We start from the raw sequence: 136402 nt of genomic DNA, 5'->3' as shown, positions 1-136402 counted from the left end.
CCCCTACAAGTTGCTTATCGAACGTATCACCAACAGCTCTTTCACGACTCCGCGAGCCCTTAACTGTCAGAGCTGGATCTATCGCGAGAAGGCTGCATCTGAACGCGGACCGTTTTCCCCCTACAAGACCAAGGCTTCATCTCCGTCGGGCTTTCAGGGGCCCCGAGCCATGACTCCGAATACGTTTAAATGGGGAGACTTCGAGATGGAGTCCGGCCTTGACTGGGTTTCTGCGCAGAAACTCGTCTGCCAAGCCGGAAGTATCCCTACCAAGACCGGTCTTGGATATATGGTATATGGGGCGACGGAGAATATGCCGCCTAATACCGTCTATACGTCATCCGATGGCGAGTATCTTATCATACCCCAGGCAGGAGTGTTGGACATCCGGACTGAATTTGGAAATATGTTGGTGAGGTGAGCGCTTACTACTCGAGGGTGGCAGGCTTCTTGAGACCCTAAAATTGACTTCCTATAGACCCAACGAGATTGCTGTGATCCCTAGAGGAATCAAGTACCGAGTTGACCTCCCCGCTGGACCTGCCCGGGGCTACATCTGCGAAATCTACCAGGGTCACTACCAGTTGCCCGAGCTCGGCACCATCGGCTCTACAGGACTCGCTAATGCACGGGACTTCCAAGTCCCCAAGGCCGTGTTCGATGGCACTGTTAAGGACGGTGTTGCGACCTGTAGTCCTGCTGATTGGACTGTGATCAACAAGTACAACGGCGACCTGTTCTCTTCCGTTCAAGACCACACACCTTTTGATGTTGCTGGCTGGCATGGGACATGTTACCCATACAAATACGACCTGGGTCGCTTCTCCCCCCTTGGCAGCCTTCTTTACGACCATCCGGATCCAAGCCTTTTCACCGTCCTTACTGTGCCCTCGCGTCGTGAGCCCTTAACCGCTGTGGTAGAATTCTGCCTCATCCCTCCTCGCTGGCAGGTGATGGAAAACACATACTGGCTCCCCCCATACCACCTGAACACAATGAGCGAGTTCATGGGCTTCATCAACAAGCACCCAGATCCCAGCCAGGATCTGGTTTTCAAGCCATTCGGTGGGATGCTTACCGGGGCCATGAATCCACATGGGGCCGAAAGAAAAGAACACGAGGCGGAAACCAAAAAGGAGTTCAAGCCCACCAAGGTGGGTACAGAGCCGTTTACACCTTTCCTGCTCGAGAGTGAAGCGATGATGGGCATGTCAGAATGGGGGCTCAAGACCGCTACTCAGTATTAGGGGACGAGTGCTATCCAGTAAACGGCTGTCGTTACCCAAGCCTCGTCCCCAGGTTTTGCTCCTTTGTCTAGCTTGCTTGCAATTGTGAGCTTTCTGTGGTAGCTCTAAATCCTGAGCCAGGCAATCGTTAGCCGTAGCTAGCTTTGTTCTGCATAGTCAATACCCAAGGTGCTTGTCCGGGCTTTAGGTTGTGTATCTCCTTGCTGTGTACTTGGACTGTCTCTTTCTGTGTGCTGTTGTTTGCTCGTTGTTCATCTTCAGCTCCAATTTCCTTGCCATTTAGCCCTGATTTTATCTGCTCCTTTCGATTGGCCCGCGCCCCCTCAATCATTTGCTAGTCTTGTGATGGCTATTTTGTTGAGTCAGATCTAGGTTTCCCCAGCTTCCATTATCTCATATCCCAGGTCCAAGAGCACATCTCAATGTTCTCAACCTCGTTAATTAACTTTTCTTTGAGGTTAGGAAGGTTATCGCGGTCGTTCATTAGGGTTTGGGTACTTGGGGACATAATATGGCTGATGCTAATAAGAGCAGGAAGTCTAATTACCCTCGAAATTGTAATGGGTAGTTAATGGAACTGAATAAAGTTATATGCCTTCCAATTAGTTATTAAGGTCTTATAACAATTAAGAATATAACCGGACTGGTATAATAGATATCTGAACTACGGAACGCCAAATAAGTAATTGGAACACAACATAGCCACTTAGTTTTTCCAATAGTCACTGCAGCGGGCTTCTCTCATGGCAGTAGTTTCAAGATCAGCTTAATATTACCCTTTCTTACCAGATATTACTGGCTTTCACATAATATGTGACCTAAATACAATACTGTATCTCTATCTAATACAATCACATGACGAAGAAACTTCCGTGTTAAGCCCTGTCTTCCTGTTTTCATAAGTTTCCCCTTCTTATTGTTTCTATGATAGCACTCCTGGATTTCTGCATGAGGTCAGTTACTTTATATTAGAATACTCCAGCGAATAGTGTTTTAATTGACTGTTTCTTGTGTCATTGGCAGCAGATGGCTTGCACATAGCCCCCATCATATGCACATTAAAGCAAGATACTCTTAAATAGCAGCTTCTACCTACCATAAATAAGTGCAACCTCTAGGTGTAGGTCTGGTGGTATGTGTATGCTCTCCCCTTTAAATCTGTCCGGCATGGGAGACGGATGGAGTGCTAGGCAATCCACGTTCGGTTGTGAGGCTGGGCAAAGAATACCCGGATAGTTGCATCGGGGGTGCATCCGGCTATGACTGGAAAGGATGAGATTGACCACATTGGTCCCCTTTTAACTACTGTTGACACATACTCGCGCGCCACTAGCTCTATGTTCACGCATTTTACCAAGCCCACGGAGCTGTACATCCAAATTAGTATTTGGAGAAACCCATAAGGACTCAATCGACTATGGCCGTACAGCACTATGTCAAGCCAGTGAAACTGGCTGACTTATATAGACTATGCAAGAAGTCTCTCAGCATCTGCCTCGCCAGAAGGCACTTATTCAGGTCAAATCCGTTGATCCAGGCTATGCGGCAGCCACCTAACGGTTTCATGACACTCTGGAAAGGATTCTCAGCGTCATACCGCATGGTGATGCTGCGAACCCCACAATACCTCTCCATCTCTTCCAAGTACGCATCTGAGACAGTAGTGCTCACATGTGCATATTTTTCTTCGTCGAATAGAACCACGCTATACCCTGTTTGGAGATCTCTGCACTAACCCATCCATTCACCGGCGCTATACAGAGCGACAAGCGATGAAAGAAACCGCTCGCCATACAGGTCTGGCCATTGAGGGGAAAACCGTAGATGGACCTCAATTATCTTGTTTCCGATAGTTTCGATGTTCAGCATTCCCGTGTAAGTTTTCAAATATGTCTCGATAAAATTTGTAATAGCCTGATTCAGATCTGCTGGGGCTGACACATTCACTTCCCAGTAATCCCAGGTCAATTTTGGGCCAGGCAACCCACGGGTATGGCTTAGCCAGATGGCCTGGCCCTGTACCACAGCGATGTCCGTGCTGTAGTGCTCTCCTTGCAGGCAAGCAGACCACATATGGCCTGGGGTCAGAGAATGCAAGTAGTCCATCGGTGTAGCAATATGACGCGCATTAGCTGACATGCCGCCCAGGTTGTAGATTGGTTTACTAAAGATAGGGTACAGATTCAATGGCGGTTGCGTGCCGTGAGGGCCACTGGCGATGCCCTGTAGTTCCGCGATGGTAAGCTTGTTATACACCCAGCGGAAATCAGGGAAAATTTCGTATGCTGCGCTGTCTGTTGTGGGAATGACAGACTCCGTCGGGGGTGCAGCCCTGAAAAGGCGTCGACTTCGCTTGAGGTAGAGGAAGGGGGGCATCGTAGAAGAAATTAATGGCGAAACGAGTGGATCTGCGAGGGATTCTAACGTCGCTACGTAACAAAACTCGCACGGCACTGATCACTCGCTATATAGCTATTTTGGCTGCACGTTCCGCTTGGTGCTACGGTAGCATCGATCTTCTCGTATTAGTTGAGTGGGCAAAGCTTCCAGATTCCCCTAGTCGATAGTTTGTTACTTCATACATTTGTCTCTATATGTTATGATGTATGTATCCGATTTTGAAGTTAGACGGGAGGCTTCTTTTATGAAGGTTTATCTTTACCAATAGGCTTTGTAAACTAATGAGGTCAGCAAGTACAACAACTTGATCGGAAACGACCCTTGAATTGCAATTAGATGCGATTGATGTTTAAGGCACATACACAGGACTCCTAGTGGTTAAGGAATCACTACATGAGGACGGGTTCTATGCAACTGTTCTATAAGACGAGTGCGCCTGGGTTCCTGCCACTGATTGCTTGCTGTAGGACGAACAAGTTTTTGAAACCAGCAACTCAATTCTCGATGCAATATAGTGAACTAGACGCAAATGCTAGCGACGACTATCCGTCAATGAAATTATCCGAAGTAAACCGGTTGAAATTTCCAGCGAATTACGTGGGGAAAAATCAGCCGGATAAAGGAAGTGGAGAGCCGGGTTTTTTGAATGTCACCTAATGAAGCCTACATTCTGCTAGTTATGCTTCAAAGAAGAAAAGCCACATCTCTACTTTATACTTCCTAAGGAATGAACGCCTAAAAGAGCTGGGTATCTGTTATTACACAGAAGGGTATATAGTATTCTGGGGTGCCTGCATATGTACTTGATTTTCTAGGACGGTCGATGGCCTTCCCCTTCCGTTTTAGTGCTCACCCTTCGCTGCTTTTTGCTCACTGAGTAGATCTGAGCACGCCCCGAGCACGCCCTGAGCAGCCTGAGGCGACCACTGAGCACGGGGTGAGCGAGAGACCGAGTGCCCTGAGCGAGTAACCTCAATAAACTGCACCCCATCTAATAATCAACCCCTTGCCCGCTTCTCCACTCGCAGTCCACCCTTGCCCGCCACACTCCCCTAAAGCCCAGCACTACCATCAGGTCTCTTTCCCCAGTAGGAAAGTGCTGTGGTTATCATTCTGCACCACCATGGCAAATGCTTTGGTGGGTTTCTCCAGCGACAGACCACACAAAGCCCAGAAGTTCATGGGAGGAGCTCCCATCATCTCAAGAGTCAAGGGATCCTCAGAACGGCGAACTGCGCTAGCCAATCAAGACATCTCTGACTTTTAATTCTGAATAACTACTGGGTAGAGCGACATGGCCAATGTGTTTCTATAAACACACGTAGTGCTGAAGATCAATTTGCCAAGCAAAAGGATTAGGTTTGAATTAGGACGCGGCGTTGATTAGCTGTAGCAAACCTAGCCTGGAAGGTTTGGTCTATACAGTACGGAGGGATGTCAGATTAATTCTGATATGCGTAAATACTACAATAGGCATCATTCTCTGCTGTCCGAAGCCTTAGCTCAAGCACAGGACAATGCCAGAGCAACGTGCAGGTATAGCTGGCGTGATGGTCGACACGCAGTACGCGCAAGTAGACGTAAACCAAAGCTCGCACGGAAGTTGCTGATGTGATATCATAGTTAACCCATGCTAGTAGAAAGGAGTCGTAGATCTTAGGAAGCCCATACTGGCTCTGAGGATCCTTGCGGGTCCCCGGAGAACGCTCTTTAAAGACTCGCTGGCTGCATTCGTTGAGCAGCATCATGAAATAAAGAGACGATACGGTATTCTGAGACTATTTAGACTCACAAAGGGCCCTCTCTTTTCTAACAATCTCCGCCGGTCACCCCCAATTGAAGAGAACTCGATTACTTCCAACTCCATCATCAGTCGGACTGTCGAAGGAGCAAAGAAATTCTTGTGGAATACATTGGACAATGACTTAGGGGTTCAATGTATCCCACATGGTCGACGCTTCTGGTACCATAATTGAGGCCTTTGTTTTGGACAAGCCCTGTCTATTTGTTACTATAAGTAAGTACAATCAGTGTTGACACGTTGAGTCTTCTTTTTCCGTTGGCTTTGCTTATCATCATGGAAATCCTGACGTGAGAGGGGTACGTCTAGCATATTTGTAGCTCTGAGGTCGAGAGTTGTGTCCTAGATGTTTGAATGAAGCATGTGGAATGTTGGGTCGTCAATACACCGATTGGCGGGTGAATTCGTGGGCTGACTTGTTGCGTCTAGTGGCAATATGCCCTGTTTAGGTTTTCAATGGCGAACCCCAGTTGTACCACTTTACCAGGGCGAACTACGAGCCTCGTCGAGACCATTGGTGGCATATATGCAGGAGTCCTCTTCTTAGCCGTTCCTTTGTCCGGAGGCTACAAAATATACACGACGCTTCGGCACGTGTCGCACTGTTCCAGGAGTCCTTCTCCATAGGAGCATCTAGAGCAGTTCAGAATGCTGGCGCGCAATCCCCGGCGGAGCTAGAAGCAGAGGCTGAACATCGCTCAAAGACGGAAAGGTAAGTACCCCTTTCTTACTCCTACGGAGACGACCAATAGTGGGTCTTAACTTGGCGGATGTCGAACCCATCCCAACCGTCGGCGCTAATCTGAACTGTACAGAGCAATAGACAGAGGATATCATTGTGCAGAACATGAAGATGCCAATAGTTAATATCTCGTTCAGACTCAAGGTAGCAACGGCTGATACTGCTAATGCAGTCCTGCTAATCCCACCGAAGACGAAGCAGCGAACAGGGAGGCGCAATAAGCTGAGGACTCCCATCAATCGCGCGTGGACGATAGGTTCATGCGCGCACATCTTACGAATGCGAGGGGCCACAGAAGGCTCTTATAGTATGCGGCATATTGCTGGCCATACCGTGTGCTATCGGACTACTCTGTCGCCAATGGGGTCATACGGCCAACAGAGGCAAAGGGCCGGCGACTAGCGCCGACATGCATCTTCTGTTACTTGTATTTCGCCGAAAGGTTCAGGGTCAGGAGAGGGTTCAATTCGGGTTTACTGTACGGTCCAGAGTGCATCTAGACCAAAGTAACCCAGCGTCGATAGCCGGAAGGCTTGATCGGACGTGTAGACGTAGTGTCCAGGGTGTCCAGGTCGATCAGATTCAATGGCCCAGGCACGAAAATTGGGACCAAACGTGGGACATGCGTCTGGCCAGCAGAATTGGAAGTCAGAGGAAACCAGCAATGCAGCCACGCTGGCCCTGTATCCGTGAATTCCGAAGTCACTCTCCGGTAACTGATGGTCACCTCAATCTACAAATTGCCAGTTACACTGAGACCTCCACACTAACCTTTAGCGAACTATTGACCTGTGCGTTGATATCAACTTGGACGCGTGCCCCGATTTCTCTTGCCGAGCATATGACTTCTCTGCCAAGAATCCGAACTATCGCTGCACGTCACCCCGCCTTTCCTGTACCACCCCTCAGAAAACCCAGAGGTATGTTGTTGACGGCAAAGTATCCCCGCTGGACTGGAAGCAGACGTCCATATCCTTCCCTACTGCTGCAGGAGTGCCCTTCCTATCTGCCATTCTGTTTCTGTTGGAGATAGTCCCAATGGAGAACTTTCCTGAGGTTGGAACAAAGAAAGCCATCAGAAATCCGACAGTGTTGCTAACGAATGCAGGAAATTAAATCAGCTCTGAAATATCCCAAGTATCTGACTTTGAGGCACTCAAGGCATGTCATCGTGTCTGTCGAAAGTGGTGTCGGGTCGCTACAGGGTTCTTGTTCTGTAGAGTTGTCCGTCACAGAGAAAACTCGGAGCATTTCAGCGCGATCCTTGGGCGAGACAATCTGTCTGTATTAGGCAAAGTCTTGTCAATTGGGCGAGTAGACGATACAGGCGGCGCTCTATTGAATTTGATTCGTTCCGATCGAAGCCCGCAGCAGTTAACGGTACGACCAACGATCGCTGATGTTCACCAGGTTCGTAAACGACTCTTTACAACCTCACGTACGGGTATGGGCTCTCGAAATTCTTTAAGTCTGCCGGACCTCCAAGAAATTCGGCTCACTACCAATGGACCGCCGTATCCGCCCTTGCTCCTCTTCACTGAACTCCGGAATCTTCATGTCGACATTGAGACCATTCAATGGCCGGCGAAAGTTACATGGAAGTCACTGACCGATGGTCACGAACGATCGTTACTACGCAACATTCATACTGGATTAGACAAGACGACGGATAGGGAGTCGGCAGGTATGATTCGCCAGGTATTGTCAGTCTTTTTAGAATACTTTTGTTATATGGGCTGGAAAGATACTCCCTTGGCGTAGGGAAGCTGCGCATACTTGGTGCGCTTCGCAGCTCGAGCTAAGCTGTTCGATTGAACAGGACTGGGAAGATGAGTTCGCTATCGATGGCACGATCTTCCCGGAAGATTACACATCAAAGCGGCGGTTGTGGACAAACGATGAGTTCAAAGGAACCTTCGAATTTCCCATGTACTCGAAAGAAGCGGTCCAATCCAAAGAGATATGAACGCTCAAGTATGATGTTGCCTAACCCACGTTCCACAGCACCGCTAAATCCGTGTTTTTGCGACCAATCTGACGCCATCTAGTTTCAAGTCCTTATGTTCGCCTCAATCAGAGCTCCTAATCGCCCCTCTAGCCCGTCTCAGGATAGAACAGAAAGCTCCAAAAGGTTAGAGACAAGTGGTGAGGAAGGACCAGTAGTAATGGGAACTGTGTCCATTAGGGAGAACAGTCTAAATAGTCGCTGCAATGTATGGCACATTATAAAGAAATGGAAATTATTCGCAAGTGGCAGCTGACCTACGAACCTTACTTTCACGATGTATCCCTCTGTGGTTCTTCTCATGAGCAGTTAAGGGCTCACAAAGCCTGCTCACAAGCCTTTTGGGATGAACAGCATCGGAAAGCTCAACAGTCCGCGGCCCGTCCCGTTCTGATTCGATATGTAAGGGTGAACTGGGCACCGGGGCGGCTACGTCTATCACCGTATTCTTTGCAAGAACAGAGGTTGTCGGATTGACGTCTTGTACAAGTAGAAATGCGACGGGAAAGTATCCTGTATGTAAGAAGTACGTCGTCGCACCAGCCGTGCCTTCTGAACGCTTCTCGCAGTACGGTATACCCAGGACTAATCATACGGTTTTGGTAAGACGTTAACTTTGTGTAATACTATTACAAGAGTGTTTCTCAGGCTGTTTGAATACGCTACGCCACAGCCACCAGACCCTTCGCGTCTTTTAAGACAAATCTACACCTTGTACGAACCCGTATGTTACAGATTGACAAGATGGTGAGGACTCTTGTCAATTTACCGGACTATGTGATGCAAAACAGGAGGATACGCCGCTCTCAAGCGAATCCTGGGTGTCTGACGATGTAACTACCCATCTACAATTTGCCCTGCTTCAATGATAACCAGGCCATCTAAGTTGTATCTGACCGGCTAGGACCGGTTAGACATTGGTTATCAGTCTTGCCCGCGTTCAGCTTTCTATACCGGAGTCCCGTTCCGTGTAGGGTTTACTCTATACTCTGCTGGTTGGGGCGCCAACTACCCACTTCTCCCCACAGGTTTCCCTAATTTCTATCGGCGGACTGCCCTCACTAATGAGGTCATAGACAAGATGTACAGGCATGCAACCCAAGCAGACGAGATCGAAGACCAACTAGCAATATACGGTAGCGTTGCGTTATCATCCGTTCAAGACAGCGATAAAGTCCAATTTTGCTCCAGGAAGTTATGGTACCTACTTCCTGGATGGGTTAAACTCCGTGTGTGAGAGTCAGTCTGCCACCCATGCAGCATCAGCCACGTCAGTCACGCACCCTGCATACTCTGATAGTCGAGCATTTGATAGCTAGTAGTTCATGCACACTCCTTCTCTATTGTTTTCCATATCTAACACAAATGGTCATCCAGAGGTTTGCAGATGAATCTATTGAGTTTCATATTCTTGAACAGGTTCCATAACATACATGTTCCGTATTGTAGGACCGACTAAACTGGCCAGATGGTTCCGTCCAACGTGCTCCCAACAACGGTAACTGCGAGAGTAAGAGAATGTGGATATCTAGCAAGTTACGTTTGCATATGAGTGAACTATGCCAATGACCAGGGCAAGTAGCGGGCAAACAAGAAAGTATTACGCATAATTATCACTTGTTTTGCCGTAGTGGCTCTTGTGGACAAGCGGACCGATCGCAGGCTCTTTTGGCTTCCTTGGACCTCAACTATTCTTCTGGGGACATGAAAGATGGTTCTTTGGAACCTCAGACGGGTTCCTGGGGCCACAAGAAAACCTAAGATAGTGGCATAGCGTTCTCGTGAGCCTTGAGGCATGATCCTGGGAACCCAGCATTCTGGAAGCTGCGTGCTGGCGAATTCGCTTTCTGTTCACCAATCTGACTGGACAATGCAAAGCCTAGGAGACCTGATACACATGATCTTAGCGCCAAATTGGTCTGAGCACCGGGAGATCTGGCATATATCAGGGTCGGTCTCGCTGTTCCCTGGAACACTCACGGAAACTTCACCTGAAAAGTGTCAGTCATTTGCGACCTACGCGGATAGAACCCAGCAACAGCACACAAAATGGGCATTAAGGAGCCCAGCATATTACTTCCACCTCTAGATTTTAAATTGGCATCGGAAATTTTCTTCGGTTCTGTGCGTACAAAGTCAACGGTTTGCTCCTTCTTTTTATAGCTGTCTTTCTAATACTCTCATCGTTCAGCTTTTTATAAACAGACACCGATTATCTGGAGTTTCCGACGAGGATAAATACAGCGACGACTGGAGAGATATCAAGAGGGAGCGAAGACGAAATACTACCCCTTTGGACAGCAGAAAAAGTGAAAGCAATTATATCGCTTAGCTGCAGACTCTCCTACCAAGTATCGGGAGTGACTACATCTTCCCGATCTAAGGAGATGGTTTTAACTCTTTCCGGGCCACCGGAATTCCTTGCATCGAAGCGTTTTAAAGGGAGCCTCGACGTCCTCGGGAAGAGAGGATATTTCCTACAACGTCCAGTTCGTCACGATATCGATATCCCATATAAGAATCCTCAATGGTTAAATTCGACAAGACCGAGGGCACTCCTTTCACCGTGGGAGGAAAACGGTATTGCAGGAAGGTTATGAATGACCCTAGATATCACTCTGATTCCTCTAGGGACAAAGTGCTCCGTTCAGGGCCAGGTAGAGCGCATGGTACATCTATGATCAGCTGCACACCACTTCCCTGCCAATAAGCCGCTCTATTGATGCGGCAACAGGTCTATCTATATTGAGAGTGTGTAGTCCCTGCTTCCAAAGAAGTGAACTCACAAATCAGCTTTGTTTACATAATCTTAAATAACTATCTGGCAACTGTTTCACTCTAGCTCATACAATACAAAGATACTCGGCCAAAGTCTACGCTATACGATTTACGAACCCATATTCCTGCTTGGTTGCTCATTCCGGAGGTCCACGGTAAATAAGTATGGAAGGCAAGATCTGGAAGAGGTTCAACCACGGAATTTAGAAGTTAAAGCTGCTGGACTTGTCTGCATTTGAATATTGTAATGGATCATCCGCATTACGACAGCTCTTCAGATTGGCTGGCTCACCATTCCAAGGAACTCTCCTGGCCAATTAAATGCCTGGAATTTGGACCCGTTGTCATGGACGATCTCTCCCACGCTCTTGGCGAATTGCCTATATAACGCGGTTCCCAGCCAGAGCAACTTCTGGATATTTGGGTGGCATATCTGGATACTCCATCTCCCATCAGAACGGATCGCTCGCCCAGAAGGGCGTGTAGAAGCGATGACGCTGAAGCAAAGTCCACTGCTGCCCTTTTACTTGCATTCCTTATGTTACTTGGAATTATCATTGCCGTAAATCTCTCCACCACCTTGACCGCGCCTGGCCATCTTGGACATGATGTTAGTCGGTCGTAGCAAATCGGTCTTCGTGGTGACCTTGATTTTTCTTTGCATTTCGCTCACTACTGTTGCTTTACGATGCTATGTACGATTGAGGCTTGTCAGAAGATTTGGGTGGGATGATGCACTGATGGTGTTGGCAATGGTAGGTTCGATGCGCATCCGTTGGAATGGGAGTAGCTAACGATAGAATGGCTAGGCCTTGAACATCTGGTTCGCCACCTGCGGTCTTACGGGGTCAGTGGCAGGTATCGGGAGAAGGCTGGACGACTTTAATCGACCCCAAGAGATTGAGAACGCTCTATTGGTATGTTTCCGACTGCAACCCGAAGTATGCAAGACAAGCCCTGACTTGTATCTGCGCACTAGTGGTGGTGGCTTGGGCAGTCAGCCTATGTTTGGGTGGTGACGATCGCCAGGCTGTCTATTGCAATGCTCCTCCTTCGAATCGCTATTCGACGCCGCGACTCGGTTGTCACCTATATGGTTATGGGCCTGACGGTGGCTGTTGGGCTCCCGTTCTGGCTTGTATTGATGCTGCAATGCCAACCTGTGCGAGAGTTCTGGCAGCGGACTGGTGATGGCTATTGCATCGATACGGAATACATTCTCGACGTCGCATATCTCTACAGTGCGACCGCGTGTCTATGCGATTTTACACTCGGCCTCTATCCTATATATCTGATTAGAAATCTGCAGATAAGCGGGCGGTCGAAGTGGGCATTAGCCGGAATCCTCGGACTTGGATGTGTGTAAGTACGGCGAACCAGAGAGTTCCCCATAACTACCTCCGGCGCTCATGGTCCGTACAGTGCGAGCGCAGCCGTTGTTGTCCGCATTCCTTTCCTCCCTAATTATAAGGATACAGATTTCCTTTGTAAGTTTGCCATGTTTCTTCTATTTCTTTATATGCTTGACCATCGTTAGTAACCCAAATATAGATGCTACCAGCGGTATTGCCATTTCATCCAATATTGAAGCTGGCCTTGGTATTGCAGCTGGTAGCCTAGTGACTCTTCGTCCGCTCTGTCATAGGCTTCGCAGCCTCGATGGTATTGTGGGAAAGAATTTGCGTAAGTTAACAAGCTTAGTCCGTCTCAGTAACAACGACAGAAGCCATGGCTCTCAAGTTGCTTTAGACTCCAGCTGGCCGGGGAACTGGCGATCAGATTTTGGACCAGAAGGTGCACAGTTCGTCTCTGCTACAGTCACGACCCCGAATGCTCGAGCGAGAAGGCACGAAGAGGAAGGTCTGGAAGAAGGCGAAGTAATCAGTGACCGCATAAACGTCCAGCGAACTTTCGACATCTCTAGGTAGTGATCGTCTCGTCGTCTTCGGTGTGGAAGGGCGCGGTTCCGTATATTACAAATGATTATGTGAATCAACGTCGGATCTTGCATAGCGATGAAAAGTTGCGGACTAGTCATGTGCACGCGAATGGCGCATGTTTTTGTCAGCCTCGTCACCGTCCCTGATGTCTGTGGCACGGTTGACCAAAGGTGGCATTGAAAACAAATAGCGCTCCATAAAGTAAGCAGAGCCAAACGAGCCCTCCAATATCGACGTCAAGGCTTTTAGATTCGACTGTCACCATGGCCCTCTCTCTCACCCTTTGGGTAAAGCTCCGACTAATGGCGCCCTTGGGGAGTAGGGGAACTGACTGATAGTGATCTTATTCCGCTGAACATGAATGACAAGCTGGAGGTTGCAGCATTCCCCGTGAAAGATATGGCTGGACTGGCTGCAATATTTGAAGAGACCAACGAAGCCAGCGACAGCCAGGCTGTTAAACGCAGCACATTTGATGAACACTACTCGACCGGACCATCTACAGTTGTTGGACCCCATATACTAGCACGAGTACCGTTGGTGGCCCAAAAGCTGGAAGCACTACTCCCCGACGAACGGAAGTAGATTCTAATGGTTGCTTTTGGACATGGATGAGCTTCATCCGTTCTTGCCCGCAGGAATCGAATATTTTCGGCCGGGAAGGATTGTAGATGACCGAACTAATAGACTGGGATTTCAGCTCACCCCACACCGTAGATGAAACTCCGGGCCCTACTTCAAAAGACATCCTTGAGTCCACCATTGGGAAAGGACCGAAACAGATGGCCAGGCACGTCTAATCTCGTGTCAACTTCCACACCGACTGCTAGTATATGGTGCAATGGATGGCATTCGGCCTCTTCACCCCTCTTGGCCAGTCATCCACCTTAGTAATCATTTCACGCAACGCAACATGAGTGTCAGAGTTCGAGCACATATTGTAGCTTGGGTGTTTGGTCCCCGACCAAACATTGTGCCTTTTTGGCCAGATAACGTAGCGGTAAAACTCAAACATCCATGAACCGTCACAGGGAGGGGGAAGTTGTCCGGGCATCGTTTTATTCTTCCTGGGAACCGACAAGGCCAAGCCACTTCGACTTGCCTCCTTGAAAAGAACTCGCCGGTCTTCTACAGTATGACTTTTTCCCAAAAGGATTCGGTAATGGGCCAGATGCTGGACAGTCGCATCCCTAACGAAAGTCCACGGCTACATACCGTGGCACATTCTATCACGCACAAACAACCGTGTGTTCATTGGAAGAGGGCGGCTTAGAATAACGTTCAGAACAACCGGGGCGGGCGACGGGCATTTCTGACGGCCAGTCTCCCTAGCTCTTTTTTTACCAGCAGCATGCGTTCGCTGGGAAGGAAAGCTCAACCAAACGCGATATGTAATAAGTCAGATGAAGTAAAAATCGTGTAGATAGCATTCCAGATACCCGGGTAAACATGCCCGATCACCGTTTACCAACACGACCTCGGCCATTGCCCAGGTGAGATAGGAAGAAGTGGTCTTTCTGAAGTAAAGTAAAGAACCGACTACTCTGTAGATAGGCCGAGGCAGAGAGTAGCCTGGACCCAGATCCACCTGGGAGCACGGAGACGCCCGGACGGTCCTCGACATCCAACATCCATTTCGTCGACGGCCAGGACTCGAAATTCCCTGTGTGCTAGGGGGTTTGAGCCTTATCATAACCATGCAACTCACGATGATATTTGTAAGTCCTTTTAAGGGAAAGAAAAGGAGTGGCGCCATATCTCCGTGTCGTGACCGCATCTCAACCACACAACTGGTCGTCGCAGCGATCAGGTGGGACTGATCTAGTTTTCTGCGGTCTTGCTCGGGCAGAAAAACCTTCCTTGCAGGTCTGGTCGGGTTACCGGTGACCTTCAATTCAGAGGCTCCGCCAGACCGCTATATACCATTATCTTTACCGTCTCCTTGCCTTTAGTCAATTATTCATCCCATTCGATCTTCTACATGGACTCAGGCTTCACACAGAGAGCCGCCAGCAACAGACTGCTTGATCTTCCGGGCCCACCTGAGACAAGCAAATCACCCATGCCATTCAGCTGTCGGTTATGCGGCAGGTAATTTCCTATAAAGTCGGCGTCGTCGCGCCTATACACCATAAGCCGATTTATGTGGTTGTGATTGTCCCATTTGTATAGAATGGATCCCTTTCTTCTTTGCCTAGCGCGAGTGGACGCGAGTTGCCCGGGTATCATTCTGTTCGAACGAATCACTTCAACCCACCATGCTAGCTAGCGGGTGTTCTCTCCGCAAAGACTCGGCAACAGTTACATTGAGCCGGTCACTCCGCCGAACCGGGTATTCAACAAAACGTCTACAGTTTCATCCCGCAGTATTCTAACGCTAGTCGGAAGACGTTACATATAACCGGGCGAACGATGGTGATTTAGACGATCCCATTCCATCTTGCCCGGGCATTGCCAAAGGTTGTGGCGGTTCACCGTGATCGGTCATGTTTACCCGGTTGTCGAACGACCTACTTTCCCCATGTCATCTCATTCCTTCCATTGGCCATTGCATATCAGAACCGGCTGGGCTTTCTGCCCTAGCGCGATGGATGCTGCTGGTGGGCGAAATGATCACACTGAGGTATCACACCGGCGGTGTTGACGACCCGAAGCAGAGACATGCCCGAGCTTTGAATTGGGCGGATCCACTCGACATCTTCAAATTGAAGATGCCCGGTTATTTTCTTCCAACCCCATTCCCATCCCTCATATTTTTTATCGTTCATCCATTCGTGGCGATTTTCTCAACGAGACCACCCGGTCACCGCAGTCAGTTTACATAACATGTGAGCTGATCTGCTTTTCTTACGGTCTGCTCTCGTCCGGGCTTTCCGTCGCAGCTCTGGCAGGGGCTTTCCCCAGCAGATTTATCCGTGATCCCAAGGCGCGATTCACTATTTGTGGAGCTGTTCCGACGATACTTGGCGGAGTAAAGCCGCTGCGTTCGCATCCGATTCACTACGGTCTCCCCGTCTTTGACGCTCGCGGTTGTGGAGGCTCTGCTATTCGGTGCCGACGGATATGAGGGCGTGCCCGAACAGACGGACGGACGCCAGCCCAAGAGGCGATGCAGGTAGCTGCATTGGGTGCGACGAAGCAGGCGATGCGAGTGTGTTGTCGATGGTATTCTTGACGAGGGTGATGTCCTTTACGATCGGCTGCAAACTGTTCAGTTTTCCAAAGATCTCCTGCCCAGCTGCTTGCTCGCGAGTTTTCTTGGCCAAGGTAATCACTCTGTGGAAAAAGTCATCGAAAGATGGGGCTGGTAGTTTGGCACATTTGGTGCTGTCGAGTTCCAGCAGTGCTGTGGCCTTCGCTATGATTTGTGTGGCACACTCGCGGTGGTTTAGGGGCTGGATCCTCAGCACTGGCCAAATAGTTCCACCAAACATTGATTGTGTGTTTTGTTCGGTAGCCAGAAGCCTGGTTAACAGATTGAACTAGGTTTAAGATCAATCGTGCTTAGAAATAGCGGGAAATTTCTAGGTCTTTTTTCGTTCTGAGCTGAGGGGAGTTGGTTTTCTCTTTACCAGCACATGGGACACGGTCGGATCATCGTCGGGCCTGGGAAGTGCTTGTCCTCTATGACGCACGGGATATCCTTGCGTCGGCAGGTATCTTATCGCCGATTTTGCCGTCATTCTTGCTCCTCAATTAATCAACGCCAGAACACACCATCTGAAACTAGCGAGATTATCCTTCATGCAATAGAAAGAGGCCATTATAGCCGCCATATCTCCAGTATGAAGGAAGGTCCTTCCCACCTTCAAGGGCCTCCTTCTGTGCCGCACCACGAAGTCCACGACCACGAGACCGAAGCGACCTGTCGGCTTGACGGCCTCTCTTTGCAAGAACATCGCTGCGTTCTATCAGAGCACGGCGGGATCACTCCGCAAGCAAACGGGAACAAAGCCCCTGCACATGGCTTCTTCACTCAATATTACGGCGCTGGCCGCCGAGACCTTCAGATGCAAAGTGATATTGATATCAGGAGATGGGCCGATGAGCTACCCAGTGCAGCGCAGCGGCTAGTTGCAGCTCATGTTGCTACCAACAACTCTTAAGATCGATCGGAGTGTAGATATAAAGAATATAAAATGAATAGTTGAAGTCAATGCTGATGGGCTCCATCTCAAACCCACCTGTCTGTTATCATTATATAACGTATTCTTCGGTAACTATTGCATGCTGACAAACGAGAGCCACACTACTGCGCCGACATTTTGAGATGCGGACCCTACAGATCGTCAGAAATTGCATGTATATCCCGACTGGTTTTGCTTCTCCAATGATAAGCATGGGTATCTTTAGCATGCGGCGCAGCAGAGCCGGCATCAGCGCCTACACCAGCACCTGCACCGTCGCCAACGAGACATTTGTGTGAAGCCGCGAAATGCTCAATACGTCTCTCATTGGCTGCATCTTCTGTTTGTATGGCGCTGATATGAGAGGAACTCAGGCTGTCATACCAGGGAAACCTAAGCAACTCGTGTATTGATGTTGAGCAGAGATACTGGCATGATGGTCCATCAGATGCTTGAATGCCATGACTTCGCCGTGGCTCATTGTGTCTGGGGTCTGCAGGCTCTGGCTCTGAGTAGCCATGCCTTTGTGCGGACGATTCCGCCCGTATGCTCAAAAGCTCAGCCGCACGCAGTCCAAATCCGTCGAAAGAAACGCCATCCCTGGCAAAGTTCACAAGCTCTTGTGTCTTGCTGTCATCCTGCAGCGCTTCGAAAACCATTGCAAGCAATTCTTGGTCCTCTTGAAGAAGGGCCAACCTACGCCTCAGTATGATCCTGCGGCGCTCATCTGTTGACTGATCCAGCACGCAAGCACTTTGGCGTTTCGGACATTGTTGACATGGGATACTTCCACTGCACTGTTTAAGGGTCAGCCATCCCATCTCCAAAGCGCTGTCCCTCCAAACCAAACCTTTGTCTTCTTCGCACGGCACGCAAAACAAGCCGTCGTTACGCTCTTCCTCCTCGCTCTTTCCGTGGTGGATGAAGGGCCTTGTGACGTACGTGCCGGTGCTGTTTGACTTCGGAGGCTGGTTGCCATGGTAGGGGATTGGACGCTTGTGTTTCAACGCAGAGCTGCTGCGGACATCCCCGTAGATGTTGACCCGCTGTACGCGACACTCACCACGAACGCGTGAAGTACCTATTTGTAAACCGCCTGGTTCCCTAACCCCTCCCCCGTGCCAGTGAGTCAACATACGCTAGGACGCCAGATCGGGCATACCGGGGTAACGCGTCCCCCCAAACATTCACTTCTCCCCAGACGCGCTCCAGCGGCCAACCTTGCGCGTCACAAACCGGGTATGTCATCGCACATCTTCGTGCTACGTTGGAACCCTTAGGATGAGGCCGTCTCGCGTATGCATACTTTCTTCTACTGCCCCGGCTTCCCCTGTCCCGTTTCGCCCGCCCCTGGAGAGTCCGAAGCAATGCATGTTCTAACGGTCGAGCAAACCAGTGAGCAAAGGATGCTGTTCCAAGGGACTCACTGCTGGACAACCGGCAAGAGGCCTAACTGCAATGGACCGCGTTTGACCAGAGCTCCTTCAACCCCAGATACTTTCCCATATTGCTCATGTTAGATGTGCCGTCCCCGCTGTAATCGCTTTCTAACCAAACTGACCCTCTGAATTGACTGCCGCTACACCAGAGAAGGTCAACGATAAGGCTGGCGGCCGGACGGCGGTGGGGTCACCTCTGGTAACTCCGTGTTTGACAGGGTTCCGGAGAAATGTCCGATTCAGGTGACGCCATTGGACAATTGGTCACGGCCCACTAGATGTGTGGGTAGCTCTGGAAATGCCCTGACCTCAGCGAGTGGGTTGCGGGTGCCAACCGCCGTCATAACGGGCGGTGAGATTGGACTGTCGTCCGCGCGAAGTGTTTGTCCGAACGAGGATGACCGTTTGCAGTCGGACGTGGGCAACCGCGATGTTTATCGCCAGATCACACTCGGCACCGGCGGTCCGATATAACATAGCCCCCAGATGGCCTCCGGCCGACCCCAGCTGAGAAGTCTGGACCGTTGGTTGTTATCCTCCTCGAGAGCGCAATATGAACTGGCGAGACAGTACTTGGATATGGGCCTTGGGGAAACTAGGCGTGCACGTTCCCCTGACCTCGAGGTATGCCCGCCTCTGCGGGATCAGCCAGGCACTTGCTGACTACCAGCCCGACGTACCCTAGCGCTTCCGCCCCAGACGGCTCGACCAACCACCGAAACATCATATATGTGTCCCGGGTCGGCTCGTCCCAACCCCTGTCACGCAGACGCACCCAAGGAACCAGTCTCGTTGGCTGCACCGTCTGGCCCGTTCCGGTGCCACCGTTGCAGTGGCACGCGCTCGCGGGCCTATCATTGCCGACATTACCGCGACCTATCAACGTATCCCGCGATAGGAATCTGTTCTCGCCGTCGGACGGGCTTCGCAGACGCAAAGATGCTGAAAGAGCGGAATCCTGGGAGCAGTGACAGGATGGAGCATCTGATCGCGGAATTACCTAGCTGGGGCCAGGCGTTGGACCGGAAGTGTCTGTAGTCACGTGAGGAATCGACGTCGATTAAGTTAGCGTGAACGTAGGATAAAGTGTGCCAGGGAGACCTGCTAGCCCAACGAACTTGCACGGGAGCTTGTCAAACAAGGAACCGTTGGTAGATCGGTCATCTGGAATGACCACGGCCTTCAGCGATTCTGGAGGCGATCCATTGGACGTGGTTTCTGGATGGTCCGGTAGGGTCACCTGTTGTGTCAATGTCCAACCACTGATGGTACGGCTCAACGTCCAGATCCAGGAGCCGGAGGTCATCGCTCAGCTGGGGCTGAACGATCGCCTTGACCTTGTTGCGGATCAACTGTCGAGCACAGACTAGAGACGAGGGGACGCGTTAGAATGACATAATCGAAGGCATCAGCCTTTCCCCGGCCGCGAAGAGGGCCCATACCGCCGACCAACATACTCCCCCGACGTGCATTCAAGTATGTCTTGATCGTCTCTGCCACATCTACAGTTCCCTTCATGAATCGAATTCTCGTACCGGGTTCCTGCGAGGCCTCATTCTTGTGGTTTTGACGATAGTACAGGACAAATCGGAGGATCTATCACGGTCAGCCTATGGATCGGGGGCTATTCGGCGGTCGTGGTACCTTGAATTCTTGGTGATCGAGGTCCAGCAAATGCTGCATGTTCACCCACCGACGGTTATCTAGACCGTGTTAGTTCAGCTCACCGTTCGGGGAGACAGGATACGGTGCTGCGACGCGCGGTACTTAGGCCTTCCATCTGCCAGGCCACGATGAGCTTCCGGACCATGGCGCGGTGTTGTTCACTCGCCAGGACCAGGGTCTGGATGAGCGAAAAGACTCGCGCAATCCCAATATCCTCTATGATCAGTAGCACAATCCCGAACGGGGCCAGATTTGGCGGTCGGCTGTGCGGTCCCAGCACGAGCGCGCTGTGTGAATATTATGGAGACGCTCCGCATCATAGAGCGCCGTCGCCAGTGCCGAGGACTGCGGGCGAGCGAGCACACGTAGCGTGCGATGACCCATCGCTGTTTTCGAGGATGTCCTCCCTCTGGATCCTTGTCGTAGGCTGGGAGTGTGTACGGCTGCATCGCGTTCTGCCGCTGTCCCCACCTGGCTCCACTCCCCTTGTTCGACAGTCGATACTCTCGGGTCGTTGGGCCCCGGCGGATCTTCCCAGGACGAGACATAGAAAAGCTGCAGTTGACTAGCAGCCCGCAGGTCTGCCTATGGCAGTCAGAGGTACATATATTGGCCGCGCTCGACTTGCCACCTAGAGGAAACGGCAATGTCCACATGAAGAAGCTCATCGTGCGGGGATACGGCCACAGAAGACCAGGGGTGGCCGCAGCGTCTTCGCAGGTGCACAGCCACGGAAGCCAGACTTAGGAACATCCACAGAGCCGCTGCCGCCACCAAACACCAGAGGCCTCTTGACCGGCGCATCCAGACATGGTAGGACATGGCAGCCAGTTCGATTGTCCCCAAGGGATAGTGACATTTCGTTGCCAGCTGCGGGTATCGGCGAACCACCGCATGCAACGTCACGGGAATGATCAAGATCATCAAACATGCTGCCTATGTCTGGTTAGTAACACCACAATGAGGCCTTCAGAATCAGAGCGAATGGAGCGAATGGCTCACCAGAAATGGAACGTAATGCTGTCGTATGGCTTGCACCGGTTGGCCGTCACTCAGGATGGCAATCGCTCTGTGGAGGATGGAGTGGATGATGACCATCCGGCCGACCCATCGATGCATCCATGATACCGCCGGCCAATCAACGCCTAGGAGATGTGCCAGGAGGGTTAAACCCAAACGTTAGCACTGTCAACAGCGGAACGAGATCGGTAACAGCAAGGTTGGCGGCGCGCCGGTGCACGGTGGCTCAGGGTGATTACGGCGCACATCCCATACCAGTCGGTCTGCGATATGCGCGAAAGCCACATACTAGGGGGATATCGTTGGAGGCATCCTGCAGGTATGGAGACGTAGCTAGGGAGCGAGGGGGTATTTATGTCCCGTCAGGTGTTGTCTGGACCCTCATCTTGATGCTTGCAGCAGGATGTGGGATAGGTAAACACATGGATAGTAGCACGGGGGATTAGCCAGTCTTCATCTGCGGATCTTCACCAACATGGCTAGGTAAGTGGCAGGCAAGGAACCGAGGGCCCTGAACAATGAGGCTTGCCTACTGATCAAGAGATGTTGTCTATCTCGTTGATACAATACTTTCTGCGGTTGCTGTCCTCTGAGCTTTGTCTCTACGGTTTATTGACCGGCGGAATCCCGAGTGACGATCACATACGGTCGGCCATCATGTTGCAATATTGCGGGCTGGGACGAGTCCATTCATCATCAGAAAGGAAAAGAGATATACTGGCTACGTAATTCCAAAGAAGCATCCCAACGAAGGGCAGGCCACAGATCCCATCTGTCTGACCAAAGACGCAACAATCCGCTGGCGCCTTGCAGCGAACACCACCGGCGAACTATTACCTCGGGAGTCTTCGCTTTGTGGGCTGCCGCAGGGATCGGCTGGGTGTGACCAGAGACAAGAGCCCGTCTAACTCGCGAGACTCTCACCTCCCCTTTGTCTCACCTGATCTGACGCTTTTTGTCGACTTCTGGCCTGTTTCACCTGTTGCTTCAGCCTTGGCACCTCCGCAGTAAAATCAATATACGGTGTAGTGGTCTGGGTGTGTATCCGCTCTCCTAGCCGATGTACCAGAGTGATAGATCCGGGCGTCAACAACCCCTAGCCGCATCACAACAGCTGAATAGCTGCATAGGATTGGCCACCCGTTGTTCATGCCAGGAACGGAGACAAAGGAGAGCCGTACCCCTAGTTTGGGCCTTGATAGGTGAATAACACTCTTGCACGCACTTCCCTACACATAGCTCAGGCGAGAGAGCAATCGACCATGGACATGTCAATGCCCTAGACTGACGGCCTAGGAGCATAGAATGCAGGATTCTGGCCAGACCTGTTAATTTGGATCATATTTGTTTGCCAAGTATTAGACCATCACTGATGAGAACGTCACCGGTTGGGTCGAGTATGGAATATAATTTGGTTCAAGGTAGAGCCAATCCTTATCCCGAAGTTACGGATCCATTTTTCCGACTTCCCTTATCTACATTGTTGTACCAACTAGAGGCTGTTCACCTTGGAGACTGCTGCGGTTATGAGTACGACGTGGCATGAAAACTATTCCTTCCCGCGAGATTTTCAAGGGTCGTCGGGAGCACACCGGACCTCGCATAGAATCAAATCATTATAGCTCCGGTAGATAGTTATGGAAGGAAATAGTGCCCTGAGCTTGAAACGGCGGGACAGAACAAACGCAACGCGGTATAGCGCACCGATTTATCTTACGGCTCGTAGCCTCGCATATCAACCGAGTTATATAAACGGCAAGACACTGGCCTCTGGCTTTCTCTGTGGTTCAGCTGCGCGACAGTCTCTACAATCGTGTATACAGATTCAACCAACGATTAATTCACTTTGTCACGGTAAGGACCCAGTTATAGCCCCAAACTCATATGTACTAGACGCTTTGTCCTTAGGCCACATATGTCTGAACCAGCAGTACCTTGGCAGTTCGTCCCGTCAAGTTCGCCTGCGAAGCGGCAAGCAAACAGAGCTGCAGCGCAGAGGTGTGGGGACAAGCGAAACATCGAAGCGGAAAAGGAACGAAGGAACCAGGAGCTCAGCCAAGAGCGGGTTGAGTTGCTCAAGAAGGTTGACCGACTGGAGCAAGAGAAAGCGTGTTTGCACGCCAGGTGCCTTGATTACCGCTATCAGCGCGATTATATATCCGAGTGGAGAGAAAGATTTGAGCCTTGGGTTCCACTTCCAGAAGTTCCACGCCCGGTATTGGAAACTCTTGGCATCAGAAACGACACGACGATCTAGAGATATGAGCAAGAGTCTGATTTCCGATAGAACTGTCGACGACGACCCTCCAGCATTACCGTGGTCAGTTATAACAAATAGCTCGATGTGAAAGGAGAGATTGATAATGTCGTAAGTTCCGTCGAAAATGTTATCGAAATATGCACTAAGAAATCAAGAAACAATCAAGCAAAAGAAGAGGCAAAGTCTTGGGCAATTTTCTCAACGGGGAAAATTGGTCGTGGTACATCATACATGCGATAGAAACCCGGTCATTAGGAGATAAGGCGAACGATGGATACAGTATCTCGGGCAATTGTCTACCTGTCCATTAGCTTGAGCAGTTGCCAAGGGCGTCGAGGATAATGCTTGGTTGGATCGGGAATACCTGGGCATCTGAGGATAAATCTTCCCAGCAATCTCGTTTCTTAAAGCGCTGAACACTCAGTTCCCCTGGGCTACTTTCCTTGCGCTAATGCTTCTGACGTAGCATAAGGTCGACTTCGAAGCAGAACCGGTGCAGACGGTTCGGACAAGAGCCATTGTCCTTGAGGACAGCGGACTCCACCAAAGTCATTGAAGATGCCCAGTTATTCCCTTCCATCCCCAGCTCTCGTAAGCTTGGTCAAACAGATACACCAAGGTCCGAAACCTCCTTCCAGCCCGTACAGACGAGCTTATTTCTAGGCCTTAGTGCCAAGGCGCTACTTTGCAATGGGATTTTATCATTAGATCAGTGATGTCATGTAATTTTCACCCTGGCGTGTCATCTTGATATCTATGCGTGGAGTGGGGCCTTGCACTTGGATTTGGATACAAGCTCGTCTCTGTGGGGCGGAAGGAGGTTTCGACCCGAGGTGTACCAGAGGGCCTCCCCGCTCTTATGCTAAATCGTGTTTCTGACTTTGCCGAGATTATCCGGTCGTGTAGTTTGACGTGTAATTTTTGTTTTGGTGTCTTCTAGTTCGGAAATGACTCCAAGTTGAATCCCCATGTTCAACTTCCCCCGACGGGATTAGTGGAACCATCCGACGGGACTGGGAAATCAATCCTGGTCGAAGCCGCATCTTTTGCTGGTCATAGTTTGGGGCCAGAATGCTACGGCGGCGGGGTATGTCTACGGAGATCGGCCTACCTGGTGAAATGAAGGGCAGCCAGCTGCTCACTGATTTCCGCTTGCCAGAGCTGCAACGAAACCCCGGGCGGGAGCAGCAGATCAGCCCACGAGTGATGTAAACTGACTACGGCCACCGGGTGGTCTCGTTGAGAAAGCCATCACGAATCGGATGGACGATACACAATTATGAGAGCTGAAGACGGGAATTGGAAGAAAATGACCGGGGATCTTCAGTGTGATCGAGTGGGTCCATCCTGTTCAAAGCTCGGGCATGTGTCTACTCCGGCTCGCCAAGACCGGTTGACCGTAGGCCTTTCTGCCAGTAACATCCATTGCGCTGGGGCCGAAAGCCCAGCCAATTCGCTATCCCTGAGCAATGGGAGGTATGAGAATGTTGTGGATAGTAAATCATCTCGGATACCCGGTTAAACGGGGTTGTTCGCATGCGTGCCTCCGTTCTGCAGAACGGCAATGGCGGACAGATACGTGGGCAGCAGCTCATACGACCCTACCTTGCCCAGGCAGTTGTCAAGGGTCATGTTCAATGTGTTCAGGCCGCGTGGAATTGCCCAGGAAGAATCTCGAATCGTCTGGCCGTCCGCGCAGACACACGACCACCTGATATCCGTGGCCACGGGATACGTCCCATCCACCGAGGTGGCAACCGAACCGGCACAGCATCGTCGCAGCGCTCCCCAAGCCCGAGTATCTTTCCAGTCACGGCGCGCGTTCAATGCCTCCTCCTGTATATAACGAGTCGCAGTCTCCCAGAAGGGACGGGCCCATATGCCTCAGCCCTTGCGGAGCCGGACCGTCCGGCTGGACCACGCGCTGGCGGACCTCGCATGACTGGACGAGGTGGCGAGGGTCGCGGAGATCTGCCGGCGTCGTGTCAATACAGTATGTCTGTTTCAAGGTCGGCCCGCTGTGAAGGGATGCGAGCTGCCCCTCAACCGCACCAAGCTGGGCGGCTGGCTTCCACACCCTGCGACTTGTTCCGTTCGCAAGTTGCCTTGTCCCCGAGCGCTCTTGCTCCACCGTCAAAGTACGTTGTGTCCGACGTCCAACTTCCACAGCAGTAGCCATCGTTCCCAGCTAACAAGCAAACAGGTTCGATAGTCCATTAAAAACCACTGTTTGACTATGGATGTCCGCTGCAGCCGATTATCCAGACTTTTTGGGGCTGCGGACCGTCTCGTCCGAATTGGATCCTCGAAGTTGCCGCTCGGAGGCCGAAACTGAGCCGCTAATACCTCATCTCGTTTCTCGTTCTTGTTCTAGCGCGCGGGCGGTCGAGGAAGTGTCCAAGTGCAGAGCGCTGGATCCTCGAATCGAAGTGGCTTCCCTATTGTTCGACTGCAGATACTCGTTCCCCACCGAGCGCGCAAGCATACCGGAAGTAACATCGCTCGTGAGCATGACATCCTTTGGTCGAGGGATGATGGGTTCTGGAGTTCTTCGGACAATATATGTCCTGCATATACGGAGCTCGGGCAGTCTTTGGGTCTGAAAGATCGCCCCTCTCGTTGATGTGTTGCGATGCAGAAGCTCGACATGGCTACAAAGCCGTCGAGCTGGCCATTCTCAAGTGTTGCATAAGTTCGCTGATCCTGCTTGACAGCGGTTCCTAACAGGCGTAGGGCCCTTTATCCCTCAGGCTCAAGTTGTTCTGAGGCAATGCTCCTGCCATCCATTTCCTCCCACGGGTTCAAAATCGACATCGCCAGCCTGGGGTATATAATCAGTTTTGTGGGTTCTCATCGTAACACAGCAGCGAGTTGCCTGAGTGGCTTAGGACGACGTCCTCTGTGGTGGCTTTCGCCTGGCATATGGATGTTTACGTCACCGACCTCACCGTAATCGGCGGAAGCGGTATCAGATTCGGATTCTTGTAGGTTCGAATGTCGGTCAAGGTCAACGGGAAAAAATGTCCCCAGCCTGTATCTTGTCTTTTTCCATCCACTTACCCGGACGTTGACGAGCGTGGGTCCGGGTTGCTACCAGCCCATCGTATCTCCAGAGGTATTCTAGGGAGCACGTCGCCTCTCTTACTCTCTTCGGGGGTAGGCTGCAAAGTTTCCCTGATAGTTCTGGTTTAGTGATATCCTAGCTGGTGGTATACTTCCATGCTGTAGGTGTCCGTACGCGTTGGTATCTCCGACTGAGGCGTCGGCTGAGCTGCTAGGCCGCTTTGCTTTCTCTTGTACAGCCCGCTATCGAGCTTGGGCGGACTTGTAACTTTGGAGTAGACTTGTTGACAGCCGTAAGGATAGTATTGACTATACCCCAAGCGGCGTGATCGATGTCCTGTTCTGTATTTGGTATCTCAAGTCCGGCGTATATTTTGCCCCTGGAGGTAATATGAGGCACGGTCCATAGCGAACGAGAGTATCTCGGAGTTTGTAGGTAGTTAGGGAGAGGTCAATCGTCGGGTCCGTGCCTCCGGCCGGGAAATCGATTATTCCTACTTTATAGAGGAGGTCTAGATTGTATTTTCAAGTTAACTGGAATGTCTCGCTGCCTTTAGAGCTGGGGGCTGTCTGCCCCTCCTGTCCAGAGATCCGCACGGATAGCTGTATGACTTCCCTTAATCGGTATGAATGAGGTTACCGGAAGGCTGCGCTCATCGTGAGCTCCCTTGTATGTTGATGTTGGTCTGTTTCCCACCGAGCTCGACGAACATATCAGGGCATATGCCGGGATTCCCGTGCAGGCGCCAACTGCCCATCTTCTGGGATTGTCCGGTTCTTCGGAGAAGACCGGCCGATTCTGCCGGACCTCTTCTCTCCGGGACATTTCGTTCCTCTGAGGGAAGACCTTGCTCTTGCCGTGATTCCCTTCCGCAAAACACGCAATACACGCATGACGCCGCTGTTGTCAGGTCGGTTTTTCCCCCTATCTATTCCTTGGCGTTATGCTTCCCTGCACTGAAGTCCGATGTGACCACGGCACGGCTTGTCGGACGGTATATAGGACGAAGTTGTGGTGCACCGCGTTCAACACCAATCCCTCCGGGTAAACTTGGATCGCGTGACACTCCGTTGTAAGCTCCGCGATACGAGATGAGCTCTGCTTTCTTCCCTCCTTGGTCAGCCAACCTACTTACGGTATCATCCGCTCGGCGGCGCTTGGCTGATTGTTCATGTGGGTGAATTCTTTGCTTGTCCGTACGCCGGCTACAATCACTCAGTATGAGGGTCCAACTACCCTTGCTGATGTTCCGACCATTTGGCCCTTCCTTTGATAGCCTTCTGTGGCTGCAGTGTGTAGGCTGCTCTTCAGTTGCAATGAAAGGACTTTTCGCGCAGATTTATCTGTGAACAAAGAACGCTATTGACGATTTTGCGGAAGACTTCCGATGATATTCGGCGAAGTACGACCGCCGCGTTCGCATCGAGTTTCATGAAGGTCTCCGTGTCTGACACTTGCGGTTGTGGAGGCTCTGCTAGCCCGTGTCGAGGAATAAGAGGGCGTGTCCAAACGGACTACGTCAGCTCAAGAGACGCTGTCGGTAGCGGCATTGGGTGTGACGAGATGAGGCGATGCCAGAACATCGGTTGACGGCATTCTCGAGGAGGTGATGTCCTCTATAATCGGTTAGAGAATGATTATCTTTCCAAGGACCTCCTGTAGGGATGGTCTTAAGGTAATACCATGCAGCTGAGAAACGCATCCGGAGATGGAGCTCCAGCAGTGCTACGGCCTCGGCTACGATTTCCGGGGTACTTTAGGGGCTGGATCACAAATGCTTCCAATAGCCATGACGTCTGGTTATTGCGAGATATCCAGAAGCCTGCTAGCACATTGTATGAGGTTCAAGATCGACTGAGCTTCAAAATAATGAGTTCAAGAATCTATCCTTAGCTTGGCAAAGATATGACGGCTGTGGGCATATAGTTAACCTGGCCGCCGAAAAGTTGGTCTCTTCCAAGTTATCTGGACACCGAAATTCGGAAACAGTGGCTTTTTCTTGCACACGTGTTAGAAGTATCAAACAATACGATGTATCCTTGGGTGGGGAGCACGACATACTTTAAAGCAACTTTTTGTGTTGGCGTATGCCTCCACATCAAAGCCGCCTACCCCTTACCACGATACCTTTCGCGCCCGAACCTCACGCAATGCTGTCCTTGCAACAACTATACTCCCTCCAGTATCGCCACCAGAGACGCCACCAAGAGAAAGTGCCACGCATTGCATTTTTGTTTGGGTATTTCAACCTATCTTACCTTCACAAGCTGTTGTACTGATAATGGCGGCTGCGCTGTCTGGCGGTATAGGTATCGCCGACGGATTAAATGTCGCCGTAGTCGACCTCGACGCCATGGATGTAGCGGAGACACCCTATTCTGGCTACTATGGTGAGATCTTCAACGATTTCGCGGAAAATCAACTTCAGGAAAAGTGCAAAGACATTGTGAAAGTTATGGTACGCCCGGCTCAAGGCAGACAACCCTGTTGGAAGGAACCGACCCCGTTTCGGTGGCAAAACGAGATAGATCCTCTCTGCCCAAAACGGTATTTGTCATTCGTTGTCCTTCGTTGTCCATCATTGCCGTAATTACCGCACTTGCCGCAATTGCCGCACACCTAAATATTTTGGGCTCCTTATCTGGCAAGAAATAGATACCTCGTCCAACGTTGTCACGAATCTGGTATTTGCCCCCAGACTCACGATACATGAACTCGGAATGCTCGCTAGCCAGTGCTTCCCATGACAACCCAGCTTTCAACCCTGGAGTACTTGACCCCCTCAATCGTCCTCGCAACCACAAACCCATAGCATCATGGTCGGCGATGCCAGCTCTCAGAATCCCCTGGAAAGTCTCGAAATGATATTCTCCGAGTCAACAAAGAATGGGACTTGGCCTGGCGTGGTAGTTGCAGCAACAAACAGAAGTGGGAGTTTCCACTACGCAAACGCTTTCGGAAAAGACGAATGTACCTCGGAAGGGAGGCCATTCACCATGAGCTCTATCATGGCTCTTGCATCCATGAGCAAATTCATGACCTCTATTGCTGCTCTTCAGCTAATAGAGAAAGGACTTGTTGATCTTGAGACGGATGTGTCATCCTTGATACCAACATTGGCCCGTCAGGAGGTACTGTACGGCTGGGATGCAGCAGGTCGACCGCTTACTCAACAACGAAAGAACCCAATCACTCTCCGAAGTCTTTTAACCCACAGCAGTGGAACTGGCTACGATATGAGCAACCCCGAACTCGCCCGCTTCGCAGCTTACAAGGGACGAGAGGTCAATTCTGGTACCACAATCGACAAGCGATTTGGCTACCCACTAGTTTTCGAGCCGGACACTGCATGGGAGTACGGCACCGGAATAGACTGGGTTGGACAACTCGTCGAGCGTTTGGCCCGTCAAACGCTAGAAATCTATATGCAACGACATATTTGGGAGCCACTTGGTATTTCGAGGATGACTTTTTGGCCTTCTACCGTCAGCGGGAGAATAGCACCGGTCAAAATATCTGTTCGAGACCAAGTCTCGGGAGGGTTCTCTGGGCTAAAGCAACCCTTCCTAACCGAAGGAGTGACGGACTGTTTTGGGGGACAAGGCGTGTACGGCTCAATGGAAGACTTCCTAAAAGTGCTCCATTCTATTTTGGCTGATGATGGAAAGCTTCTCACAAGCCGGTCAGTCGATATGATGTTCCAGCCGCAGCTTCTGCTACCTAGCCGAGAAGCCCTTCTGAAACGGGTCCGCAACTCCACGCCCGAATCCTCCTTCATTGGTATATTTGATAAGTCTCTCTCATATGACTGGGGCCTGGGAGGCATGCTTGCAATGGAAAACGAACCGTCTGGGCGGAGAAGAAACACGCTGTTTTGGAGCGGCATGCCTAACTTGTTCTGGGTAAGAATCAAATCAAGCTCTGGTTTCGCACGATACTAATCTGCGTGGCAGTTTATTGATAGAGACTCTGATCTTTGCGGTGTATTGGGGACTCAATTTCTCCCGCCTGGCGACGATAGGGTGGGAAGGCTGATTGAAATTTTCGAAAAATACATTTTTAAAGCAAGATTCGAATTGTAATTTCTATGCGAAGAGCTATTGCGTAGGAATGGAAATGCTTTGATCCCCGCTTTAGGCGCTTTTCGGTGTCACGTTTTTGGAGAGCTATCGGATCTTTCTTTTTCTCATATGACTAACCTCTCCAGATACCTGACTTCAGGCGATATAGGATTCACCCTTTCTCCTAGTGAGCTCCCACATGCGGCTAGCCACCAGTCACCCACGAAACGCTCCTCACGAATCCGCGCGGGTTTCGGGGAACGGAAAGCCTAGGATGTGGGCAAGGATCCGATTGCGGCCGGCGCCCTAACCTATGGTCCGCCTTCAGATTCCTGACAAAGAAGACAGACGATGACGTACAAGCTGCTGACGAGTTTTCGTTGCCTGTCTTGGCAACGTCAGACATCATACCGTATCATTGGCTCAGCAGCTATCACTGACAATGCCGAGCCATGATACGAGTATGGAACTGTGTTCTTGAGGGCGTTGGATGGCATGGAAGCGACATGATTGAGGATAATGCGAATCATTTAGCCCACATTATCCAACTTCTCCTGCATGGATGCCAGATAGTTCATGCAAGTAAGAAGTGCCTTTCGTCAATTTATAGCTGGTCAGAGGACCTCTAAGATGTGGTGTACCTTCCGCTTTTCTACACATCCATCATTTCCCACGCTCCCTCACCATATCCGACCGAGAATAGGTATCAACATGTAATCCGAAGTCAGCGAGGCCTTCAATTACTCTGTTACGATCGCCCTGGCCCGTCTCTTGGCTCATTTTGCGTTTGCCTCCAATACTTTCGTATACGTCAATACCGATGATGTTTTTTTTTCATGATATTAATATACCGTTCAGGGGTGTCAGGTACAGTTCAGGGCACTGCCTTGCCTTCCTGGATGGAATTTTTACACTGTTCAGACCTACCAAGGGTGGGAGCAAGAAAGACTATGAAGCACAGGAGATCGTATTACATATTATCGCAGAGAATGAACCTTGAGAAGTAAGCATGCCGCTGGACACAAATCCAGACAGTACGTCAGAGTGGAAAGGGCAATTCTGGACCTGCCTTATCCCTCCATATCCACTGTCTTTCGTGCCTTTTGATCTCTTCCATGAACGACCTCGCCTAAATCGCCAACTGGCAACACAAAAGGGAAGTCAATGGACTCTAACATCTGGGCAGCAAAGATGTACCATATCGGGATACAAAGTACGACATTTGCATGCACCAGCGGCCTTGAAGCGAGAAATTAACAGGAGCTTGCAGGAACAGAGGAAAGAGTACACAGTGAATCCGAAAGCTAATCACCTACCATTTCCACTTTCGCTGCCAACATACCATACCCTAGCGTACTGAACAGACGGAGATAAGTCTGTAGTTCCAACCATGAAGGCCCTGCATTTCTCTGCGATAGGTTTGAAGACAAGGCCAGATGAAGCACGAGTGGCCATAGGAGTTTCTGGGAAACTGGTAGGGATCAGATCTTTCCAGTTTCCAGAAAGGTCACCACGCATGCGGCTCTGGAATTCAGAACCCAAGTCAGGATAGTTGTCAGAATACTTACCCAGCAGTTGGTTCCATTCTTGCACCGAGGTCTCACCACAAGCGGGTAAGTCGGCAAAAATGCACGCACATGATCGCCAATGATGAAGTGCTCATTGGCGAGAACCCATATGTGATATTCTGAGCTGCAACATCAGCAGCACCAACAGCAGAACCGCGTGCGGCAGCCTGACCAGCAACTTTGCTTCCAACACCGATGACTGTGTGGCAGTTGATGAAGGTAGGCTTGTCGGGAGAATACACGAGCCTTCTCTAGCGCCGTGGCCATGTCCTCAATATCATCAAAGCAACCGTCCTCAACCTCAATGACATCTCGGTTACAGGCACACATTGTAGCATTGATATCCTCCGTGTTTGTAAGATCCACCGAGCCGTCACAAGTAATCCGGTTGTTGTCGTAGATGATAGTCAGATTATTCAGTCTCAGGTGCCCAGCGAAGGAGATAGCCTCGAGAGCAACACCCTTCTGAAGACATGCGTCACCGACCATGCACCAAATATAATTACTAACAATGTCGAAGCCAGGTTTGTTGAAGGTTGCTGCCAGATTCTTCGTGGCCATAGCTAAACGAACAGCGTTCGCCACACCCTGCCCCAAAGGGCCTGTCGTAACTTCAATACCCTCATGTTCAATCTCAGGATGCCCTGGGCAGAGCGCATCCGCACGGTCAGAGTGGTATGACTTAGGCTGTTCTAAGGCCATAGTCCTGTATCCTGACAAATGGAATAAGCAAGTGTACTAGTCGCAGATAGCCTGAAGGAGAAGAATATTGCTAGCAGGGTGGTGTCTTTCCCCTGCCAGCGCCTCTCCAAGGAGCAGACCCTTGAATACAAGCGTGCAACCCTACAGCGCCATCGCATCCCTGCCGTGGTCATTGAGCCGTACGCTCTTAACGGTTGGGAACGCTACGCCAACGCGGGCATCTGTCTAAAACGCTTCGGTCACTCGTTGCCTGGTAAAGCCGCATACAAGTTCTTTGGCTATGAAATTCCTGCTATGGCGGTCAAGGTGCAGAGATATTCATCCGTCGCGGTTAAAACAAAATCAGGGAGAGGGGCGCATAGCGCATCACATATTTCCAGAGGGACACACTGATGGCGGCCATGCCGATGGCGCCGCTTCGGTCGATAAGTTCGTGATTCGCAAGATTGTCTTAGCCAGATGGAACTTACCCAGGATGATCACCATTGTATTGCTGGTAAAGATCGGATATGAGTATACAGAAAGTCTTCAAGACGTTGTCGTGTCACCAGTGAGCCTGCGAACAAGAAAAAGAGCAGATGCGACGCCGTTGATGATGTTGCTTCACAAGGAATACGTGTAGTCATGTTTCATCGAAATCATGTGGGCAAACATCGAGCGCGGACTGTAACTCGGATAGAGAAAAAATGATGAAAATAAGATAAAAAGGTTGATAGGAAAGAACGAGGAAAGCAAGACACATAAAAATGAAAGACTGATAGTAGCCACATGTCGTCTACATACTTTGTGGTGAACAAAGGAACTGTCGGGATACGGTGTGAAAACAAGCCTCAGGAACTCCAAGTTTCGGTAGAAGCTCTGAGTAGGAGTAGGTGAAAGCGGCAACCCCAAGCGCATCGCCTAGGTGTGCATGCATCCGAGCCAGTCACTTCCTGCAGCGCGACCATGGCATGGCCCGAAGGGATGCTGTAACCACGGATTTGAGTCCGTCGAATAACTATTGGACTAACCAACAACTACCGCGTTTAGACTAAATAGAGCTGGAAATTGCAGGGAAAGGGCGCAGCAAATTAAATACATGAAGTGTGTCGATGCTGCTTATCGTCCCCGCCTTCTCATTCATGCATTCACCTGGCTTCTCCGAAGTACAGCTCTCCTCCCTACACTGGAAATCAGACCAACGTTTCTATCACATACAACGGAAGTTTCCCTATTCAACTTCAGACATTTGACACTCACTCGGAAAACACTGTCTGCAGAATGAGTGCAACCTTCATTCAGACTAGATTTCCCAATCCGTCGCTACCGGTCACTGCGGACCATAACCTGAGGCAAGTGGAAGCTCCAGTCTCTCCGCCCAAGAAGGGAGAGGTGCTGCTCCAGGTGAAAGCTACCGATATCTATGGGTGTGCGCACGTTGCCTTGTGTCTTTCTTCCGCCTTTCGATTTTCCGCATGACGTTGTTTGGAAATAAGGAAATAACCTGAGACCAGGCCGGATATCCACTTCTGGAAAACTGGTCGAATTGGTTCCCTTGTAGTTGAAGGAGATTGCATCTGGGTCGTGAGGCTGCTGGTGTTGTTTTACAGGTCGTGGACGGCGTCGCCAACTTGAAGCTCGGTATGATACAATTGACAGAAGTCGTGGAAGAGCCGCTGTACCTGACAGATAACAGATATAGGTGATCGCGTGGCCATAGAACCCGGTGCGCTCTGTGCTAACTGCTTTCTTTGTCGCGACAGCCGGTACGATCTCTGCGAAGAAGTGCAACTCGCTGGTGTCTCCCCTTACCACGGCTCACTGCAGCGATACAAAACACATCCGGCTAAATAGTTACATAAGCTGCCAGACAACGTTTCCTACCTAAGGCGGCGCTCGTTGAGCCCTATCAGTCACCATGTATGGTGTCCGGACCGCTGTGTTGAGCCTAGGGCGTGGGGCAGTCGTTGCGGCGCTAGTCCGATTGGGCTGTTGACCCTGGCTGCCGCTCATTCGTCAGGTGCGCACCCGCTTGTCATCACTGACCTTGACGGCTATCGTTTGGCGTTCGCCAGGGAGTTCATTCCGGGTGCAATGGTCTATCAGATTAATCGGGACCTCAGTGCTGAAGGAAATGCTAAGGCAATCCGTGCATTGTTCGGAGACGACGAGTATTCCGCCCCTGCGACTGTTCTTGAGTGTACCGGTGTGGAGAACAGTATATGCACTGCTGCTTATCGGTGCAACGCGGCAGCACTGTCGTAGGTATTGGTGTAGGGAGGCCGATTATGAATAATTTGCCGTTCATGCACATTTATTTGGCAGAGATTCGGGCGAAGTTCATTGACCGGTACTGCGATACGTGGGCCTCAGCTATTCAGTGCTTGACTGGCGGTATCTTGAGGAATTTAAAAAAGTTAGTGTCTAATAATTTTCCCTTGGAAAGGGCCAGAGATGCCTGGATCTGTGTTCCGATACCAAGAATGGCAGTATCAAGCTTATAGTGGTTGACGAGGTGAATGCTGCTTTACGATCACTTTTTCTAGCTATCACGGCAGGGGCAACCAACAGAGTGAGGTTAGATACAAACCACTGTCGTACAGTCCAAGCCACAGTAAGCACCAAGTCTGCGGTCATTGAAATCTCAGTCTAGCCTTAGCAGTTGACGGTTCAGCGCCAGGCTGACCGGCTACCCATAGTGAAACCGAACCGAGGTCCGAGATGTTGGTTTGTGTTTCTATGTTGTGCTAACCCTAAAGTGATTCCAGGACCTACTGAATCGGGTTGAAGTTGTCACTGTATTGACTGAATCATCCGCTTAAGTCCCTCCTCTAAGACGTTTGGTGGGTGCGAAAAAACCAGTCGAAACCAAGCCGCTTCTTCCGCCGCATAATGCTCCCCAGCAGCGATGTAAATTTTCTCTTTTCGGAGCTTTGCAAGAATATCCTCAGCTGTGACGTCCTTTACCACGGCCCCCAAGTTAATCCAAAGGAAGAACGCGGCATTGCACTCAAGGTACGGGATTCCATGGGACCGTAGCCATTTTGTTGCAAAATCATAGCTTTCTGCCAAACGCACTCGATTAGTCGCAATATACCTTGTCACGAAGCCATCGTCTAGCAGAAGCGATGTGATGACCTGGTCTGCGAGGCTCGAGGGGAAATTGTGAAGGCTATTCGGGAAAGGTTGGTTAGCGTGTCTTCCCCGTCAGAAAAGGAGATAATCTCACGAAATGCCCTCTGCAGCCTCCAAGAGCAGTCTATTCGACTGACTAACCAAGCATCCAATCCTCAGTCCGGTTGCACCAAAATCCTAGTCAAACTGTCAGTTCCACTAGAGACGAAGGCCCAGGGGGGAAGTGGCATACTTTACTTAAACCCCATACAGTATGCACCAAACTTGGATCAATAATCCCTTCCAGCTTTATAGACATGATCGATCTAAAACCTGGGGCATCGGGACAACGAGGGTTATTCCAGACAGACAGCGCGTAGATCTCATCGGAGATAATGTGAAGTCTATTCCTCGAGCAGAATTTTAAGTATTCTTTCAAGACATCTTCAGGATAGCAACGTCCTAGGCTTCTAATTAGCAAAAACACACCGATCTCGCTCATGTAAGTCGCGAGAACAAACCAAGCGGGTTATGTGGTGAGCATAATATAAGAGCTTTGACACGTAAACCTCTATGTTTCGCTTCGGCAAGTGCCTTCTCGTACTGTTGCACTGCAGGCATGCTGAATGGATCTATTTCTCCAAACGCCACTTCAAGAAGCCGGACTCTAAAATCATCACCTTAGCCTCGCCGTAGAATCTGGGGATATTTCTTACCCTGGCCGGATACCAAATATCGTGCGAAATGCATTGAAATACGGCCGTCCGACCATGACAAAATCTCCGGAGTTCGCCAAAGCCCAAGCACAAGCTTCGAGCGCATTGCTGACGCCCGATGTGATGACAATATGGGATGGACGGATTGTAGTCTGCGGGCAAAACTGGTTGTTCATGAAGCGACAAAGGCTCTCTTTGAGGTTGTGCGAGCCGCTGAACCCGTCTCCGTAGGTCAATGCATGTGTGTTCGTTTGCAGCTGTAAGAATTAGGACAAATGGCAAAGTCCACTCGGGGAGGTCAAATATTACATGAGAATTGATGAAGCCCACCATCTCCGAGTGCATGAGTGTCTGGAGCATTATTAGATTTTGTCCGTAGTGATTAGGTTATTGCCTTACATTCTCAGCAAGACCAAGATTCACGATGCCGTCCGGGTTCGATGCTGGAGACCACAAGTCACCCAGTACAGTAAGAAAAGATGGCCTCTGTGCAGCGAGGGCTTTCCCTCGATCGGAAACGACGTCGCCCTGCATAGTGGTAGTCGAAAGTGGCTCATAAACTCAGGATGGAAGTATTTCGGAATCTCTCAGATGTGGATATAAATAGGGTTCATTATAGACATGTTCTCAGAAGGCGCACACAAAAACGGGAGAAGCGGGTATAGCGGGTAAAGCGGGTAATCCTACCAACGTAGACCAGAAATGTCATTCCGCTCAGTATCTTTACCATTCTCTGAATCTTGTGTTTCCCTCGCCCCCGGGTCTACAGCATCAGTGCCTGTGATATTTCCCTTCGAAGTCAATATCATGGTGGGGGACAAATCCGTTTCGACGTCTGTCGAGCCTGTTTTGGCACCGTTCACGCTCGCCGTGGCTAGCTTCGCGAACATGTTTTGCATTGGCACAGTCTACGCTCTTAGCATTCTCCAAGCACAGCTGCCACGTCTGTTTCGAATATCTGATGCATGGAGCTTCGCGCCTTTTGGCGTAGCATGCCTGGGTCTCTCGACTGGCGTCCTGACGAGCGCTTCAATGATCATCCGAAACGGAGCCCCATGTCACAGTCGTCAGAGGCACAACTCTCTGGGGAATTGCGGTCATTGGTGCCGGATGGTCCCTCAGCAGCCTCAAATTCGAACTCATGGTCACATGCTTCCTTTTTGGTGGAATGGGTATTGGGTGGACGTACCTGGCTGTGGTCGCATTAATTGGCCAGGGGCTTCCGACGTACGCACTTGCTCGGAGTGCGATTGGACCACTGGGGTTTTCAACTGCTGCAGCGGCGTGCTTTGTCCTAGCATCTGTGTTTGGGGTGAACACCTCTGACGCAGAAACACTAGGCCGGATGCTTGTGCTTCTAGGGACGACGTTCGCTGCCGTTGGAGGATGTTCCCAGATGGTATTATCCGGTTTTCCTAAGAACCACGCAGCAGGATCTCCTTCAAAGGCTTTGTCCAGAGACTCCGAATCATTCTTTTCCATCCTGCTCTTCTTTACCGCACTGCCTGGAATGGCATTATTCACTGGCTTGCCGCGCCTTGCCTCGTACTATATGAAGGGGGCTGACAACGGTACAACGTGGACTTGGTCATATTGCATGCCTGCTCTTGCATTTGCCGGCTTCCTTGCACCCAAGGTCTCCGCTAACCTCGGACCTAGGCTGACATTCGTTGGCGTCTTCTGCTTGCGGGGAGTGCTTCTTATGTTGCTTTCGCAGTTCGAAGGTTCTATGCTGGCATGTTGGACCACGCTGGCGATTCTTTCCGTCCACGGTACAGGGTTTAGCCTTCTTCCGGCGTTGATCAGAGCACAAACTACCAATCAGCACCTGTTCTTTGTCTGTTATGGTAGGGTCCTGGTTTCATGGGGGATTTCAGGAATTGTCGGTTGTATCTTGAACGCGACCATTCTATCTTCAGTCAATGCGATACCGATGGGGGTCCTCGCTACCGGATTATTGACATTGTCATTCGGACTTATTCTCTATGTCACCCCGAACCTTGGAACTAAACTTCTTCCCTGACCGTGTTGGTAGAGACTCTCTTCGGAGGAGATCGCCAGGTCCGACTTCTCTAGGCTTTGTCTTGGTGAGCCATGCGAGCCTTTTCTGTTCCTTTTCCTTCCATCGGAATCTGCAAAGGCTCAAAATGACCAGAGGAATTACCTCGATACTTTTCGAGACCTCTCAATTCCTGCTTCCTGTTTACTGTCCCTTTCGTGTATCCTCATATAGCCTTTGCATATAGAGAAGCGCATATGAGCTTTCGTGCTGATGGAAACGTATTGGCAGGCTTGGAAAGTAAGAATGATCACTCAGCCCAGACTCTAATTAGGACCCTATTGACCCACTGTCTATGCATTCTTTTAGCGGCTTCATAGTACAGAGACAGAGTCGGGTTCTGTCCCTTAGAAAACCAATAAAATAGTCTAAAGACACACAATAATACATAGTACAGAAGTCCATATGGCCCTTCGTGATACGCCGTATGTTGAACACGACTAAGCCTGACTATTTTTACAAGCCTGCTATCACCATCCTCTTTTCGCCGTAAAACCCCACCCTCGGTTCCTGGAAGCGTGATTGGACGAGGCTCCAAAGGAGAATGTGTTTCAAAAAAGTGGCATTATCAACCTATCGTATGTCTGTGCCCTTGTTGTGATAAGCCCATAATCATAGTACATGCCCCCAAGTCCAAAGCACCATTGGGGAAGAACTCATCCTTGATCGCATCGTCAAATGCCCCCGAATAGGTCAGGTTCTCGCAAGCTTCACAAGCTCAAATCGGTCTACACCGGATTTCTGTCGAACAGGGCATCGATCCTTTGATTCTTTAATGCACTCCGGACAGTGCCGCGGATATTGTAGCCATGCTGCAAGAGCTGGTTGGCGGTATGAGAGGAAATATATCCATTGACGTCTGTCAGTAGGGCCCATGGACCCTTAAGAGACTGCTGGATGGATGGTAGTTGCACCCATTCATTACGGTACTCTAGATGTCGGAGATGACAGAGCCTGGTAGCTATATCACACAGACTACTTCTATAGACCTACAAATATGTCACTAATAAAGACAAACGACCGCATACAGGTTAACTCTCGAATTTAGATGATGCTGCAAGAAGAAAAGGCGGGGGCTCTGATCTATGCATTCAATGGCATCTATCGAGAGGTTTCTCGCTTTTTTTCGGTTTCATTATATTTTCCATTCCTATAGCTTCTGCTGACAGGGCCTTTCGTGGCCATGAGTCAGCTCAGGAGATCCTCGATGTGGTGAAATCTATAGTGTTCGGGCTTGAAGAACAGGCGATCACAACCATCGGATTCAAGCCGGAGGAAATCCTAGTCTTTTGTCCTTACGATGAACGGGATATAATTTAGCCACAGATATCTCGGGGAGCAGTTACTTTGGGATGGGGATTGTGGAAATAAACTACAGGAGCGGATATACTGGGAATGTCACCGGTCGTGCTTATCGGCCCTGGGCTTAGATGGAAGCAGGTAAGACGAATGGTACCTAGTGAGTATGGATGCCTGACAATGCCAGTCCAGATAAGGACCATTCTCCGGCTGCATACATGAAATAAGCAGGTCATATTCGCCAAGATACACATGGCAGATCGTATGCGCACCCGGTAAGCGAAGTTGATGGACCGGCAACATGTCTTGGGATTCCAACGCGGCATGAGCGTATTCATAATGAAAGAAGCATGGGAATGCACTAGCGAAAGCCGAATTCGAGTTAGACATTATCAACAGAACACGGGCGATACGGCATATATATTACGATATATTCAAAACACGGTGACGACATCATTTCAACAAACCGCGTCAGACCTTCATACCTGTTCGGCTCAAGTCCTTAGACCTTGTATACTATCTTATAGTTGGAGATAACCCCGTCACGGTACTCTTGGAATCCCTTTCCCACAGACTCGAGTCCCTCGAAAACCTTCGGGGTATTCGGCTTGATGGCTCCCGCGGAGAGCAACTTCGGCAGTGCATCGAAAAATCCTGCCGATAGCTCGTGATCTTCCTTATGTGGCTACAAAATATTATCAATAAACGACTATAAATATCGGCACTCGAAGACGACTCACGGGCCAGTAGAAATCCCCGTATTTATGCTCCTTTAGGAACGCCGTCCAGACGAGAACATCCGTCACCTTAGTCTGCTTGGTCACATTCTCGGTGAAAGCCTTGCCCGGACGAACAGTGCACAGACTACCGCCTTGTTCGGAGATTGCCTGCGATGCGGTACTGGAAGACGAGTCGTTGCCGATCGTGTCGAAGACGTACCTCAGACCAGCGTTCGCAGCAGCCTTGATGCTCTCCACCACTCTGGCGTCGCGGTAGTCGAGAGCGACAGTGGCACCAAGGGACTTGACGAAATCGTGATGCCGCGGACTGCAGGTCGTAAGAACGTTGAGGCCGTAGTACTTGGCAATCTGGATTGCATAAAGCCCGACGCTTGCTGCGATGTGTGAGCTTACCACGCTTACGCGGCACTGCATCACATAGACTCACAGCTTCCACCCCAAATAAGGACGGTCTCTCCAGACTTCTGAGGGATGTTAAGGCAATCCTTGGAGAACAGAGCGAGCAGTGCTGTGCATGCGGCGAGGGGAACTGTTGCGGCCTGTTCGGGCGTGACGCCTTCGGGCAAAGGGAAGCAAATACGCTCATCTGCGAGGGTGTACTCGCTGTAGCCACCCAAGCCCTTAATCTCACCTGCTCGAACGACGGTCTATATGCTGAATGGAATAAGTTTGTTTCAAGATGGTGACTGACCTCCCCAGATTAGACCGGCAATCACGGTGCCAGCCTTGATCCTGCTCACTTTTTCACCCGTCAGCTCGACAGTACCAACAAAATCACACCCAAGCACCGCATCGTCGCCAAAGGCATGAGAGTCGAGGGATTGAACTAGTGGGTAACTTAGCACTCTATATTTTCGCGGCACGGAAGGGGATAAGGGGTCTGGCTCACTATCCGTTGGATTCTGAGCTACATGGGAAATCTTCACCAGTACCTGGTGTTCGCCCGGAGTCGGCACAGGAATGGTCTCTTTGGACAGCTTGCCACCCCTGGTCACGAGAGCTGTAGCGGTAGGAGGAGCCATTTTCGATGTCCTTGTGTGCTATTCTTGTCGAGGCGGAGTTGCGCAGCAGCGTGCTCTCAGCTTCCCAGAAGCTGCGGCTTTTATATGCGTCCAGAGCACCGATGTTGTCTTTATCGCTGCCTCTGAATACTGTTCACTTACGGTAAGCCGGATGGTGAGATTTGAAATCAACTCTGATATCGTCAGCAATACGTCACTCTAATGAGGTGAGCACGCAATGCGGCCAGGGGCTGCTTCGAGAACCGGGACGTCTAAGACAAGAGCTATGTGGCCTCTACTTCTGTTCGAGCAAGCAGACGCGCCCGGAATGTCTGTCTGTGATCAGGCCGCTCTATTGTCGGTCATCTGATATGCCAAAGTTCGTGGAGCTCCACTTTTGGCTCCCCTCGGTGGAGCCCAGAACGTGCATGGATCTTCCGCAGCTGCTATTAAACAGCAGGTAGCAGTCAGTTATAAGGTGCATGAACTGATGGCATCAATGCATATCTAGAGAAATGTTAACCGCTGGCTTGCGGCCCTCGAAAATGCAAGCAGAGGTTCTAAGATTTACGCCGCTCCGGTGGCCTCCTGATGCGCTCGGCTGTGGTTCCGCGGCGTATCGGTTCGTCTCGCCCAGAGGGCTTTGTGGATACTTTGTGGATATTGCAAGCGTAGTCATCAATTCTGGAAATTGGTAATGTAGTATTCTATGAGGGAATTTTATCCGATATTCTCGTCAATGCTGGTGGATGCTACACTGCCATATCGAATTGCGGGTTCTACCGAGTGGGGCCAGGCGCTTAGACTTGCTGTCGGCATCTTACTGGGATGGTGGGCTTGGCATGGATGGCTTAGTTCACTGTGGGTGCACTTGCCTCGAGCGAATTCTTGACCCACTGCATCCGATTTCAAATCAACAAACCGCCAGTATCTTCATCTCTTCTATCTTGTGCAAGCCGCGCCCTTCGATTTGTCAGGGCTGCATGAAGGCAACGATAGTGTATATGAGAATGCATCTGGTGGCGAGCAAGGAAATGATGAACTATTTCGACATCTTAAAGCTGATTGGGTTTAGACTTAGCTTTCCTGTCAGCTGAGGAGCCACTATATTATCGGGGTTTCGTGATCGAACTATGCTATCCATCTCTATCACTCACAACGCTTAGGGTAAATTAAAGCAACGCCTAAGGATGAGGAAATTCGCGCCTCATGTTCAGAGTCCCGGGTTCGCTTTCTGAAGCATTCTACGGATGGGAAGGTTGCCCACACGCACCCCACGCCTCGGCCAAGAAACATAATAAGGGACACAGAAACTTCCATATAAATCATACGTTCGGATTCGTACTATGAGAGTATTGCTCAAGCGTGTTTCTGCGCCATAAGATGTACCAGACAGTGCCCTGTCGGTAGCCAGGCGATCCTTAAAGGGTCTGCAGTTACCCTTTAGAGAACAGGGAAGCAAAAGAACTCGAGCTTACTGTTTCTGGTTTAGGGTCAACTGCGGTAAACCCGCATACGGTCGCTACATACCCATTTCTGCAAATTACAGGCCGGCGTGTCCGAACAGCTTCGCGCTAATTGACTTGGTCAACCGCCAGCCCTTCGGCAAATGCTGTGGACAATTCGCCTAACACGTGCATTCTACTGCACAGGAGACGATCTTCCGAGGACTCAGCTCTGCTCAATCACGTGGGAAAGATTGAGATATTCACCACTCAAATATCTTCTGGTAATGCGAGAAATCCCGGGTCATGCTTAGTCTCTTCTCGCTGCTATGAAGATGCCTTGAGTTTCGTGTTGGTCATATAGTGGACTCGTTTCCTTCTTGCCGGCGCGCATCGATCCGCCCAATTAGGCAGTTCTCGGCCCGTGGCGGTGGATGTTCTCCGACAGCCTGCAGGCTGCCGGGCGCCGAACCCGAAGCGTCATCTAGAGACTCGTCACCCGTGGCTTCGGGCCGGTTCCGGAGGCGTCACAAAATAAGGCATATCAACGTATCGTGAATGGAGTCATTGAACATACTTCTCTACAGACTGTCTCCCCTTAACGGATGAAGCTGCGGGCGGCTAAGTGTCATATCCGATTTTGTTACGAGACTATTGAGCGACTATCAACGATTTGGTGCAAAAACCTTTCGCAGCGCCAAACCAGCCCCGTATTTGTGTTCCTCGGGTATTATACCAACTTTTATTCAAATGACCGGACGGTCTTTTGCGGCGTGACCATACAGGCACTCTCTATGGGCCCATCTCCTTGCGCTCAGCTTATCCCTTCTCGGCGATTATCTTGGGTTCGTTATAGCTGACAGTCTTCAATGGTCGACGGCAGAGGTGACCCGCGGCCTAGTACCTGCTACAGCCTCCTTGACCGATGGGATGCCATTCTGATGGCCTTCCCAGGTACGCGAGAATCCTTCGGTCCGCCCTCGACCATTTCGGTCCCTTTCTAACCGATCCTGGAAACTTGGCGCCGGCGCCATCACGCCATCCGCATGGGCTTGAATCCTTTTGCATCGCACGAAGCCTGGGAAGCCTCATGTAGGGCAGGGCCATGCGTACCGCTTACCGCAGACTCCGCTGCGGGGGGCTTACGATGCTGGTTGCAGTATAGTCTACGAAGGCATGGTAATTCGAAGCGACGTAAGATTGTCGCGAACGAGAGCGGGACCCTCGTATCGGCGAGAGCTTTCGATCCAAGAATAAGGACATGAGATCAGGCCGACGAGCGTTATTGGTATATGGCCCCAAGAGCGGACTTGTTTCGGTCAGAGACCGTCCACAGGGGTGGCCACGCCCTTTGAAATCTATAAAGATAGGGGCTGTTTCGGCAGGCTAAACTCCCGCTGCTTCTGTTCTCGACACGTTATTCTCATTTCCGTACAGCAGTGCGATTATCGGACAAAACTGAGCGACATCAGCTGCAACCATAGAAAAGATGAGATTCTCTAGCATCCTGGGAGCTGGTTTCTTCATCTGTGCCGTCCAGGCTGCAGTATCTTCCAACGGTACTGCAGAAGCGAAGTTGGCGCAGATCAAGAAGCTGCTTAAGCCTCAGCTCTCTGAGAACGCCACCATCGTTTTCCCCAACTCCAAGGAGTGGGCTCAAGTCACTCATCGTGCTGCTGCACCCCGCGTCCACCCGGGCTACCTCGCCGTTGTCGACGTGGCTGTCGAAGACGATGTCGTGAATACGGTGAGTGGCGAGCTGGCGAAGAAGTAAAGCGCCGGTCTCTGACTGTTTTGCAGATCAAAGTCGCAAATCAGATCGGAGTCCCGTTCCTGGCCGTCACCGGCACGCACGGCTGGACGGACGACATCAGCAAGATACAGGACGGAATTCAGATCCGCATGCGCGGCCTCAACCACATTGGCCTCGGCCCCAACAATGACACCGCATATGCCGGTGGCGGCGTCATCCAATATGAAGTCGTCCAGGCTCTGTATCCGTATGGAAAGCAGGCTGGTAGTCTCCCTCGTCGTTTTCAGTTCGCTACATGGATGCGAGATAAGGACGATTAACTGACAAGCGTGTTTCCGTAGTTCACGGCCTTTGCGAGTGCGTCTCCATCCTAGGTCCTCTCTTGGGCGGTGGCCATAGCGTGCTCCAAGGTGCTCACGGTTTTTCTGCTGACAACTTGGTCTCGGCCAAGGTTGCTCTCCATGACGGCTCCGTTGTTACTGCATCTGCCACTGAAAACCAAGACCTTTTCTGGGGCCTTCGTGGTGCTGGTCATAACTTGGGTATTGTCCTGGAGTTTGAGGTCAAGGTTTTTGACATCCATGCGGATCCATGGACATTTATGACCTTCGTCTACGAGGCCGATAAGATCGAAGACTACTTCGACACCTGGAATCAACTCGAAGACACCATTGCCGACCCCGGCCTGGTTGTCCTGAACGGGTACTACCGTAACTTGCCCGAAATCAATGCTGAGAAGGTGAGCCATTAGCCTCGATTCTGTTTCCCCAGGTCCGATTTTGGGACATACATTAACCATGCCCCAGCCCGTCCTCGTCATGGAGCTCATCTACCAGGGCTACAACACCGCGGCCCCTCAGTACATTGAGGCCTACCGTGCCATCGGCCCAATTCATGAGACGACCGTTACCGATATCTACTGGAACAAGCTCTTTGATATCACCAACTTCGGGCGTAACGACAGGGTCTGCGTCCCTAGCCAGAATTGGGCCGGCTACGTCAACTCCGTCGTCCGCTGGGACCCCGCGTCGATGCGCGAAAGCTATGAGATCTTCGCTGACCTTGTCGCCATCGAAACTTACAACACCTCAACATTCATTTTTGAGTCATATGGACGCAAGGGTGTCCGCGACTTTCCCGATAATTTCAACGCTGTCCCGCCGGAGGAACGGAATAAACACAATATGTTGGCTGCCTTCCTGTTCTGGTCCGGTGATGACGAGGCTGAGCTCGCCGTTGCCCGTGATTTCGGAGAGAGGCTGCAAATTGCCAGCCGCAACGGTGAGATTGCTCACTCTTACGTCAACTACGCCATAGGCGGTGAGGAGCTTCCACAGGTCTACGGCCGCGACGTTGACCGCCTCGAGAAGCTCCAGATGATCAAGACCAAGTTTGATCCGTACAACAAGTTTGGATTCTATGCTTCCCTCGCGAGTTCTTGAGGCTATGTGCGAATGACAGCGACGGTCTAAGGGGGAATCGAACAGGGCCGGAATATAGGTCTATAGGGCCAATATTTCTTCACCATAGATGAAATTGCAAGCTCTCCGATGATCGAGCATATTTCACAGTTTCAATAACGAAGCACCAGTATTGGTCACAGCTATATGTAACTATCCTAGATTGTGGATAACGGGAAATTGCCGTTGTAATTAGATTGGACTATCTTTCTCCTGTAGGTTAGGAAGTAATATTGCCCTCCCACAGAGGAGCGATATAAATTATTTTACAATAGCTCTATACTGGTTCAATCGTTTATTCAGAAGCAAGCATTCCGTTCCAAATCTAAATACGTCTAGTGTATCCCATCACTCCAGTTAAAGAAACAAGGAAAGGGAGTGGGTATGTGATGACGCCCTTTCCGGAAACTTGAGCCTGGGTCTGGGCTTGAACCTCAACATATGGGGGACAAAAGCCGTATGAAGACGTATATATCAATAATTATAAATCCCGATATGACCAGAACTAGTCTCCTATCTCTGAGCGGGTCCAGCCGACAGCCGATTCAACCTTTTAGGTGCAGGACATCATCGTTCCTGATATACACGTCCGATTTCAGCACGACATATCGAGTCGTTTAGGCATTTTGGGTAAATTGAGAACACAGTAGTAGACAATAAAGCTTAATTCATCTGTGATATCAACAAGCTCCGTTTTTCTAAGCTTACAGCCATCTTATCCTTCCTTGCACCTGCCGAAATGGAGATACTTAAGGCAGCCTTCCCTTTTCGCCTGGGGTATCCATAAATCGGTTCCCAACACCGATCCCAGCCACCATATCCTTGTCAGGACGGACCCAAAACGCGAACTTCAAGAAGTTCAAATCTGCGATCCCAGTGTAGGTCACGGGGATATAACGTGCCCCGCGTCGAATCCACCACATAGTTGAACTGGCAGCCCACTCCGAAGAAACGAAAGCGTTATCCATTCGGGATTGAAAGGCGGCAGGGACTATATGCCGATACACAACATGCGGACAGTCATATAGGGCACGCGCGTAAGGTACGAAAGCCCGTTTCGAGTGGGCATATCGTTGCATATCTGTCACCCCAAATGTGGGATGCATCTCAACTTCGCTGCCCACATACCAGATCTCTGGCAATATTCTGCCACCACTTGCCCCACTGAGTCTTCGTTCCATGTAAAGTCGAATAAGCCGGATGGTTGAATTGCAGTTTGCTTCCATGGCATCCTGATTTTTGGTGCCGTGGGCCAAGATGAGAATATCCGCCTTGTCAAAGATTGGACCGACTTTGCTGAGATCCCTATAAGTCCAATGTGTCCCGAATTCCAAGGTATATATGTTCCGGACCCCTTCAGTCTGTAGCTGCGATAAAATGGAGGATCCAAAAGCACCCGAGCTGCCCGTAATGGCGACATTCTTGTTCCGCAATGAGTACGCAGTTCCGGCGACCCAATCAAATATCTTAACCACCGAGGCCATGAATCGATCAGGATGAACATGGTGTAGAGCGTGGTACTGAGGGCCAACAAATAGCCAATGAGGGTCTTTGGGGACCACGTGATAGATAACATGGTTTGAGTCCCTGCCGTTCATAGCGATCACAACGAACGTTCTGATAAAGTGGACAATAATGACGACTGTCAAAGTAGTGCTTTGGACTTCGGCGACGTTCGCTTTCAGAAGTTGCAGGAAGAATACTCTGCCCAGCCCAGTATACTTCCTGCAATCAGGCAGCTCATCTCAAGCGGTAATGCTATCAATGAATTTTGCAACCGATACTGTTCATTGAATTTCAGTGACCGATTATAGTAGAGATGGTGGAATTGATGGCATCGGGACAGCCACCGCAACGCCCGCCATTGAGAAGCTGACCACTGATGAAATAAAAAATGAGCGCCATGGAAAAACAAAGAGCTGCTGATATACAAGTAGACAAACATAGCGCACGAATAGATGAAATGCATGGTGGAGAGGCGCTGAAAATTTGAATCCTTCCCTGGAACCACGCTGGGCAGAATAGGGAGTCATAGATCGTTCTCTCAAGGATGTCCTATGTACTTTGAACGAAAGACAACTGCCATGGAGCGGACACTGTCCTCGTATAAGGTTACTGCACGTAGTAAAAGCATACGAGAAATGCCCCTTTCTGTCGATGAGTCTCCACGCCGGTCTTGCACTATGTTTCAGAATTACGATAATTATGCAGAAATGGAAATTTTTCGTTGATTTAGCGGATGGGAACTGTCGGCTTACCTGATGAGGTATCAAGCCATGAAGCCAAGTTCATACAGCGTCTTCCCGTTGAGCTACAGGAATAGGTCCAGCAGGCACCGTCTGTCACCACAACCCTCTGCCAGTGTTGTCAGTACAAGAAGGCTTACAACAGCTTAATTGGAGCCGCTAAACGGCGGCTACTCCTAGGGGCTAGTCCTTCGCTTACAGTTGCTACTACACCATGTAATACTGGGCGATCTGCAGAAGATCCCTGGGGATTTTGAAGGGGAAGAGGGAAGCAAATAGCGCACTAAGCTCTGAAATAGGCGGCCCCGCTCCGGCCAACTTCCCGGAACGGAAATGAGCCATTATTAGACTTTCAGCTTCAGTCGTTGCTCGGAGACTTGGAGCACTGCGAACAACGGCATACTATGACCGACCTGAGCTGGCCAAATTTGCCGCCGCCCGCGCCAGGTCTGGGGTGTTTTAGACGGGTACATTGAGCCGTGACTGGTCCATTACATCCCGTACCATTTTTGCTCGACTGATCAATCCGGAGATTCCGACGGAGATTGACTGGGACTTCCAGATATCACGGAGAGCTGGAAGGAACATAGCGGACAGTCGAGGTATCAATGGTGACGGCCCGTTCCAAACAGAAGGTGGTCTACTCTCGTTCCCAACCTTGTGCCCTCTGTGTGCTGGTGATGCTAATAGGATTTCAGGCGACAACTCAGTACTTTCGAGCAAGCTCAATTAGGCTGATAGGTTGCTCTATTTCCAGCCCTCTAAACAGCCTTTTTGTCTCCATAGCTAGCCTTATTCGAGTACAACAGACCAAATCCTGCAATTAGGCTGCATTCTAAGTTCACGTGGGAGACCCTCGCGGCCGCCGTCGGCCGCCATTCACATTTGGTGGTATCCCGTGACAAGCTTCATTCGTCTAGGCATCACGACAGGAGGTCATCAGAGTTCGAAAGAAGAGCCTTGAGATTTGTAGTATGATTCACCGCCTCATGAAAAGGCAAAGAAAAGGATGACTAGGAACAGGACGGCACCTGCATAATATCGCTATATATATACCTGCCTATCGCCCCTAGTGGTGCATTCCTCTACTTAAGAATTATAAGGTACCCTGTATCGATTTTCAGCAAATAACACCATGCTTTTCTCCATCACTTTCGGGGCATTTCTTTTGCCTACCCTGACCTTATCTTGTGGAGTATTATTTCCCCATGTCAGGAACGTGGAACTTGATACCACCGCTCCAAATGTGAAACGCCGTAAGTCCATCCTTTACTGCTCGATGCAATAGTAGACATTAATTCAACGATCAGAGAACCTCACTCTTCTTCCGACGGAAGGTAGCGGAGTCCACTGGACAGTATCTCAAAACCTTCGTCAAATGCAGCTCTCAGACGACGCCTTCATCTCTCGGGATCTCGCGAAATTTAACCACTCACCCAACGTGACGGTCTTTTACCCCATGGGAGTTCAGATGAACTTGTCCGAGCATCTTCAAGACATGCGGCTGACGTTCTCGACATTCTCGGACGCTGCACCACATAACCATAATTATAAGGTCGAATTTGGAGAGGGCGACTGGACTGTAGTCCTTGCAAGAGCTAAAGGCACCAATGATGGACCTCTTCTTGGACCGACCGGCAATTTGCTACCACCGACGGAGAAGGTTGTGACATACGATTTGATGACAATTTCTCGATGGAGCGGGGGCCTCATGATGGAGGAGTACCTCTGGACCGATAACGTTCTGCTGTACCGTGCACTCGGGTTCTTGCCGAGTCCTCCCCCCGAAAACGTGCCTGATATTGAACTCAACCCCTACACTTCGCCGGTCTCAACCCTGCCAGACGTTGACGAATCTCCCACGAACAAAGTGAAGATGGCTGAATCGGATGGTGCGCTCAATTTTGGCACGTTAAACGCGAAGGATTTGCATCTGGCTGAGAATGTCACGGTTTACGGCCTGACCGACGAGCCACTCAGTCTCAAGAGCTATCTGACTTGGCTGGAGCATACAAGGATTGCGTTCCCGGACCTCCATGTGCAAAATCGGCCGTACAGACAGATTATCGCTCAGGGAGACTGGACCGCTACCATCAGCGTGCTGAGTGGCACCAATACAGGCCCCTGGGCCTTGCCACAGTATCTGACACCGTCCCCTGTTGCAGCGACAGGAAAGCAATTCAGTGTCCTGCACTATACCATCTGCAGATGGCAAGACGGCCAGATTGTTGAGATGAGACTCAACTTGGATCTGTTTGGTATCCTAAACCAGATTGGCCTCGGTGACTTGATATAATTGTTTCCCAAGCTGTTTTTTCGGCTGGTTGCTGGGTCAAGGTAGTGTACGATTCCGGGTATGGGGTCGTTCTACGAATACATGTTGAACAGTCGTCGCTATCTCAATTTATCCGCCGCCGTCTAATAGACTTGTCTTGATTCTGGGTATATTTGTACTCTTGCATCTTCTGCACGTATTCATCGGCTTGGAGAATATAGACGGTCGCTTATCCATTCACTGAACATTCAGGCTTGAACGAATCAACAAAGCCTTGAGCTTCGCAGGCAATCTGTGCTGCGAAAAGCACGACTATGTCAAAAAGCACAAGACCTCAGGGGCTGCGAATAGATACATTCTTGTTCTATCAGAGGGTTACAGACACACGGTATATCTGCTCAAGGATGGTGCGGTTGTTTAACATGTCTCAGAGAAGGCTATAGGAATTTAATAGTGCATAGTACGCACGTCGTCAATGTATGACAGATACTAATTCATCTCCATGCACCTTGAGCGGCAACCGCCTCAAGCCTTCAACAAATCGTGAGGGCGAAGGCTGATTTCGTTCTGTAGATTTCAGCCCTGTACGGGTTAATTTCCATATCGGAAGCTGACCGGTTAACTGCGTCGACGGTCGATTATCAAGTCCTTACAGAGTTTGCTGATACATAAAATACACGCCGGGGGCTATTGATCAATCGTCATTCGCTGAGCAATCTGTACATGATGACTTCTCGTGCCTACCGGAATCCCCAGAGGTTCCGCAACTCCGAGGCCCGGTCTGAGGTTTTCCAGCCTGTCTCACACTCGATTCTTGCCAATTGCTTTAGAAGCGCGATCTTCTCAGAGGCATACTTTTCGGATATATCCGCGGCCACTGGAGGAACCGGGCGGCCCCAAGGGGCCTCTAGGTGAGAGCCAACCCACGTGGACTGGTTACGTCCGGTTGTATCTTGGAAAGAGCTCACGTGATTTTCCGACAACGCCGTGCCAGCAATATAGAGAGGTTGTAACTGATTGACCCAGTTAGGACTGTACTCCGAACCTGGTCAGCTCTCTCCGCAAACCGCAACAGTGAGATACATACTGTGAAATATTGGAAACAGAAATCCCGCCGAGTTCACGAGCATGCCAGAGAGGATCCTGCCATTTGAATTGGGTCATTAGCTGTCAGATGCTTTCAGGACACACATGGAGAAGCATGGCCCGTTCTCGATCTCAATGGGCCAGATAGTCAGATTTGCTTACCATTACAGAGACTGGCGCGTCGACTCTTCTCCTGAGGCAGCCAGATTGAAGGAGCAGAATAGAGCCAGCGTGATAAAACGTATTACCGCATACTGTCCCAACGATTGGTTAATGGTAGTATCGGAGCAAATAGTTGGAACAACATACTGGAAGATGAACGGGAAAATACCACTGTTGGAAAAGGATTCGAACCTGTCGTTTCCCTAAGTAGGGGACAAACTTCTTTGGGGCGCAGGCGCCACCACTCTTGAAGTTCGTCCCAGAGCTTTCCAACGGAAGAATAGTATACAAGATTACTGTCCATATGGCAAAGCTGGGCGTCCGCTAGGAGATTCACGATCCGAGCAAAGATGAGAATTGCCAAGTTGCAATAATCGTCAAGCGTGCCATTGGCGGCTACCAGCGGGATGGAGCTATTATCGACCCACGAGTCAGTAGGGATGAGAAGCCGCTTGCCACTAATGAAGGCAGCCCAGACATCTATTGCAAAAGAATACAGAATCAGACAGGCGCCTTTGAAATAGGGTTCGGCTGAGACTTCATCTTAGCTACATACCGATTCGAGCGAAGGCCCAAAAGCAGGACTTTACAATGCCGCTACATGAACCGTTCCATTTTCGAGAATGCAAGAGACTGGCGCAGCCCTACCGTACATCCCACAGGGTGAGTTGATAAAATATAGCATGGAGACAACGGATACAGACCTTCAGGTGACGCCGCCACTCCCACACACATGACGCCATCATCTCGTAGACGCAAAGAAGAGTGCAAGTCGCCAACACGGTTGCGCTTGCTTCATCCGGATCTTGACGGAGTAAGAGCTGAATCGTATATTGGTAAAGCTCGAGTGTCAGTGACCTTGGCTGGTCCTGGACGGCATCACGCTGTCGCGATGCTAATGCGACAGCTGATGCGAGGAACGATTTCGAAGCCAGCATCTGGTGGACACTGCTCAGTGTGAAATGCCTCTCCGAATCAGTGGTTTCACACCAAGTCCCAGTCTCATAGAGATATAACGAGAACAAATGGGCACTTTCCTCACTAGTTATGGGCATCGATGGCTCCGGTAACCATGATGCATTCCGAGACGCAGCCAGTCCCAAAGAAAACGGCAGCGCATATGAACTAGGACTGTCTACCAACTGCCGCAGCTGTACTGGATCATCTTGTTGCAGCCTGTTCTCACCGATATCACTTATACCACCTGATTGGGCAGGGGACAGCAAACTTTCAATGGTGACCTCGTTAACAAGTGGTCTGCCGGCATTTGCGTTCGCCCGGACAGGGTCATGTGAGGCGAAACTGAGCGTAGGTTGAATATCTTCCGCCCGGGAAATACCCGTACATGTCTCATTAGGCGACGGCGACTCGTCGCGTAGGACTTCAGAGCCACGCGGAGAAAAATCCTCACAAGGCTCCCGGTAATACCTGACTACCTCCGCAGTATCATCTATTATCTAAACACTCCCTGGTCAGCATCATTCTCTCAACTGTATGAGGGCAATCAGGGCCATATAGGAGGTGTTCCAGAAGTTTGGTGTGCCAACAATAGCGACGGTACACCAGACGGATGGACCATGGGCATTCCGTCTCTTTACACAAAGGGGTCGAAAGAGTGAGGGCCACTTACAATGGGCGCGGAAGGCTCCAGCGATGACCTCTGGTTATCACTCTGTATATCAGTTCCAGGATCTTGCCGCCCCTTCTCGATTGCTAGAAGGGCTGCCCTCTCAGGAGTTGACAACCGGAGGCTACGGGAGGGATGAAAAGAGGCCTTCAGGCCCCACTGACAGATGTAGCCACGTGCTTCACAGCGTTGACACTGCGGCCGCCTTTCATCACCTAAATGGACTATATTAGCCAAAGCACTGCTCCTTCGTGACTGCTGGGAACCCAAAGGCGTCATCACACATTTCCTGCGACGGCTGCGACATGGCAGACTGTGGGTGCAGTCAGCTCACCGTGACCGACTTGAACTCGAAAGGCATGTTACCATCCAGACCGCGTCCTAGTCCTCGTCGAGTGCATTTGCCGATTCTCATCTGACATGCAGGGTACAGTAGGGTCGGAGAGACAAAAGAATTGATGATAATGATGCAGGTGGTGCAGGAAAGGAACTAACGTGGGTGAGCGGCTGGAGTTGCCATCTTGAACCCCAGCATGACATAATCGACTCTGTGGGGCCCCAGGCGGTTCCCTCCACTGCCGAAAACCGATCTTGCATTGGACGACTCGTAGGATCAGCTGTTTTGGGCAGTTGAGACCCCTCGGAAGGTGCAAGCGCAGGCACAGAGAGCATTATGGGGGCTTGGCCAAGAAGAGAATTGGATGCTTCTAGCGGCAGTAGAGAGCGATAGCACGGAAAACAATAGCGTGGAGTTGGCGAAAGATGGACAACAATGACCACATGCGACAGAAACTGTATATATTGTCCTCTATTTGCACCTGCTTGTCTGGAAGTTTCCCTTGGAGTCGCAAACATCACAGTCGCCATCAGCGTTCTCATGAGATTGGAGAGAATACCATAACGTCCATTGCAACAAAGCCATTCCTGCAAAATGAACTCGTCCAAGGAAGTTATCATCATCGGCGGGGGGGTATCTGGCCTCGGCATGGCGGTGCAGTTGAAACGCCTACTTGGCCATGACAACTTCACCATCTACGAGAAATCCGATAATATAGGAGGAACATGGTGGCACAATAGATATCCCGGCTGTGCTTGTGATATTCCGAGCCACTTCTACTCTTTCAGTTTTGCGTTGAAGCCCGACTGGACTACAATGTACCCCGGTCGTGATGAACTACATGCTTGTAAGTTGACAACCATTCGTCCCAACAATCTCCCAATATACAGGCGGTTGACCGGAACTTGGCAGATTTCGTATCTGTTGCTGAAAAATACGATATTATCCCTCACTGCCGGTTCAATGCCATGTGTCTCGGTTTAGTGTGGGATACCGCGCGCTCTCTGTGGGTGTGCACTTTCCAAGACACCAGTAGTGGAGAGATATACAAGAGGGAGGCTCCAGTGGTAGTCAGTGCTGTTGGCACGCTGGATCGTCCCTTCATCCCTACTATCGAGGGCTCTGACACTTTCGAAGGCAAAACTTTCCACAGTGCACGTTGGGATGACACATTGAAAGCCTCCGGGAAGCACATCGTCGTCCTAGGCAATGGCGCATCGGCCACTCAGTTTGTGCCAGAGTTGGTGAAGGAAGTCGGTCCAAAAGGAAGCGTCACCCAGTTTGTTCGAAGTGCCCATTGGTGGACAAAAAGGGTAGGGTAGCTGTCGCTTTCTGTGGTGTTCTTGCGCTAAATCTTCGAGTAGGGAAACCCGAAGTACTCAGAAGCCTTCAAAATGCTGATGAAGCACGTGCCGTTTGCAGCACGCGTCTACCGACTTCTTCTGGCATGGGAGCTTGAGAGCGTGTTCTTCTCTTTCCGCATGGATGCAAACGGTAGCCGCATGCGTCAGAGGATTCGAGACGCCACGTACGCCTATATCGAAAGTGAGGCTCCGCCGGAGTATCGTGAAATTCTAAAGCCCAACTACGAGCCTGGCTGCAAGCGTCGAGTCAACACCGCTACCTACCTCTCTTCGCTTCATTCGCCACAGATGTGTTTGACCAAGGATCGGGTGGTAAAGATCGGTCGGGACCACGTGATTACCGAAACAGGTGGCCGATATCCTGCGGATGCAATTATTTACGCTACCGGCTTCCTCACTCAGGAGTGGCTTCATCCTATCAAAGTGAAAGGAATAGGAGGTAGGGACTTGCATCACGTGTGGGATGCTTTGGGTGGTGCCGAGGCCTACAAGGGAACTGTGGTCACCGGTTTCCCGAATTTTTTCATCCTCTACGGTCCGAATGCAGCTACTGGTCAGCATTCTGTGATCTTCCATTCAGAATGCCAAATCAACTATTCCTGCCGACTCCTGCGCAAGGTGTTAGGCGGGTCAGCAGAGTCTATCATGGTGAAACCGTTGGCTCAGGAGCGGGACCTCGCTTGGGTCCATAGGAAGCTCCAGGGGCTTGTTTTCAACAGTGGCTGCCAGAGCTGGTGGATGGACCCCCTCACGAAGAAGAACACATTCATCTACCCAGATCCTATGTACTTGTACTGGGCTCGTACCATCATCCCTCGCTGGTCGGACTTTGAAATTCGAAGGAGCCAGACGGGGTATTCTTTCGCCATAGTCGCTGTTAGTATTGCGGTGTCCTTGAGTGCGCTGACCTGGTCTTTAGCCTCACTTCCGCATGGGGCTAGGTGGACTACGGGATTGAGCTGGTTCGCTAGCGGAAAGTGGTTGACGGCCTATTTGTGAGCGAATGGTGAGGGCAGAGCTTCTTCTGGTGTGTACTGTACGCCGTGAAAGGCTTCATTATCACTTTCATACGCCATCGCACACGGATTCCGCATTGTTCCCAGGCCTGGTCTGGTGGAGAGGCCTCGTGTACAAGTAACTTTCTATGAGAATACGAGCACGGCTGTATCGGACGTTTACTTCTTGCAAACGTACTGCAATCTACCTAAGTTCCGCTATCAAAGAGTCTGGTCTCGACCGAGTAGTTCTAACACTATAATCGTGAACGTACCAGGGTCCGGATGACGATCCTCACTATCATGTCGAAAGCGGAATGTTGGCGGCGGGGCGCTGCCCTCATCTTCGTTTGAGACTGTGTACACTCCTTGATCCGCCGACAACCGCAGCACGCCAATAGGGCAGGTAGTTGAGGGGAAGTCGAAATTTCTCCATGGTAACCTCCCTACATCTGCTTTGTAGATCTTTATTTGGCTGTGAAGCAGTACTCTGCTCTGAGCCGTGATATGTCGCTACGTCACCAGCGGGCGGCAGCGGGTATTTGTGCGCAGTATGGACAGGCCGGGAGTATTGTTGGGTGGGGGAGGAGGGGGTTAGTGGCGATATTCAACATGCCAATCGCAAGGTACATGCTCTATCCGCTTTACAAGCTTCTCGCGCAATATCCCGGTCTAGACCAACTATCAGAGGGGAGGGGAGTGAAACCTAATTACATAGCCCCAAGGCCAATCCCCAAGCGCTTTGGGCGGCTTGCCCGGGACAAAAACTGTCCGACCTTTTACTCATAGACATCTCAGCTCCCCGCCCAACTCGTGGATTCACGGCCGGTTATCCCTTCGGCTTAGTGCTAGCGCATGGGGTTCGACACATCTATGACGCTGCACTGCTATCTCCATGGATCGTCTTCTTTCCGCTATGTCCAAGACTCGGGCCTGCGTGCCTGTGCACAATGTAAACTGAGCAAAAAAAGTGCGACAAAGCTACTCCTGGCTGTAGCCGCTGCGCAAAGTATGAGGTGACATAATACCCAGTGAAGTCCGCACTAACAATTACATCTCACAGGCTCTCACTGGACTGCTCATACGATGAGCCGGCCGATTCCCATCCGCTGAGCATTGGGATGAAGCTGGATGAAATCATTTACCGCCCGGACAGAATAGAGACCAGCACCAGCGCCGCAAATCCCCAGTTCCCGACGACCGGCTTAGGTCATAGCACTCGTCTCGTGAGGGAAGGCCCTCAGCCGATGGACTTGCTTTCCCCGTCATCAATCCTATCAGTCCTCAGGGTCGAGCTGATGAAAGTCATAGAGGCCCACCAGATATCAGTCGACCGACTGTTCTATTACTATGTCGAAAACGTGCACTGTTGGCTCCCAATGACTTCCCACGTGCGGCTGGTCCAACGGCTTCAGACTTCTAGCATCCCTACGTTGCCTAGCATCCTGTGTCTCTTGACATCATCGATACTGCTTCTCTCCGATACATCAGAGGGAGACACAGAAAGGCACAATCACTTATACTCCTGTACAAAAGGAGTCTTTTCCTTGATCGTCGCTGCAGGTGAACAGTCGCTAGAGTTCGTGCAGGCCGGTATATTGGTATCTCTGTATGGACATCTCCGTGGTTTCTCCAATAGTGCCTACTTGACCATCGGATCCACGCTGAGAGTTGCTCATCTGCTTGGATTGGGCCGGATTCAACGAGACGATACCGTTAAGTTGGAGAGGGTCTTCATTTGGTTGGGTGCTGAGGTGGTAGATAGGTAAGAATGTAGCGCTTCAAGCTTATTGGAACGAACGAGTGACCACGTTACTAAGCTGTTTCTACCTTAGATATATTAAAGCTGATTTCGCTTCGTCAGGGGACGTTGAGGTTGAATATTTGGATACTGCTGACTTGCTGCAGGCTCACCTCGAATGGCGCAGTCAGACCTCCAGGAAGGATCTGGGTATCGATGGCCAGGATACTTTGACAAATAACCTATATAACGCATTCTACCACGAAGCAGAGGCTGCGAGCAGACTTCATCAAGTATCGTCTTTCGTTAAACACAACCATGGAAAGGAACTTGTATGCTACGAGCGCGCTGTGGAACTTGATCGCGATATCACAGCCTTGTTTCTGGGGATAAAAAGTCAGGAGAAAGTTAATCTCGAGACTAAATGTGCCGGAGGCCTCACAACATGCCTCAGGTAGGTAACCCCTTGGGCGTTCCCAGTTGGCAAGTAGTATTCCCTGACTAATCGACACCCGCGTGGCTTGCGGGTTCAGTGCATTACTACTTCTTCATTTATTTTGTCTTCGAAATAGCCTCGGCGCCTGCCAAAGTCCATTCGTCGATATATCGATTGCCAATCTGCAACAGATGATCGAGTATGCAGCATCCTTGTCAAAAGCGGTATGCGAGGCTGGTTCACAGGACGCGCTAAACGCGACCTCCCGGCCTCCCAGCTTCATAATTATGCTCTTCAATGCTGAACTTGCCCGCAAATTCCTTGTCCAATCGGGGCATATCAACCAATCGAACTTCAGCCAGGATGTGTTTCTACAGCCACTTAAGAAGTTGAATTACAGATCAGGTCTTGCTAGTAAGCACTTTCAAGGGATTAGGCCTTGACGTTTTGCTAAGGTGCAAATATGGAAAATACTTCCTGGAATTGCAGGGCCAAGAAGACCGCCAAAAGTGAAGTACTTGGGTATACGGCGTAAATACCGTGCCATTGGCAGTTTACAGACTCAGTCTGCACATTGCAGGGTCTGCTGAGAAGGGAAAGAAGGACAAAAGGTTTCCATCTGTGGCGAGGGTGGTGGACTGGGTGCCAGTGCCGCAAAGACCATGGTTTGTCACGATTAGTAACTGAGAAGTAGATCTATCGCTTTCCAGCTGAGGGACAGGAACAACTTCTACTTGCCCGGGATTGTCTGCGTTAGAGAAGGAATACGCTCGTTGTATCACGGTTCATGTCTCGTTTACGTCTCTGATTGACTCTAACAATGTAGCTGAACTGGTATTATTCTGTGATTGTGACTCTTCGCGCATACTGACGTGGCGCTGGACCTCAAAATGGCCCGACTTTGGTTCCAACGGTCAGAACATCGAACCTGAACCAGAGGTTCTCAGGTGCCGACTTCTGGAACCTGAATCGGATCGTCGTTCTATCCGGTTCGAGTCAGGTTCAACTGACAGACCCTGAATTGCTTAATTTTGCGAAGATTTCCTGTTTTAGCTGTAGAAAAGTCCGAGTTACTATGCGTAACATACGAGCTGTCACGCATTTTTATCTGCTTATACTCACACCACATACCAACATTACAGGGCGATAACTTAAAGCGTTATAGTACTTAGATATGATATATCCTGGGTATATGTAGTACGTATTACGTGCCAAGTATTGGTAGATTTAGAGTAGTAGTGGTCGGTCGCATCACCCGATATTGATGTTGAAGATATAATTATATGTTTTGCCAACAGTAGCATCACCATACTTGCTCCCAAAACTAATACAAGTTTGCTACGCCTACAAAAGGTAACATGCACAAATTTTGGCGTTTTATGTCTGCACTATTTGCAGAACCCAAGGCTCGAGTCGGACCTGACAGATTCGACTCCAAGGATCCTCGAAATCGGACCGCGACTCCAGTATCATGGAATATGAATCTGAGTCTTGGCGGCACCGAATCGGGTCGAACCCGACGAGTCGCCACTCCCCCAGGACAGCTATGGTATTCCCGAATGTACACTATTTTCAAACTACTTGGACGTAAGAGTTCCATGGATCTGTGAGGTGCACATGTTAACCTGTCTAGTATCCCGCCCACGCAATACCATATTCCCAGGCCGACGAAATAGCAGACGCAACGTTTATTCGCGATGTCACATACTCGCCCCCATGTAATGTTTGATAACCCATCCGTATGCACTCTTCTGACATCCTGCAGATAAGCCTCGCGAGATTGAAGGCGCGCCTTGTCACGTGCACCTGACTGGCAGGTATTTTTCAGGAGGGAAAGCTCCTCCGGGATGCAGCGGTGGTGGAAAGTGCGTTGAGAAGCTGAGACAGGCCATCGGCCATGATTATGCTTACGTGTCGAAATTGCACAAGCCTTGACTGAGTTTGACCTATAGAGCGATTGGTGTATGACTGGCGCTTCAATGCTGATTTCAGAAAATTGACGCTATCTTCCCCATGACATGGTTCGAAATTGTTCCAAAACTCTTAGAGAACAGCTGTTGCATTTGTAGCCTCGAGCCCAAGCCGCCTTTAGACGATATCCAAAGCGGCAAACCGCGTCGTTCGTTGGCCAGACACTTGGGCGACTTTGTTCTCAATCAGTCTGTGATCTGCTGAATATGTTGCAATTGAGCCGACACCAGCCAGTGGCCAAAGGTAGTAATAGGCGAACACATGTCGAACGTTTAAATGTCTGATAACGGTTAAGCCACGTTCAAACAACCGACCCAGCAAACTGACAGCAATCTCCGCTGGAAGTAAGAGGATTGCTGAAACAAAGAGCATCCGGATATCTAGCTGTCCTGGTATCGTTTTCCGCTGCTCCAGGATGGCCACGGTGAATTATTTCTTCCCACGGACCAAAATCATTCCTTAGTTTGGGCCACATGGTGTACTCAACTACTTTCCTGGTAAATGACGCCCCTGCGAGCAGGTTAGCGTCGAATATTAGGAAATAGATCTGGTAAGATATGTTGAGAATTGGTTGCGTAGATTGAGAAGATTCAAGATGGACATTCTCTGGGTGGAAAAGGTCAGAAAAGTATCGACTTAGACCCAACATCTTCAGGAAGCTGGAAAGGCGGTCAAGTGACGGATCAAACAGCGTTATCAGACTGGCATGGTAAAGAAAGGACTCACCGCAGACTCTATCAAAGGCCATCCCCGCCCGCGGACGATGCAGAGATCGAGGAGTGCGGAAACTTAGCAGTGTTCCGGAGGCTAAGACATGAGGCCCGTATTTGGCATGGAGTCATAACGAGCATCCTCATACAATGGATCATCAGACTGGGTTGGCAATGGTTGAGGCAAGAACGTGCAAATGTACTTCGAAGACACATAACAAACTGTCGTAGCAAGGAGCCAATTCTCACTACCTAGGTATCCACCCTGAGCAATGCCCTCTCCGAGACACTTGATCGTAAGTAGGTAGCTCTCGGTAGCCAACCTGACATTATCACGTGGTTGTCCCTCTGCCTTCACAGCAGCGATCGCAATGATGGCGCCCATGAGCGGAGGGCTTGTGAAAGCAAGACCAAGCATATATTTTTGATCTGCGTATTGGGAGAGTGAGGTTCGACGGACTAGCTGCAGCGGCAGAACACAGTCCGCAAAATACTGGTAAAGGCGCAGCTGCTCTCTTTGCTGACAAGGCGATGGCATTGCCAGCGTTGACAGGGACAGACATATTTCGCCGGATCCTATTGACAGTCCCTGAACTAACTGATCATACTTCTGTGGACTGGCTTCAACTGCAGCTCTTCTTTGCCGCACTCCGAAAGTTTTGGTATAGGTGCGTCTGTCCACAGACTGTCCTTCTCTTAGTCACGTGCAATTGAGAAGATTTCGTACACAACCGCTACAGTAAGGCCTCTTCTCGTCGCAAGTCTTTCGGCGCCGATGACCCGAAGGAAGGGGGAGTCAGACGGACTCAGTGCTCGGAAAAATGGACTGTGCTTGAAGTCACACTCACTGCAGCCGCTTCTAGACCGTAGTCTTACACGGGATGATACGAAGCGCTTATTCCAGTTTGCGTTATTCGGCCACGCTCTGACAGCTCAAAGCACACTGAAGGCCAAGAAGATGGGTGAGGCGATTTTACAGAAGGGTGGTCTATCAGGGAGCCAGATCTGATATGCCTGGCATCAACTGCGGGGGTTTTTCTGCCGGGCGTCCGCCGGAAATCCTATTGTTGGGGCCGTCGATCGCCTCACCCAACCGGCTCTGTAAGCGGAACGCTCAGCAGCTGTCGCTGAGGAAAAGTGGTCACGCACCATCAATCAATCTCTAGCCACCTGCAATTGCTTCGCTTGACGAGCTTGCCTGGGGACAGTATCATCATTCTACAACCTCTGGTAATCCATCTGGTCTCCGGGCTACCGCGTGGACCTTGATGGTCTATGTACCATGATGAATTCTACGCCTCGACCTTCTGTGCACCCGGGCCGGCCGCCCTGCGAGCATGCTTCCAGGCCCACCGGCAACTGAGCAGCCTCAGCCGGGGCCTGGTTGCGAAACTGAGGGTTGTTGGGACGAGCTGCTCTCCTAAGGCATTCGGCTACGATTGCCAACATTTCGTCGCTTGGGCAGAGGGTTGACAATTCAGGTGAAAGTTCTTTCCGAACATGCTGATTCTGCACGCGCACTATTGGTCGATTCGTTACGAAGCGCCTGCAAACAGCAACCAGCTAACAACAAGGTCACGGTGTCGTCAGCGAGCCGCTGGCAATGGAAAGGGGGACTGTGTTGGCGGTTAGATTAGCGTGGCGGAAGCCGTACATTGTGGGGTCACCCAAGGCGCTTACAATTGCCGTCCGCTGAAAGCAATTCCAAGCGCCGGTGCCTTATGAGATCGGTACGACTACTTAACCGCACTTCTGCAAGGTTCATCTTCCAGGTTTCGACGGACGTTGCATTCACAGTACTCAAAGATATCGTTCAGCAGCGTCTATGATGGGCTTGAAGTCACCAGTTCCTCTTGAGGACCTCAAATTCAACGTTCCTGTGGCGTATACGCCGTACGTGGACCGGGAACTGCTCGAAGTGACCAAGCAAAAACTGGCCTTAGCTCGGTATCCCGAAGAGCAGACAGACTTTGGAGAGAAAGACTGGTCCCAGGGAGCGAAGGTGTCCCGCGTGAAACAGTTGGCGGATTTTTGGAAAGACCAGTACGATTGGGAGGCGGAAGAGGTGCGTTGAAATATCTCATCGTAGCGAGCTATCGCTGATCCGAAGCCTCAGCGGCGTCTGAACGAAATCTTTAGACATTTCCTCGTCAAGGTCAATGTCCCTGGCTACGGCCCGTTGGTGCTGCACTTCACCCACAACCAGTCTGCCAGACCGAATGCTATACCATTGCTCTTCTCCCACGGCTGGCCCGGTTCTTTTGTGGAGGCGATCCGGGTGGTGCATCCTTTGACTGAGCCCGAGGATGCCAAAGATCCAGCCTTCCACCTCGTTGCCCCGTCAATACCTGGTTTCGGTTTTTCACCCGCGCCCTCGAAATCCGGCGTCGGTCCGAATGTGGTCGCGCGCGCGTACAAGATCCTTATGACCGACGTTTTGGGATACCCCAAGTTTGTGACCCAGGGCGGCGATTTCGGCTCTTTCATTACACGAGGCATTGCCATTCAGTATCCCGCACTTGTGCGCGCGCAACACCTGAATATGTTCCCGGTGGCTCCTCCAACTCTGTGGTCCGCACCGTGCGCGTACTTGCGCTGGTGCCTGTCGGCGCTGACATACTCAGAGTTCGAGCACGAGGCATTGCGTGTGCGCCGGAACTTTGAGCAAGATCAGAGTGGCTATCTCGAGGAGCAGAGAACCCGGCCGCAGACGCTTGGGTTCGCGCTAGGAGACTCACCGCTCGGGCTCCTTGCGTGGTTTGTTGAGAAGTTCCATGACTGGGGCGACGTGCATGAGGCATTCAGCGATACCGATATTGTTACGCTGGTGATGATGCATTGGATTCAAGGCGCGACGCCTGGCCTGAGGTTTTACAGAGAGGCTTTCGGTCGCGGAAAACGCGAGGCGGAGAAGACCTTTGAGACTTATGTGTCGGTGCCATGTGGTGTCAGTATGTACGTGAAGGAACAATTGCATGTGAGTCATACAACCCTGCCTTGTTGCGTGTGTGCACGAGCGTACTAACATAGTAAAGTGCCCTCGTGACTGGGCAAGCAGAGTTGCCAACATTCACTACTGGCGGGAGTATGAACGAGGGGGGCACTTCTCGTCACTGGAGAGACCAGATTTGTTTGTAAACGATCTACGCTGTTTCTTCTCCTCTCCTGCGGTCATGGAATCATACACTCGGCATTAAAGGCTACGTGGCCTTGTATGTTACTACAGCAGCCCCCTAGAAGTGAAAATTGTCCGCGTATCCTACGGCAGCATAATATATCTTCAATTCTCATCCAAACTCGCAGACCATCCTAAGACGAGCTTCTCGGTCGAACTTGATATGAAGCATGTACACTATATATTTCTCTGCCGCAAGAGGACCCTGTCGTCTTTTGACCGTCGTCCGTTGGCAAAACCAAATCAAGGTAGTCAAAATCATTCTTGTGCGCTTTATATCGACGCACCAAAGATCCCTTACATGCCAAACAACGTCCACCCCGAAAACATGTATAGGGGTTCGGGACAAGGCAATGTGGCAGTAAACACTTGGACCGCTACCTGGTGAACGTGAACCGGAAGACCATCAAGTGCTCGTTATATTCTAGCATGTTGTTGCACAGTCCCCGACGCTTCTGCTGAACCGGTGCCGCGAAGATCCTACTACGGCCGGTATTGTTAACGGATCGGAGGTATGGCTGCCTCAATTGACATGTAGGTTCACCTGAGCCTTCTCGCTGGAGCTGATTGTCTCTCCCAGGCCCCTCGGATTTGATCGCATCCTTCGGAAGAGTCGTTTAAAGCCCGATCGCCCTACAATCTTCCACCCATACGCTTTCGGGATCTCTGTTCTGATCACAAGTTGGGAAATATGCCTACTGTGTCATTGGGTCCGACGGCCAACGCCTACTAGCTAGTTCGAGCTTGATGGGTCAATGCAAAAATCGAGGCATGTATCATATAATACCTTCACTTGCTGACGCTAGCGCATCTGCCCCGACAAGATAACCCTTCTAAGTTATGCGAAAGAAAATTGAGGCCGTGAGTAGCTGTAGCCGTGAGTAGCTGTAGCCGTGAATGCTGGACATTTAAGACTCGTATTGACTTGAAAGTACTTAGTACGCATTTACAGCTTTAAAACGTATCATGCTACAAAGCAACAGCACTCAAGGTTAACAAGCCCAATTCTTCTCTGATCGGTATCACAGCCAAGGAAACCCCTCTTTCGCTTCCTGGAGAACATCCACGTGCTCCTGCTTTCAGCTGGAGCAATTTTCTTTTCTTGCTTCATGGACACCTTTCTCCTCTGAGGAATGGGGTGAGGGGCTTATCGGACTGCCACTGCCTTGAAGGACATCGATACGTCCATGTAGCTTCAATTCCGCAGCGATCTGCTGCGCGTTTTTCACCGGATTCCCGCTGCGAGAAAAGATGTAATCAACATCTTCAAGTCGCAAGTTGCTTGTTTCGGGATAAAAGAAATAAAAGGCGGGAACGAACAGCGCATTTGTAACCATGAAAATCAGATATGCCTTCCAGTGTAGGCGGTTGATGATGACGGGTGTAATCATGACGACCGTGAAATTCCATAACCAGTTCGAACTGATACCGATCGCGGTACCGCGAGTGCGGGCGGCCAGAGGCAATATCTCTGGAACATAGACCCAGGGCACACAGTTCACGCTCATGCCGAAAATTAGCATGTAGAGAAAGAAGAACGTCACAGCAGCGGAGGAGTAAGAGTGTCCGTTGGATGTTTTAGCTTGTGACAACAGAGCCGAGATCATCATCATGCACAGGCTAAGTCCCGCACAACCTGCTATCATCGTCTTCCGCCGACCCATGCGGTCGAGGAAAAATGAAGGCACGATCGAGCCGAACATGAACATCATGTTGATGCAGCCACCCAGGATTTGGGCAAGTCTTGCCGACAGGCCAACATTTTGAACAAGCATGGCTATTGGAAAGATAAATTAGTTATGATAACGCCGTCAGAAATCGTGGGAGAAAGTTCGACTTACAAGGGGCATAATAGACCACCAGATTGATGCCGCCGGCCTGGTTCATAAATTGTACCCACCAAGCCAGAAGCACACGATGTCGGGTCTTGACGGGGTCATTCTGGAAGACACTTAACAGGCTGCGGGACGTATCCTCGCCCGACTCCAGCTGAATGGCACCGAGAATAGCGTCTCGCTCGGCGAGGATGTATTCGTCCGTAGGCTCCTTGTCGTACACTCTGCAGAGGACCTCCATCGCCTCCGAAGACTTGCCGTGCTTATAGAGCCAGCGTGGAGACTCCGGGAGTCCCAGCACAAGGACAGCGACCACGAGCGCGAAGATCATCTGAAATGCAATTGGAAGCCTCCAGGCAACTGAACCGCCCACAAAGGACATGCCAAAGTCGAACCAATAGGCCACGACGATGCCGACGCCGACGAAAAGGACCTCCGCGGAGACTAGACGGCCTCGCTTATGTTGGTCACAAAGCTCAGCCTGGTACCTATTGCGGGATAGCCGGTCAGCAAACGGGGAATATGTGGACAGAACGCCGTAGAAGACGGAGGCCGCCGAGGGGCCGGGTGGAGGAAGACAAGAACTGACATAGGCACTGTTGACGTCTTGATGCCGGTCCCGAAGCCCGTGACCAGTCGACCGACAATCAGATAAGGTACGGTGAAGGCTGTCGTCTGTAACGCCGCCCCTACTAGTACAAATGCCATGGCGATCCATATCGTCCGACGTCGCCCAAGCTTTTCACCAACCGCATAGTTCACTGAAGTCGTCAATACGTGGACAGCAAGGTAGTCAACCATAGAAGAGGGGGTGACGAACAGATACAGCCAGCGAAGCAACCTAAATTGTAGCAACTGACGATGATGCCCGTTTCGGAATCCGATGGATGGTTAAACTGCTCCAACCAGTCTTTATTCTCAAGGATGCCGCCGAAAACACCTTGATCATAGCCGAAGAGAACAAATGCAATTAAGCAACAGACTGTCAGACTTGTTTGTAGTGGTTTCCCTTTCCCAAGGAAGGAGCGCATGTTGTGAATATAGCTCTGGCGGTACGCAAATAATCGAGTGGCGAAATAGAAAAATCAAGTTCTGCCTTTGGGTAGAGGTAAGCGGCAACAAAACAGACTGGCAACAAAACCGGGGCAGTTCATAAAGGGTGCGCACATGGAGCTATATATGATGGTGACTACAGGTAGCATGAAACTAATCCGGGGTAGTCGGGGGGGTGCGGGGGTGCATATGCCTGCTTTCCCCAGAATCATCCATGTTTGGGAGGGAGCTGGATTAGCTTCCAGGACGATAGCGGAAAACTCTAAAAGAGCGGGTAGGCGGGTCCAATTGCCGCCTGGTGACCCAATGCCTGAGTGGGTCGCGCTTCTATTTCACTTTTTTGGCCGCGCTGCGAGAACGGTGCTTCGACTTGCAAGTTAAAAGATCCCAGAGATCTATGTCTATATTATGGGGTATACTTGGGAGTATACCTAGGGCACAGGCACCTGGGAAGATACTGGGAGACAATGAAATAAGGCAAGATGAGTTCAATTCCATTCACTCTGGCTTTATCCACACAATGACCGCTGTACTCCGTAGTCGGCACAGCCTTGGATAAAGACAGTTCCAGAGGACTGTGCCCGCCAAAAATGCCGGACTCGGACTCGTATGCAGTCGTCAGCCGTCCCCTCAGGGGTGGACTTTCCCATCAATAACCAACTGCGAGTGATAACTACTGGACTAGTTAGTTGTTGGCAAGTTGTTAGCCCAGATTACTCCGGGATCTAATCCCCTTCTGATTGGGGAGAAGGGAGAAAGGGAGGTAGGGGTAACAACGACATTTTATGGCATTCACACTTTCATCTACATTGAAACCGCTACGTATTCTCTTTGTCTAACAAGGGGGAGGACGGTATGTGAATAGAGCCCTGCAAACATAAGTATGCCCACAATCCCTTCTATTCTCCTTATCTTCCACCACATCCCATATTGCTCCTTGACTACCCCACAGACCCGTTCTGATCTGCTCTGATGCATACCAGAGCAAACCACGCGTCGAACTCATTGTCATGCTTGGAGTGAGACGTTATCCCCGGTGATCAGTGATAGGTACGACACCGACACCATGGCCTATCTACCACAGGACTGCCAGGTCCGATTGTTTTTGTTAGGCTCCGCCCTATAGCGCTTGCAGAATGCGTCGAGGGCTATCTATTAGTAGTTAGAGGACGGCAATTAGGAAGTTAATTAATGGTTGGTCGTCAGAAACATGTCTTAAGCGGCTATTTGGTAGATAAGTGACACACCCAAGAGCCTGGCTGGCGGGTTATGTATTCTCTTTCGGTTTATATAAGTTGGGACCACTGGCCTGATTAAAATCATGCTAACTTGTGTATATAACCTAACTACGTTAGAGCTAAGGTCCTATACTGAAGACCCTTACTAGTAGATAGGAATGCCACACCTTAACGTTGTCTGGTGAGAAACTATTATAATGCTTAGTACGGTGACTACTCGCGGCAAACGGATAGATAAGTATATCTACCCACGTAATCGCGAGTCTATTAGTGGCTAATTTCGTAGCTGGTCAACGCTTGTTGTAGAAATAGGCGCTTCGGAGTTTTTGGTAAAGCTTCAGCGAGATGCTACTTTATAGTTTTAGGATACTTCAGGGGACACTAAGATCGTTCTTATTTCTTCTTATCTTAATTAAAAGAGCCACAAAGGAGGTTAGGATTGAGAAGTGGTAGCTTGCTTTTTTATGTCTTCGACAAGGGATGAGGCAAGTAATCGCTCAGCTGCGCTAGCAGCCTAACCTAATATCGCCGCTTGTCTAACAGCGGGTAGGCAGCCAAATTGTTTTCTCTATTCAGGAAATTATTATAACGCCTGCAGCGATAACTAGAGGGCTACTTATAATTTTCTTCTATGCACTGGCTGATTGCTAACCTACGGAGCTGGGGGGAATATAGTAATTAACAACTAGTGCTTGCGTGAAATTACTCGGCTTATTTAACGCTTAGATTTTTGCTTTTTGATAACTGGATCGTGTAGGCTATGCGCTAGGTCTATGGTGGGACCAGAGAATGGGGATGGCTACCTCTAACTGTATACCGACAGCGTTGCACAGCGTTCCACAACGTAAGCCTAAGTCACCTATTGCCTATGTTTATCCAGAAAGAGATATGTTGCTTGAATATTATTCTTATCCGACCGGTTAAGTTCAGGCAAAGTAGTACTGCACCAACATGTCGCACACCATCCCAGTCGAAGCGCCCTCTATTTTTACTCGTTTCGTAGATCGTGCCTAGATCAGCCTTGAGCAGCCATCCCCAACATAAAATACGGAGATTCCCCGTCGGGTATATTAGTCTAATATGAAAATATAGCCACCCTAGAAAGCGCAAGTGTAGCCACCGATTGCCATGTATAAACCCCATAATTCCGGCATACATCGATGGCGCATATACCGCTGTCAATTGCTGCCAGAATCCGTTATGCCGGTGTGGCAGCAGGTTACTGTACCGTCACCGCGGACAATGGATCAATACTCTGGCGCCCGCCTCTTCTTAGTATTCAGGTGTGTCAAGTCTGGGCCACCTCCCATTCACAGACAGTATCTTGTAGAGCCTTGCCACCAATCTTTCTTATTGTATTCTATCTGGGTATTATATTATCTATCACTATATGGTGGCGTCTACATTATCTATAACAGTAACCTTGATACTCCTCTAGGACCGGTTACTATATAAGTAAAACACATCCATAGCCTTTTCTAGCAGGAACGTGTGTAAGACTAATTTCTTTAAATTTAGAATGCCTTCGCTGAGGCACGTAATCGTTAGGGGCTAGATATTACAATAGCGGTTAATAAACCGCAGATCGATCTATATAATTAGCATCTACAAGTACCGCTCTATAGAAAAATCGCCTACCTCTGCTATTAAAATATATATAAAAGACAAGTTGTTCATAACCTCTTTGCCGACCCTAATTACGATAATATTTCCACCTCGCCGCGCCGTAAAGTATGCTGTTACCACACTGCTTTTTACTCTAGTATACTCTAGTACTGTCTCCGGCGCAACGTACTCTCTAGTTTTAAATAGTATATAGATAGCCCGTGCGTTCCCCTCCGTATTTAGTATCCAGTTAACCTAGTACGTAATACAGCGGGGGATGAACTTCTTGGCAAAGACTAGGTGTTCGGGGTTAAGATCTGTTACTATAATAGGATGCGTACTAAACGCGCGCGCCGCCGCTAGAATAATTAATCTAATAGGACTAGCGCCGCAGACTACAGCGCCGCAGCTAAGTTATAGCTAGGCGACCTGCATGCCGCGTATAACGACAAACAGCGGCTTAAGAAGGGCGCTTTCAACGAAGCTAATATTGTCGGGGAATCTATACTAGTCAGCATCTATTACGAAATATATTTATCTATCCTTTGTAGCAACTTACTTATAGAGCTACTTGGCCGGGTGTACTATGTAGCGCTGTATGATGCCTGCGTATGGATATACCCTGGCGAACTGTACGTTCTTATAGAGATTATAGCGTCCGTCGTTGTAAAGGAAGTAGTATTTGTATAGCACACCTAGCTTTATCGCTACCCGGTCCCCGGGCTTTAGATATAATACATCAGCGCCGATCTATAGCACTATATCTACTGTCTTATGGCTAATAATATAGTTATCCTCGAAGATGAGCTCGCCGATGCGCCCAGTCTTCTAGAAGTGTAGGTCGGATCTGTAGATACCTATGGCTTTGATATATAGTAGTATTTTGCTGTGTTTAGCGGCGTACATAGAAGCGTCAACGGCTTTTAGCTTATAGTCTGCGGTTACTTATAAAGAGGGATTGGGGAGAGGTGTTTTAATAAGAGAGCCGGTAGTTTTTAAGGGTAGCGCTGGTATAGGCTGCTCTAGTACAGAGAGAGCTATAAGAACAGTAATATAGAAATTACGAAGAATTAGAAAGAAGTTATGGTATAATGTAGAGACGGTAGTGTTGGGACTCCTTCGCGGCGATTATTTATTTTTTTATAGTAGGAGATATATAGGGTAACGATAGTAGAGAAGAAGTTATTAAAAAGGGAACTAGAGCCACGTACAGCGGAGTTACAGCTAAAATTGCTGTTTTTTTTATTTCTTTTATAGATCTATCGTGGTCGCTCTAGTCGAGACATTTTTTATTATAGTAGGAGATGCTTTACTCTGCCTAATCTAGTGATGCTAGGCCCTTATAGGATCGCAAGGCATATAAGAACTATATTATTTTTTCTCCCTCCCCTGCTCGGAAGTTCTTTCTCCTATTTTTTTCTGTATTATATTTCTGTTATGGCTTAGGGTGCGGTAAACTGTTTTAACAGGATTAAGTCTGCCCTGCTGCTAGTGCAGCAGCTCTTTAAAGACTATGACCTGGTGCTGCAGACCTTTCGGATACTTATTACTAATCTGTGCTAGCAGTTTAGCGATAGTTACTCTGGATAGGTTTCTTTTGTTTATTAACGGACTTATCGCTGATTTATCTAGTGGTGCTATTAGTATAGCTGCTATCAGCGTCGCGCTCTGGCGCTATATTATATATTATGCGCTGTATACTTCTGACTACTTTAACCGCGATCGCTTTGTCCTCTCTAACAGCTATACCTATCTGTTCTAGTATATATTCCTATATCTAACTAGCTATAGGGCTATAACCTTCGACTAACTTAAATTCTATTACTTCGACCGCGTCGATGCTCTGTGTTCTAGCTACCCGGAGATCGAGCACGAGGATATTAAAGTTACCACCGGCTTACTTAGCTAGAGTATCGCTAATACTGTTAGACTTGCTATAGCGACTAAGAATCTGTAGGCTAAGTTTAATTAGCCCGGCTACGACGTTATCTCTAATTATATATGGTGTATGATCGGAGATATATATCTATAAGAAGGTGTAGGTTTAGAAGCTATCTCCTTCGCTGGATATCTTAAGCTAAATAACCTAACAGTTATCTATAATAATAACTAGATTATCTGCGATGGTTCTGTTGATTTAATTAATACTGATAATATTAACGCGAAAATGTGCGCCTACAGCTGGGATGTTATTAATATTAAGAACGGTTGCTATAATATTAAAGGTCTTATTAAGGCCTTTAAGACGGCCCGCGCCGCCACCAACAAGCCGACCTTTATTAACATCTGTACTATTATCGATCTAGAGAGTAATGTAGCCAGTTAGGCTGCCGTCTATAGAGCGGTTTTTGGCGTTACTAACATCGCGTATATAAAGAAAAAGAACGGGTTTAATCTAGATAAGTATTTTATTATTAGCGAAACCGTGCGCTAGTTCTTTACAGACCTCCCCGCGCGCGGCGAGGCCTTTATATAGAAATAGAACGAGCTTGTTAAAAACTACACCGCGTAGTACTCTGAGCTAAACGCGTAGTTCTAGCGGCGCGTACGTAGTAAACTGCTGTCTAACTAGAAGAATCTAATTCCGACAAGTTTCCTGGATAAGCTTACTGCGACGCGTACGTTATTAAAGTTTATTTTTAACCTGCTAGCTAAGAATATTAACTTATTTATAGTTAGTACCGCCGACCTGTCGCCGTCAGTTAATATAATCTAGCCGGGCAAGGTTAATTTTCAGCATGTACGTCCCTTCTCTTTTATTTATATAAACTATCTTAGATACTAATAGGCTTATAGCTAGACCTCCGTACGACCTGCAGTATTAACAGTAACTATACCGGCTGCTATATCTACTTTAGTGTCCGCGAACACGCTATAGCTGTTATATTAAATAGCCTCGCCGCCTACGCCCCTAACATATTCATCCTCGTAACTTTCTTTTTTTTTATATTCTATCTGTACGCCGTGCCTGCTGTACGTATAAGCGCGCTCTAATATCTGTAGATTATTTACGCGGCGATGTACGACTTAATCGGTATAGACGAGGATGGCCTAATATATTAGCCTATTAAGCTAGCCGCGCTGTACCGTGTTATACTAAACCTATTATATATCCGGTTGGGTAATAGCAAGAAGACGGTAGGCGCGTGGATTACTGTGCTGGAGGCTAAGCGCTCGTTAAGTATTATTTTAATATCGCGGTATGCACTGCCGTAGCTAAAGCAGACTTAGCGGGAGGGTGTCGCCCGAGGTGCGTATATGCTTAAAGAGACAGAGAATGCGGACGTTACGCTGATTAGTATTAGAGCAGAGCTATTATTTACGCTGGAGATAGTAGCGTAGCTAAAGAAGTAGGACGTTGTAGCGCGGGTAGTCAGCTTTTTCTACTAGCGGTTATTTGAGCAGCAGTCTCTCGAGTATAAGCAGCAGGTATTACAGTACTACTAGGAAATTTCTACTGTCGTGGTTGAGCTGTATGCGTCGAACGGGTGAGAGCGGTACGCCGATGCGAGTATTAATATCCGGCGATTTGGCTACTTACTGCCGGGTAAGGCGGCGTATAAGTTCTTTAGATACGAGATTAGGGCGATGGCGGACAAGGTGGTGCGGTATCTGCGATGTCTGAGAGAAGATAAGCTGCTGCGGGGGGAGTTTGTGGATCTGCAGTAATGGTTTGTGACGATAAAGATGCATGAATGGATGGCATAGATACTCGAAAGCTCCTCTGCGGCCAAGCTGAGTAGACGCAACCCCAACCACCCACGCTCCTCCAACTTCCACAGATGCCCCAACCAAACCCGCAAGATCTCGAACACGTGGGAACTGGATGGCAATGTCCTTTGATACGGAGATAGGCGGCTGGCAGAAGCGACAGAGAAGCGGCAGCAAAGCTAGCATGCTGTATGTTGATACAGTGCAGGCATTAGTTGGCTAGTAGGGGAAAAGATATCTTCTATGCTGGACTTATAAAAGCCATGTGCATGCGAGGGCTGTTCAGAAGTCGGGTCAGCCTTGCGGTTTGACTTACGGCAGCAGCACTCCTGGTCGTGCTTTCTCCCGTGTCTCCTCTTCCACTCTGGTCTCTCGGTGAACGGTGATGGTATTTTGCCTGTCTTCAGCTCTCTCCTTTCCGTTCTTGACAAGTCCGTCAGCTGCTCCCCGAACATACGTAGCATGCCCTAGTCATAAAGATTCTACCAAGGTTCGTGTACGAAAATTACTTTTCCGACCAGGCAAGTAGAACCTTAGTCCGCGGAGGCCAGGAGAATGACGTGTATTCTGCGAGGGTGAAGAATCATCTGAACAGACCGCAGCAACATGGCATGGCAACTCACACAGATGCAGAGGTGAATACTCGGTCATTACTGGGTTAGAGGACACGGTCTGGCCAACATGGTAAATCGTGTTCCGCTGCGGGAGTGACAAAGATGGTCCCAGTGACCGATGCATCGCAAAAGCCATGCCAAAGACCGCCAAGGCAGGCTCATGCTTTTACGGCCCGGCAACGAGAGCTCTGCAACTCTAACCGCGGTTGTAGACCCGATGCCTTGCTGTTAAGGTAAACGCACTGCTTCCTGCTTTGCCACATCTACAATTGGTTTGGCACCCACTGCGCACCAGATCTTAAGGTTTACTCTGCGCTTACGATTGCCAACCCGAGTCAAAGGCTGTCTTGCTTGTTGCTGCCAGTCAAGCTTTTTTTTTTAGCTAGCTCCGTTCCCCAGATTGTATCCTCGTAATGTACACACTCACTGCCACCATTTGGATCAAATATGCGACATGGCTGCGTTTCCCCATACAAAGGATGATGTCCTCCGGATGAGGCTGCGATCTGGCCAGGTCGTCCAAAATATATGATTCTTTATTCCATGCTATCGATCGCCTACGCGCAGCAATGTCTATTGACGATATTGGGAACAGACTTGGCTCTGAACTCTCGCTCGCGGAGAGCTACGCCGTCACATCATTCTTCTCCATCGCGCTCTATAACGTGGTCGAACTGACACTCATCCTTTTCGTGCGCTTCAGACGCCGTGGCGGTCTCTACTTCTGGAGCTTCTTCATCGCAACATGGGGTATTGCGCTTTACTCCATAGGGTTCATTCTTAAAGACTTCAACCTCGCAAATTCTATCTCGTATGTCTACGCTTCGCTCATGTTCCTCGGATGGTCCTCGATGGTCACCGGCCAGTCAATGGTCCTACACTCTCGTCTTCATCTAATCGTGCAAAATCATCTCACACTCCGCTTGATACTTTGCATGATTATCGTCAATGCGGTCATACTCCATATTCCGGCTGGAGTCCTCTGCTATCTAGCCAACTCTCCCGTCTTTCCCCGCTTTGTCGTGCCATTTGCGGTGTACGAAAGAGTCCACGTGTCGGTCTTTTTTGTTCAAGAATCGGTCATCTCGGCCCTCTACCTATATGAGACGTGCAAACTGCTTCGTTCCGAATTGGTCATTGGAGATATGCACAGGGGAGCTTGCCGGAGGCTCTTGCTACATTTGATATACATGAGCGCTATTGTGATGTTGCTCGATATTGGCATCTTACTGCTTGAGTACACGGGCAGATATACGTCGCAAACTGCAACCAAGGGTTTCGTATACAGTGTGAAGTTGAAGCTGGAGTTTAGCGTTCTTAACCGGTTGGTTGAGTTCGTACAAAGGTCGAGCCATTTAAGTCCGGACTTGACTGGTCCTCGGGACGGCTGGAACATCAGAGGCGAATGGCAACGCAGTGGTGGGCACCTTCACCCCCGAATGTGCTGTTCCTGGTTTAGGTATGCCAGCCAAGCACAGCACGAGCATGGTTTTTCTATTGGGGGATACGTTATGCGGGCCATGCACATCACACTGAAGTCGTCTATTGCTGGAGAACCTACCGAGCCGGGATCAGTCGCAGCGGCCCCTGGATTGACTGTTCATCATACAGTTAATGGGGCAGCCAATGGTTGACATCTCGGGCTCCAAGGGAAACAGGCTACCGTCCGCCTGTCATGCTCGCGGGGCGCAACCCATGGCCACCACCTGAACTTCGAAGTGCCTAGTCTTTCGAGTCTTGGCAACAAAGGCAGATTTACATGGCAACTTGCAAAAGATGGAGAACTGTGACCGGCTCCCGCTCTTGCAGAATCGTCCATTTCCAAGACTGCATTCCTCTTAGGAACCACAATCTCGGCTCTTGGCCAGATCCAGCCCGATTTGAAACAAAGCCGAGGCCCTCGACAAATATTATGGCTCTCACGATCGCTTAGAGATAAGTAATATTTAAGTAATATTTCAGGACAACGTCCTTCACATGAGAGAAATCGAAATCTAATCTTGTCTGTACTGTACTGTATGCACGTGGGCCAAAGGTTCTGAACGAACAAGGCTCGACCTGGTGCTGAGCTGTTGCACGAGAGATCCTGCTTGCATCTTGCAAACTGAGTCCCACTCAGGCCAAAATACACACCGCAAGAGATAGATTGACCAGGCAATGGGTGGACTGCGAACGTACTGTAGCTTCTTTACATGCTACAGAAGAGGTTCCACCATTGTTTGCGAATTATAATAGATTCGTAATCTAGGTGAGAATGCTTTGGAGAGGGCATTTATTTTTTTCTTTTTGCATACTACTCATCGTAGTCCGGGAGAGTTCGTTTGTGGAAGGAAAGGACGTGTCACCAGTAGACTAAATGTGGAAGACGGAGATGAAGGAAAATGATGATCGAGAAGCCAGCCGGGACGGTACAGATCGAACGCAATTAACTGCCGCCCAACATGTCTAAGTAAAAAAAAATATGTACTACAAAGTCGCTCGGCTTGAACGTATCACACTGGTGTTGCCGTTGTTCCCCTCGTTTCTAGGATGGCTATCGTAACATCAAACTGAATGAGAAGGAAAAAGAAAAGGAAGGAAAAACAAGAAGTTGAATGACAGTGAATAGGAAGGGGGAGTACGACATCCGGCTCTACACAATTGGCGGGCAACGTTCAACTGTGTCATAACTCGGGAAATTGTTCAATTCGTTCCGTCCAGTCAACGCTCCTACCCGCGACAAGACCTCTTAGAGCCACAGACTTCTTTACTCAGCTACAACTCTCATCGATAAAGGCCGGTTTTCTTCAGAGGGCATTGAAGATCTCTGCACCATCCAGGAGCGCTATAGCTCAGTCGCCCAAGGACATTCCGAGTGCTACGATGGTACAATATCATAGAGGACATAATTCAAGTCCTCGTATACCAGAAAGTACGGGACTTGATGGTCTTTCGCGGGATATAAAACAACAGCGACGACAGAATAAAGTGATATATGTGTCTTCAAATTATGCCGGGCACGTGATATGAAGCGAACCTCGTGCAGCTGTGCTTATAGGATAACTCTAATGAGACGCCAGGGCTCGACTCAAGAAATAATGGCCCACCCCTGTCCGCTTGTCAATTAAGCGGTTTCTAGAAGATATTAAATGAATCATAGAAAGGGAGTTGTACCGTAAAATGTTCAAAGGCCTAGCAGCTCAGAGCAAGTTCCAAAGGGTCATCTAGATAATATGTCATGATCCACCAATGAGCACTATGCGGAGCATCTCTGTCGTGACAAAGGACAGCAGGTGAAGGTAGATATTGTGATGCCTACTTTACTGAGATGGGTTGCAATCCGGCCTCTACGATTGGAGATAGTGTTGTTGAGGAAGCGGAGACACCGAAACCTAGTGGCGCAGAACTAACCGTTCATACTTAGACTCTCAAGAGGTCACCCGAACGAAGCTCCAACCACCTCGTCTGGCCCCCAGTAATCTGCTGTAGGTGGTAGCATCATCCTGTTGACACTGCAAAAGTCGTGACTACCGTACTTTCGGCAGTTGCCTAAAGCTGGAACTTTGCCACTCGGGAAAGAGGGCCGCGAGACCAAGCAGATTGTAATATATAAAGAAACACAGGTCTGGTTTGGAACGGGGATCAAGAATAATTCTTGGCTTAGTTACACAGAAGCATTCTCATACTTCAAGGAAGAGAATGATACGTAAACGTATCCGATCATGACGAACGCTTGGCAATGCCCGGGCAAGATGGAATGGGATCGCCGAAATCTCCATCGTTGGCCTGGTTATATGACCCGTCTTCTGACTAGGAGAGACGGATATTGGCGGGAATGGAACTGGAGACTTTGGTTGACTACCCGGTTCGGCGGCGAGACAATTCGATGTAATTGTTGCTGATTCTTTGCAGGGAAATAACCCGCTAGCTAGCACATAGTGGGCTGAAGTGAATCGTTCGAACAAAATCATACCCGGGCAATTCGCGTCCACTCGCGCCAGCCAAAACCCCCCACCACCCCCCCAGAAAAGGATCCATTCTAAATTGCCTGCCAGATAACGCACAGCAGAATCGGATGGGTGATTTACCGGTCATAGGCGGGGTTAGAAGACTCAAACCGAATAATTGATTGTCGGCAAGGAGACGGGGGTTGAAAGCCGTCGGTGACTGACCAGAGCTGCGAGGAAAATGACCGGGAGACGGCGGTGTACTGCGATGCGATGACCGGTTATGTTGTCGAAACACGGGTCACGACACCGAGATAGAGATATGTATGGAGCATAACGCTTGGCAGCACGAAGGTTGCGTCTCCACAAGATACGTAATTCTCGACATTAAACCGCCAACAGCGGGAATGAGGGGAGAGTGAGAAGGATTAGCGCTGTTCAAGTGTTCTAGTGCCATATATCTTAGACTGTAAGCGGTTATTGCGGAGGAGAATGATGGTGTTTTAGTTGCGGTGCACTCGGGTATTGCGGAGGATCCATCGTTCCAAATAAGGACCCCCGTAGTGTCGTGGCCCTGCCGCGTGCGTATCCTTCGGTTTCAGCAATATTGAACACCAATGCAATCAAAGAGGCCTGCTTGGCAGATGGCCCACTTTGGTAGCATCCTGATCCAGTCTCCGCAAATATAGTACATATATCCACCCCTCGTCAGCACCGGGTTTGACAGGAGAAACACGTCGTGACGGTGCCTAACGAACCGAGAAAAATGAAAATCTCCAGTTTCCTTCTCCTGTCTCATGTTATTGTTGGAGGGTGCGCTTGAACATTCCAAGCTTTACCGACCTTGTGGTTTTTGGCGACAGCTGGTCGGATCTGGGGCGGCTGGAATACATTATTACACATAATGGACGCCTGCCTCCAGTTGGATGGACACCTGACGAGGTATTAACTGCCGAATGAAAGAAAAAAAGATGGTTCCTTGATTGCTTATGGTTTGTCACAGGGTGTCATTGCTGCGGATGGTGGGCGCCCCTGGCCCTCGTATGTGGGACAGTATGCTGGAGCCAGAGTGCACAACTACGCCGTTTCAGGAGCAGTGTGTTCGCGTAACATTACGCCTGAAACCATCCCAGCGACAGAGCAGCTATTCCCAGATGTCGACTCGGTCGAGATTCCCAGCTTTTTTATGGATACCAATTATACTCTTCCAGATGGAACTAGGTTCATAGATCTTTCCCCGGAGTCTACTGTCTTCGCTATCATGATCGGAGGGAATGATATTGGAGCCCATGCGTTTCTGACTGACTCTCAACCCCCCGGCAAGCCCCTTCCGGATTATATTGATTGTGTCTTTGAGCAGATTGACCGTCTATACAGAGGCGGCGCTCGTTACTTCCTTCTCAACAAGCTTGGGGCCATGTACCTTGCTCCCCAATACGCAATGCCAGAGGCTGGAGGTGTCGCAGCATCCCAGTATTGGCCAAACAAATATAGCAATGGCACAGCCGCCTCTCAACGGATGTTGCAGCATGTTGCTACTGTCAATGCTATATATGATCTTAGAACGCTCCTAGAGGTGATGTACCAGAAGAAATACCCTGGTGCGTCCTTTGCCTTGGTGGACCTTGGACGCCTAGTGGGTTGTTCCGCCTGACCTTATTACGTGCTACACCTTACATCCTTGGAACAGATGAGGGAAATCTATTATAACCCCTCGAAATATTTCAACGGCACGGCACCATTGAATGTGACGGGATACCTCAATCACTGTGCATTGAACGGGACATGCTGCGTTCGAATCGACAACAATAATCCCGACGCGTTCATGTGGTACGACGAATTGCATCCTTCTGAGCAAACGTGGCGTGTGATAGCCAAATGTTTTGTCAAAGTCATCAAAGGAAACAGCCAGTGGGCGCAATATTTCTCAGTTAAGGGTTGTCGGTATGCCTTACTTTTGGAAGAGCATTGGAAACACATACGGACGCAGGCGGCGCTAAAAGACGCCTGGTATAATCAAGTTATAGCACCACGGTCCTGCATATGGATTTCTCTATTTCCCAGTTTTCACGTTCTGGTGTCAAGCTCTCCACAATTCTATATTGCTCAATACACTCCTTTCCTCTCGTCGCTTCTTTGCCTGCTTCCGCTCGGTTAAGAGACATGAGGACTTTTACTAGGGCATCGCCATGTTATTAGAGCGAGTTTCGTATCAAGGGGTAAGACGCCGGTTCCTTGGTGCACGGTAGTCGCAGCCGGAAATGATATTAGTACACTGTCATACCCTGGGATCCGTCTGAGCTGCGCAACGTGCTAGTGTAGTAATTCAAGCACGAGGGTGACAGAATCCACTAGTCCAAAGGGACAACGATACTTATCCTGGGAGCGACGGCTCCTAAGAATAATTTCGAGATTCTAAGAAACTAATATAGTAATCCTAAGGTTCGAAGCAGCAAAGATAAAAGGAAGGGGATATATATATATATCAATTTATAATAGAATCGAGACAGATCGTACCAGCAGTAGCAGCGATATAGCTGTGAATAACAGTTATATTAAACGCGAGGAACTGAACAAGAACTATCAAAATATATAGTAATAAATACCCTTATATCCCTTTGATCTGTAGGCGTGCTATACCGATAGTATACACGATGGTAGATTGTGGTATACGGTGGTGGACGGTTCTACCATCAGGACGACTTTCCGTATACCACTGATCCTGATGGGTGGTTGTGTGGTCCTAGTAAATCAAGTATGTAGAGGTACGTATATAAGAAAAAGCGTCAAGATCCAGTTCCGAGAGATTGCATATATCTATCTAGTCCTTTCCCCTGGCACCCGACCTCTCTATAGCTTGGACTGATGCTGCCCGCACAGTATTTTGAGGGCACCTTCACGCAGAGATCTGACAATATCCCCTGCAGGCATTACTTCTGTGATCAATCCAACCCCGGTGTCAGCATACGTAGTAAGTTTTCCATTGGGTCCGTATCCCTCGTCACCCCGATTCAGTTCCTCACGATACAGCTCACGATTTTTGACGTCACTGAGGCCACGGAGGTGATGAAGAAATGTCTTGTTTATGAGACCTCGGCCGTCGTAGCCCTCAGGCCATCCATGAATGTCGCGAACTTTATCGTATACCTTTGTTCGAACCGTGGTTCTGCCTCCGTCCGAGGCTTCTAGAATTGCCTTTCGATAGCCATAAGCGACCATAGATTCGGGACTAGCGAGAAAACGTGTTCCAAGAGCACACCCTTGAGCACCAAGGGCCATAGCTGCGGCAACCCCTCGACTATCACTGATTCCACCAGCCGCTAGAATATTGGCCCGCGTCAGAGGATACGGACGAAGCTCCTGAAGTTTGTCGTTGATCTCTGGTACAAGGGAAACAATGCTGGCTCCTCGGCTCAGGGAATGCCCACCGGCATCCAGTCCCTGGACCACGATGATGTCGGGGTCGATGGCGTTCACTACCTCGACCGCATCGGATACGCAGCCGACTTGCACCCAAATCTTGGTCCTCGATGCGTAGCCTCTCTGATCTTGGTGGCCCAGGGAACAAGGTCCTGGAAGCCCTTCGGTGGAGCAAAGAGCCAAACAGCAGCGGGGCAATATCTGGAAAAACAGGGGAGAGCTTTTTCCAGGGACGCACTCCAGGTTATAAATCCCACGCCGACACGCAAAATCTTTGGGAACCCTTTGCCACTCTTTATCGGAGTGTCCCGTAGCCCTTTCTGGAGTAGGTCGTCAGCTTCCTCCAGTAGATCCTCGAGGTGGTCGCTATGATATCCTGCTCCAATAAACCCTATACCTCCCGCCCGGGAAACAGCCACGGCGAGGTTAGGCATGGCGACTTTGGCCATGGGCGCCGACACTATGAGTGGAGACGCGGTCCAGGGGTAGTTGGCTCTCATTTTATCCTGTAAGGCGTCGACAAAGTCCATGTTGAGTATTTGAGTATGATGGGAGGGGAACTTCGATTTTGGAGAGGAAAGTCGGCCAGCCCCCATTGAAGATGGAAGTAGAAGCAATACTAGATAAGTAGACGAGGGTTGATAATAAAGCGAGTCTGGGGCCTCGCAAATGATTACGTTTAGGAGCACAATATCCGAATATGTGCTGGCAAATTTTCATTCTGGGAGAGTCTTCCCCGCGTATCAGTCCCCGCCGGTGCCCCGGATTTCCTAACAAAGTTGGTGTCCACCCCTCTCCGCAATAGCCGGTCCATTACCGAACTGAGAGTCATCTGACGAGCCGACTGAGGCAGGACCGAAGTTGTGGCCTTGTTAAGATAGGGCCAAAGAGAGAATAGGGAGACGGGCCAACCGTAGTTGACGAAAGAACCCGCAATACCGGCAATACCCACAGTACTCACAATACCTGTAATACCCGCAATACTGGCCTAACGACAGACGACGAAGCTCACGGCTCTAACTTGCCAGATCCTTTCAGCACTATCTAGCACTGTGTTATCACGCTGCGCACTCTCTCCACATCATCACTTTGAAGCACAGGTTTCATCGGTGCTCTCCGACGCTTCAATATCTCGTAGACATCTCGCTCCGTCGAAATGACCGCTAGTACCGCCGGACCGCCTCAACAGGTGCCTTCAGTTCGCATGCCGCACGACCCCATCAGTGCTCCTACCAACACTCCCAACTTCACAGATAATGAATTTTTGCCCTCCAAGGCTACCAAATGGATCCCCGTCTGCGATCTCGCAACAAACAATCTTGTCACGCGCGTCCCACAGTCTACCTCCCGAGGAGCTCTCTGCAGCAGTTGTCCCCGCGAAGAAAGCGTTGCCGGCATGGCGGGCAACCACTATTGCCCCCCGACAGCAAATATTGTTTCGCTTCACGCATCTCATCAAAGACAGCTGGGACCGCCTAGCCGCATCAATCACTTTGGAACAAGGGAAGACATTCAAGGACGCCCGGGGAGACGTCCTCCGTGGGCCCACCCTCCAGCCCATCGAGTTAGCCAACCTATTTCGCGCCATGCCCAATATCCTTTACATCCGTCCTGGAGACAGCGAGGAAACAGCCAGTGCCTGGATTGTGGCTATTCAAGCTAAGCGTACTCCTTCGATCATTTCGACCTCCCGACACACAGTGTTCCTGAAATGAAGGGACTGACTCGTCGTGACGGCGTTGCCCTTGGAGCCTACGTACTCCAGGACAGTGACAATGCTGATGTCACCCTGACCGGCGTGGGCGCAGAGCTCAGCTTCGCTCTACAAGTCGCAGATAGCCTGAAGGAGAGGAATATTGCTAGCAGGGTGGTGTCTTTCCCCTGCCAGCGCCTCTTTGAGGAGCAGACCCTTGAATACAAGCGTGCAACCCTACGAGCCGTACGCTCCTAATAGTTGGGAACGCTACGCCGACGCGGGCATCTGTCTATAATGCTTCGGTCACTTATTGCCTAGTAAAGCCTCATACAAGTTCTTTAAGTATGAAATTCCTGCTATGGCGGTCAAGGTGCAGAGATATTTATCCGAGATAAAGGAGGATGGTCTGCTACGTCATAGGTGTGTGGAGCTATAAGCCTGCTTAATTTTTGTCCCTTTGCAGTTCTACGGTATACACTAGTTCGGTTTCCGATTGCGATCGGGTGGTTCACTCCCTCGACTAGATTTGGGACCGTTGCGCCATCCAGTATCATATGAGTGTGGTACTCGGGATATTTGATAGAGCTCGATCAGTATATTATATGGATCTATCAGACACCTTAGCAGCGAAGTGAAGAGTAGAGATCTCGGTACACACTTGGAAGGATATCAGCTAGCCGTCTGCTTAAAGGGAGATAGACTGCGCATTTGATGTCGAAAAGGAGCGAGAAACGTAATCCGCAGTCTGGCCACCATTTTCGCATTTTGGCTGGAGCTGGAAAAAAAAATACGTATGACCGCGTGCCAACTCTCTCATAGGCGAACTTCATGGGAGCCCTTGCACAACGGGTTTTATGTATGAATTGATGGAAGGCAGCTCTGCGGCCAAACATGTCCACGATACTGCCGATCTTCTACTATTGCAACCTGGGTCGATGGAGATTTAATCTATCATCAAGAACTGGGTGTATAAGTTATATTGGACAACGTGGTGACTCGAAGACCAAACGGACTTATTTGATCACATAACCAATTCCCGTATTTCCAGAGTGGTGTTTTCCCCGGTGCTTCCACTTGCCCAAGTCACCAATCTGCGCACACCCTATCGGGAAGATGTTGCAAAATATGACTTTCACCTAGACAAACGCAAGGCAACGGGGAATTCCTCGGCTCGTTTGCTATCTGTGTTGAGACACATGGACGAGCAATACAAGGTGGAACACTTGGTACACATATTGTGAATATCACTCCCGCAGAGGTCCAAGTATAAGTAGCCCTCCCCCACCAACCACCTCCTTAACAGTTTCTACACTTCAACCATAGTTCTCTTGTCATATCTGGTCTCATCTCGTTTGCTACAGGCTTCGGTCGTCTCATGTCCTGTCGCTGCTGTTTCCTGCCTGAATATATTTAGATTCCCACGGACACCGACAATGGCTCTAGGTAATAGATACCTGACGAAAGGGCAGATTCTAACCCTCTGACATACAAATTGTAGGCAAACATTTCATAAATGATATCGATGCACCCGTTGATAGGGCATTGCGTGCTCAGCTAGCTCGTGATCCTGCCTTGCGGTTACTCGAATCAGAGAAGGGTACGGAGTCGAGTGTACTTCTCATAAACTCATAATGTAAACTAGAGTTGCCAGTTGTCTTCCGTCAGCAAGCACCAGAATCACAGAAAGTCATCCTGCTCTCTGGAGGTGGGTCGGGCCATGAACCTGCGCACGCTGGCTACCTCGGTGAAGGTATGTTGGATATCTGCGTAGCAGGGAATATTTTTGCCTCGCCGTCGGCGAAGCAGATTCTTAGCGGTTTAAGCGCACTCGATACTCCTCAAGGGTTGGCTTCATGTCTTCATGTTCCTCAGCTTTTCGAGACTGGCAGTCACTAACTGAACGTAGAGCCCTTGTCATTGTGAAAAACTACACGGGAGACCGACTCAACTTCGGGCTCGCTGTCGAGAAGGCCAAGGCTGATGGGCGCGCGGTAAATGTGGTGGTTGTTGGTGATGATGTCTCTATTGAGCACCCTGGCCTCGTTGGGCGACGTGGGCTGGCTGGTGTTGTGTTTGTCCATAAGGTTGCCGGCGGTGCTGCTGCTAAGGGGTGAGTGTCCTCTGCCCCCAAGGTAGACGTTCTAACAGTTGAGGTAGAGCAAATCTCGCTCAAGTGACTCACCTAGCTCAGACCGCGGCCGATTCTTTAATCACTGTTGGGGTCAGTCTTGATCGTTGCAGCGTCCCTCAGCGCGCAAACCAAGAGCCCCTGCCTTTCAGGGAACTAGAGTATGGGATGGGAATCCACAATGAGCCCGGCGTTCAACGCAGCACGATCCAAACCCTCAAGGAAACCGTTTCAATTGTCATCCGGATGCTCACAAGGCCGAGCTCACAGCGCTGGTATCCTCAGCAGCGCCAGGAAATGGCTCTCATGGTGAACAGTCTTGGAGGCCTGAGTGTTTTGGAATTAAACGTGATTGCAGACGAGCTCACTAGCCAACTTCGCCATGAGAACTTCAGTATCAAGCGTATCGTCTGCGGAACCTTCGTGTCCTCTTTGGATGGACCTGGTTTTTCAGCTACTCTACTGGGCCTGAACGAAGAGATTGACGAGCTTTTGGGTGCTCCCACAACCGCTCCGGCCTGGCCCTCCTGTTCCAAGGCTTATTTAGACGGCCTCGAAGGCCGGATGGTCAAGCCTATTGCAGTGGTTGGGGATGCAAGCTCGGCAGACCCACTTTACACAGTTTCGGGGCTTGTCGTTGATAAGGTCATCACCGCCGTTGGTCAGTCCATCACTAAGACAGAGCCTCTCATTACCCGATATGATACCATTGCCGGCGACGGAGATTGTGGTGAGACACTTCTGAACGGTGTAAATGGTAAGTGGCCCTCATTATCTTTTCACTGTCTCATTCAGGTCATTCTAAATGTCGATCTAGCTATCATTCATGGACTCAAATACTCCCCTGGAGATATCCTCGATCTCTCCTTGGTCCTCCGACGTATCGCATCCATCGTCGAACAGAGCATGGGCGGCACCTCAGGCGCGATCTACGCCATCTTCTTCAATGCTGTCTCCAATGCGATCTCGACTAGGAATTTTGCTATCTCATTCGCTGATAGGCTGGCATATGCCATATCCCAAGCTCTCCAAGATGGCCTTGTAGAGTTGTACAGATACACACCCGCTCGGCAAGGCCATCGCACACTGATGGATGCGTTGATCCCTTTCGTTGCAACATTTGCAGCAGAACAGGATCTGGATAAGGCGTGTGCTGCAGCTGTAGCCGGTGCGGAGAGTACACGCAGTTTGACTCCGACATTGGGGAGGGCCAGCTATGTAAGCAGGAATCATTTCGTTGCAGAGGGTGGTCTCCCGGACCCCGGCGCCATAGGGGTTGCGAGTATCGTGAATGGTATAAAGGACGGACTGTCCCAGAATTAGTTACAGACTAGATACATTGCTCTGACCAGAGGGGAGGCAGTGTTTGTTGGCTACTCTGCGCGGAATCTATGGTACCACCGTGGTAATAGAGTTTTATCCGCGTCAATACGCCCGTAACATTGATTGCACAGCCATTCTAGACATTTCTAGCCGATAATCGCGACTGGGCGGTGTAGTCTCGTCTCCTAGCATACCCAAAGTGGCGCACAGGGCTGGGCAGGCTGGAAATAAGATGTAGCAGCCATCGAGAAGGTCCTAGGTCCCAGCCACGGTAAGACGCAGCAGGTTGCGGAGAGATTAAATTTGTTAAGTATTTTGAATTGAATTATTGTGCCTTGCCTATGATGTACATAGCACATAAGTTGTTATGGTCTGGTGGATCCTCACCGTAGTACTTGGTTTATCTATCCATTGGAGGTAAACCGTTTACCATGTAGATGGTCTCCAGAAAAGTCTCACATGCTAATCTGCCCATATCCAACTACTAGCAATGATGGCTAAAGGGAGTTCTGGCGCCGACTTAATATTGCTGAATAAGCTGAATAAAGGTCGCAGTTGTGTACAGTAACAAGAAGTATATCAGATCCGTATCGTGCAAGATACAAGGCAACGAGGGATCCCAAATTGTGGGAACTGCGATGGCCCTTGTGGCTGCATGGACTTCTACACATTTCGTACTCTTAGTGTATTACAGAGCTCAGAACTATAATATACAAGGCACCTCTTACTGCGCCGCGTCTAAGGAAGGCCGCCCGCTCGATAAATGGTCTACGCTAAAGCCCTTGAGGTGGCGGAGGAAAATAGTGTCAAGATGAACTGGTCAAGCCGATTTCAAGAAAGGCTTTATCCCCCGTCCCGTAGCAAGATGTTTTTTTATGTTTTACACGGCTCTCTGACACTGACATTTTCTTGGGAAGCTCTATCAAGGTGGCTACTGACTAGCGACGGCAGAGTATGGCTACCTGATTCAAAACATCAACACGATCAGAATGGGACCCGTTTTGATCATGTCCTCCTCCTATCCAATACAGTCCCTCGCGGTCTCGATAGTCATAGTCGTCCCAACGATATACCATAAGCCCCGTTGTCGAGTAGTTCATCGCATAGTAAGTCGTCCACGAAATGATTGTCTTCCCACTCGTCGAAAAAAGCGTGCCATTCCTTGCTAGAATCTTCCTTCCATGGCCCAAAAACTTTGTCACTTGCCTGGCCATTGTATTCGGGTGTCTGGGATAGCCGAATGCGATCGTTCGTTGCCGTTTGCACTTTGGTTCTCCACGTCGGAGTCATTTTCTCTCGTAGGTATTGTATAAGCCAAGGAGTTGGGAGACATCCGCCGCACAGTAATCTCTGATGTCTGGTGTCATAGGGCGCTTGTTGAAGACCTCGTAACTCCCACCCTTGCCAGGATCAAAACTCTTGGTAACCTCATCCTTGCGTCTCTTCCATTCTGCCTTTCTGAGATCCGAGATAGGACTGTCCCTTTCGATACACTTCGCTAATCCCGCAACATATTTGTTTGGCCCACTTCTTGTGGCGAGCTCCATCAACTGCAAGTCTTGTATTCCGTCAAGCCGAATATTGTAGTGGCTGAATAAGGCGTCCGAATCATTACGAACATCAAACAAAACTTTTTTGATGCTCGGAGATTCCAAATTAGCGCGCAAGGAAGTATGTTTGTCGGGCTGAGGATTAGAGAAAGCGGCTTTTCCTAGCTTATAGACATCAACAAGGTATATGGTCTTTTTATGCACCGCGTAGAGAGATAAAATGGAGATAGAGCCGTTGCGACCCAGATTAACCCCTTCTAAATCAAGGAAAAGGGGAGGTGACGAGCTAGGAATCAGGCTGAGGTCTTCAAGCAGCTCGCGTAGAGTGGCTGAGGAGTCCACCAACTCGACCTTAGGCGCAGCAGGATCCGAGTGCATCGTAAGGATAATGAATACCTGTTAGTCTGGAACAGTCAGTTACTGGCCGGTGGGATGTAGCTATTTATGATCAAAGCAATCAATCAGCTAGCATCTACCACCGCCGTCTGATAGCCAGGAGGGGGTTTCAGCGAACTGCTGCCTCTGTAAGGTGTCGACGTTGCTTCTGTAGCATGCTGCAAGGGTCAGTACACCGCTATTCTCGCTCCCCTGATATGCAAACGAATGGCCATTCCACTTTGATCGCTACTCGCCCTTTCTAAAGTATTGCTAACTTCGCCGTCCGAAACTCACCAACCAACCCCTTCCCCGATTGATTCTCGAATAATTAAAGTACAATGCAAGGAAATGCCCTTACCATCACGTCATGATGGGACAGATAAGCGGCATGCGGCAAGTTGGTTCTCACTTATAACATGAGTTAACGTTGTGGCAAGCTATGTTTCCAGTAATTGAATAGCGGGAATGCAGTCAGGCCAATTCATGCCGAGTTCTCCAGTGATTGTGGTCGATGTTGCTTACGGCTCCGAGGCAAACGAAGAAAAATATTATTCCCCAAGAGCTCGGAACTTTTCTACCCATGGTCCTCGAGTCTACGGACTGGGAGTATTGCTGTGTCAGCGGCAGGATAATCATCTTGCCCCCCACCCGTCAGAAATACCCTTGACAACCCCTTTGAAAGGACTTTGCAGACGGCGACACGGGGCAGGCTAAGGCGTGGCGATTGTCGATTCGTGTGGACTGAATCCTTGTATCAAGCATAACTCGCTTTTGACTCCTGGACATCACGTAGATAAGCAAGGGCCCTGGGCATCCCTAGCCTACCATGACATGACAGCCAATGAATGTAGGGACATAGTGGCCTGTTCGCAATCCATGACAGCGCAGGCGTTATGTTGCGATGCTGAGATTGGTGGGTGGGAACCACCCGCTGATGGAGCATTTCCTGCCGGGGAAGTAATTTCAGGGAGGGGTAAGCGATCTGGCAGCAAACAGAAGCCACTCCTTGCGTGGTTATATCAGGCGGGGTTCGAAAACCACGGTCAGAACTCGGCGCGCCCAAGTCTGTAGCTGTCATCTCAATTAAGTCTGAAGTATTTGCAGGATATATCCTCCACTCAATGGCCACAGGCCCCAATCTCATCATTGTCTGTGCGGAGAATATTGCTCTATCCCACCTACTTCGCAGTACCCCGGCACCCCCGTCGCGCAATGAGGCTGAATTTCTGTCGGCGCTTAAAAGACGCTCTACACTGCCTTTCGACACGGAGCGCAAACTGGTCGGCACACTAGCTTTCGTTGCATATAGGAAAGACGATGTTGAACATATCCCAGCTTTATGTCTAGAAGAGGATACTGTATCAGGCTGCTTGAAGGTGATATTTGCTGTGAATAAAGTGAGCTATAATGATGGAGAGGATGCGATTTGTCGTATCCAGCAGGGACTAGAGCATATATTCGCAATCCTTGCGACCGTTTCTGGTAAGTGACAAGGGTTTATTGAAGGAGTATCCTCACAATATCAGAGTCGAGTCGCTATGAAGACATGGGGAACCAAATCATTACCGCTGTTGTTTCCATGTGCTCGTCCCGCATACTGTCTCGGTTGCGACTGGGCGTTTCTGCGAGAAACACAACGAAACGCCCCTTTAAGGACACCCTTCGAGAAGCTCTGCTAGCTGTGAAGATCGTTGGGCAGAATCTAAGAAACAAGACACTGTTGGAGACTGTACGCAGCTTTACCATGAGAGCGAGAGAAGCTGAGAAGCTTCTTGACTCGTGGTCCCAATATCAGGTTGACACACGTTTAGTAGGAGTTGTGGAAGGCATTTATCGACTGCAGCAGGTCGGGGGACTCGCTGATTTGATTCACATGATTCCAAATAAGGATATGGACCCCTCCTCAAGGCGGAGTTTGTTGAATATTGTGAACAAGATCGCCAGGTATTGGGAGGTCGCGAGGTTCCTATACCGTACGGCGAAGAAATTTCCGTCGGCTCGAGCAATGAGAACAGCCCCTGTTCGCCTTCCCAAAGAGTCGTTTTCTATCCCTGTTCCCAATGAATATGCTCCTGATTTGCGGGCAAAGATCGCCGAAACTGCTCCGAGAGGCAGTCAACAGAAGCTCCTCGAAGAAATTTGCGCAATATTGAAGATCAGTCAGCAAGACGCTATCAACAAGTACGCTTCCCAGGTCATGCGAACCTTGAAAACTGCAAAAGTCCATGCAGAGATTCAGCTAATTGCCTACTGCGAATTACAAAGTCCCAGAATATTACCGCGAGTGATCTGCTCGAGCAAGGATGCCTGTTTTCTCTGCAACTTGTGTCTCCAGGTGTACCAAAAAACATACACACCTGGCTCTCACGGAAGACTATATCCAGGTTGGAGGCTCCCTTTGCTACCCCAACTAGCCGAGTTGGAGCAAAGGCTTTGCAACGCTCTAGAGGAGCATTGGCAAGAAACGTGTGGATCACTTCTGTCCACTCGCCGGGGGTCCATCTACCCAGATCCGAACGAGAGTACCTTGTTTACGCTTCCATTATCTAGGACAACAACAAGGGCTTCAGTGATATCAGGGCCTTCTGGTCGTGTCGCGGTGTCACCGGGATCAACACAAGTAAGCATGCACGCTGGGACGAGCGAACCACATACAGAGAAGACGAATACGTCATCGAACACACCAACTCCATCGCACCACCGCGCAAAGTCGTTAGAGACGGAGTTGTATCGTTGCACCTTGACTCGAAGTTCGAGGGAGTATGGATTACTAGCCCCAGGAGAGTCCTCAGGAACGTACAAAGCTGGCTCCTCGGCCCCCCTGCAAATACAGATCGAGCATGCCACGGGTTCGAATAATCTCAGATATTATCTGGAGTGGTTGAGCAACGACGAAGCAGCGGAAGTTCGAGGGAAGACCTCCGCACCGCAGGTGATCGACACAGAGCATCTCGAAAGCATGGTCACCTTCTACGAGCAGAACTTATTGTACCTTATTGCAAAAGACACTGTGTTGAAGGTTAGTTGGACTAGTGAGACGAAGGTCGCTGCTTTTAGCAGGCGATGAAAGAGATATCAGAGTGCGGGATTATAATTACAGCCCTATGGATATGGCGTGTCGCTCAATCTGGCCGTGGATTTCCTGCTCCAGGCACCGCAGTCTTCGTGCTTCATCTGCGGCAGAATCCGAGTTGAACCCGTTCCAGACCTCAAAGCAAAGATCCTCCCAGTAAAGCTCCCACAGTATTTCCATTTCGGACGTCAAGGCATTGGTCAGCTCTGCATGGGTAATCCGATGCTCGGTGAAGATGCTGTCTGCAAGCCACAAATCAAAAAGGGCTTCGTCGATACCCCGTGATATCCAGTAAATGTGTTCGAGGTCGATGTCGACGGGTTCAGCTTCGCTCCTTTTCCATATCACGTTCTGTCTGTCGTTGTCGACAAAGATACCTGTGGGACAATCCGTCAAAAAACTATGTGCGATTTCTTCCACAGGAGCTCTAGCACCAAAGCACCGCGCCATCCGACCTAGTTCTCTTCCAACCGAATATCCGTCCGCCGGAGGTTCCACAATCATATTGATCATCAAGTCTCGGAATTCTCGAAGGCTGGGCAAGCGATCGTCTTGGAGAAAGGCATCCAGATCCAGCCCGCGGTTCGAAAGTGTCTCGACCGAAACCACGTGCTCCACATATTGGTGTTCGATTTCCCATTCAAATATGTACTCGTGCATGAATTTGTCTCCATCATCAGGATGATACCCCAGCTGAAGGGCAAGGTCTCTAGCATGATGGCAGGGTAACGTGCCGTCTTCCCCCACTGGGACCGAGATAATTGCGATCCAAATGCTATCTTGTCGGTCGTCCGAGTGGTAGTATTTCATAAAAGCGCGATGAAGGGCTTCGATGGGGCGGTCAGTGGCGGAGACCAGGGCCGTGGGTTTCTTCTGGTAAAAGATGCTATGTTGCCGAAAATTGGATAGAAGCTCCGATTTTGAGAGTGGGGTACCAGTATGGTTCAAACCGCATATCAACGCTCCTGCGCTGCTCTTCGAGAAACAGCGACATAAGTTCTTCCGAGAGGGCCTGTAAGTCATATCTGCAAGGGAAGTGTTACAGGACGATGTAGAGCACAAAGACAAAAGTGAGTATCTGCCGGAACTGTCAACGCAAGCTCCTTGGTCTATGTCTCTGACCCTAGGGCAGTTCTTAACAACGCGAAGGGGGAGTCTGACAGGTAAGGCGTTCTGGCGTGAAACGTCGGATGTTGCGCGGGTCTGTTGGAGGAAACAGCACATGTGGACCATTCCGCTAACCGGAACAAGACTACTTCGCACGGTCTATCAACAGGCTGAACCATATACAAGTATACATATTTACTAAAGAAAGTTTACTCCGTTATCCAAGAAAATTTATTCTCTAAGTTACCGTGCTAGATAAAGCTGAAGCCTTCCAATAAGCAAATATAAGAAAGACGATCGAAGTTATTGAACTACCAGATTTAGGGGAGGAAGGTAGCTAGATAACCGTCAAGCGATGGAGACATATACACATCTCTCCCCTGTTCAGGAGGCGGAGTACATCTTTTCGCCTTACGATTTTAGGAATCCTTCAGAGCTTAAAGTAGAGGATCACGAATGTTGCGAGAGACACTATGAAGATGCAGAGATTGTTTGGTTAATTGTATTATATATATCTACCACAGCATATAGCAGGATACAGGACCGCGCTGGTAGATACAGCCTCTGTGTGTGTGTGTATGTGTATTCATACGCTGACCCCTCACCGACATCGGCGATATGCAGGACCTCCCTCCCCTATCTCACTATATATTTCTTATATACATTGAACGATTACTTTCCTGACGAACTTGGAGCCTCGATCGAGGCCTGTGTTGGCCTAGTCCCCTACGGTTCTGTTTTGCGGCCCCCGTGGCGCGTGACTTCGAAATCCCTGAGACGCTTCTGCGAAGTCCAGTACAGCCCCGAGTGTGCTGCTGTCTTGTTCAGCATCTTGTACCTTCCCTTTCTTACCTTGTTGTCCTCCAAGCATGCTCGAAATGTTGCTGAATGCGCCTCCAATCTTCCTCCGTAATTCGATAGATACAGCCTTTCTCGAAATCGGCTTGACCAACAAACATTTATTTATCAGATCTGGAACCCACTGCCAAATCATTAGCGTATTATTTCTATTGGGGTGCCCGCGTAGAACACGGGGCCGGTGCCGGCTGCATGACCCGCCATTAACCGGTTCAGACGTGAGATGGGTCGAGCAGCAGCCACAGCGACTAGGGCAGGAGTCCATGTCGGGACGTGGTAGATGCAGTGTGACAAAGTCCAAGACGACGTAGTCCATGAAAGTAATGGGGTTGAAAACAATGGTACCAGCGACTGTTCTGACAGGGGCGATGGCTGGAATACTTTTTCTCCGTGCCTCTCTACACGCGCGGTGGGAGGACTATGGGCTAACGTGACGCAACACTTTGCCCGGAAAACGGGCTTAGGCAGAACTCTCATCCACACTCGTGTATGACCTTCCGTCATGGTCCGAGCCGTCCAATTTTCGGAGGAATGGGCTACGAGCATTACACCGGGTATTGCCAGCCAGAGTCAAACTATAGCTGAAAAATGTTACCATACCAAAGTTACTACGCCTATCTATAGCTGGAAGGCGGAATGTCTTCCTTACAATTTCTCCAATAGCACCTGTTTGCAAAGACTCCATATTATCGCCCACAAGGCTACTGCGCTGTTAAGTATGTATGAGCTATCATACCGTGATACCATCTAATCGAAGTGGCAGTCACAAGAGCAATGTGTATGTCCCATCCAAGCACTGTCTGTGGAGGCATCTTTGCATTTTGTGTGTTGTTGTCCTGGTCCATACATACCAAATTGGCCGCTGTGGTGTCAAGACCGAGAAGGAGCAGAGATAGCGGTGCAAGCAGCACCGAACGGATACATAACTAGGGATTTTTTTTTTCAGGCTACTTCGCCCGGTTCTGCATCATTCTGGTGGTTGAGCCTCAATGCCAACGTCTGAGGTCAGAAATAAAGAAAAGCATGTATCGACGCAATACAGCTCCGAGATCGTTCCGTGTGCTGCTGGAAGATATATGTACTGTCACAATTTGGTGACCCGGACTCCTTTCACTTCCCCTGATTCTCGATATAACGCTGTCCCGTTCAACTTTCATGTGTTGGCGTATGAAGCTGCGGGAAGGGAGCAAAGAGAGAGCATGGGCTTCTGTTTAGTATTTAAACTCCAAATATAACCTAAGGGGGCGGTCAAAGGGGAATCCTACATACTATGCAAGGAAAATCGTAGGCATTGGCATTGAGTGCCACTAACACATGTATTTTGACGATCGCCAAAGACACGACCGCCCTTGCATCCTAAGACGCCGATGAGAACATCCAATATGCGTTATTGTCCTGCATATTAAACGGTCGACATTAATACGAAGAGCGGCGTATAATAATGATAGCGTTAAAGAATTATAAATCAAGTTCATGGGCGCAAATTGGGCACACAATGCTCTATTTCATCCTCGAAGGCAGCGTACGTTTCTGCCATTGGAACATCCCAGTGATATAGATATGAAACCACAACACCAACCCATATGCGATCGAGAATCAGCTTTTCAGAACGCTAGCAAATATCCACGTGTCTTCCGTCGATTAACATTGATGGTGTGTCAGCCAGTTCCTCCCACGCTGCGGGAAGAAACGATAACAAATAGCTTGACACTATTATGGTCTGGCTTCGCCGCGTTACTCATCGAAAGACCAGTCGAGCGAGCTGAGCAGCCGGGCAAGAATGAGTTGGCTTAGTCATCGCTGGCTCCCATAAATGTTGAACGAACATACATAGCCGTCGTAGAGGGACTCGAGATTTTCCGACACTACTGTACCAGTCCGGACTTAAAATAGAATTCGGGCTAGCGAGTTTCTGTGTTTAGGCATTATACCAACCTCTCACAAATACCCCCCGTATGAGCGTCGTTGAACATTGACGGCGTTTCCGATATGCGGTCAATGACAGCACCGTACGATGCACGATACCTTCCAAACTTGGCATAGCTCATTTGCTTGGGTTATTGGAAGGACAGTGAGCAGGTGAGCATTCGATTACTCCGGATAGACATCGAATGTAAGGGGACGATGCCCGGGCAAATCTCATGCATGATACGAGACCATCGTCGGGCATGACGAGATGTGCAGTCACGTTTGATGAGGACTCACCAGGAGTGGCGAAAATTAGTACAACATACCCACTATAGCTGCTCCTGTCTTAGGAAGAGATGTACTGTAGAGATCTGTCGATATTTCGTAACTAACCTCAGGCTGAGCTTGTAGGTGAGAATGAGGTACAGGTGGGCTTCGGATGGCTAGAACTGGATAGCCGAATACCCGAGCTAAGCAACGATGTGCTGCATTCCGCTATTCATAGTAGGAATGAATGGCTACAGTCAAGATATATTGGGCCAAATCATATCAACTCATGGACACAGACAGTCTTGCTACGGAGATGAATCCAAAGCTATTCGTTTTAAGCCTCAGCCTGTTTCCAGACATAGTCGAGCGCGGCTTCCTGAACATAGTAAGACATCAGGCCCTTTAAGTGTACGGTGTCTAAGGATTCCCAAGACAGGCGTGACTTGTCAGCAGAACCAGTATCTCGGCGTTCGAAGACGTGAGATTATATACCCGATCGAGTTTCTTCAGAACAACCCCTTCGTCCGTGAATTTGAGCATGGTTGTTTCGTTGTTGCTGCCTGGACGGCTTCAGCTATATACCTATGTCATGAAGTACGCTACATACGTTAAGCACCATCCAAGTTACTAACACGATCAAAGCGTCCCGAGCCAGTTACCATAGCCTCGCAAGAAATAGGAAGAATAGCCCTTGAGGGTACCAAGGTGTGCTGGACCAGAGTCTTCAAAGCGGATGTCAAGACGACCCAAGGCATCACTGTACGCCTTCAGAGGCCTGGATAGCGAAATGAGGAGGTTGGTAAGCACCAGGCTTAGGCGACTGAAAGGAGATTGGAGGGCCAACGTCGATTGATAATGCAAGACTAAGCTAGAATACTCTTTGCCGGACATCTCGGAGACTGAAATCTGTATTCAAGTTCGTTAGGACGAAAAACTATGGTTATAATTGGACCCATCGGACGTGTTATAATCTATCTCTGCCATTTAGATGTGGGTGTTATTTTCATTAACCGGTGAGGTAGCCTAGCCTTGGAGGTACACCGAAACGATTGGAAGGATGAAATATGCTAGGGAAGATGGAATGTATACTCCTGCACGTTGTCGGTTATGTATTTGGGCAACTTTTGCACAATTCATGCCCGGTCGTTAGTTGACGTGCTAAGACCCTGCTGCGCAAGACGGTGGGCCCCGGGTTTTGCCTCTATTGGCTTGACAATGAAATGGCTAGAGTCGTCTCGTCCAGTGGTCAACACCAAGGTTACTGAGGCCTTATTACAGTAGTCCATGTCCCGTACAACGAATGGCAATTTCGAACCTCAAGTTACTTCTTTGCGAGGCCATTATTTGACGCCGTCAGCCAAAATGAGAGTCTGTTCGGCCACTATGGTGCTGTTAAGCGCGGCGTCGTGGTGTCCTATCAGCGACTCTAAATGTGTAGGTTATCCGCAGAGCAGACCGAGTGTCCTATTAACCAAAGCAGTGCACGGCACTCTATAATACTGCCGAACTCTCGTCTCGCCTCCTTCTCCCTTCTTCGAGTGAATATTTAGCATCTGCGCACTCCCATTATGCGACCAATGCACCGCTGTATCCGTCTTGCATCTTGAGGCCTCAGTCAGCCCGTCAAGTCGCACAAGCCGTCTCCGTCCTCAGCCAGGTGGACGATGGATCTCAGCGCTGCCAATTTGCTGTACGCAGCGGCGGCCATACTCCTTGGGCCGGCGCAGCTAGCAGCCAAGGGGGTGGTCATGATTGATCTGTCCATGATGAACTCCACCGTGTTCAATGCTCAGAGCGCGATAGCATCAATTGAAGCGGGCGCAAGGTGGTCTTCAGTTTATCACACCCTAAAACAATACGGAGTTGCCGTGACCGGAGGCCGAGCAGATTCTGTGGGCGTGGGAGGGTTAGTTATAGGTGGTACGCATAATCTTCCCAGCAATGTATGAAGCGGTGCTGATGAGCACTAGGTGGATTGTCCTTCTTCACGGCTCAGCATGGTTTCGTCTGTGATAATGTGCAGAGTTTCGAGGTATGAAGCCCATGGCAACCTCATCTACAATCGCTAACTCCTGAAGAGGTGGTCCTAGCTAATGGGACTCTTGTTGTTGCGAATAGTACCACACATAGCCGTCTCTTTCGAGCGCTGAAAGGAGGATCCAATAACTTCGGGATAGTTACGAAGATCGATATGACCACCTTCCCACAGGGAGATCTCTGGGGCGGCATCGTCCGTCACCACATTTCCTCCATACCCCTGCAGATCAGTGCTCTGGTAAACTTCACTAACCGACTCGTTGACGATCCGCTTGCCTCTGTTGTCGGTATATGGCAGTATTCGTCGGATATAGAAAGGCTGGAAGCAGCTACTGGAATCCAGTATGCGCAGCCAGTTGAAGAACCACCGATTTTCCATGAAACCGGCCGCATTGGTGAATCGAATACGACTCGCGTTGCTGACATACAAGATCTCATGATGGAGACGGCTCCACCGTCAGGACGAAGGGTGTTGCTGCTGACCTTGACTTTCAAAAATGATGCACGCGTTGTGCATAAAATATTGGAAGAGCAAGGGGAGGTGATAGAAAACGCAAAGGCACACGTCAGGGGGGATTCATGGAACGTCGTTAGCTTTCTGCAGCCATTTCCTGCATTCTTTGGCAATCTCAGCACTAAAAACTTGGGGAACGTTCTTGGCCTAGAAAACATGGGCAATAATCATCTTTGTAAGTCGGCGGAGCAAATATCTTTGGTTTGGCCGAACTAACCAGCACAGTATATCTGCTGTTCGTTTCATGGGGCAGCAAACGGGACGATAGCCTATTCCACGAACAGGGCCACAGGCTTATCGAGCGTATTAGAGGCTTCTCTCATGAAATCGGTGCAGAAAATGATTTTATATACTTGAATTATGCAGGAAAGGCCCAAAATCCATTACGAAGCTACGGCGAGCACAACCTGCGCGAGATACTGAGAGTGGCAAATGAGTACGACCCGGACGGTGTCTTCCAAATCCAAGCTCCTGGCGGCTTCAAGGCACACATGGCCTGAGACTTGGCATACGTCTTTCCCTCTTTCATCTGTGGATATTTACGTTGCACAAGTAATCAACCAATGACCAAAAATCGAGACAAACATCTTTTTCGTGTCAGAATCAACACGTCCGCATTTCAAAAAGCTGCAACTAAAATGCCTTCGTTGTGCTAGATATGCGTTCGTCGCATATACGATGCAAATCTAGTAGGAGAGACTAACCGAACAGAACATGTGGAGTTGAACATTGTCACTGTTCATGATCCGTTCACACTCCACATTATTATAGCACAATACCCAGGTCCGGTGTCTCCACAGCAATGATTTGGTAGACCTTGACCGAAATCCCTTCGTGATGAAGGCTATTTGGTCCTCCTCGGATATACCGTCACAGCACTCTCCGCATAGAGTGTATATATGAATTCGACGCTTCCTCGGTAAGAATCGAGAGACAAGAACCTCTAGGGTAGTGCCAGGGCCATATGGTACAAATGAACAGGTCCATTTTCTGGAGACGCATCGGCCACAGTCGAGACACTCCCAAGAGATAGAACCTGTCATGCTGAAGCGAGTCAATACATATTCTCATTCAAGTTGGCCAGTATAGTAGAGGCCGCAACGTACTTCGTGGTTCCCTTGTAAGACGATTCAACCGCTGGAGACAGGGGATTCAGTGAAAGAAGGCTTGGGTCGTATGGAGTCACAAGGTCTTTGGGAGAGTTCAGGTTAAAATAGTTAAGGGCTACACGACTGACAGAATACCTGTATACTGCTGTGAAATAGCAGAGCCCTATGAACATTGAGCGATACCTGGTGGCTTGAGCGAATATAAAGTGATGGGCTGATATATATTACGCTACATCCCCTATCTGCTCATTTAATGGCTATGGGATTATAAGCTGGCCATCTATCGGTGAACTGGAGCTGCTCACCGCTCTATCCTGGGCATAAAGTATTTTTGGGGGGGAAGGAGCTGTCCTGCGTATCGGGCATCCAGGGAGTGAGATGCATATTCGATAACAGACCGCAGATAAATTTAGACTGGGGGGATCCTAATATTCACGACTATGCAGTGCGGATTGCGGGCTGGTCAGTTGCTGCGGCTGTCCCAGCGCGGAAGCGTGTCGATGTGAAAACGTGAACGAACCGACTTGACTAAAACTGGGAAGCGTATGCCAATGGTGGGGACGATAGTTTTTCGTGTTTACAATAGTTTGCTGGGGATCGTAAACTGCACGCCCGCTACTCCGTGGTCCTAGTTGAGCAGAGCTATTGGAAAAACCCGGGCAAGAGCAAAATAGAAGCAGGCAGGCTTGACACTCGATTATAATGCCCCGCTTACCTCATCTTCAGGAACATAGGCACAAGATGGAAGATGGGGACACCACGATTCCTGTTCGGCTAAGGATATGTAGTTGGAGATGCGAGAGTATCAACCGGACATCTTCAATAATCTCGCGTCGCTTTCATTTTCCTGCCGTCTATAAGTACGGTCGTCTCTCTTATTGGCAGAATTTTTCTACTCATAAGTTCCAACTACAATAACCAGGAAATCGATAGAACAGGGGCGTATCGCGAGAATAGCCACCACAACATATACCTGTTTGATTATTATCGACGACCACGACCATAGCATTGTACAGACAAGAACAGGCATCAGGAAAGCATCAAACTCGAGTAGACGGTAAAAGTACCCATTGTCAGCTCAGTATTAGTTGCCTTCGACTGCAAGCATAGATTTTGAGCGATGCAATATTATGCCACCGGTGTTAGTTTGAAGGAATATGACTCCAGTGAAGCGAGAGCTAGTTAATGGTCTAGAGCGCGATGGGAATTGTTACTGGACGCTTTTCCTCGGAGAAGTTATACAACTGGCCGACGCCCTCTGCTAAGAGTGGACAGAGGTGGATCGGCGGGGAAAGTGGAATGACGGCCAGGCCATTCCGGCTCATGTAGAGTTCCATGCACAAAATTCCAGCTTGGACGTCCCTATCCGTAAAGGGGAAGGCTGATCGCAAATCATGGGCTCCACCACCCGAGATATTTCTCATCCATAGACGCCTTCGCTGTTTCCCTACAACGCGTCCACATCCCCGGTCTTTTTCGGAGAACACTATACTGAGTATCTTCTATATACAGTAGCAGTAATCCAGATACGCCCGCATTCCAGAAGGATAGACAAAGGATGCACCGTTTAGATGGCATGAGACACTGGGGCTAAGTCAAAGTGCAACTCCAGCTTGCCCGAACAATTGCCAATGTCACGGCTATTTAGTAATCCGACCAGTCTACCAGGGTATTTGGAACGATTTAATGTACTATCCACACGATATAATTTGAGTACTGGATATCGTGTTCGGCTGGGTGCGACAGATGCTGCCAGTAGAAAAGGGCCGCACTGAAGTAGAACCCAGTTCGGTGACCAGAGCAGAGAACACCCGTTTTTGAAGTTATTAGACAAGATGGCTGGATATTTTCTCTCTAACATCTAAGTATTCATCCCAATGACCTATTGCCACGACGCTGCCTTCTCCTTGTCCTTCTCCTTGTGGGAGGGTTTTGAATGAGCATGTTGAAGCATTCACGCCATTGTCCGGACAATAATCATGTCTGTTCTTCCATATCGGTCTCATATATTCCAAAGATATAGCCAGAATACGGGGTATGTACATTATTGCGGTTCATTTGTGCTCGCCTTTTTCCCTATCATTCTTGATTTCACCACATGGACAGTTCCTCCTAGGCATACATACCGTGTCATCACCTACAAATGCCCCTAACCTTCGGTCAATTTCCTTCACTCGGGGTGTCACGGCAGAGCCGCTAATGATAGGTTGCTGCATCTTCTGCCACCCTTAACCATCAGAGAACCCAATCGGTAAATGTAGAAATAGCCTCACGAAGCAGGGGGAGGCCCATTAAGAAAAGGAGACATTGCCCGGCTTGATATAACCTATACTGACTCAATCGAGTAGAGCTCAATACTATATACATGGCCTTCTGGAAGAGCCAAATGTCAGTGGTCAGTGCGACGAATACTACAGAATAAAAAAAGAACCCGGTAACTTGCTGGTAAACCCTCACATTTTTCAGGTAGGGCCGCGTCCTTTGGGCCCGTACTTCGCATATGCCACAGATCAAGGACATCAACCGATGGCCATCAGGTCTAATGCCACACAGATCACACCAAACCTACCTGTCATCTCCATGCTTTCCTGACAATTCTGTTAATATTGATCTTGTCTCAAATAAAGCATGGGCCGGTATCTCTTTACCGTATGTTACGGTAGTTCTCCAGTTCCGATGACTGGGGTGCGAGCACATTAGGCTTTGTGGATCATAGTTAACTACTTGCGGCTCCGTGAACTCTTAAAGCCGAACTATGCTCCTCAAGCAGCAACGTTACCAATGGTCCACCTTGCTGCAGCTGTCTCGCCGCCCGACTATCTGTCAATACATCATCAGCTACAATCCTTGTACCTATCTTGTATCCATGTCTTTTTCCGATCTTCCGCCCGAAATTGTGCTCCAGATGGCCTCTACTCTTGACAGTGTAGGGGACATATGTTCCCTGATGAGCGTGAACAAGGGCCTTTACCGACTGTTGAAAACGTATCTATATCAGTACAGCGTGGACCACGAGAACAGCGCGGGGCTTATCCGAGCAGCGGGGAAGGGGAGTTTATCTGCAATATGTTGTTTTCTCAGCCTACCGCGAGTGAACGTGCATGTCCGAAACGATGCTGGACAGACGATACTCCACCTCGCAGCGCAGCAACGTGACGGATTCTACATTATGATGATCCTTTTGCGGTATAATGGCATGGATGTTAATGCAACTGACTCCATGGGACGGACCCCGTTGTCTTATGCAGCATCGAACGATGACTGTCGTCCGCTTAGCATCCTGCTGCGGCGCGACGATATTGATGTTAATATGACCGATGCTCGAGGCAGAACACCGTTTTCCTATGCGGTCGATAGGGGACATAAAGAGGCAGTACAGAAGCTTCTCGACGACACACGGCTAGATCCTAATCGAACTTCCGACGATCTCTCGCCCTTGGCGATTGCAGCAGGTAGCGGTTCGATGGAGGTACTGGAAATGCTCTTAAGTGACCAGCGCGTGGCTCTCAACAACCAAATACACGGGTCTATAGATCCATTAATCTGGGCATTATTCCTAAAACATGAGCGAGGCAGTCTTCGACTTCTATGTGCACCTAACCTCAACGTCAACTGCTGTTGGCATACTATAAGTGCACTGATGTGGGGTATCTTATTAAGGCAAACGGCAGTTGCGGTTCGAATTCTGGAAAAGGATCAACTTGATGTGAATCACCAAGATAATGCTGGCCGCACGGCATTAATGCTCGCTATACAAATGGAGAACGACGAAGTATCCATGACCTTGCTGGATAGAAAAGATATTGACCTCACCCTTGAGGACGAGAGGGGAGAGAGCGCAGTGGACTATGCACTGAAGTCAGGTAACTCAAAGATGTTGGGAGAGATCAGAACACGGTTATGAATTAAGGTCTCTTGAATGTGGCCAGGAGTCCACTATGTACTCTACTTTATGCTCCGGTAGCTGCCTGAGGCTTCATATGCAAACTAGCGATCTATATCTCTATTGTCGCTCGCCACCTTCTCTTACCTCAACTAGACGGGAACGGAGAGCCTTTGTGTCATATTTTGGAGAAGAGGCGATTGTTTGATGGAGCGCAGTGGCCCGAATCCTAAACGAAAAGACATTTCCATAGGGCATGCTCCAATATTTTCACGCTCCATGGTTTACCCCTCAGTCAGTGCTCCCCATAGTTGTTCATGTCGGCTGCTGGTGAGGATAGAGTTTATTCACAGCCTGATTTATCTCTTTATTGAATCGCTGCTGTTCCTGCATACTGGATTCCAAGACCCTGCCAGCAACTGTCAATCCCTAACGTTCCAAAATTCACGGCAAGGAGTTAACTATGGGCATACCCGATCCTCTCTTTAAGCCTGTCAAATTCTTAGCTTCATTCTCCCCTGATCGCAGGCCCTACGCCGCTTTACTTACTCTTCTAAAAGACGACGGATGTCTAAGCTATCGATCTCCATACTGTCCGAATCATCATCCGAACCTTCGGCGGCTTCTCCATGTCTCCGCTGGTTGCCTTCCTCGACCGAGAAGTCCCAATCATCGCGAACTTCTCTGATATTGTCGTCTTGGATATGTTCGGAAACCCAAAAATCATCTCGTCGACAGGTGGTGTCAGGCGTGACACCTATCAGTCTAGAACGGAGCGCTTCAAGGCGACTCGGTTGAGATAGTTGCACATTGTGGTCGCGACAATCTGCATTGGGAGTCATTTGTGGGTTTGGGGAATGTGGAAATAATAAAGGAACGGTTTATGAAAATGCTAAGGGGGAGCTCCCAATATATAGTCCAGTGTCATCGAATAACCACTGTACCAGCGGCCTCTCCTGCAAGCAGCAGTGTGAGCCTTTTTCAGTACCCTCAAAAATGAAGTCGGGAGAATAAAACGGTCAACCTGGTTTTCCGGGGTAAGAGGTATATTGGCTAGCGGCCAAACAACAGTTGAGTAGGTAACATGCTTGATCACGATGATAACCCTAGCTTCGTTTCCCGTTCTACATAAAATGAGCCTATCTACTTCCGTACCCTGCCAAGTCAGAAGTGAACATAGGAGGTTGAGTAGAGTTACAATACCGCATCGGAGGAGGGCGATGGAGTATGGTGTAGCTGCGGGAGATTTGAAGCGTTGGTGCATTCTAAAATGTTGAGATTGAGATAGCAATGACGATGCTGTCTGTGTTCTCTAAACAGTCCCACCACTTAGGCTTCATCTTGCACCTAAATATAGTAGGGCCCGGACCTCCCCCTAGGTCCGCATACTAAAAGGCTTCCGGCACTAAGCCTATTTTAGGGGAGGTCCGGTAGATAATAGGACCTCCCTAAAACTCTATAGTTTTTAGATCTTTTTTAATACTAAAAATTGCTAGATATTTCTAATTATCTAAATTTTATTATATAAAAATTTAACGCGATTTTATCTAGTAGTTTTAGAGATATAGAAAGGTCTAATTTCTTAAGGTAAGTTTTGTTAGGATACGCTAAGACTAAGGGAACAGATAGCTTATTCCTATTTAGGTCGACCCTAGGCCCTAGATAGGCTAGTCCCAATTAGGTAAGTTGCTGTCTGAGGTTTCTAGTAATCTAGATAGGTAGGTAGGTAGGGCCCTAGGTAGGTAGGCAGATAGATAGGCAGGTAGGTAGGCAGGTAGATAGACAGATAGGTAGGCAGGTAGGTAGGCAGGTAGATAGGCAGATAGGTAGGCAGATAGATAGGCAGGTAGATAGACAGATAGGTAAGCAGGTAAATAGGCAGATAGGTAGATAGGCTACTAGATAGGCTACTAGGTAGATAGGTAGACTTTTTAGTTTTCTCTTACTTTTTAGTAGGATTTCTATAGTAAAGTAAGCTCTAGATAAGATATATATATTAAGTAGGTAGGGCAGCAGATTAATAGAGCTCCTATCTAGATAGATAGACTTTTTAATTATCTCTTACCTTTTAGTAGGATTCCTATAGTAAAGTAAACTCTAGATAAAATATATATATTTAATAGATAGAGTAATAGATAGATAGAGATCTAGATAGACACCCTAGATAGTTAGACTTTTAGTTATCTCTTACCTTTTAGTAGGATTTCTATAGTAAAGTAAGCTCTAGATAAAATATATATATTAAGTAGGTAGAGCAGCAGGTTAATAGAGCTTCTATCTAGATAGATAGGCCTTTTAGTTATCTCTCACCTTTTAGTAGGATTCCTATAGTAAAGTAAGCTCTAGATAAAATATATATATAGTAGATAGATAGGCAGATAGGTAGAGCCTTTATCTAGATAAATAGATCCTTTAATTATCTCTTACTTTTTAATAGAATTTCTATAGTAAAGTAAGCTCTAAGTAAGAAATATATATTTAATAAATAAAATAGTAGATAGGGTAAGAGTTAGGGGCCTAAATAAATAAGCTTTTTACTTATCTCTTACTTTTTAGTAAAATTCCTATAGTAAAATAACCTCTAGGTAAGATATATATATTTAATAGATAAAATAGTAGATAGGTAGAGATCTAGGTAGACGCCCTAAATAGATAGACTTTTAGTTAACTCTCACTTTTTAATAGAATTCCTATAGCAAAATAAAATTTCAATAAGAAAAAGAATAGAATCTATCTATCTAAATACTAAATAATTCAAAAATCACCTAAATAACATAAATCATCTCTATATCTAGAACCCCCCATTACATCTCTAGCATTTTTTCAATTCGCCCTAGAGGTTCAAGCTCATTAAAACCCTACAGAGTACTAGGACATATTTTTATAAAATACCCTAGGTGTTCGATTAAAATACCAAATAAAAATTAAATAAAAAATAAAAAAATACAGACCTCCTAATTCTTTTCCTCTTTTAAAAATTTGCATATTTTAGTCGGTAAAAAACAACTAAAACAGCAGAAATCCCTAGAAAAGTTCAATTTTACACAGATTTTTTCAAATTTTTTTAGAAAATACCTTTTATTCGGGTATTGCTGACTACTATACTCTAGATAGTCATTTTTTAATATTTCTAATATAATTAGAATTCTTTAGACCCTAGGGTTTAATAGATTACTTACCATAGCACCGAATATAACAGGCAAAACACCGCTAGTTCCACCAGAGCTCTAAAACTTCTAGCAAGGCCGTATAAACTCTACTAACATTCTAATAGTAATAACTAGTTGCTTAGGCTACCTACTGATAGACTAGAGCGCGCTTTTCGTATAAATTATAGGGTATCTAGGTTAAGTTATAGGATTCAATAGCCTAGCCATTAAAAATACGGAGAATCGACCGTCTACAACATAGGGTTTTATTTAGATAGTCCCGAAATAAAGCTCTTTCCCTAAAATCCTGTTCTCTAGGGTTTTAATCACTAGGGCGAACTAAGCAGATCAAAAACCTTAATTTGCCTAGAGTTCGACTAGCTCTACCAGATTCCTACAGAAAATCGGTTAATCCATAAGCCCCTTACAGATAAATAACTAGGTTAATACTAAGGAAGTCGTAGCCAGCCCCAATCGCCCTAGTAACTAATAAAATTAGCCGTTTATTCTACAGAAATGTTTGAAACTTACTATTTTTCGTGTCTTTATTAAGGTCCGTATAAAAATACGCAGTTATTTAGTTATATTTCTAATACAGATTATTTACTAATTTCTTGCTCATATAGAAAACTAGGGTTTACAACAGATGCCCTACCCCAGAGGCCCCGGGGGACCGGACGTGCGGCGGGTCTAGGGTTCGCGGATTTTGTAGGGCGCTAGGGTTTGGGGTGGTCGGAGGGCGGATTTCGACTTGCCATCCGGTGCATATAGGCTTCCCGATCCATCAGCGCGCTGCAACTTCGCCCGTTTGCTGCGCGGCCATTCGTTTCCCCTCTATTCCATTTTGACCGCAATCGCCCTTGCGGTGCCGATCCCCCACGTATTAGACAAGCCGCTTCCGATCGTCCCGTGTTACTCGCAGGGGATCTTATGCCGCCGCGATCCCACGATGTGCCGCTATCTCGTGGCCAACATGAAGTCGATGCGGAAGCACTGGCAGACCGTCCACCAGTGGTCCCAGTACCCCGAGCGGGGGCGCGGCCCCCAGTCGCAGCAGGCCGCGCGGACGGCAGAGCTGCAGCGGTCATACGAGACCGTGTCGTACTAGCAGCTGTTCCCGTCGCGCGCGGGCTCGCACTACATCCACATCCGGTTCCCACACGGCCGGGCGCCGCCGCACCCCCGGCCCAGCCAGGCCTAGCAGGCGATCGACGCGGTGGTGCAGGCGTGGGAGCAGGCCGAGGCCGCGCGCACGGCGGCCCCTGTCGAGGCCACGCAGCTCCACGACGCGAACCCGTGGCTGCGCATGACGCGGTGGACGGAGTATCTCCAGGACATCCCGCCGGCCGGCCTGATCCATAATGCTCTAAAGGAGGGAGGGCTCCCTCCGACTTCTCTAGATGCCTATTGGCCCAGTCCAGCCCCACCTGCTGAGCTCCACGCACTATATCCCTAAATTGCCACACGTGCCTACGCGACGCGTTTATTAATCTAAATAAAAATACTGCGATGTAGGTTTTGTCGACTATATCTATTGCTAACTACCTTTTCGCGTGTCGTACTTTAATCTAACAGCATAGAGTATTTGAGTATTTTTACTACCTCCCTGAATATAAAATACTGATATACCGGCCTTACGGTCGTGCTATTCTAGCTGTGTATCTTTAGAGTTATCTTTAAGGCTATTACAAAGAATAGCTAGGCCTTAACTCCGCTACGGTAATATCCTAGCTTAAGCAACAGCTCTAAGAATATAAATTAGCCGATCTCTCTTAGAAGCAGGTTCTAATCCCACCCCCCTCTATCTCTGCTTTTCTAGATCTATCGATAGAGCAAGGGCTCTAATATAGGCTATGTCGGTTTGTAACGCGCTCCGAGAATTAGATATAAAAATATATCCGGATCTATTAGCCGGCACTGCAGAGATAAGGCCGACTACGAAAGTCCGCCAGCTCTCTTATTTTAACATAACAACAGCCGCGCCCAGATCTTTAGAATAATATTTATTGCCAGCGCTTCTTCATCTCGGGCCCCTAAAGCTAGTATTTTTAGGTAACGCCGTCTTTCCGCCCGACAGCAAGCTCCCATACCAATCTGATTTGTAATCAGGTCTACGAGCAGATCCAACAATTAGAGCAGCAAGAGAAACAGCAGAATCAGACTATTACAGCAGAGAGCTACCGGCCTGTTTTGTATTATCTCCAGCCCGCAACTGAGGAGCGTTATCGACGGATCTGGAAGCGTCTTCTCTGCTTTATCTACCATACTACGCAGCCCTAAGAGTCGATTCGATTAGATCACCGCCTAACCGGATTCCATAGGGATATCTCTTTCAGATAAAGCAAATAAGTCAGCAGTTATATGAACCTACTGTTCTAAACCCCTCATGTCCTTCGGATTCTTTGATCCACTATTTGAAATCCGATCTTCAGGTTGAATCTAAGCTCTCTTACTTCAGACGTGAGTAGAAACAATCAATTTTTTCCTTAATCACTAGTGCCCCCAACATTGAGTTACGTATGTTGAATGCTGACCACTAGCTATGTGCTTCTTGTTTCTGGTGTGCTATCAAATCCTGCCTAGCGTATAAACCCTAAAACCCCCGAGAGAAAAAATTTAAGTTGCGGACGCAGGTGGAGGAAGACAGAGAAATATGGAGGATAGCGGTTGGCGGAAAAACGAAACGGATAATATACGCGGAAGGCATCCCTACTAGAAGCCTATACGCGTCAGAAGCGCATCGCGATCCACAAAGGGCACTCACCAACGATCCACGGAAAATTATTGTCCGGCTCGGCTGCTTTCTTGTACAGACTGCGCCCCTGCGCAGCAGGAAATATGCTTGCCATCTAGATGCTAGGTGGAACTCTTACAGGAGGATGAAACGTTTTCAGGCGGCCGAGTATCCCAGTTCAGCTTCAAGCGACGCCCCCACGGCAGGAATGGCAGCGTGCTCTCGCGCCCGCTGTAAAGCCACCTCTAAATTGGATTCTCCATGTAATAATTCCACACAACCGAGACGATTATCTGTTTGAAGATAAGACTTGCCGTCCTGGATATACCAAGCTAAATGGTTGTTAAAACTTTGCTTCAGTAGAAGGGGAAGTAGTCCTTGTGCATGGCCTCCGACCAGGCAAACGAAATGGAATTTATGGTGTTCCATTATCATAGGTGCCACCCGGTCGACTGCGAATAGGCCGTGACCTTTGAGCTGCCTCGCTATTTGATTCAGGACCCCTTCCGGCAAGTTCGGCTTGCTCCCGAGGGTGTCCATAGAAGCCGTTTTGACGTCTAGATCTTGATCCTCGAGCAGCGCAGCTATCTGGTTGAGTATTACTTCTGGCAAGTTCGAACGGCTGCTCAGGGCGTCAGTGGCAGCCCTTCTGATATCCGAATCTTGATCCCCAAGCCGTGCAGCTATCTGGTTAAGTCTTACGTCCGGCAAGTTTGACTGGCGCTCTAAAGCCTCAATGGCTGCCCTCCTAACAACCCAATCTGGATTATCGAGTAGAGAAGCTATCTGGTTAAGTGTTACTTCCGGCAAGTTCGACTGGCTGCTCAGGACTTTAAGAGCAGCCACTTTGTCTTCCCAATTTTGATGCTCGAGCCGTGGCACTATCTAGTTGATGCTCCCCTGCGGCAAGTTTACTCGGCTTAACAGGGCGTAACGAGCAACATTTCTCACCACATGATCTTGGTCCTTCAAGGCGCGCAGCTATCTGGTTGAGGGTCACTTCCTCCAAGCTCGATGGGCTCGACAGGACGTCAATGGCTGCCATCCTGACGCCCGGATATTCATCCTCGAGTCGAACCGTTATCTGCTTGAGTGTCTCTTCCCGTAAATTCGACTGGCCATCTAGGGCGTAAATAGCAGTCTTTTTAATCACCGGATCCTGGTTGTCAAGTCGCGCCATTATCGCTTTAAGTGTATCACCGGGTAACTGATTTCTCGAGCTTCCGAATAAGTGCAGTACAGATCCTGGCAATTTATCTGAGATATTATCTTGAAGCTACCCGGTTACTTTTTTTGTAATTTTAAGTGGAATTTTGTGTCGTAATTCCATCGACCGAAGAGTAATTATCCTAACTTTATCCTTCTTTTCCTGTAGGATGTTAAATATAGCCTGCTCAGGGAACTCGTTCTCGCTTACCAGGGTATTTTTGCATAGCCAGAATAGATACTACTCCCTAAGTTTCTCACATTAAAATACTAACTACCTTAATATATGGACTTCAAGATCTCTTTAAAGCCGAAATTCGTAGCGAACCTTGCTTAAATAGTGTATGACAAGCCGCTGATATGTAGGGCCTAGGAGATTAAGCAGCTTCTTATTAACTATTTTAAAGAAGTAGGGTATCTCTTCGTCTCCTTTAACGTCGTTAAGTAGGCCAGTAATAAAGCGCTATAAAATATCGTAGCGAGTGTGATATTTATGCCGCCTAAGAAACTTAACAAGGTTGGTCTACTTATTTTCTCCACTGCTAAGCATTAAACATATGAATAGTTCTTGATTTTTCTACTGCCGCATAAAATACCGTGCCACAAAATACTTTTAGAATATAATATATAGAAAATAGTAGTTCCGATTACGGCTCTTTAACTAAAGGCTCGAAGTTTATATAAACAAGAGCTAGTTAAATATTTTATTAATAAAGAGATCCGGCTGGGGCGGTTTGAATTATTCAAAAATAATATCGCAATACTTTAGTTTAAAGGCTATTACATTGTTAAATATTCTAGTAAAGGCGAGAACTTTAAGAAGTTAGGTTTTAGTTTAGATAGAGCTTCTAATCTCCCTATAATAAGCGACCTGTATTTAAGCCTAAGTCTATTTCTCTAGTTTTACAGCATTCTTCTTCTATAAACATTGCTTAATAGCTTAGTAAATAGCAGTTATAGTCGGCGGTATAGTCTTACTATTAAAATTATCCTAGATATAACAGAGAGCGCCTAGAATAATCAGGATCTATATAAGGCCCTAAATTAATTAATACTTTTAGAGAAATGGCCGAACTTTATCAGCTTTTTCCGAATTAGCCTTATCTATCTCTAGAAAAGTAAGAATATTTTTAATGTAGTTCTTTACTTAATCTAGGTAAAAACTAATAGCTTTTAATTTAAGGTCGAAAGTTCGTTAGAGCTAATATAGATATAATCCCCGTAGATGAGATATAATAATTATATTAGATAAGTTTAACAGAGACTAGAGAAGAAGAAATACTTTGCTTCTTTTATCTAATTCTTCTGAAACTTTATCTAGGCTATTAAGAACAAAGAGCGTCCTTCTATATTTAGTATTATCTAATATAATCTATAATATATAAACTAAATTCTTCCCTTTCAAGGTTTAAGAGAGATATTATTAGAAAAACAGATCTTTAAAAGTTATATTCTTGCTTAGGCTTCTTTATTAGATCTTGTAATAGTATCTAAAGTACACAGTTAAATAAGTCTTTCTATATACTTTAATAGATAAAGTCGTAGACAATTTTTTTATATAAGATTATTTTCCTAACTCCGGCGCGACTTTAAATTAGAATCCTTCTTAATTTTATTGTAGAATATCTTAGCCGTTTATATTTCTTAAATATTATCTGTAAGTTAATCTAGATACCCTTGTCTAGTATTTTAATTTTTAGTTAAGCAGCGAGTGAGAACAGAGAAGACTACTATGTATTTCCTTCCTGTATACAACTCTATTTTATCAGGCTACTTTACTATAGCAAGATTAATATAGCACTGCTCTATCGACAAAGACTTACCTAAAAGTTATTTAATCTCAAGTCTGTTTGTAGTATAATAATTATAATATATATAATTATCCGCTTTTTTAAGCGGAGACGCCTTATATATCTTGTCAATAAAAATTTAGATCTTTTTAGTAATAGTAATATAACCCGAATCGTCGGGTCTATTAAAATTATTTATCTAAATATAAGGTCCGCTTAAGGGGAATAGATTCCGGGACTATGTCGAGACGCGCAGAGCTGCTATTAACTAGCTAGAAAGATATCAACCAATTGCCTTATAGCTTAAAATAGGAAGCTTAGGATAAGAACCGATTTATCCGAGAATTATCTCGACGACTTACTAACTTTGGCTTTTTTAGAAAGTCGGCAGCTAATTGCGATAGAAACAGAGCCTTTCGTAATAGGTTGCTTTTTTTAGTCTTATAGAAGATTGCTAGCAGTGCCTAATCCCGCTGACGAAAAATCTGCGTGAAATCTCCCACAGAATCCTGAAGAGTTAATGCTGTCACGCTGTTAAGCAGGCCGGTTACTGCTCTGTCTGCGAGCCTAGCATAGCCTTTCAGAAAAGGGACTGCTGCCCTAGCTATATCGTTAAATATAGTCTTTCTAAACAGTGTAACTAGAAAAACTACGCCCTCTATTACTCTTTAGAAAGAAGCATATTTATTTCTAAGCTAAGCGACGATTACTAGGGCTTAACTTAGTATAATACTACCTAGGCACGAGATAATAAACAGTAGAGATTAATATTTCTCCGTCTAGATTAAGAGTGAATATCTAGGAGTAAACACCTAGTAAGCTCTGTAATTATTATCTTAATTATACTTTGTTTGTTAAAAAGACTTGCTAGCTAGTCGTAATAGAGAATCTAAGCCTGTTTAGCCTTGTTAGGAAGTATATCCGGATACGCTAGCTAGTTTATACCGTGCTTATTAGTGCTACTAGTTCGCTATATCTAAATATCCGGCGACTCTGTGTCAAGGCTATAGATAGTAATAATATCAACGTCCGTTTCGGGCTTGTTTTTAGGAGAAGGATAAGCCTGGTAAAGACGGACATCCTGCTGCTGCCGGGTACTTTATTTTCTAACAAATATGTATAATTTTTTTCTTTTAATTTTAGCTATAAAGCAAGCGAACTAGAGTAAAGCAAATATAAAAGAGAGAAATTTACATATTTAAATAAATAATAAGATACTCTTAGTTAGAAGTTACAGGCATAAGAGTTGATATTATTATAATATTAAGAGTTGCAACTTCATTAATCCGCATGAGAAAACATGTTAGAGCAGATACTTTTTACCTTATAAAACAGAAAAAGCTTCCACCATTTTACTGAGGGTACCTGTCTTAATACTACATAGATATGTTATATTATAGACTAAAATTACTCCTCCTGAATGACATTGACATTCACATACAGCAAGTACTCTAATAAACAATGCTTGCCTAGAATGTCATACAGCTGCTTGCGAGTACTAAACTTTGATTAATTTCACATCATTTTAAGATATTGGGAATATGGACTTAATTGTACAGATAACTTTTAAACGTATCAATTTGAGCAAGCTGTGGAATCAGCAGTGATCCCTTTTCAAAAGCCAGCTATTACCTGATACGATCCACAGTAGACCGTCGTATAAGCACTAGTCGACGCAATTTCCGTCTCCACATAGAACAACCGCCCGGTAATATACTTCCGCAATTGTCAGGCACATGATACGTCTCCAAACTTGTGAAAATCCGCTTTGCCTCCCACATTCATTGTACAAATCCCTTTTGAACACATCATCAATTCTTTCTCTCAGGGTCTCTGTCAACCTGTCCTGTGCGCCGAAATTCCGATAACCAAAATCATGTCGTCTGCAGCTCGGCTCAAAATTAAATCCTGCTGGCATATCTGGAGCCATGGTACAGTCATCGGACGACCAGTCAAAACAAGGGGGTTCTCTGGCCTCGCGAGCCGCACTAAAAGCCTCAATATCAGTTTTGAAGATGAGTTCGTCGGTTGTGGCGGCAGTGCATTCATTTTGCCGTTTCAAATCTGAGGATGCCAGCAAAGCATGGGTATTTGTGAAGAGTGTCAGGACAATCCATATAGAGAACCTCATGCCGAACTTGTTCTACTGCTTCGGTTAGTTCACGCAGAATAAAATACGCGGAGGGGCTTAACAGTAAATACTTATCTGCACCTTGAGTGAGACGTTAATGTTGTATCAAGCAGATGTGAGCACTGGCTAGTGCTACTAGAAAGTATCAAGGTGCTTTAAGTACTAACACCCATAGGGTAACCAAGCATAATTAAAGTATGATCTCGGTGATGATATCAATACTAAACCTAGACTAATTTAAAATGATAACGTAGTCTTCTGCGTGTGAACAGCCAGTGAAATCAATTGCAGATATAGTCTAACTTAAAATCCGTATGACAGCCAGTTTACCTACCGCACTGATGTTGGGTTCCAGTATTAACTTGCAGGTGTGGGTATCCTATACGAAACAGAAAAATGTTAGGCTACATATTCAGAAATAACTACTAAGCTGGAAGTCTTCTTGACAGCCAAATTACAATTAGATTGTTGTACTCCCAAGTTGCCACAGACAGTAGCCTTTCTGTAACAAGAGATTTTACCACATGTTGTGGGACAAATAAAGGAGTATAGGTTCAACTTCGTCGTTGTTTATCTAATAATTCCTGTGATTAAGTGCGCGAGGATTGACTATTCGCTTTATATAATGCACTCAGATTGCTAAAGCTTAGGAGAATGCCACTATGATATTGTTAGCTAGTTTTAAGGTGTTAATGGATATATCGCTCAAAGTTCTAGCCCAACAACACAGGAGCCTAAAAGGGTGGAAACAAAAAATTCCTCCGTAGATTTAAAATTTAAAGCCCACTTAGCCCAGGAGAAACTTGTTAGGATTAGTGATATAGCTTAGCTAGAGGTTGGTAGCTATTATCTTGTGGCTGAATTCTAGGTCGTTCTGCTGTTAAGGGATTTCTGCAAACGGCCAAAGCTCAGTAACACCATGAGAGTTAAAAAAAATTGAATGTTACCCACTGTACAGATATAATGAGACGGCCAAAGTTAAATCTAAATTCTGTTTCCAGTACGCAGCAACTGTGCTTAAATTACCAGACCGTTCTAGATTCTGAAGTAATCCCTAGTGGGTATGTTTAATCTTCGGTCTAGGCCTAAGGGAAATCTAATATAAAGATCGCCTATTCCTAACTTTAACCAAGTTTTATTAGGCTCTTTTGTATTATATTCACTTCCATGCCACGCCTCTTCAAAATACACCTCTTTCTTTAGTCAACAACCGCTACATATATCTGGCCCATTACAGTATCATATAGTACAATTAAAACTCCAGAATGGCCGCAGCACCGCGTGTTCTCGTTGTATCCGGCGCCCTCAGCGGTGTTGACGACGAATTTTTCGGTGCTCACGAAAGAATGCATCGGCCTGTTTACGCTAGAGTAGTTCTATCAGAGGAAGAGGTTCCCCAAACTTTCTTTACATGGTCTGAAGGCTGGGGCGGGGAATGCCGCCTGGAAGTCATTATTACCGCCCAGCTTAACAAAAACCGGCATATTCTTGTTACTGTCAACGGAAAGTTCTATGAGGGTACGAGCGAAGCAACTACAGACTTAGCAGATGAACGAACTCAGTCTGCGCTTGTACCAAAGGGCGGCCTTCCTATCCCATTCTCGCTACAGCTTTTTAACCGAGAGCCTTTCGGAGGGGATACAGCGACTATATCAGTAACCTTTGTTAATGTTGTGGAGGAGTGAAATTCTTTCCACTTGGTCTCTTAATTGGTTTGGTAATCAGTTCTTTCTAGTTGGCGTGGCAGGGCCACAGTGGGAGAATGATCGCTTTCCTTTTTGTACTAGTCTGTTTCTTTAGTTAAGGCCTAAATTGTGTATCTAAAATGCGGATTACATTTTTTTAAATTTTATAAATTGTAGTATAGTATACATTATTTACCTAGAACCCGCAAAGCCACACTGGTTAACTTCTAACCCCCTAACTAGGTTATATGCATGTAGGAGAGTAGTGCAGGACGCACGAGGATCTGCCTAATGTAACTATGACTACTCCAAGGTGGAGAAAGGAGTAACAGCGGACAAATCACAAGTTGCCTTTCTACACTTAAAGACTCAAGGCGTGCAAGCAAGGGTTAGAAGAACCTACATGAACGCTCGTACTGTAGTATAGAAGTAGCTCGCAAGTCCTTCTAACCTCGCCAGCTGCTCTTAGTAGCGCTAGAGCAAAAGAGCCGCCGAACAGTCTCAAATTTTTTCCAATAGCGGAATGTTTCCCTAGTTGAGCCTAGCGCTTCCCTGAGCAATATGAACAGTCACGCTAACCTCTTCTAGTCTAGTAAAGCCTCAAGCTGAAGCCTTGCGTGGAAGAAATCATGTATTTACACCATAGTGGTAGGCTGTATATCGCTTAGCGAGGGGTCAGCGTAAAATACTTCTGTAGGAGGTATTAACGATGGAATTGATATAGATTTGTAAGCCATCTGGCGCTGTCTATTCCATACTGAAACCAAGACTGCGAGACCTGGAAAGGCTACTTCATGTTAGGCTAACGCCTTTGCTATGATCTAGTATCAGCTTTAGATACCATGATTATGAAGTGGAATGGAAAGTAGCGCCGGAAAAATGCCCGTGCCAGCTTGGGAATATCCAAAAATCTCTGATTGAGAAACGGCAATATGTTACACTTTCAATGGGGAGCCGCATAATCTACACTCAACTCGGCTTCACTCGGTCGAAGGCGGGTGGGAACAGTGTCAAGAGAGAAAATGACCATATAGACAAATGAGTTGCCTATGGCACTTTTGAGCTAGTGGTATTTCATGTTTTATGGTGTTTGACCTCTAATGTGTTTCTGGGTTATGTTTCTTTTAACTATATGAATTTAGGGCGGCAGCCGACCGGATTCGTTTTACAGTCCCGATTGGCTGTGTTGAATGGAATTTACCGCCATTTATAAAACCATGGCTTTTCTTTAACAAAATACGCCAAAGCGATGTTTCAGGAGGAGCGTTTGCCATATAAGGAGGTTTGATATTGCAGCGGGTGATACCATATTATCCTTCGCCGACTTGATTTGAGAGTGTTGGATATCCTTTTATGCTATGGAAAGATATATTTGTTAGCAGGTTTTATATCCAATTCGTATATCCCGTGATCATGTTATCCTCGGTAGAAGCCATAAGAACGAGTAGATTATCTTCACAGGATGTCAAGAAGACCTAATGAAAACTAATATTGTCACTGCAGGTTGATCAAAGGGGATCCCTGTTATTCAAGATCAATATTTGACTAAGGACTTCCGCCGTTCAAACCAACCATAGAGTATAAATTTAGCTACCAGCGACTCATGTGCTTAAAGAATTGCCGCTTTGCACGCCTCTCCCCGACTAAACTATTGTTTGCTTTAACGTAATCTACTCCCTAGTAGATGCGGCACTGTACATACAATGCCTTACGGTCCGGCTAGTTTGTACGGAGTGCCAAGATCAGAATTGGGTATGATGGATATAATTTCAGGGCAGGGTTACAGTGTTACTAATTGATCGGGGGGAGTCTCTCTCCTATTCTGCTAAGTATCTAATTACTGGCGTACAGTATGTCAGTGTCTAGTGTCCCGACCAAAACCGGATCCCTAAGATACAGCGTGCTGAGTGTGAGGCTGTCTTTCAGCAGTTATTTAAGCTTGTCTTATACTACTAGCTGTTAGTATCCTGCATTAGCTTGTATTACATATATATTCGGTTCATTAACAGCCGCCTATCGCTTCTGTCACATCCTGACTAGGCATGGCAGGCTGTAAATGATATAGCTCAGGCATAGAAGGTGGCGGAATAGGTGCAGACTAACAAGCTAATACAACGCGATTCTATTTAAGATGCGAAGCTCTGGCTTCATGAAAATAGACCCTCCCCCAAAGTAGGCTTAGCGCCGGGAGCCCGTTACTATGGGTCCCTCCCCCTCCGCCCCGTTACCACTATACTTGGGGCGGTTTGGAGGATGTTCCATATAGTTGATGGCTAAATCGGGCTAGCGGCGGTCGGAGTTTGTATGGACAGTAACTCGTCACTTCCGGACTTTTAGATGTAGGGCTTGTTTGATCAGTCGATAAGCTTTTCGAACATCTTCTACTGCATAGGTGAAGTTGGGCTCAATCAAACGCTCGACTAATCAAACACGATTCCCCACCTGCCGTGATAGATGTACTAGTTTAAGAGGGGCCCACGTATGTCAACCATAGGAAGCTCACGTTGGATTATGCACGCCAACGACCGTTCGACCGAAGGCTTCAGCAAATCGATCGATGTTATCTTGAAGCCAAACCTTCCTATCCGAATATTTATTGGTTAGGTATCTCTCCACTGCATGGTCCTGTATTATATTCGTAGGTGGGGGAGTGGTGATTAACGTCAATATATCGAACTTACTCAGCAACAACCCCATTAATAAACAACCAGTACTCAGCCTTACGAGCTGAAGGAGATATAACTGTTCGGGTAAATAAAAGCTTTTGCCTACCGTTCAGGTAGCTGCAGATTATAAAATTTACTAGTATAACTCCCACGAGATAGACAGCAAATGTTATAATCGGCAACATAAAACAAAACAGAAGGGAGGTTATGAACCCAATAAGTTCTATGTGAATGAACAGTAATACGGTTCTCCCCGATGCTCCTGAGCTCCCTCGGCCATTCGGCCGCAATGGCCACAGCGGAAGGAGAATCCCAGGTATATACCGAATGCAGCGAAGAACGAGGAGGAAATCATCCAACAGAAGGCTTATTAAAGAAGCGGTATTGGGAAGTGGCAAATTCTCACCACTACCAATCTGAGGCGGCCGGAACTGGAGGGACATGATGTTAGAAGTGTAGTTAGTTACGTAACGAGCTTAACAATTGTAGTGGGGTGTGCGTCCCGGATAGTGGACAGTATAAGTTGTTCGACAAGGTTCTTACTTGTGCAATGAAACAGGCAAATATACTCCAGATCAGTGATATAAAGTCTTGGTGCGAGGAAGCCTGCAGCTACTTTCGCGTTCATTTTATCTGAACGTGAGTTGCGGAAGGGCATATCAGGAATTAAATCGCCTAGTTCTCCCATCAGTGTCTGTATGCGCGGGATACGTGAGTACCAGAAAACGCGGAGATCTAGACCTGTCCAGCAGAAATAGCACCAAAAATATATCCAATCTGGATTCACGGAAGCTTACCACTTGTTGCTGAACCTAAAGCATAACCTTAACTTTGCGAATATGCTAGTCGCTGGCACCGTATCCTTTGGATTACTCTCCACAAATGCGGCTGATCTTGGACCATTCAATCACAAAACCTGGTTGATTTTTGTTAACAAATAAATCTGATATGATCACGATTACAATCGTAACCAAGTTTCAACCACGCAGCTGCCCTAGTTTCTTGTAAAATACAAGTGGGCATAATGCAACTAGTCCTCATCTTTATTTCATCAGTATTATTTCAGTCCCAATGTCTTTACTAGGAAGTGACGTACACACTAAATGTCAGCTGATTAGCGCCAACACACTGAAACCATCTGTGATGCCACTGATTCTTAACCCGACCGCCTATTAAATTATATAAGAGCCCCAGTAACATTTGAAAGTATTCAATTCCTTAGTACTATAATGATTTCGCGTGTTGCGTGTTAGATATTATATACGTAGGACTACTTAGCTTAGTAAGGAGCTTGTTGACTTTCCTGTCCGAACAGCACAGGGAAGTTAGCAAGGTTTCTTTGTTTAACAACTACAGCTATATTTAAGGCTATATTTTAAATTATGGTCCTTGCCCAGGCTTGAATGCATTAGCAAATTATAGGTATCTGTATGTAATAGCCATTCTGTTATACTAATTATTGCTAACTAAGTCTAAAAAGATTTTGTGATGGCTAAAAGCTTATTATTCCATAAGTTGACCACGCTTTAAGGACCGTTCTCTATATAGATACTATTCTCGTGTTAGCTTTAACTCGTAGTCTCTGTCTGCTCTGTTAAAAGGATAGCACCTTTAATCTTTGGGACCTACGAAGGCATAATGTAGTCGAGTATAATATATTATTTACTCGACTGGACTTCCGCTAAGGTAACAATTATATCTTTTAGCCTGCTATATTTAAAGCACTCCTTAATAATGCTGACGGTGGTTTTATTATAATTAAATCGCTAGCTAAGATATATATCCGACGTTAGAAGGAGAGTGGGGCAGTAGGATTGTCTAAGCTACCATTTAATCTATAGTTTATTAACCTTCTTTAAACTGTCTTCTTCTTAAATACTGTATAAACAGGGAGGAAGTTATCCAGAGAGACTATGACTACCTTCTACACCGAAGAAAGATTTCTAGAGGAGATTTTGAAGAACAGGACGCCTTGTACGCTGTTTGGTTTGGTTAGAAGCGCATTGATTCTGTTGTTCTATATTGTATTTCACGCCTAGGGCCACAAAGTACGCTTATGTACCCTAAGTCCGTTGAAATATGACATCCATTTCAGTGCCATCTTTAAGTTGTCCCAGTTGGGTTGTATCTGCCTGTCATTTTTTACCTTATCAAGACCCTATGGCTGAAACTTTGACTCCCTATTCTGTGTACTTGAATAGCAATCTATAAGCTGACAGCGGTTGGTTACTTTGGCATTAGGTTAATTTCATAAATAAAGACGCGCAGAATAGTGTGACTATTAGCTAGATAGTTACAGTATCGTATTGAGTGAACAAGGAGGCTCAGCTAGTAGTTCGGCCGCGAAATCTCGCCGTAGAATACATCTTTGCGCTTATCTGCCCATGTGCTGCGATTCCAAGCTATATGCCGAACAGGGCCTTGAAGTAGTCATTGAGGAATAGGTCCTTAGTGTCCAGCTGCTTTCGTATCTGAAGAAAGCGCCGGATACTCTCTGGGTCGTGGACTTTTGTCAGGTTGCTGATGGCACCACCACGCGTCTTATTGATATGTGGTACGCCGCCATGAAGCAACGCAATTTCATTGAAAGCTAACCGAAATGCCTTCCAGGTGGGATCTGCTGGGTCAGGATACTCAGGGTCAACTGCGATCATATTTCCGTTTCGCGATCGAGACAGAAAAGATGATTGATCTTGCTTGAGAAAGTAGACGGCAACGGGCATGAGCAACGTAAAGTTCTGCTCCCTTCGGAAACGGTCGCTCAGCTGCAGAAACGCGCGGATCATATCACACCACTTTTCCTCCGGGAAAACCCAATCATAGAATTCAAAATCGGGGTCCTCTTCCTCATAGGTTACCGCACGATCACAAGGATCTATGGTGTAGGTACAGTCGCGAATTCTCTTCAGCGGCAAGTCAATCAGCACTTTGTTGAGCGGTGCTGCCACAGCCGCTGGGAGCTGTAGAGCCGTTAAGGCCTTTACCAAAGGAAGAAAGAAATCCCCGAACAGAGCAATGATATTTTTGTTTTCAACTTGGGTCCCGGAGGAATCAGAATTGGGGTTTGCTGAGTCGATGAACTTGCGACGCTGGAAGAGCACCTTACCAGAGGTCGGGAACAGCATCCCGAACACCTGGTCATATCCTGCCTTCAGGGCTTGGAGTTCTTCTCTAAAGTTGCCAAGGAATTCGTCAATCTCCGAAACCTGGAAGCTCATGTGGAGTGGCTGGCTCTTGAAGATCCGCAGGGTGACCTCGCAGACGATCCCAAGCATGCCGAAATGGGAGCGAACAGCAGGCAGATACTCTGAATTCTGTGATTCTGATATTTCTAGAATATCGCCGGTTGGTGTGACCAGCTTCACACCCAGGACAAATGATGAGAATTGCGCAGATTGATTCATCGAGGTATCATTGGCATGTGTACCACTGATGGCACCAATATGAAAATTGCCCCACTCAAGGATAACGGGGGGTCGGAGGCCAGACATCTTCAACTGTGCACATAGCTCGCGGAGACTAACACCTCCCTCAACAGTAACTGTGAGCTGCTCATGATTGACTGATAGTATGCGAGCCATCTTTTTTAATGAGATAACAATTCCAGTGCCAATCGTGCATTCAGTTGTTGAATGCATGGCACCAACAACTGTGACTTTTAGACCATTTTCAAATGCTTCCTGGACAATGTGCTGAACTTCAGAAATCTGTGTTGGTTCCTTGTAGCGATTATCGGGTATAGTATACCGAATCTCGTCGTTCCAATTGGTCAAGGTAGGCATAGCTGCAACTTCTGCGAAAACAGTTTCCTTCCAATTCTGTAATAGCGGAAACTCAAGTTCACGGAAAACTCTGACCAGGCTTCTGAGACTATGCGAGGGAATAAAATTCTTTGATGGGGAGCTCGATGATGGCAAGGCAATAAGGGCGTGTGGTGTGATTTATGCCCATATACCTTTTAAGCATACGTCATCGAAAGCCCCAGGCGACAATTGATGGTGACGTGAGTATGAATTATTTCAGGTTCTTGAATGTCTAGAATCCTCACAGACTCTAGTTCTAGAACATGTGATGGAGTGTGCCATACTATATACGTTCACAGAAACATCTGATGCTACATTGTATGAGAAGCTGAGACCATAAGGTTTATTATAGCCATGGTTGGCATATGCAAGCCTGAGAAGTAGAAATCATTTTACTATGTTACTGTGGAAAACCAGTGATTGTATTCCATATATAAGGTGAGCTATTAAACTTTACATATAAGTTAGTCTAGATTTACTCATAGAATGTAAAGGAGCTACCTGCCTGGGTGGATGGCCTGTTCGCTAGGTGATAATTGGGAACGAGATAGTATAGTTGGTAGTTGAGATAGTGTAGAATGTAGATGTGAGAAACTTGTTCTGGGCTGCAAAAGATTAAGCACTGAGGCAAAAGACCTGTTATGATTGACCCTTAGGTCAACCATGTCCGGCCTCCACATATATATCATTGAGGCCGACTGGATGCCTCCGCCTTAGATCGCTTAGATGACGAGACTAACCCTTATTTCAAAGTGGCAGATGACTTACAAGAGGGCGTCCTTCATAGGCCTTACAGGAAGGCTATGGTTACAATGCGTTGGTAAGAGATCATAGAGGGAGGGAGATCATGCAACCAGGCCAAGCTTAATCCCTTCCTTCCCATCCCATATCCATCGTGCCTAGTGGCCCTGGTCCGCAGGAGGTATAACTTTATGCTGGGGATGATTTTTAGCAAATGTTACTGAGGTATTATGAAATAGCTAGGTAATAGGAAAATGTTCAGCGGCACCTGGCACTCTAACCAAACTCAACACTGCACTATCCGTGCCAAGCGCCTCCCCCTACACACCGGGTAGGAGTGGGAGGCGCTTGGCACAGATAGTGGATACTGTTGCTACTAGAATACGAATGATGAGAATCATGAGATAAAGAAATAGCCCGGCATTATGATGCGCACATATAATGATGTCTATTACGGATTAGGGCCAAAAAAAGCACTTAATCAGGATCATATGATGATAGGCCTATAAGTTCAGAGGATTAAGAGCTTATGTTATTACCTCAATAGAACCATGGCTTGTTATCCTAGCTAGGTGAAAGCGGAAATATGGTATAGAGTCTTCTAACTTTAATTTGGACAGTAGTCCTGTTTAAATTGCAGAACTTTAAATTTTTCGGGGGAATGCTCGTCCGTTAATTATTGTTTAAGTGAGAGCGATATTGGACAGCTGAATAGACAGTCTGGAAAATTTGCTGGAACACTTATGAAGTGGGGACTATTTCTCGTGACATGATTACCAGTTGATGATCTCATTATATTGGCGATATCCTTGAGTTTTGCCAATTTACCGTGGTATGTATAGTTAACTGGCTCGCACACTTCTGGGTCTAGATCAATACATACAGAGGAATTTAAATTTTAATAACCTTTGTCCAAATACCACTGAGAAAAGAGCAGCCAAATAGAGCCCCATGGGAAAACCCAGGAGATGTTATTTAGGTTGTTGCTCGTCTTCCCTACTACTGATAATCCCGGGACCAGATCTGCTCTTCTAGTCTTACCTGTGGCTGACTTTTCCCAATAATTTTATGTAAAGCCCTCCATACTCTGAAGCAATGGAGCCACCCAATTTCCAGCCAACTTTCCTCGAGCGCTTCTTTATCAAGATTTTCCACTTCATCAATAGATACGTGCCGTGGCACAGACTCCCAGGCTTTCTTGGCGCGCTCAACCTCGACTTCCTGCGCATCGAGCTGCGTGCTTACAACCTCCATGATGGGTATTCGTCCGGCGACGCGCAGGGAAACACAGTTAATCATCCATTGGAGGATGAGCGGTTCATCAGTGCAAGGAACTCGGATGGCAAGTTTAACTCTGTTGAACTACCACTTATGGGTTGCGCAGGCATGCGCTTTGGACGGAATTTTCCGAGAGAATACACCAAAATGCCAAACAAGGATGAGCTTTGGACCCCGAATCCTAGGGTGGTCAGTGAGCGGTTCATGGCAAGGAAGTCCAGAGGGTTTATTCCAGCAACAAGCCTCAACTTGCTTGCTGCTGCGTGGATCCAGTTCCAGATACATGACTGGTTTCAACATGAAAGCGTGCGTATTGAAGTTTTTAGTTCTGATGCTGTTGTAGTTTGTGCTTTAGTACTGCGAATTATGCTGATAATTTTCGCAACCAGAGCGAGGAAATCCATGATATTCCACTTCCATCAGGAGATACATGGCCCTATGGTCGCATGATTCTTCAACGAACGAAGCCTGATGAGACACTAGACGAATCTGACATTCAGTGCCCAGGCTACAAGAATCAAAACACAGCGTGGTGGGACGGCTCGCAAATCTATGGCTCAAGCGAAACGATCACCCAGAGTCTGCGCACCAAACACAAGGATGGGAAGTTGTCGCTGTCTAGAAGTGGCACGGTGACATTCCTTCCCCGTGATAACGCTGGGAATCCACAGACAGGGTTCAACAATAACTGGTGGACTGGTATGGAAATGCTACATACACTTTTCGCGATGGAGCATAATGCCATCTGCGACATGCTGCGCACCGCATATCCTGACTGGACTAGGTAAGCTGACACAGAATTTTGAGACAAACGAAAGGTCTTGACAGAAAACAGTGATCAAATCTTCGACAAGGCTCGCCTTGCCAACTGTGCGCTGATGGCCAAGATACATACTGTTGAATGGACCCCCGCTATATTAGCTCATCCAGCTCTTGAGATTGGCATGAATGCGAACTGGTGGGGGATTGCTGGGGAGACCCTAACGAAGATGGTGGGCCGAATCTCGAAGACTAGTGAGACAATTAGCGGTATTCCTGGCTCCGGTGTTAACCACTTTGGCATTCCATATTCTCTAACGGAAGAATTTGTCTCCGTCTACAGAATGCATCCGCTAATTCCCGGTAAGCATCAATGGTGCTCCTGGTTGACATATTCCCAAGACATATTTGCTGACTATTGGGCCAGATGAGATCGCTTTTTTCAGTGCTGCAGACGGCCGGCACAAGTCAACTATCCCCGTCGTGGACACGATTTTCAGCGGGGCTCAGAGGCCCTTTCACCAGGGTATTTCATTTGCTGACAGCTTTTACTCATTCGGCATTAATTACCCAGGGGCCATTACCAATAATAACTACCCTGAGTTTATGTGCAACCTATCCACGCCAGACGGCCAGCATCGGGACCTGGGTACTGTTGATATTTTGCGTGATCGCGAGCGTGGTGTGCCCCGCTACAATCAGTTCCGACGACTCCTGCGCATGTCAGTTCCAAAAACCTTCGAGGAGCTGACGGGTAATAACAAGGAGCTCGCTCAAGAGCTGCGTGACGTGTATGGAGACATAGAGCTAGTTGATACACTCGTGGGGTCACACAGTGAGCCAGTTCCTGAAGGCTTTGGTTTCAGTGACACGGCGTTCCGCATATTTATTCTCATGGCTAGCAGGCGGTTGAACAGCGACCGCTTTATTGCAGGACAATGGGACACAAATACATACACTGAAGAGGGGTTTCACTGGGTACAGAATACTGGCATGAAGGATGTGCTGTTGCGGCATTTCCCAGAGCTGAAAGGCCATCTGAGAAACAGCAAAAATGTATTTGCACCGTGGGAGAGGTTACCTGAGTCTGCAGCATACAAGGGATAGAAACTAATCCCCCAAGAAAGAGACAGTGTTAACCTGCAATCATGCTTTCTGAAAAGTTGGTGCCGATTATATGACCAGGCTAACGAGCATTTCTTTTCGTCTTTCTCATTACTCTCAGCCCCAAACTTTTTTGTACTTTATAGTGACGTCTACGCTTTTATATCATTTAGGTTGTTAACATTTAAATCTGGAGTTCCTTCTGCAAAGTCTTTATTGTTCATTTAGTAGTTAGTAGATGCTTACCCTACATATAAAAATCCGGAACCGACAGTTACTGCCCATACATCTTCCGGCTGCGCAGAAGGGGAAAGTCGCGCACTTTACCCACTGCTAGCCTTATCCCGCCATCACCTGAATGGACCAACCTCCGAACCGCCCTGGTATTGCTTCCATCTCTTCCCATACCATGTACAGACCGTATTATTCCCCATACTTCCCGTCACCTATTACTTCCTAATTTTCGTATACTCGGCCAGGATATCATAATCTTAGCTGCGTACCTCCAAATTCAAAGTAAAACTCCCATTTATCTTTGTTTCTGGTGATCCTCTTGCTATATCTTGAACGGTTCCTTCTCGGATACGAGACACGCTACGACTGAGACAATTGGCTGGTTCCTTAAAACATTCTATTGTATTCTATTATTCCTATTCTGTTCTATCTCTTGTTTCATCTCTGATTACGATGATTAATTGTCAGATTCTAGAAGACACTAGGTCACAGAAGCTGCAACATAAACATGGCTTTTCAACCCCCAATTCAACATCAGAATTGACCAGAGTTGCAGATATCTGTAGTTTAGTGGTCAAGCTGTTTAACTCACTTTTCCTTCTATTTGTTATGGGATGGATCTTCCTATCTAAGCGTGCAGTATGAACAAGAAGGATCAGCTAAGGAACAGGAAATCAGACAGCGGCCAAGTGAACAAAGGGGGAATGAGGCTGTATGCGGTGGCAGAAACGGCCTATAGCCCACCCCGGCTGAGGGTTGCAGCGAGGTCCCGCCGACCCCCAGCCTATGGTTAGTACAAGGCCTATAGAACCCGTAACAGATATTTGTATATTACACTGAATATTAGATCTTATTTTATACAATTTTAATTTTTCTTTTAATGTTTTTACTATAGTAAGTTTTTTCTTAGATTTGGTAAAGCTAGATCTATTTTTATTTCTTTTAGATATCTTAGTAATAACTATTATCTAACACACTGGTTTTATTCAATTTTGATTGATTTTGTAATATTTAGAAATATAGATTACCCATTAAATTAAACAAAACTATTAACTTAGTTTACTTGTTATATCAATAATCCAGTGTACTTCTCATTACACAGCAGCGTGCATCTTCTTATTGCGAGGATGGGTTGAACATGGTTACTTGGTGGCTCTGCCCGGCGAGGCCGCCCTCAACTAGCTAATAGGCATGGATATCATGGGTCTCTAACACTTCGGAGCAGAACTAGGGTTGTATTTAACAGCATGCCACCTCTGCTGGGCGGTAATAAATAAGGCAAGGCAAGGCAAGTAGATAGCAATGCAGGCCAGTGTACTTAAAAGCGATACTGAACTTTTGCATAGGTATCATAATATCTTTATAGCCGCGTACTGCAGGGGCAGCCGAATCGCACCAATGGCAATTTGGTTAAGATAGGCCTTGGTGACACTCTAAGCCTGTTATTTTGGAAATAGTGCAGTTTTCGTGTGTATATATATATGGATATCTAGAGTTGTGCAAGCATGCATATCGTCCCTGACACGAAAGGTCAGGGTAAATAATACCAAGCAAGCAAACAAGCTGTAGCCCTCTGTGACTACCAGAATTCACGTTCAGCCTGCCCGGTCCAGCTCAATACCTCTTCCTGGAGAGAATTTGCATCCATATCATCTGCCCATTGGCCTACTATCTATTCTGCGTAGTCGGCCACAAATGCCAAATGCTTTTGTAAGCCAATCTTGAACCTCACGCATATCAACCAGTCCAGAGTTGGTAAGGAAGAGAATGTCTTGGCGACAAGATTGATTTAGCTACTTCCAGTATCAAATAGTGATTTTGGTGACATCCCATAACAGATCTTCTTGTAGAATACACATTCCCAAAAGAAAACGACACTCTCTCTGTGGCAGACAGCAAGCACGGTTATTGAATGCACTTCAAGAAGGGGTGACGTAAGCTCCAACAGAAGAGATTGTGGCCCAGCGTCCGTGTTCATCTGGCCCACTAGGTATGGTGATAAGCAATGAAATTGTAACTCCTTGGTCAATCGGCGGAGACCCTGCGACGCCAAATCCCACCGTAGTCTCCTTATCGTTCGAAAGGTTGAAATCACTTTTATCGAGAGCATTGTTATGCCCCATATAGACTTGGATGGCATCAAATATCGTTTTCCAGCCGGTGGCATAAGCGACCTCGACTCTTTTGAGTTTCAGTATTTTCCATCGAGTTGAGATGGAACCATTACTGGGACATTTACCCAACCTTGAGTGTTTTGCTGGTAACAGTCGCTCTTATGTGCACACCCCATTCTGGATGAGTAATAGCCAGGTAGTACTATCCGCACGGAGGACTGCCGCATTTCTATGGGTCTTGAAAGTGTAAACAGCCATTGTTTCTAACTAGGAACTCCGATATTTAAATAACTAAGGTACAGGTATCGAAGAGTATACTAGCGACATAGGTATCGCTATGTCATCTAGCTTGAGTCTAACCCCAAAAGTGATGCGTGTTAGTATTACATCACAAAAAACTGCAAATGACAGGACGTGCATTATTTCGTCATCCACAAACTGAGCATGGGAGACCAGTTTTCTCCCAAAAGTCAGACGGACAACACAGATATTAGATCTTCGAGTAATTTTTCTTCCCAATGCCCTGTTTCCATGATGACGATTTACACTCTCTTTGAATATACTTTGCTATTTCTACTAGCTATTTAAATACTTCGCGCAAAAGACAGTGTGTCTAGGCATGAAATGATATCGTGGTACTATATGAGGTATATAGTATGTAGCATGACCAGAGTTTGCCGCGAAATTCACGTTTGATATGTGAGAACGAGCGTCTTCTGTTGCTGGTAGTCCGGTCTACTTGCGGGTGAAATACGTTAATTGGTAAAATGATGGGGTCTAGCTATTAACATGAATCCAATCAAAACCATAATACATGCCCAGTGAAGCCACAAGATGTAAATCATTGAAACGGCCAGAATGTATCAAAGTAGCTAAGCTACACAGCGTTTTACGTGGCGGCAGTGATATCCGGAAATGGGTGATTGGTATGGACCGGCCAGACCCATTATTAGCTTTGAAAATTAGCTTTCTTCGAGGTACGTCGACGTTCCATTAAGGTTTGAAACTCTCCCCATACTTTACCACCCGACAATGCCCGCTGGAAATGTGTTCTTGCTGCATGCAGCTTGGACTGGCTGGAACTAGATCCCTTCTGAACAACTTTGTACCACCAAGTGTCACATAGAGTGGAGACTATTGCAGAGTCCGGTGCTTGCATACACCTCTTCCAATAACAGGTAGCCGTGTAGTAACAGTGGATGGTTGTTCCAACGGAATCGGCCCGGGTATGGAGATTACCCCCACATATGCAGCTGCCATCAAAACCTTAACTTTGCAGGGCACATATCTCATAGATACAACGAATTGATCTAGATTTTTGGCATTATTACGTTTTCCCAATGCAGGTTTGAATTTCATTCTTAAGAGTTGATTTCGGTGTTAGTCTCGCATCCATATAGGTTTAAGCCTTGCATTTTGTGACACAAGCATCAGCTTATGGCTCACGATTATGGACAGAAGTTTACGTCAGAATATATTTAAGAATAAGGCAATTGTTCCCCATAGGATGAATTAATTTGTTAATCAATGACATCTATGCTACGCTACGCAACGTATGCAGTGTTAGTAGCGGGTAAAGTGCGCGACCCTCCCCTTCTGCGCGGCCGGAGGTTGTATGAGCAGTGATGGCCACTTCCAGACTCCAATATGAAGGGACTAGGGCTTGCCCGGTATATAGACATCATAGCTTTACCAAGGTGGGTAGCTTCTGGTAGATCACACTTTATCGTCACCACGGGCTAAAGTCCCACCTGATCTTTAACTGTCCATCATTCATATGGAAGTAATATGTAAAGGCTCTCCTATACTTGCTTTCGTAAAACAGAGCAATCTAGAATGGTCGATCGGAAATTAACATAATTGTATTATTATTATGATCAACGAATGAACCTTCTGCATACTGATTGCTGAAGTCACTGATCCGCATAAGATACCGAACTTGGGTCAGCTTGACGAACGTCCCATGAAACCCACGCGCCGCCTACGCGCTCTCCGTCCCCAATCCATAGAAATGTTTCAGAGATCCGGCTTTAGATGAGAGATATTCTCATGATGACATAGATATTGCCGGATGAACCGGATCTCAAAGCGGGTTATGAAATAAACGAGCGAGGCCTTATCTGCCCTTTAAAGTCGGCCCAACGTTCGGCGGTGGATACAGATTATGATACTTTCGTGGATTATACAATAGGTCCGCTGGCTGACCACACCGAGTAATCTGAAGTCTTCCGTCCACGGTATTAGCATCATCACCGCTTCTTGAAATGGCACGACTCCCCTTCGCCTTGTTCCATCTCTTTATCATCGTCCAAGTTTCCCTTGCCTTTCCTTGGTCCAAAGCTGGGTCTATGATTCGCAACAGTGGGGCTTGCAGTTATAAAGAGCGTCTATCCTGTTCAACCCCCTGGGCCAAAGGCGGATGTCAGTCACGTCTCTCAGTGCCTCATCCACCTACAAACCGAAATTTGCAAGAAAGTCAACGCCCACTCATTGATACCCCCTTCCTTGGCCGTGTCACCACTTCCTCGATCAGATGTAACATCTCTTCTGATGACGACGGCCACGTTGAGGAGTCCGTCTCCGTGACGGAGCACAGTGATATAACAGACCACTACATCACATTCCGGACATACCAATCCGCGCGTAACGACCACGGCTTATTTACTCAGGAGGCGTTATATGACCACATCCACTTCTTCAACGCCTCATTCATGATATCTAGTGACGGCATGCAGAAGGCGCTAATAAGTTGGGGTCGTGTGGTTGAAGGAGCTTCACAAGCGAGCTATATCATTAATAGGAGCGGCCTCGTTACTGGCTCTATTGATGACCGCACATTTACGCCATTCACTGCCGAAAATGCTAGTAAAGCCACATTCTCCGACGGCAAACCTCTTCCAATCCTGCGTCTCTCAGAAAGTGTTAACAAGACGATGTATGACGTGGCCCCACGCATTAACTCTGCGTTGAAGTTCTGTAGCCCCACGGCCTCTACAATGGCACCCAGTTCCGGAGAAGTGTAAGCCAAACTGATCCTCGGTTTTGTCTTTCTACTAGCTGATCATCCTAGACAAATCTGGGACGAGCAGAGTTGTTCCGCTTGTTTGAGTGATGCCTCCATAGCATTTGGAGTACTCACAGTAGGGTGTGCGGGCGGGTTAGTCTGGTGGAACCCGCCCGCTTATCTGGCCTGTCAAGCTGCTGCTGTTGCCACGTTATTCGGCATGAGAGCAAATTGCTATAGTCATGGATGGTGCCCCTGAGTAAGTTAAACGCATACAACACATGTGGTCCCTTGGAATCCAAGTTGTGGAGGCCTAATTGGGTTTAATTTGGTGCCTTCATGTCTCGTGTTGCATTGTGCATTTGCCCATACAAATTGCCAGGAAGGGAGTTGTTAGCAAATGCAGACTTCTATCGTTCGATTGGTTGAGATATATCTATTTCTTCGTTGGATCCGACAATATATTGCAAAAGTGTTTGCACCCCAGTACTTAGGGCTCCTGAATCTACCCTCATTCAATATCTCTTTTGTTTACTACTGGTGTAACTTATGGAATACCTTTAAGTTTCTAATTATTTCCTGGCAGCAGCTAAATGGGCAGTCACGGTCACTTCGCGTCTCCCGTGTTATAATAGGAAACCTTTAGGTTTATGCTTATATTAGTAAGTGCGCGGCGGAATCCGTATGGGCAACTGTAATAAACGGTGGGATCCCGCTCAGGGCTGACGAATGTATTAACTATCTAGAGCAGGTTAGATAGGGGAGTTATTAACGTTTTTTTCACTAGCGGGTGAGTCAACGCCATCGAGTAAGTCCAGTCCCCCAATTCCTGCCTACGGGCTAAATACTAGAGCCTTTAACAGCCAAACAATTACGTTTCTAACTAAGACCTAATTACTAAGGGGTTTAGGACATCTAGCTCCCCGAACATAATAATTAGAACACTGCGGTGGCGCTCGTACGCGCGGCCCAACTGCAGAAACGCTAGATATATAGGGATAGTATCCTAAGCTTCTTCAACTTTATTTTCGTGTTGGAATCGCTCTGCGCCATTCCGAAGGGATAAGCTGTCTTCTATAGATTGTTATCTAGTCGATTTCTTTAGGGCTTAGGGTTTTGTCTGCGTATTTCTTCCTTTGTAAAAACAAACTCATTAAGCTTCAATCCATGACCTTTAAACATTTTATGTATTCGCCCTTCTAGTAAAAGTATAGGGCTGTAGCTGCGTTAAGCAGTTTCTTTGCTGCAGATACTTGCTTCTCTAGCTGCCTGATTGTATAGGGTGTTATAGGCTGAATTAGTTGACCAACTGCCTGGTGATGTAAGCACCTTTAGTTGGACCTCTAGTTTGCTCAGTACTGTCCCCGGGTTAAATAGTACTAGGCCGGTGCCTGCGAAGCTATACCGAATAGGCTTTGCTGTAAAAGCAAGATCGCAAGCATCTGTAAATATACCTAGCAAGTTAAACTCTATAATGTAATTAATTTCTCGGTTTCTTCTTTACTTTACTAGATTACTGTACGCGACTTTCAGACCTCGAAAACAAACAGCCTCTATCTAAAGGCTGGAGCTTACTGGAAGAATGCGCAGGCATCTAGATAGGAATTATATTTTTACTATAGAATTAATCGAATTAAGGCGAAAGATGTCTGCTATAGCCGACCATAATAAGAAGGCGATATTTCCCAGTTATACGGCGAGTTTTGTTGAAACATTGTCTGTAATAAATTACTACCAGAGGGGACGAGCATACTATAGATGTGAGTCATAGCTTTGTAAGAAGGGCTGAAAGCTAGAGCTGCTTGCGGACGTTGCGGAACACAGCTCTGTGTGCATTTCTAAATGTAGGGTGGGATTGCATCCTAACAAAGTAGTCTAGAACCCCATGCATTTGTCTAGACTGAGGTCGAATATGAGTCAGGGTTACACTCACCTGAAACACCCTTGAATAGAGGTATAAGTATGGAATATGATGAAGAGCTAATTTTTTCTTTAATAATCGTAAAAGATTATAGACTACCGCGTATGATTATTATAGTTAGGCTTTTAGGCTTTGTCAAGGTCTAGCCCCTATGGTGCTATTTATGATCCGTCATATATCAGTTCTAGACTGTATGAAAAGTTGGATATTGCTTCCAGATCCAAAAATTACATTCCAATCAATAAACAGCAATACTTGTAAATTTGAAAGGCAATGAAGAATTCGTATTACGTCAACAGTATGTAATGAGTAGATTAACTACCGCTGGTAAGCCAAATTCCAAACGCGCCATAACTCAATATCAACTTAAAGAAATCTTACGAACCATGTATATAAATTGGTTGGTGTCTTAGGAATTGGGCTCACAACTACAGTTGTACTTCAATTTTTAACACCCAACACGATTAAAAGCAGGAAGAGCACTTAGGGCACTGCCTTGAACCCACCAACCATGAGCGATGACACTATCATTGCCCACACCGAAGAGATGGTAGAGGAGGCTAACGTCATCGGTCTCATCACTAGCTACAATTCTCTCCTTGAGCAACGCCAAGACAAGAATGTCTTGAGATTTGTAACTGAAAAAGTTTTTATCCAAAACCTCGAGCACCATTTTCGCAATATGACGGCGGCGAGTATGACGGACAAGGAGGAGGCGGCCATTGAGGCAGATCTGGGCACGCATGTCGCTATATATCTCTTCTACACTGGGTCCAACCAGTGCAACAACTGCGAACGTGCGCTAAACGCATATGACTTTTACTTTTCGGGCAAAAAAGTGCACGGCAAGGCCTTCAAATCAATCATCATTGATGCGCCGCATAAACTTCAGCTGCGCGGCTTCAACTCGAAGGCAACCGTGGTATGCTCCAACTGTCAATCGCGCAATGTGTTTCTTCCAATTGTTGAAGATCCAGGGGGCGGGGACGGAGGCTACCACTACATTGTGGGTTCATACTGCTACGCGTAGAGGAACTGCCTCTGTGCGATGGAGCAATATCAATACTCCATCTAAGGGGCGACTCTAATAGGTGTTGAAGGAGTCACTTTTAGATCCACAGCTTCCGTGGTCTGGTGGTGAAGCTGCAGAATTCAACATCTGCAGTATATCTTATCTCTAGGCTTCGAACAAGTCGAGTCATTTTTGTTAATCCATTTTTGAATGTGTGTTAGGTTGGGCCATAGATACTGTAAAACAGAATGTTATGCAGTGATTGTCTCTCCATTTTCCTCATGGAAAATATAGTATTACGCCGTATCTAGTTGAGGCCTTCCAAGTAACTTCAACAATAAGGCCATTAGCTTCTAACAAACCCGGTGGTTGGTCACCGTTTCGCCCAAGAGTCAGGTTTGGATGTGGCTAATGGCTGTCGTAGTGGGTGCTATGAACCAATGGTGTTACTGTCGTTGCTTCATGGTCAAGGGAAAGTTGCTGCGTACTGATTCGGACACTTTTTTTTTTCCAGCTCCAACTAGAAGCTGCATGGCTCTCTCGGTTCCCAGGTTGGAGGTGCTGGCCGCTACCACAGCCCATAATCTCATCGACAGTGCCATTTTGAGTTCCCATGTCCTCTGACAGACTGCAGAATGTTACGGCACCCTTGTCAGTCAATTACGTGAGGGCGGCCACGCCAGGCAGAACCATTGGGCAACGACAACCAACCGAACCCCGCAACAAAGAGATGTCCGCGACTTGCCCGCTGCTCAGCTCGCGGCTCAGTGATCAATCAAGGCCTGAGCGCTAAACCCGATCGAGCAAGCCACAAGGAAATCAAGTATATGTACGTCTCCTCGTCCTCTACTCTCATTATTCTGATTTCTATCCCTTCCAACCCCCTCCCTTATCAAACCACGCGTAGTCATCTTATCGCGATCGGTTAGACATACATAGTTGATCCTTTGGGTACGTACGTCTTAATATAACATTTACTAGTTCCAAACGTCACAAGATCGCGAGATAGTCACAGGCAGTTTCATACCAGTCCCACTGCTTTTAATGGCGCCCCAGAGGGTCTGGCCAGTGCTTTGAAGGTCGAGATTGTACCGACAACCTCCGTGAAACGCAAGTCAGAGAGAAAGTCGGGAGCAGGTGTTACATACAGCTACTGTTACCCATAATGCGCTGATCGACTTCAAAGCAGTGGATGCAAGCGATTTGAACCTCAAATCCCTGGAACGTGACTGCGAGCTGATGAAGGAAGCTCTAGGGTGCTATCCTGTAGAGATTAAACAGGCGCTGATGTTATTCTGCAGTGGCCAGGCTACCATGCAAAAAAT

The 136402-nt window shown here is 48.1% G+C and overlaps 41 protein-coding genes across 41 annotated transcripts in view; 22 read left to right on the top strand and 19 right to left on the bottom strand.

Annotated features, from left to right (window-relative positions):
* ATEG_03618 (homogentisate 1,2-dioxygenase) overlaps nucleotides 1–1247 on the top strand; it is a gene marked incomplete at both ends in the record, with an annotated part of 1433 nt that extends 186 nt beyond the window's left edge. Inside the window, 2 exons of the mRNA XM_001212796.1 lie at nucleotides 1–417; nucleotides 479–1247. The exon at nucleotides 1–417 is cut by the window's left edge and continues 54 nt beyond it. Coding sequence (XP_001212796.1) covers nucleotides 1–417; nucleotides 479–1247 — 1186 coding nt within the window. The remainder of the gene's footprint in view (nucleotides 418–478) is intronic.
* A 1731-nt stretch (nucleotides 1248–2978) lies between these two features.
* Nucleotides 2979–3623, bottom strand: ATEG_03617 (uncharacterized protein; the record flags this gene model as incomplete). The annotated part of the gene is made up of 1 exon (XM_001212795.1): nucleotides 2979–3623. One exon carries the CDS (start codon nucleotides 3621–3623, stop codon nucleotides 2979–2981), a length of 645 nt encoding a protein of 214 aa, XP_001212795.1.
* A 2976-nt stretch (nucleotides 3624–6599) lies between these two features.
* On the top strand, nucleotides 6600–7951 carry ATEG_03616 (uncharacterized protein; the record flags this gene model as incomplete). Its single annotated transcript, XM_001212794.1, has 3 exons — nucleotides 6600–6902; nucleotides 6968–7110; nucleotides 7312–7951. 3 exons carry the CDS (start codon nucleotides 6600–6602, stop codon nucleotides 7949–7951), a joined length of 1086 nt encoding a protein of 361 aa, XP_001212794.1.
* A 3630-nt stretch (nucleotides 7952–11581) lies between these two features.
* On the top strand, nucleotides 11582–12901 carry ATEG_03615 (uncharacterized protein; the record flags this gene model as incomplete). Its single annotated transcript, XM_001212793.1, has 5 exons — nucleotides 11582–11728; nucleotides 11783–11890; nucleotides 11953–12335; nucleotides 12396–12460; nucleotides 12675–12901. 5 exons carry the CDS (start codon nucleotides 11582–11584, stop codon nucleotides 12899–12901), a joined length of 930 nt encoding a protein of 309 aa, XP_001212793.1.
* Nucleotides 12902–15957: 3056 nt separating this feature from the next.
* ATEG_03614 (uncharacterized protein) lies at nucleotides 15958–16347 on the bottom strand (the record flags this gene model as incomplete). The annotated part of the gene is made up of 1 exon (XM_001212792.1): nucleotides 15958–16347. The coding sequence occupies one exon, from the start codon at nucleotides 16345–16347 to the stop codon at nucleotides 15958–15960; it is 390 nt and encodes a 129-aa protein (XP_001212792.1).
* Nucleotides 16348–19639: 3292 nt separating this feature from the next.
* ATEG_03613 (uncharacterized protein) lies at nucleotides 19640–21075 on the bottom strand (the record flags this gene model as incomplete). Its single annotated transcript, XM_001212791.1, has 5 exons — nucleotides 19640–19845; nucleotides 19937–20075; nucleotides 20227–20360; nucleotides 20510–20729; nucleotides 20926–21075. The coding sequence occupies 5 exons, from the start codon at nucleotides 21073–21075 to the stop codon at nucleotides 19640–19642; spliced, it is 849 nt and encodes a 282-aa protein (XP_001212791.1).
* Nucleotides 21076–25234: 4159 nt separating this feature from the next.
* ATEG_03612 (uncharacterized protein) lies at nucleotides 25235–25603 on the bottom strand (the record flags this gene model as incomplete). Its single annotated transcript, XM_001212790.1, has 1 exon — nucleotides 25235–25603. One exon carries the CDS (start codon nucleotides 25601–25603, stop codon nucleotides 25235–25237), a length of 369 nt encoding a protein of 122 aa, XP_001212790.1.
* A 3701-nt stretch (nucleotides 25604–29304) lies between these two features.
* Nucleotides 29305–30429, top strand: ATEG_03611 (serine hydrolase domain-containing protein; the record flags this gene model as incomplete). Its single annotated transcript, XM_001212789.1, has 1 exon — nucleotides 29305–30429. One exon carries the CDS (start codon nucleotides 29305–29307, stop codon nucleotides 30427–30429), a length of 1125 nt encoding a protein of 374 aa, XP_001212789.1.
* A 1190-nt stretch (nucleotides 30430–31619) lies between these two features.
* Nucleotides 31620–32819, bottom strand: ATEG_03610 (uncharacterized protein; the record flags this gene model as incomplete). The annotated part of the gene is made up of 4 exons (XM_001212788.1): nucleotides 31620–31690; nucleotides 31866–32073; nucleotides 32118–32241; nucleotides 32446–32819. The coding sequence occupies 4 exons, from the start codon at nucleotides 32817–32819 to the stop codon at nucleotides 31620–31622; spliced, it is 777 nt and encodes a 258-aa protein (XP_001212788.1).
* Nucleotides 32820–35591: 2772 nt separating this feature from the next.
* Nucleotides 35592–37162, bottom strand: ATEG_03609 (uncharacterized protein; the record flags this gene model as incomplete). The annotated part of the gene is made up of 5 exons (XM_001212787.1): nucleotides 35592–35970; nucleotides 36028–36110; nucleotides 36166–36379; nucleotides 36629–36885; nucleotides 37028–37162. The coding sequence occupies 5 exons, from the start codon at nucleotides 37160–37162 to the stop codon at nucleotides 35592–35594; spliced, it is 1068 nt and encodes a 355-aa protein (XP_001212787.1).
* Nucleotides 37163–40488: 3326 nt separating this feature from the next.
* On the bottom strand, nucleotides 40489–41748 carry ATEG_03608 (zinc-binding alcohol dehydrogenase family protein; the record flags this gene model as incomplete). The annotated part of the gene is made up of 5 exons (XM_001212786.1): nucleotides 40489–40671; nucleotides 40727–41100; nucleotides 41154–41373; nucleotides 41467–41552; nucleotides 41616–41748. 5 exons carry the CDS (start codon nucleotides 41746–41748, stop codon nucleotides 40489–40491), a joined length of 996 nt encoding a protein of 331 aa, XP_001212786.1.
* Nucleotides 41749–44661: 2913 nt separating this feature from the next.
* Nucleotides 44662–46367, top strand: ATEG_03607 (putative FAD-dependent oxygenase; the record flags this gene model as incomplete). Its single annotated transcript, XM_001212785.1, has 4 exons — nucleotides 44662–44919; nucleotides 44973–45189; nucleotides 45267–45664; nucleotides 45732–46367. The coding sequence occupies 4 exons, from the start codon at nucleotides 44662–44664 to the stop codon at nucleotides 46365–46367; spliced, it is 1509 nt and encodes a 502-aa protein (XP_001212785.1).
* Nucleotides 46368–47134: 767 nt separating this feature from the next.
* ATEG_03606 (uncharacterized protein) lies at nucleotides 47135–48354 on the bottom strand (the record flags this gene model as incomplete). The annotated part of the gene is made up of 2 exons (XM_001212784.1): nucleotides 47135–48110; nucleotides 48317–48354. 2 exons carry the CDS (start codon nucleotides 48352–48354, stop codon nucleotides 47135–47137), a joined length of 1014 nt encoding a protein of 337 aa, XP_001212784.1.
* Nucleotides 48355–49766: 1412 nt separating this feature from the next.
* ATEG_03605 (ester cyclase) lies at nucleotides 49767–50927 on the top strand (the record flags this gene model as incomplete). Its single annotated transcript, XM_001212783.1, has 2 exons — nucleotides 49767–49887; nucleotides 49942–50927. 2 exons carry the CDS (start codon nucleotides 49767–49769, stop codon nucleotides 50925–50927), a joined length of 1107 nt encoding a protein of 368 aa, XP_001212783.1.
* A 719-nt stretch (nucleotides 50928–51646) lies between these two features.
* ATEG_03604 (uncharacterized protein) lies at nucleotides 51647–53319 on the bottom strand (the record flags this gene model as incomplete). Its single annotated transcript, XM_001212782.1, has 6 exons — nucleotides 51647–51919; nucleotides 52155–52246; nucleotides 52347–52634; nucleotides 52711–52798; nucleotides 52859–53195; nucleotides 53294–53319. The coding sequence occupies 6 exons, from the start codon at nucleotides 53317–53319 to the stop codon at nucleotides 51647–51649; spliced, it is 1104 nt and encodes a 367-aa protein (XP_001212782.1).
* A 1393-nt stretch (nucleotides 53320–54712) lies between these two features.
* ATEG_03603 (flavin-containing monooxygenase) lies at nucleotides 54713–56481 on the top strand (the record flags this gene model as incomplete). The annotated part of the gene is made up of 3 exons (XM_001212781.1): nucleotides 54713–54965; nucleotides 55031–55431; nucleotides 55483–56481. 3 exons carry the CDS (start codon nucleotides 54713–54715, stop codon nucleotides 56479–56481), a joined length of 1653 nt encoding a protein of 550 aa, XP_001212781.1.
* A 1375-nt stretch (nucleotides 56482–57856) lies between these two features.
* ATEG_03602 (fungal specific transcription factor domain-containing protein) lies at nucleotides 57857–59097 on the top strand (the record flags this gene model as incomplete). Its single annotated transcript, XM_001212780.1, has 3 exons — nucleotides 57857–58242; nucleotides 58313–58672; nucleotides 58791–59097. The coding sequence occupies 3 exons, from the start codon at nucleotides 57857–57859 to the stop codon at nucleotides 59095–59097; spliced, it is 1053 nt and encodes a 350-aa protein (XP_001212780.1).
* A 4066-nt stretch (nucleotides 59098–63163) lies between these two features.
* ATEG_03601 (epoxide hydrolase family protein) lies at nucleotides 63164–64532 on the top strand (the record flags this gene model as incomplete). Its single annotated transcript, XM_001212779.1, has 3 exons — nucleotides 63164–63400; nucleotides 63452–64312; nucleotides 64371–64532. 3 exons carry the CDS (start codon nucleotides 63164–63166, stop codon nucleotides 64530–64532), a joined length of 1260 nt encoding a protein of 419 aa, XP_001212779.1.
* Nucleotides 64533–65589: 1057 nt separating this feature from the next.
* On the bottom strand, nucleotides 65590–67376 carry ATEG_03600 (uncharacterized protein; the record flags this gene model as incomplete). The annotated part of the gene is made up of 4 exons (XM_001212778.1): nucleotides 65590–66287; nucleotides 66352–66833; nucleotides 66935–67200; nucleotides 67329–67376. The coding sequence occupies 4 exons, from the start codon at nucleotides 67374–67376 to the stop codon at nucleotides 65590–65592; spliced, it is 1494 nt and encodes a 497-aa protein (XP_001212778.1).
* A 7759-nt stretch (nucleotides 67377–75135) lies between these two features.
* On the top strand, nucleotides 75136–76200 carry ATEG_03599 (uncharacterized protein; the record flags this gene model as incomplete). The annotated part of the gene is made up of 1 exon (XM_001212777.1): nucleotides 75136–76200. The coding sequence occupies one exon, from the start codon at nucleotides 75136–75138 to the stop codon at nucleotides 76198–76200; it is 1065 nt and encodes a 354-aa protein (XP_001212777.1).
* A 3058-nt stretch (nucleotides 76201–79258) lies between these two features.
* ATEG_03598 (uncharacterized protein) lies at nucleotides 79259–80146 on the top strand (the record flags this gene model as incomplete). Its single annotated transcript, XM_001212776.1, has 2 exons — nucleotides 79259–79305; nucleotides 79456–80146. 2 exons carry the CDS (start codon nucleotides 79259–79261, stop codon nucleotides 80144–80146), a joined length of 738 nt encoding a protein of 245 aa, XP_001212776.1.
* Nucleotides 80147–80843: 697 nt separating this feature from the next.
* Nucleotides 80844–82346, bottom strand: ATEG_03597 (nitronate monooxygenase; the record flags this gene model as incomplete). Its single annotated transcript, XM_001212775.1, has 5 exons — nucleotides 80844–80887; nucleotides 81010–81072; nucleotides 81133–81235; nucleotides 81427–82073; nucleotides 82151–82346. The coding sequence occupies 5 exons, from the start codon at nucleotides 82344–82346 to the stop codon at nucleotides 80844–80846; spliced, it is 1053 nt and encodes a 350-aa protein (XP_001212775.1).
* An 822-nt stretch (nucleotides 82347–83168) lies between these two features.
* On the top strand, nucleotides 83169–83627 carry ATEG_03596 (uncharacterized protein; the record flags this gene model as incomplete). Its single annotated transcript, XM_001212774.1, has 1 exon — nucleotides 83169–83627. The coding sequence occupies one exon, from the start codon at nucleotides 83169–83171 to the stop codon at nucleotides 83625–83627; it is 459 nt and encodes a 152-aa protein (XP_001212774.1).
* A 1414-nt stretch (nucleotides 83628–85041) lies between these two features.
* ATEG_03595 (uncharacterized protein) lies at nucleotides 85042–87059 on the top strand (the record flags this gene model as incomplete). Its single annotated transcript, XM_001212773.1, has 6 exons — nucleotides 85042–85051; nucleotides 85107–85205; nucleotides 85251–85358; nucleotides 85517–85718; nucleotides 85766–86493; nucleotides 86554–87059. The coding sequence occupies 6 exons, from the start codon at nucleotides 85042–85044 to the stop codon at nucleotides 87057–87059; spliced, it is 1653 nt and encodes a 550-aa protein (XP_001212773.1).
* Nucleotides 87060–88109: 1050 nt separating this feature from the next.
* Nucleotides 88110–88987, bottom strand: ATEG_03594 (uncharacterized protein; the record flags this gene model as incomplete). The annotated part of the gene is made up of 2 exons (XM_001212772.1): nucleotides 88110–88324; nucleotides 88402–88987. 2 exons carry the CDS (start codon nucleotides 88985–88987, stop codon nucleotides 88110–88112), a joined length of 801 nt encoding a protein of 266 aa, XP_001212772.1.
* A 1121-nt stretch (nucleotides 88988–90108) lies between these two features.
* Nucleotides 90109–91537, top strand: ATEG_03593 (uncharacterized protein; the record flags this gene model as incomplete). Its single annotated transcript, XM_001212771.1, has 3 exons — nucleotides 90109–90469; nucleotides 90514–91168; nucleotides 91372–91537. 3 exons carry the CDS (start codon nucleotides 90109–90111, stop codon nucleotides 91535–91537), a joined length of 1182 nt encoding a protein of 393 aa, XP_001212771.1.
* A 544-nt stretch (nucleotides 91538–92081) lies between these two features.
* On the bottom strand, nucleotides 92082–93083 carry ATEG_03592 (uncharacterized protein; the record flags this gene model as incomplete). Its single annotated transcript, XM_001212770.1, has 1 exon — nucleotides 92082–93083. The coding sequence occupies one exon, from the start codon at nucleotides 93081–93083 to the stop codon at nucleotides 92082–92084; it is 1002 nt and encodes a 333-aa protein (XP_001212770.1).
* Nucleotides 93084–94527: 1444 nt separating this feature from the next.
* Nucleotides 94528–94921, top strand: ATEG_03591 (uncharacterized protein; the record flags this gene model as incomplete). The annotated part of the gene is made up of 2 exons (XM_001212769.1): nucleotides 94528–94745; nucleotides 94789–94921. 2 exons carry the CDS (start codon nucleotides 94528–94530, stop codon nucleotides 94919–94921), a joined length of 351 nt encoding a protein of 116 aa, XP_001212769.1.
* Nucleotides 94922–96537: 1616 nt separating this feature from the next.
* Nucleotides 96538–97094, bottom strand: ATEG_03590 (uncharacterized protein; the record flags this gene model as incomplete). Its single annotated transcript, XM_001212768.1, has 3 exons — nucleotides 96538–96579; nucleotides 96696–96763; nucleotides 96863–97094. 3 exons carry the CDS (start codon nucleotides 97092–97094, stop codon nucleotides 96538–96540), a joined length of 342 nt encoding a protein of 113 aa, XP_001212768.1.
* A 773-nt stretch (nucleotides 97095–97867) lies between these two features.
* On the top strand, nucleotides 97868–99254 carry ATEG_03589 (uncharacterized protein; the record flags this gene model as incomplete). Its single annotated transcript, XM_001212767.1, has 3 exons — nucleotides 97868–98123; nucleotides 98294–98929; nucleotides 98980–99254. 3 exons carry the CDS (start codon nucleotides 97868–97870, stop codon nucleotides 99252–99254), a joined length of 1167 nt encoding a protein of 388 aa, XP_001212767.1.
* A 3475-nt stretch (nucleotides 99255–102729) lies between these two features.
* On the top strand, nucleotides 102730–103767 carry ATEG_03588 (ankyrin repeat domain-containing protein; the record flags this gene model as incomplete). Its single annotated transcript, XM_001212766.1, has 1 exon — nucleotides 102730–103767. The coding sequence occupies one exon, from the start codon at nucleotides 102730–102732 to the stop codon at nucleotides 103765–103767; it is 1038 nt and encodes a 345-aa protein (XP_001212766.1).
* Nucleotides 103768–104203: 436 nt separating this feature from the next.
* Nucleotides 104204–104588, bottom strand: ATEG_03587 (uncharacterized protein; the record flags this gene model as incomplete). Its single annotated transcript, XM_001212765.1, has 2 exons — nucleotides 104204–104237; nucleotides 104296–104588. 2 exons carry the CDS (start codon nucleotides 104586–104588, stop codon nucleotides 104204–104206), a joined length of 327 nt encoding a protein of 108 aa, XP_001212765.1.
* Nucleotides 104589–105448: 860 nt separating this feature from the next.
* Nucleotides 105449–106565, bottom strand: ATEG_03586 (uncharacterized protein; the record flags this gene model as incomplete). The annotated part of the gene is made up of 9 exons (XM_001212764.1): nucleotides 105449–105653; nucleotides 105693–105707; nucleotides 105812–105826; nucleotides 105938–105952; nucleotides 106057–106071; nucleotides 106174–106188; nucleotides 106296–106310; nucleotides 106422–106436; nucleotides 106555–106565. The coding sequence occupies 9 exons, from the start codon at nucleotides 106563–106565 to the stop codon at nucleotides 105449–105451; spliced, it is 321 nt and encodes a 106-aa protein (XP_001212764.1).
* Nucleotides 106566–107844: 1279 nt separating this feature from the next.
* Nucleotides 107845–108351, top strand: ATEG_03585 (uncharacterized protein; the record flags this gene model as incomplete). The annotated part of the gene is made up of 2 exons (XM_001212763.1): nucleotides 107845–107991; nucleotides 108121–108351. 2 exons carry the CDS (start codon nucleotides 107845–107847, stop codon nucleotides 108349–108351), a joined length of 378 nt encoding a protein of 125 aa, XP_001212763.1.
* A 1434-nt stretch (nucleotides 108352–109785) lies between these two features.
* ATEG_03584 (HEAT repeat domain-containing protein) lies at nucleotides 109786–110809 on the bottom strand (the record flags this gene model as incomplete). Its single annotated transcript, XM_001212762.1, has 2 exons — nucleotides 109786–110411; nucleotides 110581–110809. The coding sequence occupies 2 exons, from the start codon at nucleotides 110807–110809 to the stop codon at nucleotides 109786–109788; spliced, it is 855 nt and encodes a 284-aa protein (XP_001212762.1).
* Nucleotides 110810–113601: 2792 nt separating this feature from the next.
* On the bottom strand, nucleotides 113602–114756 carry ATEG_03583 (uncharacterized protein; the record flags this gene model as incomplete). The annotated part of the gene is made up of 3 exons (XM_001212761.1): nucleotides 113602–113722; nucleotides 114067–114123; nucleotides 114467–114756. The coding sequence occupies 3 exons, from the start codon at nucleotides 114754–114756 to the stop codon at nucleotides 113602–113604; spliced, it is 468 nt and encodes a 155-aa protein (XP_001212761.1).
* Nucleotides 114757–116021: 1265 nt separating this feature from the next.
* ATEG_03582 (uncharacterized protein) lies at nucleotides 116022–116441 on the top strand (the record flags this gene model as incomplete). Its single annotated transcript, XM_001212760.1, has 1 exon — nucleotides 116022–116441. The coding sequence occupies one exon, from the start codon at nucleotides 116022–116024 to the stop codon at nucleotides 116439–116441; it is 420 nt and encodes a 139-aa protein (XP_001212760.1).
* Nucleotides 116442–121509: 5068 nt separating this feature from the next.
* Nucleotides 121510–122889, bottom strand: ATEG_03581 (uncharacterized protein; the record flags this gene model as incomplete). Its single annotated transcript, XM_001212759.1, has 1 exon — nucleotides 121510–122889. The coding sequence occupies one exon, from the start codon at nucleotides 122887–122889 to the stop codon at nucleotides 121510–121512; it is 1380 nt and encodes a 459-aa protein (XP_001212759.1).
* Nucleotides 122890–124746: 1857 nt separating this feature from the next.
* Nucleotides 124747–126795, top strand: ATEG_03580 (peroxidase family protein; the record flags this gene model as incomplete). Its single annotated transcript, XM_001212758.1, has 4 exons — nucleotides 124747–125235; nucleotides 125319–125713; nucleotides 125765–126051; nucleotides 126116–126795. The coding sequence occupies 4 exons, from the start codon at nucleotides 124747–124749 to the stop codon at nucleotides 126793–126795; spliced, it is 1851 nt and encodes a 616-aa protein (XP_001212758.1).
* A 4609-nt stretch (nucleotides 126796–131404) lies between these two features.
* On the top strand, nucleotides 131405–132403 carry ATEG_03579 (uncharacterized protein; the record flags this gene model as incomplete). Its single annotated transcript, XM_001212757.1, has 2 exons — nucleotides 131405–132159; nucleotides 132211–132403. The coding sequence occupies 2 exons, from the start codon at nucleotides 131405–131407 to the stop codon at nucleotides 132401–132403; spliced, it is 948 nt and encodes a 315-aa protein (XP_001212757.1).
* Nucleotides 132404–134576: 2173 nt separating this feature from the next.
* Nucleotides 134577–135339, top strand: ATEG_03578 (uncharacterized protein; the record flags this gene model as incomplete). The annotated part of the gene is made up of 2 exons (XM_001212756.1): nucleotides 134577–134987; nucleotides 135325–135339. The coding sequence occupies 2 exons, from the start codon at nucleotides 134577–134579 to the stop codon at nucleotides 135337–135339; spliced, it is 426 nt and encodes a 141-aa protein (XP_001212756.1).
* Between the last annotated feature and the right edge of the window lie 1063 nt (nucleotides 135340–136402).

The sequence above is a fragment of the Aspergillus terreus genome, genomic scaffold (assembly GCF_000149615.1).
Source record: "Aspergillus terreus NIH2624 scaffold_5 genomic scaffold, whole genome shotgun sequence".
Classification (NCBI taxonomy): Eukaryota; Fungi; Ascomycota; class Eurotiomycetes; order Eurotiales; family Aspergillaceae; genus Aspergillus; species Aspergillus terreus.
The sequence above is the reverse complement of the archived record's forward strand: the minus strand, read 5'-3'. Positions and strand labels throughout refer to the sequence as shown.